General features: G+C 38.3%; 1 protein-coding gene across 2 annotated transcripts; it reads left to right on the forward strand.

Annotated features, from left to right (window-relative positions):
• Positions 1 to 15000: 15000 nt before the first annotated feature.
• LOC149780009 (complement factor H-like) lies at positions 15001 to 77499 on the forward strand. Of its 2 annotated transcripts, none has more exons than XM_089936733.1 (15): positions 15001 to 15261; positions 17535 to 17654; positions 20284 to 20493; positions 22922 to 23140; positions 28309 to 28518; positions 29206 to 29436; positions 30267 to 30449; positions 33748 to 33930; positions 34425 to 34604; positions 50399 to 50599; positions 51921 to 52100; positions 55865 to 56065; positions 63313 to 63594; positions 70142 to 70309; positions 77291 to 77499. In XM_089936733.1, the coding sequence occupies exons 1-15, from the start codon at positions 15207 to 15209 to the stop codon at positions 77302 to 77304; spliced, it is 2637 nt and encodes an 878-aa protein (XP_089792859.1). In that variant the 5' UTR covers positions 15001 to 15206; the 3' UTR covers positions 77305 to 77499. The 2 variants fall into 2 exon arrangements, with proteins under 2 accessions (XP_089792859.1, XP_089792858.1); XM_089936732.1 differs by having other exon boundaries at positions 15002 to 15261; positions 22919 to 23140.
• Positions 77500 to 124828: the final 47329 nt, after the last annotated feature.

A 124828-nucleotide genomic window follows, 5' to 3' on the forward strand; every position in this document is an offset into this window, starting at 1 on the left:
TTGTGGGTCATTAACTATTAAAAGTCTTAATACAGTGAAATTCTCTCATGAAGAGAACTGATTAGCAAACAGTTGTATATATCGAGTATTATTTCATTCTCCTGCAAAGTGAGACTTAATATTTTCGTCTTCTGTATAACGAAATCCTTATTTACGGACATAAATTTACGTCATTTGGGCTTGCTTATATGAATATTCTTCTGTAGTTGTATTTCTGTATAAAAACATATTTAATTATGTTAACCTTTTTATCAAATGGCCAATTCATGTCTCAGAATGTGGTCTGAACATTAGGGTTTATCCATTTCTTCTAGAGTTCCATCGTCTCCCACAATACTATCCCTTTTGTGAGGAATCTTAAAAATGAAAGAGTATACAAATGTATGACAATGTTTACCTGTACTCGTGACACGTTACTTCAGTTCATGATATGAAACGCATCCCATAAAGTCAGTACGTGTGCATCTCGCTGTAATCCTTTAAGAAAACTCTGAACAAATATGCAAAGATAAGTGAGCAAGAGATAAGATAGATTACAAACAAACGGATAGTTCCAGCACAAACAAGGGTACCTAATATTGGTCAAAGGTAACATTGTCAATGATTAAATAATGAAAGATGATGGTGGAATGAGATTTGCAGTGTTCCACTCTGGTGGTAGACTTTTCTTAATGATCAGATATGGAGAAAACTAAATGTGCTTTTGTAGAACATTTTGTTAAATTAAAAATGCGTTTCTCATGTACAATTTACTCCCACCATGGTTTCAATATATTGCCATAGAATTAATAGAGTTAAATTTTTCTAAATCAAGTACCGGATGGGTTTTCTCTCTTCATTTAAGCTATGTTTGATATTACTTGACGTTAATCAATAACAAGGCAAACAGTCGTTGCAAGAGAAAATAAGTTTTAAGCATATGATGACCATTTGAGATTTAACAAGAATAATATAATATAATAATATATCCCCGACACATTCTTTGTTATCGCAAGTTATAACAGGAAATGTGGAACCAAACTGATGCGTGTTTTGACTATAAAGTTATAGAAGTAAGCAATACGGAACAAAGTCAACATTTATCAGAGTCCAAACGCTTTGAACTGTATCACATTACCATCAGCTAAAAGTCTTATATCAAATTATAGGGGAGGCTCGGAGCATATCTGAGACTGTATGTCCATGTATATACCACAGGGAACAACCAATACGAAATTGTCTCTTTTGGCCAGACTACACACTGTATGTCCATGTATATGCCACACAACAACAGGGATCATCCAATACGAAATTGTCTCTTTTGGCCAGACTACACACTGTATGTCTATGTATATGTCACACAACAACAGGGATCAACCAATACGAAATTGTCTCTTTTGGCCAGACTACACACTGTATGTCTATGTATATGTCACACAACAACAGGGATCAACCAATACGAAATTGTCTCTTTTTTTTCCCAGACTACGCACTGTATTACCATGTATATACCACACAACAACAGGGATCAACCAATACGAAATTGTCCCATTTGGCCAGACTACACATTGTCGGACTTTGCTGTTAAAATATACTGTTCTGTAGGGAACAACATGAGCAGTTTTCAAGAGTTCTTTTGCTGCTTCTGACTTAAATGATTCAGTTATACAACCAACATTAAATCATACAATAATAATACCTATTTGGTCTTTATAAGGTTGTTTGATAAATAGTATGAATTGTCAGGGAATGACAGGTATAAGGTGAAACTATTTGCATTTGCAACATGCACAGTTTTAGCATACCTCTATATTATTGACCTGTACAGTAGCTGAAATTTCTTTGGGCATTGTATTTGTACATCTAAGCACACAGCTAACCAAAATGTCTTATCCCATTTGCTAAAATAATCAGCCTGAATTCGTCCAAAGTGCATTATTTTTAGCGGCTATTCAATTATTGAAAGCGAATTTGCCAGAGTAGACAATACCAGGTTCTGAAAGTACAATGAATGAATTACCAAATGTATGAAATATAAGAAAATGTTATAAGCTCTTTTTTCTAATTTATCTCTAAAGTCCAGAATGTAGAAACGACCAAGCTGAGGTTAAAGCTGTTTGATAGGTGCACATCTGAAGTAAGGCCAGGCTGTAGATTCTATAACCCATACCACACCTGTCATTAATAACCAAACAAGATAGCCTGTATAACCAGCAATGAAAAACTGTAAAACTCTCATCATATTCAAAATAGGAACCTGTAGAGCGCCAAGATTATTACATTCGGATTTTGTATGACAACCAAACAATAGTATGACATGGCGTAAAAGTTAATGAACTTACCTTAAAAGAACAGTATTCATAGGTTAGTGTTTGCTCCTTTGGAGTTTGCGAGTGAGACCGAAGTACGACACGACGAGCTTGCGAATAAAACCGAAGTACCACTGGATGAGTTTGTGAGTGAGACCAAAGTAAGACACGACTCGCTTGCGAGTGAAACCGAAGTACGACAGGATGATCTTGCGAGTAAGACCTAAGTACGGCAGGACAATCCAGCGAGTGAGACCAAAGTACGACAGGACGAGCTTGTGAGTGAGACCTAACTGCGACAGGACGAGCCAGCGACAGAGACCGAAGTACAACAGCACGATGTTGCGAGCCCCAATCAAAAAACGGAAAACGAATATGGAAACCAAGCAGATGCAACAACATATCATAAATCTACAGCAGGAAATACAGTTAAGAAATGATATTGAAGTGTTAGTGCTTCTTTTATAGATGGCATTCAGCCATACAACAGAAGAGAAAACCTTTGATTGTTTTTCAATATTAGTATCAACCAATACAGTTAGCATTTTCACTTCCATTTGACCCAGAAAAATTGATCAAGAAAACGCGTGACCCTGTGAAAGATTTAAATGACCTCCGTAAAGACTCCAAAATGAAGCCAATGTTCGAGCCAATAAAGAAAGAATCTTTAAAAAATCCTAAGTGGAAAAAATGTGATGTATAAATTCCGTAGGGTTTGGGTTTATACTAAAGTGAAAAAGATTGCATAATTAAATGTGAGTGATTAATAAAATATTATTGATATCTCCTTCTATTTGCAATTATAATTTGCAATGAATAATAATCTTGAATGCATCTATTTGCATTTGTCATTCTCTTTGAGTTGTTTTTCTTATCTTCATCCTTTTTTATTTTTTGTGCTAACGTTCAACTAATAATGAAATATGAACTTATATCAGCTGCGGTATGATGAATAACCAATAAATTATGTCGGCTACGGTATTGGGTATCATCATACAATTATGTCAGCTACGGTATTGTGTATCACCATTAAATTATGTCAGCTACGGTATGTGTTTCACCATTAAATTATGTCAGCTACGGTATTGTGTATCACCATACAATTATGTCAGCTACGGTATTGTGTATCACCATTAAATTATGTCAGTTACGGTATTGTGAATCACTATCAAATTATGTCAGCTGCGGTACTGTGAAACACCATTTTAATAAGTTGCTATATGGATGATTTCACACTATCTATTAATCTATATTTTTATATTCCTTTGCTTGATTTATTTTTCTTTTTTTAAAATTGGTTATACTTCCAACATGACACTATTATTAACACATTACGCCTAATGAATTGCCTCCCTTAGACCATGTATTGAGTATAGGCGTATTTTGGATATGTCCATGTTAATGTTTGCTGTAGGTGAATTTAACTATGTTCAGTGATATGTTTTCTCTCGTACTTATTACTGTTGTTATTGCGTGTATTTCATATGTACACATACTTATTAATTATGATCCATATTCTATCACATCTTTCATACGCCATCATAGTTCAACTGATTTTAGCATTTTAGGTTCATTGATGTGTGTGTGTGTGTGATTTAGATTTGTAACGTAGCTTTAACAATTTTTCAGTCATACTGCTACAATGTTTGCGGTGTGACAGCTTACAGTGATGTCTAGCACTGGGGCATCATGCCGCAGACATGTAGCATGATGTCCCACCCAGTCACATTATCTTGACACCAGGCCGACCAGTCATAACACTAGCCTCTTAATGCTGAGAGCCAAGCGAGACAACTGTTAGTACCATTTTTGTAAGTCTTTGGTATGACTCGCGGAACCCACGACCTTCCGCTTCCGAGGCGGACGCTCTAACCTCTAGGCCACCGGAGCGGTCTGTTCATTGATGTGATTTGTTTTAATAACCGGTAAATAGGCATAGGTATTTATGATTATGGATCACATCAAAGAAAAACTTTTCGTCACGTCATAAATATGATATTGCTTATTACATGCAACTGATAATTTGAAAACAAAATTAATTTCGACAGGTTTCAATGCTTCAGCCGTCTTCTCAAGTCAATGTTCCTTCGATGTTTAACTTTTGTCTGATTAACATTTATTTTTACATTCCATGCATATATGTTAACGTTTGTGTTATTTATGACTTTCTCTGTTTTTCCTTTTTTATGTCTAATACACAGTAACAGGTCAATTTACAAAACCCTTCCTACGCTCATAATTCTTTAACTATTTTTGCAAAGATGTAAGTGATTATATGACCCACCAAAATGTAGTGAGGTTTTTCAATGCTAGATCAGTTCCAGAGAATACATTCTGCAAAGAGATTAATATTTGTCACTTTGTTTTTGCTGTAGGGAAATATTAGGTAGTTCTTGCAGTGATAGTCTGATAAGCTTCTTAACGTTACGGTCTTAGATATTCACCTGGATAAAAAAAAATTAGATCAGAATTATCTCATGAATACGAAACAAAAACAATTGTGAATACACACGTACGACAATTGAAAAAGATTATGCCAGGTCGTGAAACGATCCATGATGAAAATGAAAGCGCTGTCAGTGATCGTAATGATTGTGAAAGTGAAAGTAGTAATAACGTCATTGATGAAAGTGAAAGTTATGACGACAGCGAACTTTTCAGCTTTGTCTAGTAACGGATTGTGAAAAAAGAAAAACAATAACAAAGTCACTAGTGGTTGTAAAAGTGTTAACTCTAAATAATATCACGTGTAATATTTATTCGGATTATAATATTTATCCTTGACTTTGTCAAGTGATTCAGATTTATTTTTATTCAGATTATAAGATTTATTCTGATTAGGTCCTATATTCATCATATTTAGTAACATTTACCACAACACATTATGAAATCAGTCCTATAATTATTATTTTTTACTATCATTTACAACAGCAAACTATGAAATCAGTCTTATTTTTATTATCTTTAGTGTCATTTACCCCATCAATCTCTAAACTCTAATTTTCGTTATTTTAAGTATCATTTACCCCATCAAATTCAATAATCAGTGAAGAATACAATTATTCTGATAATAATAATACAGATTAGAATATTTGTTCAGATCATAATATTTAGCCTTGACGTTGTCAAGGGATTCAGATGTTTTAAAATTCAGATTATAATATTTATTTTGATTCAGTCCTATACTTATTTTTTTAGTATCATTTACTCCAACACTATAAATTATGAATGATTTTCATAATTTTGAGTACCATTTACCCCACAAAATTATAATATCTGACTGATTTTCACAATTTCGGGTACCATTTACCCCATGAAATTATAGAATACGACTAGTATTCACAATTTCGGGTACCATTCAATAATTGAAGAATACAATTATTCTGATAATAATATTTTTCTGATAATAATATTTATTTTGGTAATAATATTTACTATGTAATTATCTGTTTTTCACTATTATTTTCATAATTTCGAGTATCATTTACCCCATCAAATTATAAAAATCTGACTGTCTTGACTTCGTCAAGGTTGAGTAACATTTACCTGAAATCTAAACGAGAATCAGTAAAAAATAAATTCTGCCTTGACTTTGTCACGGATAATGTATTTTCTTTTCCCTGATTAGAAATCAGGATTGAAAATCAATCACGAACGTGAAGATCTATAATCTTACATACAGATTCAAATTCAAAACCTCATAGTGCAAATCAAGAAGGTGTCCTGATTGGGCAGTACATTTGAAATGTATCTTTGATAATAGCGGATTATGACATCGTAGATAAATTGGATTAATAGGTTCTTGTACGATCATTTATCCAGGAGGCATTTGAGGTGTAACTGTATATGAAATATATCCCTGCTGAGCCTGACTAGAATTTTCAAATCAGCTTGATAACAATGATGTCACCAACAAATACATGTCTGCGATATTTTATAATTTTACTGCATACTCGTCAGGGATATTTTTCAGTTTGGTTTGCCACTCACCTATTTGATTTTTCCGGAATGTTGCGCTGCAACATCACGTTGAACATCGATCGGGGAGGTCTTTTTTAAAGTAGGTGGTATTTCAAGACACCAATAGTAAATCAAGCCGAGTTTTTTTCTTCGGGTTCCTCTACAAATGTTTCCTCGTCGTTTTGCTCCAACATCAATAACATAGATTTAGAGGATCAAGTTAGTGGATAACACCCTGGTATTATGGTGGATATTGTAAATGACGTAACACCAAGTACTGAGAACCTGTATATACCGGAAACCTCAGCGCTATGTTTAATGGCTTTATTGAGTGGTGACCATATGCTACTCTATATACTTGAATGTCGGTAATGTTTTTATGTCAGAGAGTTTAATACCAACAGGTGCTGGCTTTCGAAAGAAATCATTTATTATTTGTGGCGATAATTCAAAAATGTCTTTACGTATGTAGTATAATCAAATATAAATGCGGTCATTTAATTATTAATTGAAACTAATGAGTTCATGATTAGGAGGTTTCTATTGTAGATGAATTCTTTTGTTACTGCGTCATCGTTCGATTCTGGTTCTCCAAGATCAGTAATTGTATTGTTATACACATTGAGAGAACCAGTCATTGTATCACCGGATTTTTGTACTCGACCACGAATATTATCTGATATCGTTGACATAATCACACCAGGCCTACTTTTCTCATTACTATTAAACACATGTAGGATATTTTTAGTTAATAGTTACTCCATTAATTGTAACAACAATGTCTTGCAATGAAAGATCATTTGTTTTAAATTTTTCTTGCTTATTTTGAAATACAACCACTTCGTTTGGATGTACATTTGTAAGATTTAATAATTCAGATATTTCATCACTAATCTGTTTACTTACATTTTCATGGGTTATTCCGTTAGTTTTGTGATTTTGTGCAGACGTTCTTTCATAAATGTCTACCATTATACTTTTAGATCTGTTTTAAATTAGGGTGGACGCTTATACCGTCTACTTGTATACTCGTGCACGACTTTATGAGGTGATATTGTTTCTAACGACACAGCGTCGAGTACAGCAATTACTTCACGGCCAAATATTGGCGGATCGGTTATTGTTTGTGTTGGTAATGTTAAATACTAAACTGCAGGAGGACAACATATTCCAAGGTTGACATATTATTTAAAAAGTGTTTTATTGGCGCCAATCAATACGAAACTAAATAAACAATTCCACGTGGACCAATCGCATATGCAACCCAATGAGTACCAGGGTGGAAAGCTGTATTGAGAATAATGATACCTGTTTCAACATTGTATGGTTGTTATGGTAATTGTTCACGCACAAAAACACCCTGAAGTTTTGTTTTTATAAATATTTAATTGTTTTTAACAGCATCAAGTATATCAAAATTGGACATATGGCGTAGTAGCTTTACATTGTCCCGGGGAGTCTTAAATCATTTCCGTATCAATGAGGAGTTTCTGATAGTCTTGGACCTGGCCCTTGTTTATAGAAGTATTTGTTCCGTGACATGTTGCTTTCTTTAATGCCATCCCAGCAGCAGTTCCAATATCACCAAGTGCAGCTGCGTTTGCAACAGCTGGGGCTGCGGCGGCTATTAACGCTGATATAACTGCAAGAAGTGGAAAAATACCACCCGTCTTTAACAGAGCCAGCAGAAAGATTAAGTAGTACATCGGTCTCTGATCGTTTGGCCTCATTGAAGTGTCTGAGGTGACGTTCTACAATGATAGTTTATTCGGATCACCTGCGATTTGTTCTGTTTTTAGTGATATTTGTATTTCACAATTCATTTTTATCCTGATTGTAGCTTTTTAATCTGACCAGGAGTCAAAGTAACACTAACATGATGATGTGACATTATAAAATCATGAGCGATTTAATTACATGTTTTCTAATGGGGAATCAATAACTTTCATTCGTCCACTAACACCTTCAAGTAACATTGTTTTATCGTTGAGTATAACAGCGATTGCACTGCAATCAACAGCGGGTAGTTGAGCTACACGAGCTCGGAAGTGTATTATCGACTACAGATTGGCTGAATAAAACTAAACGTTCCAATGAAAAGAAATAAATTGAATACAGCGTTGTGAAATCCCGCTGAGATATTTGCAAACCAGAATCAACAGTCTGATCAAGCCCCATGAATGTCATTAACCGATGATAAGCACGTGCAACATGATTTTGATCAAAATTCAGCAAAACCTCTTCAGAAGGTTCTTGATGTCCGTTTATCCTCAAAGCAAATTCAGAAATTCCAAGTGTGTCAAATACCATTGGATTTCGTTCCTCTGAATCTGCTCTGGCATTTTCCTGAAATGCGATAAATATATGTCTAGATGCTGATACTCCCTGCTGTGATGCGATATGCCATGTGAATAAACCAGCAGCATTACTTTTAATTCTGCCTGTGGTCGTTGTCAACCATGATAATGTTGATTTACCACCCTGACTCATAAAAGAAAGTAACCGTTGTTTTTTGTCGATCGATGTAATCGCTACTGGCATCCACATTGAACGTTTTGTTATTAGTATCACTTTACCAGCATCAACTGTGTTGGGTCTCCAGATTTCATCATTGTCGGCGGATTTTCCGACAAGTACCACGGTGTGTTTAGCTCCAAATGGAACATATCTGACATTTCTACAGATTCCAAATATATGTGATAGTTGAATCTCACAAAGAATTTTCTTCTCCATTTAACATTGATCTGCGTGCGGAAAATCCCAAGTTAAACTTTTCATTCATCAATGCAACTTCAGTTTCAGCTGCATTCATTGTCACGGTATTACTCTCGGGTTGATCAGTGGTATTCTTCGCAAAGATCATTGACGTACCAGTTGACCTCGAGCAATTATTGGAATATCTTACCAGACCCAGTATCTTCGTGGAAGTGTCGACGTTTTCCAGGCATGATTCAATGTTTTCCGTCAGTCATGTACATGGCGCTGTTAAATAATGCCATATCACCATTGCTAATAAAACCAGATCGATCTAAAAGTACGTACGCTGTATCATCTGCTTTCAAAAGTCTACCGTCGATCTCAGTAAATGACTCAGCGGGTGCGAAATATATATTTGTATCCTAATCTTGTAGTTCGATTCTTCCACGTACGTCAGGTATACGAGCATTATAAGAACAATAATGATCATCGCGCATAAATTCAGCTTTGAGAATTGGTGCGTCCATGTAATATACTGGATCAATATACGTTCGAATATTTTATTATAATTATTATCGTTTAACACGAATACCACTTAGGAAAGTTCCATTTCCTGCTATCAGAATAGCAATATTATTTTTTACTTTTTTCTGACAGTGGTACACCAGCTAAATGTGCTAGTTTTTTATTTGTAGCTTGAGTGATCGGACATTTGAAGGCATAATTTCAGTGCTGGGCAATTGTATTGATTGAGGTTTCGTCGTATTAATCGTGTTAGTCTGTCCATGATTGCTGAGAACGCTTTACTAGCAGCATCACCAACAGCACCAACACCTTTAGCATGAAAAACGTCAATAGCTTTCATTGATGATTGTTTTGCAATCGGTGTTCATTTTGGGACTATTCTTCTAAATGGACCCTAAACAATATCACCGAGTCCATCACAGTATATAACTTTATAGGATGGTAATCGCGAATATATCACGCTGAACATGATCGGTCCACGTTGAGCATTATGTATGATCATCTTATTTTATTGTCGCTGATCTAATTACATACCCTCTATCACTGTGGTAATCATTAACGATTTCATCAATTAGAGACCGACACGCATTAATGTCCATGATACACCCTGTAAATAATCGTTGACAAATATCAGTTGATTCATTAATGATGTATGGGGCATTATTACCGGCTCGTTTTCCGCCAATCAGAATTTCTAGTCTTTCAATATCTGCAAAGACGTTGCTGGGATAAGTAATAAGACCACTCCCCCTCATACATGGATCAATATCACTTCCATGGGCACCAGGAATAGAGCTTGTATCTTCCTCACTTACTATTTGGGCTAGTTGCCGTGGTCGTTGTTTTTGACGTTGTTTTTGTCATTGTTGTAACAGTGCGAAATATTTATCTAGTCCATTAATACATGCAATATATATTGTATCACTATTTTGGACCTGATCAACTCCGTAAAGAAAAAGAAATATCCATTTGTGCCAGTTATCAGGAATTACAGTGTCATTAACGTATTCGGGTTTCTAATTTTTTATGATCAAAACTGCGCACGGCATACTCAGATAATGTATCCATGTCGTCAATAATTTAGATGATGGTATTACTTTATTCGGTAAATTTACCAGTTATTACAGTTCGCTCTCTTCTTTGTCCTGGTTCCGATGCTGGTATACTATCCTTTATATCACCTATTTCAGCATGAGCTTGGTCAATACCCTCAAGTATTTCTCGCAATGGTTGAGCAGAAGCTATTTCAGCTGGGAGTGCTCGTAGAAAATTTTTGGTTTTTTAGTTCTTGTATTTTTCCAGTTGCTTTAGCGATTTGGTCCAACGTGAGAAGAAGACCTTTGGTAGCCTCGGTAACTGCTTAGGTAGCCTTCGTAACCAGTTTAAATAATTGTTCTGCGCCTTCTGCAAATTCCACCTGAGACTCCTGACGTGCTTATAGTTGCTGCTTGACAGCATCACGAACAGGGATATATTTCATAATTGCTTCTAGTTGCTCTCGAGCTAATCTAGGTGTGTGAGATTCCATTATTGATAAAATAATGATTTAATTACGCACACACTACATCAGCAGAGAGGGTACGACTAACAGTGAGTGTCCGACGGATAAACAAACACACATAGAAATTTGAAAATAAGCGACAAAGATGAAATAAGAAAATGAGCTAACCCAATTAGAGAAAATCTCGGTCGGTTTGACGCTTCGGTTTGGCGTTAGAAAGCTTTTTTTGTGTGTAAATGGACTTTCCAGAAAATAGTCTGTACACACTCTCTGCTGCTACATTAGCGCTCTCAACCATTTCGAATTACCGCACTACATCGACGGGTAATCGGCTGTTCAATCAACATCAAAATCGAAAGTAAATCGTTTTTTTAATTTTTTTCATGTGATTCGAGTGACTGTGGATAACAACGCGTCAAATCGCAAACTGGAAGAATTCATTTTATTTCAACCCAAATTGCTCCTTCTATTAAATGCCTAAAACAGAAGGAAAATGAATAGGTTCGTTCGACGTAAACGAGACTGTTATCATAAATGTGTTTGTACATAAATTTATGTTGTAATCTTGGTTTGATTTGTGGAATGAAAACAGTAAAATTCGAAATATTTAATTATTCACCTGTAAGTCCATCTGGTTAATTTGGCGGTGAGAAAAAACAATTGGAATGCATTGAGCAATATTATGATATGCTTTAATTTAGTATCAGACCATCCTTGGTATTTTTTGATCGCCCAAAATGACTGTCTTCTGTCTATAACACATTTTATATAGACATTTACTGAACTCCAATTGTTTTAATATTTGCAAGGACTTAACTAATTTTTTGTAGGTGCAAATATCAGATATAACTGATGTGTGTACAAAATCATCTAATGCCTTTGTTATATATTTTACCATTGCTAAGTATGATCTCTCGTGCTTTCCGTAATTTAAGTGCAAATCCGATGAATCAATGGGACAAGTAGACTGTTTTGATTGACAAATCCAATAGACCAATGGGGAAAGTAAATTGTTGATTTACAAAGTCAGTAGACCAATGGGGCAACCGGACTGTTTTGATATGCGAATTCCTTGAACCAATGGAACAATACAATTGTGATGTACAGATTGTGTGAACCAATGTGACAAGTACACTGTTTTATTGAAAACGTCTGTTGGTGCTTTTAAAGTGTAATGACAATCTTTGCTGTATTTTTTACCTTAAATACTTCAGTTTAAAAAAAATGATGACACATTATCACAGATGATTATGCGGTAAAATATGTACATCATACAATACTTATATTATCGCAATTTGCAGTCCGCTTTTGTTGACAGCATGATCTTTTATTTTATTGCATACATTTTTATAATGTGTTAGTTTATTATTAATATTGTTATTGCCACTGGACAAAACAGTGTGTCAAGTTTCCAATATTCTCACTCTTGCTCGAGGAAGATGATAAATATATTTTATTAAGCTAGAATGCGACAATGATGTATTGTTTGTCCTACTGAATGTTACATCTTGACTGGCCATCAAAGTTGCAGAATGGCAGCAATTAATTCAGTTGGAGAGTAGAATATGTTGAATGACAATATGTTGATATGACACGTCTTAAAGATATAACTTACCAAAGGCTTCTTTAATCTGGATTACATTTCTATATTTTTATGTCTGAATGTGTTTATTCATACTTGAAGTTTCGACTTATTAACATATGGCAGTCCTGATCTTCTTCAAAAATAATATATAATTTATTTTAAACAAATGTATTAAAACCCCCAGAAGTTATATGTAAAAATAAAACAGGCCTTGCATTAGGGAGACGACACAGATTTTCTCAATAGCTTTACTCGCTAGTAGAAATTAAAAGTAGCATTTTACAGAAATGATGAAACAAAACCGCAGAAGTTACATGCAAATAAACATCTGTTTTTATGTTGATATATTTATTTATTTATTTATTTTACTTCAATTCACCCCTCCGGCCTATACTAATTTTAATGTACAGAAGATTAAATATAAGCAGATTATGTAAAAAGTTTAAGGAAAATGTTCATTCATGGAAGTTAAATCGAAATTCAGCACATTTGTATTTTTTATCTATGTATCTTAATCTGTCACAAGAAAATCGGTACAATGCGGAGAAATCCCTACAGCTGGTCAACATAATGCCTTGCTATCTGAACTAAAGAAATCATATTATGGAAGGAAACGGCACTATGCCGTTGTTTTGCCTCCAGTACCAATTTGTTGAAGGGTACAGCGTCGTTTTAAAACTTTTCTTTTTTCTCGAAACGGCCTGGAAAAGTGACATGTCTCACTTGTGCAACACGTTTTCCTTGAACGAAGCTACGTTGATATTCAAAATGTATCCTTGCCTTTAGTTTTGTGTTTTTCATTTGGTTGATTCCAACGTGGCAAACTCTCTGCCATCACATAGATGGTACACGCTACATACAAAGTGTGTTTCTTAATACTTGTGACATGTCAACATTTTAAAATATCACTTTATGTGAATATAATTGATCAGATAAGAAAATACAATTCTTGAGTAGCAGTCTTATTAGTGACAGGTTGCGACTTTACATAGAATGCGTGTAGTATTGTCTAGCATATCTGCATGTTACTACACGTTATATATCAACATTTTCATTGCAGTGCCTTCTGGAACCTTCCATATTTTTCTGTCAACAATAACCGATTGCCCCATGAGCATTGGAACAATCTTAAGCCAGTTAACCTAACCGGACCTCCTTACAAATGAAACGAAGAGAATCTATCAAAGAATATAGTTTTGGGGGTGGGGTGGGTCATAACCTGATAGTGGCACTCAACCCCAAATGGCAAGCGAGATTGAATTCTCGCCTATAAGAGTATATGAACTAACCTCTATTTTGAAATGAAAGTAAAAACAAAAACGTTCCAAATCAAGTAATGCAAATTTCCGCTGAAAAGTATATTAAATTTTCAATTGCTCAGCAACAAAGGAACTCATACAGTTGCTCCCAATTTAACTATACACATCTCCGCGCGATGTTTATCTCAGGCCTTCGAATTTGTCATCAGTGAAGAAATGATAATGCTGACGACCACGAAGAGGAGAACGAGGACAGCGGTGATAATGATAATATCGATGATAATTGCTGCAACGATCAAGTATACAATGAAATGGGGAGGTCACTCATGGATGAAAAGCAATGCAATAAATATTATAAATCTTAACATCAACGTGGATTCATGAGTATGACCTATGTACAATTGTTTGGAAAAACACTCCCGAAGTTGTATTTTTCCTAGTATATACGCAATGTATAGCGCAAAAGACTAATTCAAGTCAATTATGAATTGCGATCCCATTGGCCCCAAGATTCAATGTTCAACAAAACATGAAACCTCTTTACTGCCAAAATTTATTTTTCGAAAGCGGTAAATAATTTGAAATATTAACAATGACAATGCTTTAAAGTTGCAATCTATTTTACAATTAAGGGAACAGGATGTGTTTGTTTGGAATACCATCTCTTGTTTTGTATTTAAGGGTAATAATAGCACTGTAATTTGAATTACTCATGTGCTACTGGATTGATGCATATTTATGAAATAATTTTTTAAATGTCCTAGCACTTTAGGTAATTTGAAAGTTAAGACTTTTCACAGTTGAAACAGTGCATCAGAGGAAAATGATGTTGATATTCTCTCGCTTTGAATTCCAATTAGGGGGTACGTTTATCAAGTATACAATGAAATGGGGAGGCCACTCATGATGGAAAAGCAATGCGATAAATATAATAACTCTTAACATTAACATGGATTCATGAGTATGGCCTATATACAACTGTTTTTAAAAACACTCCTGAGGTTGTGTTTTTCCTTGTATATACACAATGTATAGCGGAAAAGGCTAATACAAATTAATGATGAAGAGCAATCCCATTGGCCCCAAGGTTCAATGTTCAGCAAAACAAGCATCCTGTTTACTGCCGAGATGTATTTTTATTTAAGTGAAGTTAATAATTGTAAACAATTAACATTGAAAATGCATTTAAATGATGCATTCATTTTTTCAATTAGGGACAGCGGACATGAATATCTGGAATACCATCTCTTATATTTTATGTCATGGTAATACTAACACTGTAATTTGAATTATTCATGTGCTACTGGATTGATGCATATTTATGAAATAATATGTGAAATGTCGTGGCACTTTAGGTAATCTGAGAGTTAAGACTTTTCACAGTTGAAACGATGCATCAGAGGAAAATGATGGTGATATTCTCTCTCTTTGGATTTGTTTTAGGGGGTAAGTTTATCTTTTGAATTTATTATTATTTCCTATTTCATTTTCCACTTAAAATACTTTCCAATATATCATACAAGCATGAAATGTACAAAATGTTAAGCAACTGTGGTTAAAATATATAAACGTTATTAACTGCATACTGACGTACAAATGTGGCTAGTGTCCAAAGCGTCTGTCTGCGACAGAGTGCTCGTCGTGTGTTCCAGGTCATAAAGTAAATACTTTCAGTAATCCCTTTAAAAACGTTTTATGCTCGACATATGAATAACTACCTCTAAATCTGCATAAACATTTGAAGAAAAAATTAAAACCGCAGATCTAATGTTTGTATAATCGTAAAACTAGTTCACAGGTTATTTCTAGACTTCACCGAAATAGTCGAGGGATGTTCCGATCAGTTAGCTGTCATTAGCATTAGGAAATACATTGGCTATTTTGGCGAAACTAAAATATGCTTCGGGAACATTCTCTGCATACAAAGAACCGAATCTATTTGGACCACCTTAGCCATTTCTACATCTGGATTTGACAGTAGGATTGACCGAGATATCAAGAATAAAAAATGAGGTTTGATCATTAGTACCTTCTTGGTTGGGGTAATCCTGGTTTGCAAACAGCCATGGTGATCCAAATGGAAGTCTCATCAGTCAGCTCTCTGGTCGTAGAAATATAAATTTTCGGCGAAGAAAATGCGTGATTTTCTGCAAATTATATACATCTGAGGCATATTTCTCTTTCGCAGAAATAGCTGAGGTGGTCAGACAAGGGAGTGAATTTCGAAACATAGTTTGGTTCTTTAAGTAATAGCCGAGGCGGTACGAATGTTAAATTCACTATCATTAACATCACACTTCAGGTTCTCGTGAGACCGCAGAGAATTACCATCTTGCATCTTCAGTGAAAGTACGTAATTTCTTGTTTCTTTCATGATGCATGGTTATGATGAACAGTTTTCCCCAATCACTGCAGTTTAGTGAGAAGTTTCATAATTAGATGTAATGGATATTATATTGAACATCATAACATAACTGACTAACCAATTTGTCGACAAAGACTTGAAAGTTACAAGTCTATGATACTGGCTTGCCAATTTAGTTCAGGCTCCGGCTAAGGAAGGGAAAATGAACATATAGAACTAACAGGTTTATGAGATATGTACTTAAGTAATCAAATCCTTCAACCATACACCGAAAAAATGAATCAAAGGTTGGTTTTAAGACACCTACGAGAGACAAGGTCTTCCTGAATTTAAACAAATGCGATTAGCAATGAGAAAAAGTTAGGAATTTCTTTTTCTTTTAACTCGAACCCCGTGCAAAGTTCAAAACTTTTGAATCGACCCTTTCTCAGTAGAATATTTACATTATTGCACTTTTGATTTATTTTGTTTTTGTGTCATTTCTTTCTGTGTATCTATTGCAACAAATCACTGTACATTTTACCGCTTGTGCACAACCCATTCCTAATGTCTAAAATTAAAAATGCGAGAACTCGTTTTCCCCTTTTCGGTTTCCTTGAAAGCTGTCAAGTCATACACGTTACTTTATCAGCTTCTTTGGTGCAAACTTCAGTGGGCAGTATCAAACTTTCATGACACTCTCCCGGTGTTGACGAGGATGTAACCGTATTTCATGACACTCTCCCGGTGTTGACGAGGATGTAACCGTATTTCATGACACTTTACCGGTGTTGACGAGGATGTAACCGTATTTCATGACACTCTCCCGGTGTTGACGAGGATGTAACCGTATTTCATGACACTTTACCGGTGTTGACGAGGATGTAACCGTATTTCATGACACTCTCCCGGTGTTGACGAGGATGTAACCGTATTTCATGACACTCTCCCGGTGTTGACGAGGATGTAACCGTATTTCATGACACTTTACCGGTTTTCGTGGTCGTCACCGTGTTTCATTGCACCCTTTTGTCATTACTCAACGTCATCAATGTGTCGTTTATAAAGTGCTTCTCAAAATATTTGATATTATTGATGCATACAAACAGGTCATTACTATAGAAATTATGTTAATTTCCAGGTAATCCTAAGTACATTAAATCAAAGCACAAGAGTTAGGAGAATTTGAGAAACGCAATTCACATTGTCGTGTAAGAAATTAAACCTTAATGGTTCATACATATAATTGTTTGAATACCAGCTGAACAGTTTCAAATTTTGTTTAAGTAAAATGTGTGAAATATTAGCTGATTATCTCCGTTGAGACCCTTGCAATCAAAAGTACAATCATGCAATGACATTTATTTATTTGCAGCTACTTCATGTTCTGACCAGGAATTTCAGTGTGGAATTGGGAAATGTATTAATGTTACCAAACAGTGTGACGGGTATCCGGATTGTTCGGATAAATCAGATGAGATAGTTGGATGCGGAGGTAAGGACTCACCAGTCTGCTTAGTTTCAATCACAAACTCTACGCCAAATTAGCTATGAAATATATGACAGTGTGCGAGAGAAACTTTGTTGGATGAGCTCTGGATAAATAAGCTGTATTGCGATCGCTTTATTAAAGTCACTGGTCTCCCCCACCATAAATGATCACACGATGCCATAGTCAGTGTAGAAGAAATTGAAAGAACTTGGTGTTCAAATAATGTTTACGTTTTACGCAGAATGACATAGGATGCTGAAAGTAAATGATTCAAGGAAAGCCAGCTACCAGCTTAAAGGACTCACGGTACTAATTCCACTCCAATGGTAAACATATGGAAACACTATCATATTAAAAATTCAATAATTTAAAATTTCTGCATGATAATAATGACATCTATAATTCTTCATGCACATCTAACCTTGGGGCAAGCTTGTGTGTGGAGAACACCATATGAACCGCGGCACTTTGTTTACATACATGTGCATGAAACACGTGTTATTGATTCTGCACCAAATGAATCAGTTGCTACTTTCAGTATTGAGTACTCCTGAGTCAAGCCTGTAAAAATGCTAAAATTGAATAAGTAGAAATTTGTCAATATTTTGTTTACATTACATATAGGATAAGCTCTCAAAAGATATTTTTCCTAAAATTTTAATTTTCATTATTAACCAATTATGGACCACCAAACCTGTAAATACTCTATCATTTCTTCACCCATTTCTAGACTGGTTCACAGTTCTTCCGTATAATTAGTACCATGTGTCCTATAGGGCAGTTCGCTATGGATTTGCTCCCAATTTTAATGCCATTTGATCCACCAATACATTGGTATATAAAATAGGGATCCGCCCATGGTGCATTAATAAGTATATATAAATACTGTTTCAACGTTAGGTTATATTTCAATAGTAGGTTATCGCTTCTATATTTTATAGACCTGTGATGAATTTCGCCTGATTAGCATTAGCGTTTTGATTTTAAAACACCACAAAAATTGTAATCCCCTTCTTCTAGATGAATTAAATATTGTGCAGATATTCATCGAAATACTATAAGGTAGAAAATACGTGGATGTAAAGTGAGAAAAATGAATATAATTGAACTTGCACCAAGTAACCTACAATAATCTGGGGACTTCGTAATAGTTAGGTGTACACATGCAATGAGATTTTAATTTAATAGGAACCGACAAGAGGTAATCGAATTATTCATACGTATTTACATTTTTATCTAAGTCATATTATACTGCATTAACATTGATACAAGCCATGCAAGCTTTTCGGTCCTCCATTTCTAACTCTCCCCTTTCAGTTGCTACGATTAACTACATTTTTCCATAATTCATAGGTCAAGAGACATTGTCGTCTGATATGGAGGAACATCCGCCGCGCTAGTTGTTTAACAGGTTTTCACTGTTATCATTCTACAAAGGTCCAGAGGGATAGAGAGGATATAGAGACACTGGTGAAACATGCTGAAGGACTGAATGAGAGAGAGAGAGAGAGAGAGAGAGAGAGAGAGAGAGATAGAGAGAGTTGTGGTGGTGGGATGTATTGGAGACACTTACCATAACGGTATTTATTCGTTGCCTTCCTTATTTGTGGATTAGCCTGCTGCCTTACCAACCCCAGCAGTGATAAAGACGGTAGTAGGAGGGTACACCAGCATTCGGACATTATAATATTAAATGTGTTTAGACCCTTATTGTTAGGTTGTATAAACATGTGTGCATATGTGTGGGATTTTGAACTTTAACGTAGCTTTAAAAAAAATTCAGTTATATCGCTGAGATGTCTGCAGTGTGGCATCTTATAGTGATATCTAGCACTTGGGCATCATACCAAAGACATGTACCAAAACAAAAAGAAGTAACTCATCAATGTGCAAAGGAGATTGCAATTATTCGCAACAAGTTAAGAACTACATTTTGTAGAACTGCATTTTGTAGCAGGCACACTGGACAAGGTTGTGCAGAGTTTATTCGTTCCGTCCATACACATTTGCATGTAGTCGATCTTAACTGTGTTCGAAATGCAATTATGTATTTTAGCATATTATATAAATAAAATGTATGATACAGCGTACATACTACACGCACACACACACACACACACACACACACACACACACACACACTAGTTTCATATAAATTGCATTCCGTTGAAATATTTCACAAGCTAGATTATGTCTGGATCCGTCATAAAATCTTGCATCAAATATAGACGCATATGAACCTTCCTTAAGTTTTGTACAGTATATAACACTAATCGCAGAAAGAATTTAACTAAATAAGAAAGTCCATGTACATTTTTTCCGCAACCACGTTTTATTCTAGCAGTAATATTTTCCAGTGTATCTAGATAAAACCCATATATCATAAAACGGGCAGTAGCACGCTTCCTTGAGCACATGCATTTCATGCTAGAAAAAGTACATTAATAACACTGAATGTGGCATAATGTAAGTTGGTCTCAATATTTAGTGAGACGCACGGTCTAACGTAAGTTTCGAAATAAGCACATAACATCACATTCACATTTTAATGCACAGGCATTGCATTCTTAATGCACATATCTTAGCTGAAAATTATTAAGCTTGAGTTGAAATGTATGAATTTTTATTTCAGCCGAATGTTTATTGAATGATCTGAAGAAGTTTCTATACAAAGATGAACCGGTCAAGACAGTGTACCGGAGCGGAGACACAATAAGGATTTCTTGTCCAGTGGATGATGACGACGGCTATGATTATGGGTATGAGTATAATTTGGAAGAAACATCCACAGAAGTGACCTGCGATAATGGACGTTGGGTTGGATATATCCCAAAATGCATCAGTAGGTTTATATTTTATTTTAGCATGCGCCTTTTACGATAAAGTATGTTTTGATAATATTTGCAGATTGTATGTACCTCACATCTCATTTGCTGAACACTTTTATAACATATACGGTTCCCAGAAATTCAAATGAACATCTTCATTACAAGCGTGGTACGCTGTAATTCAAATAAATATCTTCGTAAAAAATGGTACCCAGTAATTCAAATAAACATCTTCATTGCCATTATATTACCCTGTAATTCAAATAAACATCCTCATTACAAGTATGGTACCCAGTAATTCAAAATAAACATCTTCATTACAAGTACGGTACGCTGTAATTCAAATAAACATCTTTGTTTAAAGCTTGGTACATTTTAGTTCAAATAAACATCTTTGGAACTATTGTAGTACCCTGTTATTCAAATAAACATTTTCATTACATGTATGGTGCCCAGTAATTCAAAACATTTTCATAGCATACATGATATCCAGTAATTAAACAAAAAATTCGTCGAAGATACGGTATCTCTACACTAAATTTTGGAACATTTTGATACAATTAAAACATTTATTGTCAGAGATATTGTAAGTTTTCTTTTTCTTTTCTTCTAAAAGATCTGAAATGTCCACCAGGTACCTTGGAATAGAAGATAATAAAACGGATTTTTTTCCTCCATAATACAATTTAATGTAGAGATATTGTTGTCTGCAAATGACATATTCACGCTCGAATGACATCATAGGATAATAGGTGAATGTATTTTAAGTTTGGTTAAAATTTCTAACCTGTTTACCTTATGTGTTCGTATTGCCATGTGTCAGTGTTGAAAAGTTTATACGAAAATGTCTTTCTGGGACTCGTTTGTTTATAGGACTTCTTATATTTCTTTATAAGCTTTGTCATTGGTAGGTCGATCTAAATCATCGTGTAAGATTCGATTTTCACATATATAGTGATTGTCATTTGCAAAATCGACCTTTATTCCTCATTTCTAAATCGATTTTAACAGATTTCATTATTGTAATAGGCAATGGGAGTTTTAATCATCATGCTTGAATCAATGTTCTTAGATGTCGTAATTGTAGTTGGCAAACCGATCTTAAATCATCAATGCTGTATCAATTTCCACTGATGTAATTGTCGTTTGCAAATATATCTTCGATAATCGTGCATAAATCAATTTTCACAGATGTAAGTTTCATAGGCAAGTCAATCTTAAATCACTATGTCTAATCTATTTTCAACGATATCATGATTGTTTGTTCCATGCACATTTTAACATGCAGGTTTTAAAATTTGGTTCTGAATGGTCGCTGGAATTTGAACTGACAGTTATCAGAATTCCTTGAGAAAGCAGAACACATACGAAAAAATCGAAGATACAGAGAACTAATTCGCGTAAAAGAAAAGGGGCGTCTTTCGCCTTAAAATGAAGTCTTTTATATAAATATCTATCTTGCTAAAATAAGAATTTTGTAATGACCATGACTTTTATTCAATTCTTTATTTAGCCAGGAAAATTGAAGCATATATTGTAAAAAGTATATGTACAGAATTGCAATCATGTTGGAGACTTTCCCACACCCTCTTATGCAAACTTGAGGAAGAGGGCCTACACGTTTTTCCGATTAATAGATAATTTGGATTAAAGCAATACGGATCAAATGGGTTCATTACATTAACTTCTAATGTAACATTTTGTTGTAATTTTACATGACGTTTTTGTATCTATGAGTCTTTAATGCATTAGAGTCCTATTTATACGGTACCTTAAATCTGTAATAGACACAATGTTTTCGGGTGAAAGGAGAGAAATCCCTATCTTGTCAACTCTTGAATCTTGTAAAAAAGATTTTGTAACGAGGATGAATGGTAATGCAAATGATAGCAGACATTTAGAATCTAAACATAGTCTTACAAACCGTAGGGGTGGTGAGTGTAGTGGGAAAGTAAAGCTAAACGATTAAAAGAAAAATGTTTTCTAAACTATTGATTGAGTCAAACTTTTGCCTCATATCTATTGGACTATAGATCCAGTACAATTGTAAAATTCGAAACTATAATTAGTTCTTCCACAGCAAGCTTTGATATTTAAGTGAAATTTTGATCAAACCAAATCACTGCCTGGCATTATGTTTGAAATGTAGAATGTGATGAACACTCTTACGAAAACCGCAGATATCAGAATACCAAGTCAATGATACACTCGTTTGTAAAATGTTATGAACAACCTCGGAATATAACTATGAAATACCGATTCCAACCTTTATTCTCATCCAGTGAGACATGAAGGGATTATAATGGGAAAGTGTTTCTTTCTCAAACGTCATTTAGTTTATATTGAAGAACAAAGTAATTACAAACTGGCTGATGGTGCATCGGCCAGTACTGCAAAGCATTAATGGAATATTCTCAGTTTGTAACTTGTAATCCACAGCAGGTGATGAAGATTCGAACATCAAATCAACACCAAAGGCCGATTTAGATCCAGTAACCAACACCAACGAGTTCGATGCAACACAACTTGTACTGGCTGGTAGTACAAGCAACGCAAGCTCGGAGTTAGGCTATGCAAGTGATGATGACATTAAACCCCGTCCCAGGACTGTTTCCGACATTGGTGTCATAACTACAACAGAGGAGTTATATGCAAACAAAGGTTGTATCAGAAACAAATGGTTAGGAGAAAACATTTCTAGCGTTGGCTTACCAAACAAAGTTGTTGTTCACGATAACGAGAATACTTAAAAATAGATTGTTATAGGCAATATTGTTTAAATTCTTGAGTAGGAACCTTACTTGGAATTCATGCTCTATGACACAACAAAGTCTGTGAAACTCCTAACTTTAAAATTAAAACCCATCGTCTGAGTCACTCCTAACCCCCTAAAAGTAAAACTCATTGTCTGACTCACTCCTAACCCTAAAATTAAAACGCATCGCCTGAGCCACTCCTAATCGTAAAATTAAAAGGCACCGCCTGAGTCACTCGATATTACTGAAACTGAGCATTTATTTAGAAGCACAAAAAAGTAAAATAGTCCTTACAATTTCATAAAGGTACCCTTACGTCTTTCGGACAGCTAGTGTACAGCAAGCCTAACGCCATATGAAAGCCAGTCTTATGTGTTTTGGAAGAGTAGCGGATCAAATGCGTTGAAATTTAAGTATAATTTAAATTTTTGTGCTTAGAGTGTGACTAAGCAGTCATATTTAGTCTCAACATTTTGTTATAGTTGATGTATATCATAATACCCAATTAGTTGCATCACTTCTGCAATGAGATCCAAGTAAATCAAGGATTATATAACTTATTATAAAAGCTTTGAGGAACATTATTCAAATTTGTATATCGTCTGATAAATATACTATTAGCCCTAGTGGGTTTTTACAACATACTTTTGGAATACAGAGATGTGCATTTTAATACCTTCGTAAAGAAAACATTTTTGCCAATAAAAATAAAACAAACAATGTAATCGACAGTCATATTGAAAATAACAATAAATAGATCAGTGCACGTCAATATTTAGGGTCATAGTCATTAAAAAATATCTGAACAAAAATTATGATTCCTACAAAACGACAGTCTAGATTTAATAGAGACGTTGTTATGGAGCAAACCATGACTGGGGCAAATATCACATGTAGATTACAATTCATCAGCTCGGTCTTCGACCGATTAACTCGCTTTCAAAAATTGCACTAAAAGAAATCACAACGGTTGATTTCAATAAATGTTAAAGGATATTGCTATATTGTTGATGGTCATTAAAATCAGATCATAACCATGCCTTTCACCCATCAGGACACCCTCATGGTTAAGTTTTGAAATAATCCCTACCATTTGCGTTATCACTTGCGGAATGGTAATTTACCTCCGTTGGTTAGATATTGTGATTACATGGAGTGCCGTTTCTTTGCAATAAAAAAGCCTTACGATGCTTAATGTAGCTTTGCTGGTGTTCTGAACACGCAATGGAATTATTGTTATCTGATAAAGATTAGCAATGACTTATCATTTTGCCTAACTTTGAAACCAAATTCAGTTTAAAGAAAATCATTTGTGTCACAAAAGCTAAACCCTAAGTTGCCAGTGACCACTTATTGGAAACGTGCGCATTCTAAGTAGATAAGTATGTAAAAGAATGTTTATAAATTGCAGGAGAAAAAAGATGGTAAAAACTTTAAAACATTTATGATATGGTATCAGCTTAATAGAATTCATCGTTCAATAATTATACATTTTCACAAGGCCTTTCTAACAAGCATTGATACTGATTATTCTTCTTGTGGCACGGTAAAACGAACCAGACGTTATCAGTCCATAATACTATAATAACATATTATTCATAGGCACATTTGCCATTCTTGTGTTTGACCGTATCCATAAACAATGGTTTAACTATTGTTCTGTTATTACTTTTCGAATTTCGTTCTTTTTGTTCTAACTTTTTGTAATTATATGAATGTCAATCAACATTTTACAAGATTTAGGAAAGCTTGAGAATTCATTACACCGTATGCATGATTAGCCTTTATTTATAAGGCTGCTTATGCATATAATACTACTACTACTACTACTAATAACAATAATAATAATGAGGACTTTGTATAGCGCCTAATCTTTAAAAGCTCTAAGCGCTTTACAACATTAGACAACACATGTAAGATAAGAAAAATAATAATATTATTACAAAAACAACCAACATGAAATTAAAATAAAACATTAAAAAATAATAACATGCTGAAAAAAGTTCAGGTACGAAACATTATTAGGTCTTTACGTTTGTTCTTCCAGTCGAAATAAGTTTTGAGAGCCCTCTTGAATGCGATCTTTGTGTCTTTATGTCTAAGTTCAGTGGGCAATTCATTCCACGTAGCCGGGCCATGTTAGGCAAAAGAACGCTGTCCATATGACCTTGTTTTCATAGTGGGAATAATGAGTTGACGATTGTCAGGAGAGGAGCGTCAGTATCTTGCTGGTGTGTACACATGGGTGAGGTCAGATAGGTATGTTGGAGTAGAGTCCGACAGTACAATGTAGCACAGAGAACAAATTTTGTGTTTGATTCTGGATCTAATGGATAGCCAGTGTAGGGTACAGAGCAGCGCGGAGGTGTGCTCTGACCGTGGTATGAAAGTATTATCCGAGCAGCTGTGTTTTGAACTTTTTTAAGTTTCTGGAGTAGATATTGAGATGAACCAGACAGAATTGAGTTACACTAGTCCAGTCTTGAAAGTACTAAGGAACACACAAGTGTTTTAGTTGCATCAACTGAAAGATATTTGCGAACTGAGCTGATGCGTCTCAGTACTCTGCACTTGGTATCGGTAGAGGTGATCTGATGCAAGGTCATGGTATACCGGGGAGGACCGTAGAATGTTATCATCAGGTATGTGAAGAATCCAGTCTAAAATGTGACCATGTTTAGGGTGGGTTGGTAAACATTAATGAAATCAATGAGTTTTGATGTATTTGAGTTTCCGGGACAGTCAAAGTGAAAGTTGAAATCTCCAAGAATAATCAGTGTGCCACCTATCGAATTTCCATAGTCCAGGAGATTCGGAAACTGCTCCAAAAAAGAGAGAGTCAGCCAGCTGGTTTTTTTCTACTAGGAGGAGGACGATATAGGCAGAAAAAATGTGCTGACATGTGCTCCAGTGTGAGTGTGTTTTGGACTAGTTCAAACGATGTGTGGTCGAAATTGAATGTTGTGGTATAGTTAAGATGTTTTATCATGGAGCTCTTAGTGATGATACCAATTCCACCTCCGCGAGAATTACTGGGGAACGACTTGATCGAATAACCAGTGGGTGTTAGATCTACACATTTGGGCTCATCGCCTGATGTTTTAGCCATGTTTCTGTCAAGAAAGATATGTCAACATTTTGGTCGTTGATAAAATTAACTATTTCTGTGCGCTTTTCCGGTGGTCCTACTGACTGGGCATTGAATAATGCAATGCGCAGAGGTATTTCTTGGATAGTTGACACAAAAGTTTGCCGAATTAGTTGGAATTTGAATTAGGTTATCTAAATTAGCGGTTGAAATGTTTTTAAATAGTTGAGCCGAAATAAGGGAGATAACTGGAATTCTTCTTACTGTTCTACGCCGGCCAGCTTTGAAACAACGTTTCTTATTTCGCTGCTGTTTACATTTAGGTAATGATGAATATAGTCCCAGTTCGTTTAGTCTAGAGTACAAGGTAGTGTGGAGAGCCAAGGAGTTAACATTTAAAGCAATTAATGAGGGTATATCGTAGCATAAACGGGTTGACTGATGAGTGATGGCGGTTTGTTCAAAAACAGTGGAGCAAGACAGCTGAGAAAAAGTCTAATTATTCTCGTTTTCAACACAAGGAGATGAAGAAACACAAATCAATTTAACAGTCAATACATAATGAACACAATAATGAAGATGAAAACATGCAACAAGCACAAATATTATGAAAACAGCACTAAAAAACGGAATAGCTGCTTCAAGCCGGTTAAGCGATAGCGGACATCTTGTTGATATAGCGTAATAGATGTTCGTGCTTCTAGACTAATTAAAGATAGGTGAAATGCAGGGTCTAGTTTCAAAAAGGCATGGATTTACTCACCGACACAACAAGAAAGGGAAAAAGCGACAATTAATGTTTACAGTTTACCTTTTTTAGTTCTACAATTAAAATGAGTTAAGAACGCCTCTAAAAATGGGTCATTCTTCATCCAACCATAAACAGGCGGATTTACATCTCTGTGACTAACTTGTACATGTACGAACATGTTTAGCATTTACAATAAGTAATGGAGAACAAAGCTAGACATATATAATTTATGATCTAATGCATTAATATGGTTATACTACTAGTAAAACTACTTATATAAAAATAAAATCAAGTACAGCCCAAGTTAAATAACCAGCTATATTTATACAAAGTTTTCTGCACAAATTGGTTAAACGATCACACAGTACAGCAAATCGTCAGCAAGATAGAAAGGTATCGGTGATTAATGTTCAATCAGTAATATATCTAGTTGTGATGAATTCTAACAGTGTAGGTAAAAAGAGAAATTACATCATATAATAATCAGTCAAGAAAGGTGCAAGAAAATGAAGTCTTAATATGAAATCTTGTTAAACGAAACTACACAATTCGTTGATGACAATATCTTTATCCGAAAATATAATTCAATGAAATTGAACACATTTGGGCTATTTAGACAGATTTTATATATCTTACGTGATGGTCAGACTATACAGAGCATTTCCACTGGCGGTGCCACGGGATGTAGGGTGAGCAATTGCACATAGTACCAGGCGAAATGGAATGGTGCGCCGTCGGAAGCATTTTTGTCAGAGGAAATGTTCGTAGTATTTCACATCATCTTAGTGTAACGGGGGCAGTTCTTCACAAAACTTCTATTTCGATGTGGAGTGAGGTATGGAGCATGGCAACTGACATAACAACTGATCTCCGTGGCACAAAGTAGGGGCGCCACTAAAGAACACTGCACCGGGAAGTCTTTGACCCTCACGCTGCCACGAAGCATTCAAACATAAAGTGGAATAAGCTTCCGAATGATTTACAAACCATATTCTGATTTTGATCAAGAACTGGCTCATAATTTATCCCATTTGCGGGATTGGTTGCAATTGTTGGGGGAATAAGTAAAAACCTGAAAGAGATAACTTTAAATGAATTTTTTACTTTAACAGTATTAAGATATCATTTAGAAAAGGGATCGTATTGAGGAAGCCAAACTAGATTACCAATCCTGATATATTCACGTGGAACATGGTTTTCTTTTTTAAATCGATTCGTATTCCACTATTTGCAGCAGAGTGCCAGTTAAATGGTTTAAGCCAATATCTTATGAAGAATCAACCAGCAGAGAAATCATATCGACATGGGCAGAAAGTAATCATTGCATGTCCACAGAGCAATTCAGATGATTACGAGTACGACTATGACCAGCTTTCTGACGATTCGCATTCAGAATTAACCTGCCATGATGGGCATTGGATTGGATCTTACCCAGAATGTTTCAGTAAGATATATTTGGATATTCCGTAATAAATTATAGACCATCACTATTTATTAAAAAACACATCCAGTTTGGAACAAACAGAAACACAGATAAGGGTATGGTTATTTGCTTCTCCAGCATATGCATACTAAATTCTAAATCAAAATCGTATGTAAGAGCAGGGAGTCAAGCATCCATAGTATGTTTGATAAACTGTGACTGTTCATACAACAGTAAGACCAAGGACAAAGTAAAAATCCGTTTGGATTATAATTGACTCATTGACTATTTCAGATTAGAAAAATCTTAATTTTGTATGGCCACTCAATGGTCATTAAACAGACCATACAAGTCTCCTGCAAGTGCGAGAAACAAACGCTTTATTCCCTATGGGCAGCTACAAGTTAATCTGCTCGAAGCACAAGCCGAGATGTGGAACAGAGTGATCAGTATTAGTAAAGGAGACAGCTTTAGTACTAAATACAGGCTGTACTGTGAGTTTATTCTAAATCAATTGTTAGATTTGGGATGAATAGGTTTAGAATCAGATTCAGGGAAATACTGCAATAAAGAGATTCTCGACAGGTAGAGCTGTTACTTTTTGGATAGATAGATAGATACATACATACATACATACATACATACATACATACATACATACATACATAGATAGATGGAATATATTTATTGAAATTTAGATTTTTTCAGAGAGTTGCCTTCCTACCGTTCTGAAAGATTTCGTGATGCAGGGACAGGACGACATGAAAGAATATCGAAGTGGTGAAATAATAAGCGTTTCATGTTCTAGAAATAGCTCAAAATCACAAGGAGGAAACAACATCTGGAACTATGGGTTTGATGATCAGACACGTGCAGACTGGACAAGAAATCTGACCTGTCTAAACCGGCGATGGGTTGGAGAATACCCAGACTGCTTTGGTGAGAATCATGGAACGAAATTCATTTCGAAGACAATGTATGGCATTGTGTATGCAAGTGACGTTTTTGTAGTATTGCTGTATTCATATGCAAATGTATTAGTTATTAATATAATATTTGCAGGTTTGATATTAAGATTAGCTGGTAACCTTTCCATTACGTACAAGCAAATATGTAACACATTTTAATGATTATATGGTTTATCTTTAGAAGATTCGTTTAATGAAGCACCTCTTAACTACATCGTGTAAATGAATTATCTCAATGAGTAGCTAAACTGTTTGTGAGATTCATTTTGTCATGTAAATAAATTATATAAATGGCATGCTACTAAACGGTTTGCCAGTTTGCGATATTCATTCAATCAGTTAAAATTCGAATTTCAGTATTTCATGTAGCGTAACCTTTATCGTAAAACACCAGTTCATAACCAGTAATTGATAATTACGGAACCAAGAAATAAATTGAGATGATTATTCAGCTGTGAAGACAATATTCCCATTGGTTTGGGAATTGAGTAGTTTTTCAATCTGATTCTTTTATGTTATCTTCACTGACAAATAATTATTTCCTTATGCACTGCAAATCTAAAATACCCAATGATTCATCATATTTGAATGTCCTACAACAGCAGCGTTGTGCATGTACAGTAAAAATAGAATAAGGTGACTAGGCGAATCATTTTGGTGGGTTGGAAAATTCTACAAAGACTAATTACAGTTTGTCGTCACAGGGATCTTCAATATATATATATATATATATATATATATATATATATATATATATATATATATATATATATATATATATATATATATAACCTTTTCAAGGACGCTGCATAAGATCAAGCATACATGGTAACTTGGTAATGGAGACAGAATCCGAATATTTTCTTCCTGGAGATGTTGTTCAGATCCACATCTGTTGGGGGAATATCCCAGTGGCGGGAGACGGTCACCTGACATGTATGGCTAATGGAAGCTGGTATGGAAATGCAACATGTCCGCCACAGAGTAAGCTTCTTGTTCTTCTGTCAGTTCTTAGCAAATACTTTAATTAGTCCGGTACGTCATATTACCACGGTACTAATTAGAAAAAATGCTAAACAAGATTCTGTATACTAACCACATAATTTTAATCCTACTTATTATTCAAAGTTGGATGCATTCTTAACGGTTAATGATTATAATATTCGAAATCCGCCAAAGTGCTAGGTATAGTGCGGTTATCTCTGACGGAAGGAACTGTACCTAGACCGTTCTGTTATCGTGGTAATTGAAAAATATGACGACCGTAGATTGTGTCGAAGTAAATGAAATTTTTCTAGTTAAGCAAATAAAAAATTATAATGAAATAATATTAGAGCAATTTTTGGTTAAAATCATAACAACTAATATTTATAACTTGTTAAGTAAACTGTAAAATCTCAACGAACTATTTTCTGTCTACAAGTAGTCAGCTGTAAACTCGTTTCGTACGTCTCTACAAATGATACATTTACAAACTGCTTACCTCATCTTCTGCACGAAAATCTAAACGTACCTAATGAGAACAAAAGCCACAATTTGCCCATTTTCTAAAGACAGTATATCCACGTAACTGCAGTGGTTGATAAAAGTTATACAAACATCATACCTCATCATCTGAATCCACGTCCATGTCTAAACTGAAAAGCTTTTCCAGCTCATATATTGTTATTTTCTGTCCAGGAGTTATATGAAGAAAATACTGGCAAATCGCAGTAGTAATCATACTTCATTGGTCCAAATACATCGGCAACTGGAGACTGGGTTATATGTCTTGTAATGCGAGGGAGGGTGAATAATGTGACATTATTCTCAATTCTTCCTGTCAGGCAAAAATAAATAGAAGTGGAACTTGTGACCATCATATTTAAGAAATGTTTTGGGAATGTTTTGCCGGTAGTGTTATTTGGGATTCTTTAGCAAAGTGTTGTGATACGTTCTTTTTGAAACACGGAGGAGCTCGACCATCCCAGTTCTGTCATTTTATCATTTAATCCACATGGAGCTCTCACTAACAAAAGGTTATTCCACATCTTGCAAGTAAATACAAAATGATGAGGTATATTTTTTCCAACTGTACTTTCTCCACCAATTTCGATCACCAGTACAGACCTCGGAAATGTTACTGCCTCATTTGTTATTTTACCACAAGTGATTTCGAGTTAAGTATTTTAGGTATTTTCAATACTGATCCTGATTTCCTTTCTGGTTTATTTGGAAGACAGTTATTTGTTATAAAAAGGGAAATATTTCTCTTAAATATTGCGAGTGAATGGGATTTTGCCAAGTGTGTGTGTGTGTTTGGCTGAATAAGAGACAAGAACCGTAGCAATAACGGTCACCTAGAGGTCGGGCGGCTGAAGAACTTTTTCTCATAAATGGCATATTTACCCTGAAGATGCTGGATGTTGATCGTCATGAAAACCATTTCGGTCATGTACAGTACATGATTACTAAGCTTTGTTCTTCGTCTTTAGAGAATAATCGATAAGGTCATACATTATATCAATACAAAGACACAAATCCACGAGTCCTGTCTCTTAAAATTGCATAATAAGCAAGTTTTAAATTGTTATTATATGCCTTTTCTTCGTCACAATGTCTGGCTCCTAAGCGGAAAGACATACATTTTAGAAGGCCGAGTTTTACAAGGTTAATAATTTTGAGGGAATTGTTTCAAAAACTAATACATTTAATTATGACTTCTGCATGCATTAGTTGTATTAGATCCATTATATAAACATGATTGATGATATTGTTATATTATATTACACGGCATATTTGTAATTAAGTAAAATTCTCGTAAACTTAGATTCCATGGGTATTTTATTTGCGTGGCTCATGGGAAGATGTGTGTTTAATATGTATGGCTAATGGAAAGATGCTTACTTAATGTTTATTGCTAATGGAAAGATGGGTATTTAATATGTAGGGCTAATGGAAAGATGGGTATTTAATATGTAGGGCTAATGGAAAGATTGGTATTTAATATGTATGACTAATGGAAAGATGGGTATTTTATATGCATGACTAATGGCAAGATGGGTATTTAATATGTATGACTAATGGAAAGATGGGTATTTTATATGTATGACTAATGGCAAGATGGGTATTTAATATGTGAGACTAATGGAAAGATGGGTATTTAATATGTATGACTAATGGAAAGATGGGTATTTAATATGTAGGGCTAATGAAAAGATGGGTATTTAATATGTAGGGCTAATGGAAAGATGGGTATTTTATATGCATGACTAATGGCAAGATGGGTATTTAATATGCATGACTAATGGCAAGATGGGTATTTAATATGCATGACTAATGGCATGATGGGTACTTAATATGTATGCCTAATGAAAGATGGGTATTTAATATGTATAACTAATGGAAAGAAGGGTATTTTATATGCATGACTATTGGCAAGATGGGTATTTTATATGTAGGGCTAATGGAAAGATGGGTATTTTATATGCATGACTAATGGCAAGATGGGTATTTAATATGCATGACTAATGGCAAGATGGGTATTTAATATGTATGACTAATGAAAGATGGGTATTTAATATGTATAACTAATAGAAAGAAGGGTATTTTATATGCATGACTAATGGCAAGATGGGTGTTTTATATGCATGACTAATTGCAAGATGGGTATTTAATATGTATGACTAATGGAAAGATGGGTATTTTATATGCATGACTAATGAAAGATGGGTATTTTATATGCATGATTAATGGTACGATGGGTATTTAATATGTATGACTAATGAAAAGATGGGTATTTAATTGTATGCCTAATGAATACAGGTTTTAGATAAAACGATTACCAAAATAGTTATGTTTAATAAGATGTACTCTCTAAGATTGGCAGTTGTTATTTTTGTATATCCTTCCGTCTGTGTTGTGTCTACTTGTCATTTTCGTCTTTACAAACTATATCTATACATATGGATCGATGTTCAGTACGGACCAGTTTGAATTCGTTGATCCAGACAATAATCAGCTTTGAGTTTATGATACTTGTAGAAATTTTATGTTTGTATTTAAAAAAATTCAATGGTTCAAAATATACATTGGATGTGATGCATATTTCGACGATTACCACAGTATTCAACAGACTTAAAATGGAATAATACATTTTATAATACATGTAAATCGTACGGTTTTATACAAATGAATGAAACTAAGTTAACAGTGGTGAATAATATTGATGATCCATTACCTTGAAAAATGCAAACAGGAAATAGATGCAAGAGACGAATTATTTAATTCTTCGACTTTGAAGGTGCCTTGGATTGTTTAACAACACCGAACGTCCAGAACGCATACATCTCAGGCAAACAATGGGACCGGTACCCTGAGGGCTCTGTCATTACATATAAATGTGGCCAAGCCTACTGGCTGAGAGGAAACAACAAGTTGACCTGTGTAAATGGGAAATGGACAAAAGAACAATTTTACTGTGAAAGTATGTATTAACATATTTCTGTTAAAATATTTTATTATTTTATTATTTTTTAAATTCAATAATTCTTTATTATAAGTTACGTAATTAGGTTTTCGAAACCTTCAAGATAGGTCTATAGTAGTGGTGGTATGCTGGAGACATACTCATTTAACACGTTAAGTCAACCAACCTACACACCTACCTATCGATTTATCCTTCTATGTATCATGTTTTTGTCCTTGCACGTTACATATAAAAATGTGTGTATTGTGTATTCAATAAAAGGTACAAAGCAGAGAACGTGATCAATTTTATGTGAGCCTAAACCTGCAGAAACTGAAGATTTTGTGCCTAAATTGATTTTTAATATATAGAGAAAATTACCACCTGTATGTATTTACCAGTGAATCCATGTTGGTAAAGAAGATACTTGTATATATTTATTTCTCTTTTATGCTTAAGATGGCAATAAGATGGGAATTCAATAATTTAAGTTTTACTTCCTTTTTCATCAGTTCGAACGTGCCTTTATCCTGGCGAAATTGAAAACGGACAAATTCTAAACATCACTGTAGAGGTAGGCCAATATATCCATTTCCGCTGTGATGAAGGCTACATCCTGAAGGGACCTAACATGATGCTTTGCTATGCCGATGGACAGTTTCACTCGGAGATGATGATGCCCGCGTGTGAAGGTATATACATGTGCAAAGGGACATAATACTAAAGGCATTTGTTTCTAAAGCTATTTATGGCAGACATAAATATGGAAAATTAATAAGTGAGGAAACCATGTCCCGAGGGATGTTTTATACATACATTGCTATTACAGCGAATAAATGGTTACTATTAGCAAAAAGGACAACAACAAAAACCAAAAACGAACGCACCCCCCCCCAAAAAAAAACCCCAACTAACGTTGAATGAATTAATTTAAGCAATAATTACGAAACAAAAATTCAAACAATTTAATGAGACCACTTCTACAGTCGCGTTGTAAGCGTGGCAGCTGCATACTGAGTGACATAATAATTGGTGCCATTGCAGTCAGTCTTATTGAACGTACTTATATATATTTTGGGGAGAGGGGTGGTTGATTCTCTTTCCAAACAGGATATTTGTCCAAACTCAAGACTCACCCCAGCCATCGTCATCTAAACATATATTATGTGAAAAGATGATACTATCGTTTAAGGTTTTTCGTGATAAACAGAGATACTCCAGATTTCTACAAAATAATTACTAAACGTAAACATGTCTATAATAAGCAACGTAACTAAAACAAGGCTCATGCACAAAGCCAGTTGCATATTTTGTTACGACTCAATGGTCACAAACGTATGTAACAGAAAAGAAGCAAAGCCAATAAGTTTGTAAAACTTACCACACAATTTAATTATTAAAGTGACAAATAAAATATGTGAGAGGAAATTACAGTATAATAAAGTGAATCTAAGTTAGTCCTTATAAAGGTCTCTGAAAGTCCTAAAGGAATGGCATGTCCCTTATAATTTTCAATACCGGAAATGTACTGGTCCTCAGAGAACCGTGACGTTGTCAAGATGGCGTTGTCAAGATTTTTTCGAATAATTTATAACAGTTCGAGAATAATATTAGAGTCCAAATAATGAGCACATTCCATTACCACTGAACAAATGTTTTTCTTCTCAAAAATATCTAAGTACAACATAAAACACGTCTTACAGACTTAGATCAGAAACATAAAAAGTGTAAATGACTCCAGAAATCGGAATGAAACTGAATGCTTAATTTTCTCATTTTATACACCGATAATTGCTACTTTATTTCCCAATAGACCCCATGGGACAACATACGCTATCGATTTACGGCATATTCACATGATCTCGCGCAACCAATGGGAATCCACATAATTCTTTTTGAGACTTCGTTACCCCATCAGTCAGTGAAAAATGACGCCATTTTAAGTATAATTATTACAATTATTATTACCAATTGTCAGCACGTACATAAACATCTATTTATATATCCTACCTGATTTACATGTTTAACAGAACCAAATTACGCACACAATTTATAACAAAACATACGACTTACGACAATGAATACAAATTACGAAAATAAACAAAATTATATAATAATAATAATAATAATAATAATAATAATGAGGACTTTGTATAGCGCTTAATCTTTAGAAGCTCTAAGCGCTTTACAACATTAGACAACATCTATAAGATAAAAAAACATATAATGATATGATTACAAAAACAAACACCATGAAATTAGAAAAGATTAAAAAACATGCTGAGAATATTTAAGGTAGGAAACATTATTAGGTCTTTAAGTTTGTTCTTGTCGTCGAAATAAGTGAGTTTTGAGAGCACTCTTGAATGTGAGCACTGTGTCTTTGTGTCTAAGTTCAGTGGGCAATTCATTCCACGTTGCTGGGCCTTAGTATGCAAAAGAACGCTGTCCATATGACTTTGTTTTCATAGTGGGAATAATGAATATACGATTGTCCGAAGAGGAGCGTAAGTATCATGCTGGTGTATACACATGGGTGAGATCGGACTGGTACGTTGGACTAGAGACCGACAATGAAACGTAGCACAGAGAACACATTTTGCGTTTAATTCTGGAACGAATGGATAGCCAGTGTAGGGTACAGAGCAGCGGGGAGGTGTGCTCTGATCGTGGTGCTCCAAGTATGATCCGAGTAGCTTTTTGAAGTTTCTGGAGTAGATATTGGGATGAACCAGACAGAATTGAATTACAATAGTCCAGTCTTGAAAGTACTAATGAACACACAAGTGTTTTAGTGACATGAACTGAAATATATTTGCGAATTGAGCTGATGCGTCTCAAATCAACATATGCAGCCTTGCATATGTTCATGACATGTTGGTGCAATGTAAGAGTACAGTCCAGAGTAACACCTAGGTTTCGTACTGATTGTGTGAATTTAATGTTGGCGTTGCTGATATTTATTGTTTGAGGTAAAGGATGTGAATGAGAAAGTATTTGTGTTGTGATCAGAATGGCCTCAGTTTTATCATCATTCATGTGCTGCTTGTTCCATGTCATCAATGATTTCACATCAGAAATGCACCTCTCTGCACCTTGGATGGTAGCATCAACTTCAGCTGGGTGGCTAGATTTGTATATTTGTGTGTCATCAGCGTACAATTGGTGAGACACTGGATGATGATCTATGACACTTGAGAGTGGCTGAGTGTACAGAATGAAGAGAATAGGTCCAAGAACAGACCCCTGTGGAACACCACAACATAGATCAACTGGGCTGGAGTGTATTCCATTTGCAGATACAATTTGTGTCCTATTGACCAAGTAGGACTTGAACCACAGTAAGGCTGTATCATAGATGCCAAATACATGCTGGAGACGGTGATTTATATATATCATGATCTACTGTGCTAAATGCTGCAGACAAATAAAGGAGGGTGAGGACTGTAATTTTTCCGGTATCCAACGCAGACAGAATGTCATTAACTACTTTTAGAAGAGTAGTTTCAGTACTGTGGCAAGGGCCATATGCAGATTGTACATTGCTAAAAAGACTGTTTGAATTTAGATGAGACACAAGCTGGGATAGAACAACCTTTTCTAAGATTTTTGATATGAATGGGAGATTAGAAACTGGGCGGTAGTTCTTGAAATCGTTATGGTCTAGTGTTGGTTTCTTCAGCAGCGGCTTTACAATGGCAGTTTTGAAAAATGATGGGAATTCCCCAGATGAGAGAGAGGTATTAATAACATCAGTTAGTGAAGGCAATACTGGATCTAAGCACTGAAGCAGCAGTGATGTTGGAATTGGATCAAGTTCACATGACTTTGGTGCACTATTCATCACGATTGTACGTACAAAATCCATAGAGACAGGTTCAAATGCTGCTAATGATTGTCGCTCAAATTATGTATCCCAACTGTATGGTGACGATGAGTCAATTGAAATTGTGGTGTCAAGCTTATCTCTAATGGTTTGTTCTTTATCACGGAAGAAATTTGCAAACATGTCCGGAAGGACGACTGGAGAGAAGGTAGTTGGAAGTGGTGTTGATTTGTTCCTTGACATTAGCTTCTTAGTAATCTCGAAGAGCTCTTTGCAGCTGGAACTTTCCATGATCTTAGTAGTGTAGTGGACTGATTTCGCTGCATGGACTATATTTGTCACATTCTTCTTGGCGATTTCATAGATTTGCTTATGAATAGTGAGTCTGGTGGAAAGCCAGAGCCTCTCAGCTTTACGGCGGCCTCTTTTAGCAGTGCGAAGCTGGTCCCTAACACTGCTATACCATGGAGAACACTTTTTAATTGATACTCTGCACTTGGTAGCTGGTGCATGTTTGTCAAGCAATGAACGCAGACCGTTATCGAGTTGTTCTACTGTAGGAGGTAAGCACGTTGTTAGGTTAGCTTGGATGTCGTGGATTAGGTTGGTTCTATTTATCATACGGAGGTTTCTCTTAGTAACAGATAAAGGTGGAGGGTTAGGGACTTATACGTCCAGATGGCCTATAATGCAGAGGTGATCTGATGCGAGGTCATGGGATACTAGGGAGGACCGTAGAATGTTATCATCAGGTCTATAAGAATCCAGTCTAAATTGTGACCATGTTTATGGGTGGGTTGGTTAACTGACTGTTTGAGGTTGAAAACATTAATGGAATCTGTTGATGTATTTGAGTTTCCGGAACAGTCAAAGTGCAAGTTGAAATCTCCAAGAATAATCAGGTTGCCACCTATCGAATTTCCATAGTCCAGGAGATTCGGAAACTGCTCCAAAAAGAGAGAGTTAGCCAGCTTGATTTTTTACTAATAGGAGGGCGGTATAGGCAGAAAAAAATGGACTGAGCTTTGCTCCATTGTGAGTGTGCTTTGGACTAGTTCAAACGACGTGTGGTCGAGATCGAGTGTTGTGGTGTAGTTAAAATGTTTTATAATGGAGTTCTTTGAGATGACAGCAATTCCACCTCCGCGAGAATTACAGGAGTAACTTGATGGAGTAACCAGTGGGTGTTAGATCCGCACACTTGGGTTCATCGCCTGATGTTTTTAGCCATGTTTCTGTCAGGAAAAAGATGTCAACATTTTTGGTCGTTGATAAAATTAATTATTTATGTGCGCTTTTCCGGTGGTCCTACTGAATGGGCATTGAATAGTGCAATGCGTAGAGGTATTTCTTGTATAGTTGACACAAAGGTTGACGAATTAATAGGAATTTAAATTAGGTTATCTAAATTAAGGTTCGAAATTTGTTTAAATTGTTGAGCCGAAATAAGGAAGGTAACTGGGACTCTTATACCTGTTCTACGCCGGCCAGCTTTGAAACAACGTTTCTTTTTTCGCTTCTGTTCACATTTAGGTAATGATGAATGTAGTCCCAGTTCGTTTAGTCTAGAGCACAATGTAGATAGGAGAAGTTACAGAAAATATATATATATATATATATATATATATATATATATATATATATATATATATATATATATATATATATATATATATACATAACAACATATTTAATATTAATTGAGAAAAACAACGTTATTTAAATTATAACATAACATACCTGACTAAACATTTTAGTAACTAATGATCCGCTCAAGAAATAAAACTAATTGGGGTTAGATCATTAATGCAGAAACGTTATTAAATTTAAAATAACATTTGAAACTTCATCGTCTCTTTTTGATACGTGTATAGCAAGCGATGGAAAAAAGAGCATGTTTTGACTGACAAGAACATAAACATTTCTGGTAGATCACCGTGAATTGTATTTTATTCAGATTATAATTACCTTTATTGAAATTAAGAACAATATTGCCCTCGACGATGAATGATTATCTGTACCTTATATATCGATGGATGATATTTTACTGAAAAATAATATCTTCGGGAAAGATAAATCACTTTTTATTAGTTAGTGTCGCAGATAGAGATTCGTAAATGTCCAGGTAGGAGCTTGGGATTCACTTTTGGTTACAAGAACAGAATTCGATACTGTGTCCGAAGGGGCTATTAAAAGTGACAGAGGTATCAAAAATGTTTTGACGCGTCTAGTATTGAAAATAGAAAACGTCTTGGTATCTACATTGATCAGCATAAAGGGGTGCTTATTCATGGATGTTTACCTCTATGGAAATAATGTATCGCTTTATAAATCCGAACTCGATAACACTAAGCGAATTTTATTTTGACTACTTATTCAAGTGCATTAATTAATACAACTAAAATAAATCGGTTATAGTTTAAAACGTGTAACCTGAGAAATATGTGTAACTGTAATGTGCTAAACGTTGATGCATATGGTGATATTATGAGTTGGTCGTCACAGATGATGATAATACTATTGTCTACTGGATGACAAAGGCTTTTCCTGTGGATTTGCGGCCTCAGTATGTAGAACAGACTCCATGCGATCTACTGTATGCCGAATAAAGCATCTAACCATGGCATGATGCGTAGTGGTTAGCATATCAGCCATTGTTGGTTAGAGTTGTGTGTCCATTGGCAAGACACTTTATTTCAATTGCCTAGGCACTAAATAACCTACTTGTGCTGTTGAGCCAGAAAACACCATAACCAAACGAATTAAAATACACTTAAAGCTTAGGTTCGTAGCGTAAATTTAAGTCACTTGTGTTGTATGTACCTACATGTGTGCAGAATTCTCGAACGTAATAGAACGGTTGGCATGCTCACTCGATAATTCCCTATACTGGTACATAATAGATTTCGGGAATGAAATATATTTCAGGGTTGATCGCAGTAAGGCAGTGAAATGATAATATTATGCTTAGTTGTCAGTAAGTATAATGATTGATGTCCTATTATAAGGAAATTGTGTCCATCAGGTTCTGTGCTTCTTCCTTTTAATAACATTTTATTTTACAATACGTTAATCAATAGAAAGATTAAATAAAGAGAAAAATATGTAAAATAGAGAGCCAAATAGAATTAATTTCCGATATTTCAAAACCGCACCGAAGATTTTTTGTGTGAATGAAAGCAACATATACATCAGTATTTCTTGATTGTATATTGTTTTTATAAAGTCTACAAGCAGTATTTACCATAGAGTACACGAGAGCACCTTTGGTACGTTTGCTCCATAATCGTTTGATACAATCGTTTAAAAAGTCACCTAAAAGATGACATTGGAGTAATTTGGCTGTGGTCTGTAGGTGAACGCTATATTTCTGACTATGGCACGTTAATTGTAAATTTTAGGACATCATGATAATTTCGTGGAATTGAATTATATATTCATTTGCTTTAAGCAGTAAATGACAATTGTCGTGAAAATCATTTATTAGCTATTGTTCTATGCAGTACTCATCTTTGTATTCTAGGACATCGACATATTAATAATATATGGGGAAGATATACTATCAACTATAACCATAAGATGCAGATATGACCAGCTACATATATCTCCTTTCTGTGTGTGCGAAACAAAGTCTATGCGATGCTTTGGTGGACATTGATGATAGCACGGCCATTCCTATTTTGGCGTTATACGAATTATATATATATATATATATATATATATATATATATATATATATATATATATATATTTACATGGAAGGGATTCTGGTATTATGAGACAATACTTTGATGAGGAAAAAAGTCTGTGTTGCAGTAAAACCAAGTAGAAGGTACCATTTGCACATTGGATGGATTCTGAAATACGTAGTTGCGTACAACTTTTACCTATATATGCTCAAGGGAACGTTCACTCTTGAAGTGGTTACCACGCTACTACTTTTGTAAACGTGGACACGGATGGTTTATAGTGTTAAAACAGTAAACATACATTGCGAAATTCTTAGTGTTGATTGTTCGTAAAATGCGATTACTATTAAATGTAACAGAAATTCATAGACTTTAGTAATAATCCGAAAGCGTACAGCGTGTCACATATTGGTGCTTATATACAAACCACTAGCAGATGTACAGCGGCTGTCAAGGCTATGAACACGGAAGCCTAATTACTAGCAGAAATATACCGTGTCATGTCTAAGAACGTACAGGACAAACTAATAGCAGATTTGCAGCGCGTCAAGTAGCATACATGACTAACCACTAGCAGATGTTCAGCGTGTCAGGTCTAAGAGCATTAAAGATTAACCACTGGCAGATGTACAGTGTGTCACATCTAGGAGCATACAATACGAACCACTGGTATATGTACAGTGTGCCACTCCTAGGAGCATACCATACGAACCTCTAGCAGATGTACAGTGTGTCAGGTCTAAGAGCATAAAAGAAAATCCACTAACAGATGTACATAGTGTCAAGTCTAGACATGTACAAGACTGACCGATAACAGCAGTTTTACGTGTCAAGTCCAGGAGCATATGTATAACGTGTCCGGTCTTCGGGCATATATTACTAACCACAAGCAGATGTACAGCGTGTCATTTGTAGGGGCATACATTACTAACCACAAGCAGATGTACATCGTGTCAGGTCTAGGGGCATAAATGACAAACCATAAGCAGATGTACAGCGTGTCAGGTCTAGGGGCATAAATGACTAACCACAAGCAGATGTACAGCGTGTCAGGTGTAGGGGTATATATGACTAACCACAACCAAATGTACAGCCTGTCAGGTCTAAAGGGCACATATGAGTCACCACTATCAGATGTACAGCATGCCAGGTCAGTGGCATACATGACTTCCCACAAGCAGATGTACATTGTGTCAGGTCTAGGGGCATAAATGACTAACCACAAGCTGATGTATAACGTGTCAGGTCTAGGGGCATAAATGACTAACCACAAGCAGATGTACAGCGTGTCAGGTCTAGGGGCATAAATGACTAACCACAAGCAGATGTACAGCGTGTCAGGTCTAGGGGCATAAATGATTAACCACTAACAGATGTATAACGTGTCAGGTCTGGGGGCATAAATGACTAACCATTAGCAGATGTATAACATGTCAGATATAGGTGCATAAATGCCTAACCACAAGCAGATGTACATCGTGTCAGGTATAGGGGCATAAATGACTAACCACAAGCTGATGTATAACGTGTCAGGTCTAGGGGCATAAATGACTAACCACAAGCAGATGTACAGCGTGTCAGGGCTAGGGGCATAAATGACTAACCACAAGCAGATGTACAGCGTGTCAGGTCTAGGGGCATAAATGACTAACCACAAGCAGATGTACAGCGTGTCAGGTCTAGGGGCATAAATGATTAACCACTAACAGATGTATAACGTGTCAGGTCTGGGGGCATAAATGACTAACCATTTGCAGATGTATAACGTGTCAGATATAGGTGCATAAATGCCTAACCACAAGCAGATGTACATCGTGTCAGGTATAGGGGCATAAATGACTAACCACAAACTGATGTATAACGTGTCAGGTCTAGGGGCATAAATGACTAACCAGAAGCAGATGTACAGCGTGTCAGGGCTAGGGGCATAAATGACTAACCACAAGCAGATGTACAGCGTGTCAGGTCTAGGGGCACAAATGACTAACCACAAGCAGATGTACAGCGTGTCAGGTCTAGGGGCATAAATGATTAACCACAAGCAGATGTACAGCGTGTCAGGTCTAGGGGCATAAATGACTAACCACAAGCAGATGTACAGCGTGTCAGGTCTAGAGGCATAAATGATTAACCACAAGCAGATGTACAGCGTGTCAGGTATAGGGGCATAAATGACTAACCACAAGCAGATGCACAGCGTGTCAGGTCTAGGGGCATAAATGACTAACCACAAGCAGATGTACAGCGTGTCAGGTCTAGGGGCATAAATGATTAACCACTAACAGATGTATAACGTGTCAGGTCTAGGGACATAAATGACTAACCATTAGCAGATGTATAAAGTGTCAGATATAGGTGCATAAATGACTAACCACAAGCAGATGTACAGCGTGTCAGGTCTAGGGGCATAAATGACTAACCACAAGCTGATGTATAACGTGCCAGGTCTAGGGGCATAAATGACTAACCACAAGCAGATGTACAGCATGTCAGGTATAGGGGCATAAATGACTAACCACAAGCAGATGTACAGCGTGTCAGGTCTAGGGGCATAAATGATTAACCACTAACAGATGTATAACGTGTCAGGTATAGGGGCATAAATGACTAACCACTAGCAGATGTATAACGTGTCAGGTCTAGGGGCATAAATGACTAATCACAAGCAGATGTACATTGTGTCAGGTCTAGGGACATACATGACTAACAACAGGCTGATGTATAACGTGTCAGGTCTAGGGGGATAAATGACTAATCATAAGCAGATGTACAGCGTGTCAGGTCTAGGGGCATAAATGACTAACCACTAGCAGATGTATAACGTGTCAGGTATAGGGGAATAAATGACTAACCACTAGCAGATGTATCACGTGTCAGGTGTAGGAGCATAAATGACTAACCACAAGCAGATGCACAGCGTGTCAGGTCTAGGCTCATACATGATTAACCACTAACAGATGTATAACGTGTCAGGTCTAGGGGCATAAATGACTAACCATTAGCAGATGTATAACGTGTCAGATATAGGTGCATAAATGACTAACCACAAGCAGATGTACATCGTGTCAGGTCTAGGGGCATAAATGACAAACCATAAGCAGATGTACAGCGTGTCAGGTCTAGGGGCATAAATGACTAACCACAAGCAGATGTACAGCGTGTCAGGTGTAGGGGTATATATGACTAACCACAACCAAATGTACAGCCTGTCAGGTCTAAAGGGCACATATGGGTCACCACTATCAGATGTACCGCATGCCAGGTCAGGGGCATACATGACTTCCCACAAGCAGATGTACAGCGTGTCAGGTCTAGGGGCATAAATGACTAACCACAAGCAGATGTACAGCGTGTCAGGTCTAGGGGCATAAATGACTAACCATTAGCAGATGTACAGCGTGTCAGGTCTAGGGGCATAAATGACTAACCACAAGCAGATGTACAGCGTGTCAGGTCTAGGGGCATAAATGATTAACCACTAACAGATGTATAACGTGTCAGGTATAGGGGCATAAATGACTAACCACTAGCAGATGTATAACGTGTCAGGTCTAGGGGCATAAATGACTAATCGCAAGCAGATGTACATTGTGTCAGGTCTAGGTGCATACATGACTAACCACAAGCTGATGTATAACGTGTCAGGTCTAGGGGCATAAATGATTAACCACAAGCAGATGTACAGCGTGTCAGGTCTAGGCGCATAAATGACTAACCACAAGCAGATGTACAGCGTGTCAGGTCTAGGGGCATAAATGATTAACCACAAGCAGATGTACAGCGTGTCAGGTATAGGGGCATAAATGACTAACCACAAGCAGATGTACAGCAAGTCAGGTCTAGGGGCATAAACGATTAACCACTAACAGATGTATAACGTGTCAGGTCTGGGGGCATAAATGACTAACCATTAGCAGATGTATAACGTGTCAGATATAGGTGCATAAATGACTAACCACAAGCAGATGTACATCGTGTCAGGTATAGGGGCATAAATGACTAACCACAAGCTGATGTATAACGTGTCAGGTCTAGGGGCATAAATGACTAACCACAAGCAGATGTACAGCGTGTCAGGTCTAGGGGCATAAATGATTAACCACTAACAGATGTATAACGTGTCAGGTATAGGGGCATAAATGACTAACCACTAGCAGATGTATAACGTGTCAGGTCTAGGGGCATAAATGACTAATCGCAAGCAGATGTACATTGTGTCAGGTCTAGGTGCATACATGACTAACCACAAGCTGATGTATAACGTGTCAGGTCTAGGGGCATAAATGACTAACCACAAGCAGATGTACAGCGTGTCAGGTCTAGGGGCATAAATGACTAACCACAAGCAGATGTACAGCGTGTCAGGTCTAGGGGCATAAATGATTAACCACAAGCAGATGTACAGCGTGTCAGGTATAGGGGCATAAATGACTAACCACAAGCAGATGTACAGCAAGTCAGTACTAGGGGCATAAATGATTAACCACTAACAGATGTATAACGTGTCAGGTCTGGGGACATAAATGACTAACCATTAGCAGATGTATAACGTGTCAGATATAGGTGCATAAATGCCTAACCACAAGCAGATGTACATCGTGTCAGGTATAGGGGCATAAATGACTAACCACAAGCTGATGTATAACGTGTCAGGTCTAGGGGCATAAATGACTAACCACAAGCAGATGTACAGCGTGTCAGGTCTAGGGGCATAAATGACTAACCACAAGCAGATGTACAGCGTGTCAGATCTAGGGGCATAAATGACTAACCACAAGCAGATGTACAGCGTGTCAGGTCTAGGGGCATAAATGACTAACCACTAGCAGATGTATAACGTGTCAGGTCTAGGGGCATAAATGACTAACCATACATTATGTACAGCGTGTCAGGTCTAGGGGCATATATGACTAAAAACTAGTAGATGTATAACATGTCAGGTCTAGGGGCATAAATGACTAATCACAAGCAGATGTACAGCAAGTCAGGTCTAGGGGCATAAATGACTAACCATAAAGTATGTACAGCGTGTCAAGTCTAAAAGCATACATGACTAACCACTAGCAGATGTACGACGTGTCAGGTCTAGGAGTATGACGAGTTAACCGTTAGCAGATGTATAACGTCTCAAGACTATCAGACGTACAGCTTGTGGAGTCTAGGAGTATACGAAGGCTAATCACGAACACACACACACACATGCAAGCATACACACACACACACACATATATATATATATATATATATATATATATATATATATATATATATATATATATATATATATATATATATATATGTGTGTGTGTGTGTGTGTGTGTGTGTACAGCGTGTAAAGTCTATCAGCATAGAAGCATCATCGCTAGCAGATGTACATCGTTTCAAGTCTATGAACATACACGATTAACCAATAACAGCTTTACAGCGTGTGAAGTCTAGGAGCATACTAGACTAACCGCTAACGAATGTAGACCGTGTCAAGTCTAAGAGCGTACATGACTAACCACAAGAAGACGTAAAGGGTGTCAAGCATAGGAACAAATATGAGTTAAACATTATCAAAAGTATAGTTTTGTTCCCTGGACAGCAACTTTCACAAAGACTTAAGTTGGAACTTTGCTTTAGCTAAAGTCACTGTATCATTCTCATATTCCATCTGGGTAAAGGTTAGCAATAAAAGACCCATTTACTCTTAGAAAGTATAGCAAGACTTTAGTAACGAACGGCGTCACGCGGGCGAGAACCTGTTGCCTGCGTCACGCGGGCTAGAACTATACAATCATGTACAAGCCTAATGGCACACATTTTTACAACATGGGTGAGTCTACGTTTTTATCAGCAGGGTGCTTAAGCTATCGACAAAGCCTATATAGAAAAGTATGGCAAAGTACAGCATTGAATTATATGCTCATTTATTGTGCCTAAAATGGTCTGAGTTCGTTAAATAGGTGTATCTTAAAACTCGTGCATAGTGCAAGGTTAGAATGTATTGCTAACCTGACAACCCTATTTCACGCTTTTGTTGATAAAATACAACATAAATTGGACTTCACTTCAACACATGATTCGGACCAAAAACGGGGCTTAGAGAAATTATCATTTCACATATTCAAGGAAACGTTCATGGTGTCAGGTATGTGTTTCATTTAAAAATGAAACTCCTGTTTATGGAACCGGGGTTGTAAGTCTACATTTTTTGCATCTCCAGGCCTCTGACTTCTGATACTTTTTCTTGTGTATCTTTCCTTCTTAATTTCAAAGGATGTTGTATTTGTTCCATGGATGAGTAGCTTTCCTCAAAGTAAGCATGGGCAGAAACAGCAGCTGTGCATACACAGATCATATTTGTGATCTATATCTAAAATCAACCAATCAATCAGTTTCTATTAATTTTATGGGTGACTGACTACTATTTGATCCAGAGATTAGTCTGAAGTGGTCGGTAATAACGATAAATCGTATGTGAGGTACACATAAGATTCAATAATAAGACAAGACACTACATTTACTTTGTAGAACTGCACGCCTCTTACGCCAATATTTAAATTCGTGCAGACGATGCCAATGCACATTGTTCATGCTATTATTTGGTTATCGAATCGGGTCTATTATCTATTGTGAGACTTAGAACGGTACTTAGAAAGAATGAAATCATGCACATTGCCTAAGGTTAGCATAACTACGACGAGGTCAACTTGACGATATTTATTTGTTGTCATTTCGTACTCAGTCCAGTTGACAGTTTGTTTTCATACTTACCTCGCGATGTCTGCTAACTGTCGCTATACATTTTTAATAGTATGGTACGAATTCAGCATATTTACTAAGATCACTACTGTTACTTTTGAATTAGTACCCACGAATGTAGTTGCAGTCTACGATTAGAGCATTTGGTCTCTCGCTTTTGGTGGTGATACTGGATTAGATGGAGAACTTTTTGGCATTCATTTCAAGACAATTGTTCAATTATTATGGTGTAATGGTATGCGTTTATTTTGGTGACAGTGCGCGGTGAGTCTGTAGACATTTATTCTGGTCTGAAAGTGAAATTTCACTTTGTTTTGTTTACATTTTACCCTCTCAAAAAGCGCCAATTCAACTATGATACGCACTTCGCTGTGAGAACGTCTTTGGCGATGCTTTAGATTAACGTGTAATTTATTTGGTATTTGTGCACAGTGAAAATCTATTTTTGACAATCAGAAATAGGGACTCTCTAAGAAAAATAATTGTGCCTGAGTTCGTATTATTTACACAAGAAAAGACTGAATAAGACATTACACCCTGCAAACGATTCTATATTCCTTTATTATTATATCAGCGCAGGAGATATTCCTTCTTCGTGCAAAGGAATTCCACAAATTGCATAGGTTACAGGTAAACTCCATATGCTTTACAGAATATTCATCATAAATTTATTGACCTAAGCATTCTTTCGTGGAATATTGAGGACTAGCAAAGTATAACCACCAAGTGTCTTTCATTCATTATTCCAAGATATTTGACATTATTGGTTTATATGAAACTTTGGTAAAATCATTAAAGGAATTTGACATTTTTCTTGAAGATTATGTGTCTTATAGTATATGGGTCTATTTTGGACCCCAAAGTTGGTTTGGACAAAGGCAAAGCAGACACTATCTGCTTAGACAGAGAAAGCGATTTCAAGGAATTTTGAATTTCCAGAATTGATTTTTGGCTGTTTTAATGTAGGGGATGCGTTTAAAATGTCCTTAACTCGCTACCCACAACAGTGATAGCTAATGCTGAAAAGATTAGATGAAAACAACCGTGTCACATGGGCTACCCAAGTGAAATACATGTTATTTTGCCTCGGCTTTGGTTATATCTAGCTTCATCAAGATGTTGGAGAGGAAAAGTAATTACTTCACTACTTTGTAAATTCATATGATCGGTGCATGTGCTGCTTATTGGGACAGATGGGCATAGTAGAAATATAATAGATACTGTAAATTTTGCCTGAAAATAATGTTTCTTTGGTAGAAAATGAATTACATTTTGTTGTGTTTGCCCAGCTTGTAAGCATTTAAGAAAGAAATATTCTAATGAAGTTTATTATCTCAATCCGTCTGTAGAAAATGTTTGTATCTCTCACGTGTCATGTTGATATGTTAATTATAAGAAATCTTTCTTACTATATACATACGGCTTAACGTCTTATGCAATCTTTGACAAATTATACAAATGGTGAATGCTATACTTAATGGTAGTAACACCTTTTCAAGTTGATGATCTGATCATTTATAGGAAATTACATATGTATATTCATATTAAACACCATATTTAATTAATGTATACTATGCGCACATTATATTTATTTGTATGTATTTTGTAATATACGGCGGCCTAAACTGCTGAATAAATATTTTTTTCTTAAATCATGTGTTTTGCCACATAACATTTTGACCGTGAACTGTTAGATACTAGAGTAAACATATAAGTGCAAACAAAAAACAAAAACACACCAAATATATTAATCAAAACACACATGTTAGCAAAGAAAAAGTCCTTATTTCTGCAACATTTCACCGCAGGAAAATTGGGTAGTTCTTATCCATTGTAATAAAAATGAAACAAAACATTTTATTTAGAAACAATTCCAATTTACCGACAGAAAATGTTTATAATTGAAAAATTATCTATACAAGAATAGAAACAGAGATGACCCTGTAATGTGGAATGAACACATCCAATTTGATGGCTACGTTGATTATCTATTTGATATGTAATGAAAAATTGGCTCTGCAACATGTAATTTTATACGTGTAATGATACACATACTGATGAATTAATTAATGTGGATGAAACAATTAGACAGACTAACCACATGAATAACCACATGAAGGACAATACCATCGAGCTTTTCTTAGGGCATTCTTTTAATACGTCACTGATGGGCCAGCTTTCATTCAGATTGACATGTAATGTGACTGCACTTCATCTTTTCCAGCTGTACAGTGCCAGCCTCTGAAACCACCAGAGCACGGTTGGATCGATGAAAACAAAAACTATAATGGTAGAACGAGTAATGATTATGGAAGCTACGCCATTATGAGGTGTGAGGAAGGTTACCAACTGATAGGAACTATACGTCGACATTGCCAGGCTGACGGTACATGGAGTGGAGAAGACGCCATATGTCAAAGAAAACGTAAGTAAATCTTTGAGCAAAATTAATGTATAGCACTTTAAAAGCTGCATTGCAATATTGCTGTTATTAGTGCATTACTTGCAAAATTGGAGTATTTTATACAACATCAAAGTATCGATATATGTCTAGTGCGGGAAGTCTGGTAGATAAACGGGCACATTTTGTATATGCATCACTGTCGATGGAAAATCTGTTTCAAATACTCTCTGGCTCGAAAGGTATAAATTCAATACGGACAAGGTCGGGTGCCCGTCATGTTTCTTTAATTGATCCATATCGTACAATGTTACTTTTTCAAGAAGGTTGAAGATGACAATTGTGATACATTAATTGTTAGGACTGAGATAACCACGCACTTTGAATGAAAAGTAAGGAACCTGTAAATTGGCCAATATTAATTTTAAAGAAATTACAATCGAATGATAGGGCTATATAGAGTGTGTTTAGGATTCGTTAATTAATCATTCTCCATAGCAGATTTAACTGATACTTTCAAGTATAATAATGTATATAAAATCATTAAATCTTTATATAGTGCTTAGAAACGCTTGTATTGAACGAGATATGAAGTTTCAGTGTATCCTAGAAATACCTCAACAGTTGGATGAGGGACTGATAATAATAATTTACATGATATAAAGTGACCATCATCCAAGTGTAGCAGATACTCGGACAAGCCAGGTAATACGATATCACCTGGCTGTCATTATGTACATCACTTTTAGACGGTTATATCAATATTCAGCAGACCAATGTTACTTTCATTTGTAAACATTTGACAGAAAGTATAACGGGATCGGCGATCCATATGTCGTCTTGTGTTTGGCATCTGCCGCGGCAATATTCTTTATCCATCTGAAATTTAGACTGGTTCGAAAATGAGCTCACATCTTATGAAGTCCCCATTTATTTCATGACGTTGTGTGATCAGTACGACCTTATGTTAAGACGCCTTTACTGCATTTTGAAACACAACGTAATTTTACGGGTTGGTTTATTTGTGTATGTCAGATGTTCAAAGACGTGTATTAGACAACCACCTGGCTTTAGAAACAAAACATATTTGGTTCAATCAGTAATCATCAGACAGTGAGAAAGCTAGAGGAAAGTTTGCAAAGTGATCAAGTCATTTGAAAAGAGCTATCCGTACGTTTTAGGTTTGTTTGGGGTTGTTATCAAAATTTGTTAAATATGACGTCTAAAACGTCACCGTTGAGGTACGTTCAAAACAAACGAAATTGGAACAAAAAGGTTTGCACGATGTGACTCAATCAACACGGATAAGACAACAATTAATGTTTGCGTTCTTCCCATTTAACAGGTGCTAATTGTTACGGAATCCCAGAAGTTTCAGGAGGAAAAATTGAGGGAAAACGTAGACTGTGGTATGCCCATGGTTCCAATATTTCCTATAACTGTGTGGAAAATTATATACTCACAGGAAACAGCCAGTTTTCATGTGTTGATGGTCACTGGATGGGTGGCAACATGAACTGTACACGTAAGTTTAATTTGTAAACATCCAATGGTACGTTCAGATTCATTATAGCTGAGATCAGTTTATTATATTTTGATTTCAGTAAATGAATAACTAAATTGATTACCGTCCAACCAAACTCGAAATCAAGATACTGACACAAGCATTTTATTATGAGAAAAATAACTGCTAATATTTTTCTCGGGTTATAGGTCCCCATCCTTCCCATCATCCAATCTGTTCACCAGGCATTTGACACTAACTCTTCTGAATTTGTACACAAAAAGCGAGACAGTGAAAATCTTTTGCGAATAGAGCACCGGAAGCGTCAATTCCTCAAATATATACCTTCAACGAACAATGAATAAATACGATAACAATTCAATATTTGCACACAACTGAATAACAATTTTGTTGACATATATCTATATTTCTAATGTGATGGTAGATGTGTGGTATCAGTGCAACCCAATTTTGCTCTTTCATCCAAAAATGTCGGACTCAGAAATAGATTGATAGTATTTATATAAACACAGTGTCTTGCTTACTTCTCCAACGGGTACTTCAAACGTTATCTAAGATGCAGTTTCAAAGGCGATTTCAAAATTCGTAACAAGATGTAATTTAAAAGGAGATTGCAAAGTATATACAACGCATTTTCAAAGGCGATGTTAAAAATTGATACAAGATTCAGTTTTAAAAGCGAATTAAAAGATTGTATATAATAAGATGAAACATCAAAGACGATTAAATGAAGTGAGAAAGATGCAATTTCAAAGAAACTTTCTAAAGATTAAGATAAGATGCAATTTGTAAAATAGCGTTCAATTTCAAATGTGATGTGAATGTCAAGTACGAAAGGCAGTTTCAAAAGTGAGATACAGATACTATTGCAAAGGCGATTTCGAAAAGTGATATAAGAAACAACTTCAAAGGTTATCTCAAAGGCCATTTCGAAAATGATATACTACGTAATTTCAAAGGCGATTTCAGCAGCGATTTCCAAAGTGATGTAAGATCCAATTTCAAGGGTGATTTAAAAAACGTTAGCTAAGACGCAGCTTCAAAGATGATTTTAAAAAAGTTTTGCTAAAAGATAATTCATTGAAAGGCGATTTCAAAAAGTGATATTAAATGTAAATTTAAAGGCAATTTTAAATCGTAAATTAAATGCAGTTTCAAGGCGTAGGATAGTATGTAATTTCAAGGGCTACAGCAAAGCCTGTATCAACCAGAAATGTGTTATGTCAAACTGGCTTCTTCAAACCTTGTCAAATACCTGTAATCTGCCCCGGCTGAATCAAACATGATGATGTGATATCAAATACTAATCAGAGTGTTTCATTCATCAGTCCATCTATTCCATAAGTATAATTCCATGTATAGTATCATTGCACTAGTAATAGCAACATTATACATATTTCCAGGACAGAAAATATACATCTCCAAGAAAACCACGAGTTATAAATCTGCTCACTCACTACACACTTCTAGAATTGTAACCAGGAGACATATTGAACTGTACAGTTTTGTACCCATTGCCCACTATATATTTTTTTTCTAAATTAGAAATTTGAAAGTTAAAATTTAGCGGTGTAAAATGTATTAATTACATATTGTTATTGTCATCTATTAATTAAATGTGACGATAAAGTACTAATATCAAATATTTTCATGTTTCTGTTTTCTCATGCGTAGAACGTTTGTACTTAATGTTGACTGGTCACTCCATTGGCTTCATAATTTATTCGTATTAATGGGCGGTATTTGCAAAACAATAGCACGTTGCTCCAGACCCTAATTTTGGAATAGTTCCAACACACAACAAATGTAACTTTTGTCTTGATATTGTTTACTTAGTTCAAGAGCGCACATATCGATAGATTCCACTTAGATAATTATTCAGATTGTCATACATGTGGACAAAACCTGATGACTTTTATATAAAGCGAGAGGCAATAATTGTAACCGCTTAATACTATATGTGTTGAATGAATAAACTATAATGCTAAAATGTAATTTAAGTGAAAACGATTCGGTGGGCATAAAGCTATGTTAGTGTTTTTACCAATACAAGGAGATCCCAGTGGTTTTTTGCTCTTTTTTATAATCAATACTGGCATAATTTATGTAATGTATGTGAAAGTTATTGTTCTATGACACATCTTACAATACTCTTATTTCAACTCATTTTCTTTGTTCTAAGATATCGTTTGTATTTCTATTAATGTTTATATCCTCTTTTTCACTTAAATACGCTGTTGCTTGCAATGCAGTTGTAGAAGTATTTTCCATTTAGTTCGTCCTTTCAATTTTCTGTCACTTTCTAATTTGTATGTTATGCAAAGCAATCGTGTCAATCTTGGTTTTTATTTAAATTCTGATAAACAGCATCGGCTTAATTAATATTATTAAACTATCTGTTTGGTTTATACCTGTTTGAAATTATCACCATACACAACTTTTAATTTGCTATAAGCATTTACTCAAATCTAACACACATCCACACATCCCTATGGTTTTTGGTAGGTTTATGCATAAATTCGTTTTAGATCTATGGATAGCTACTTAAATGTCATAAACTATTTTGCTATCCAAAAAACACATTGTAGGCATTTTAAATGATCGTTGATAAGTTGTAGAGAAAAAGGAAATGGACAGGTTTCAACATAATGGTTAATACACGAAAAGTTATTATTTGGTTGCTTTGGCCTCATTCAACGGGATTTCCGCGATTTTCTGATTCTGTACATTCGGATGCTAACAGAATCGTCTTAGATGAAAGCTACTTTTGCTCTTCTTGTAAAATATCAGTGCTTAAAGGTTCCTGTTCAAACTCTCGCATGTAAATACTTTGAACCAAACCATTTTTGAACCAGATGTTCAACTTTATTAATTTGTACATTATTGTAAACCAGCTGTGTTTTCATGTCGGAAGAAAATAATAACAATGCAAATAAGTTCTTTACTCTCCTGAACGAACCATTCATTATTAACAAAATAACCACGAATAGTCGTGCAGGAACTCAAGCTGGAATTAAGGATAATAACTGATGTTTGTCCACGAAAGACTTCTCTTACTTCATTCCATCATTGATCTGAAAAAATAGGTAATAACGTTTCAGAGGGTACGTGAACCAGTTACGTTTAATATTAAGATAAATAAAACAACAAAGAAGACGTTTTCATTTTTTTTTCTACAAAAGGGATGAAATACAAGGCTGTGTAAGACTTGTGATCCAATATAGATATCTTGAAAAAAAACTTTGTCGTCAACAATCTTATAAAATCGTATTCGTCAATATCTCCTACAACTGCTTATATATGGTTTATACGAATCAGAGTTTATATTTCATATTGCTGAATTTGTACTATAGTTTGGAATTCGAAGTCAAACATTCTTATTTTGTATCTGCAGAATAAACTTTGTTTTGGCGATTAACTTGCTTTTTATAAAATTTGATTTACTCCTTGTGTTCCAACAATACATGATTGTGAAATGCCCCCAGATGCTGTGCTAAGTGTATAGTGTTTTTGAACTGCTTAGTTAAATGAAATCACTTACATTTTATAATTTATCTAGTACTGTGTTTATTTATTTACAAATTTACAGCAGTAATGTTCTTCTAAAGGAAACATTTGTCTAAAAGATTCCTGATGGATTTAGGACTATTTTGAATACTTACAACAGTGTATTAGTAGGGGCATGATAAAATCTGAGATTTAGTAACAGCTTTACAATGTATGCAGTATGTTTTTATGATAACTACCAGTTCATATTTTCTCAGCTTCTGTATGCGAATTATCTCCGCTCGATCTAAGATATGGCAGATTCCACGGTGTGGACCGAATGACCATCCTTCACGGAGACAGTGTATCCATACGAAAAACAGTCAAATGTGAGGATGGTTACACCGTTCCTCCAAATATAAGCTACGTCTCATGCTACAACGGCATCCTGGACCCACTGAATGTTGGCTGCATAAAGTGTAGGTTTCATGCCTATATGTGCTTTTTATTTCTTCTCCTTGTCCTTAGTTACGTCTTATATCGTTTTCCTTCATCAGCACGATGCATTGCACCATCGTTGTCTTCTTGCACATTGTAACCTTATCATCATTATTAGCAGCAGTTAACTACTACTACTAAAGCAACAGCAACTACTACTAATAATAATGATTATAATGTGGACTTAGTATAGCGCCTAACCTTTGTACATTCTTAGTACTTAAATTAATACGTAAGATATAAAAAGTTACAAAAACAGACAAGACAAAAATTACAAAACAAAGAACATGATGAAAATAATTAAGAAAGTAAACATTATTAAATCTTCACGCATGTTCTTGCAGGCTAAATAGGTAAGCTTTAATAGCATTTTTGAATACGATCACAGTGTCCATGTGTTCTAAGATCTGTGAGCAATTCGTTGCCGGGTCGTGGTAGGCACAAGAACGTTATCTGTATGACTTCGATTTTTAACAGCGGGAACAAGGAGAATACTAGTGTCTGAAGAAGAGTGCAATACTCTAGCTGGTGTGTACATATTAGTGTGGTCAGATAGGTATATTGGACAGTATACATCATCAAAATACAGCATGGTGAACAAATTTTGTTTTTTATTCTGGAACGATCGGGTATCCAGTGACGGTTACAGAGCTGGGGGCGGGGTCAGGTGTGCTCAGTTCGTCGTACTCTAAAGAGTTTTTGCAGTACGTATTGAGCCGAACCAGATAAAAGTGAATTATAATAGTTCAGTTAGGAAAGTACTAAGGAACACACAAGTGTTTCCTTGGCATTAACCGGAAGGAAACTGCGAATGGATCTGAAGCATCTCCGCTCCAGATATGCAACCTATGTTTATTACATATAGGTGAAATTTGAGTTTACTGTCGAGATTGAAACAAAGGTTTAGTACTGCCAGTGTAAATATAATCTTGTTACTCTGTTAATTATTGTTTGAGGTAAAGGATCTGAATGAGAAATTCATTGCGTGGTGACCAGGACGGCTTTAGTTTTATCAGCATTCATCTGCAGCTTGGCACATGTCATTCATGACATTACGTCGGAAATGCATCTCTCAAGGCCTTTAAAGGTAACCTCAGCTTTAGTTGTGCAGCTAGATTTGTATATTTGAGTATCACCAGTATACAGTTGGTGCGATACTGGATGCATATCTATAAAACTTTAGTCCGGCTGAGTGTACTGAATGAAGAAGATTAGGCCATGTGGAACAACAAAACATATATCAACTGAGCCGGAATTGTTTCCATTTACAGACACAATCTCTGTCCTGTTGATCAAACATGACTTTAACCATAGTAAGACTGTATCTTGAATACTAAATACATGCTGACGACTATTAAGTAATATATCATGGTCTTTTGTGTCAAATGCTGCAGACACGCCAAGGAGGATGAAGACTACTATTTTCACTACCCAAAGTAGATATAAGGTCGTTGACTATTCTCCGAAAGGGCATTTTCAGTACTTCGACGATGGCGAATGCAGACTGTACATTTATATAAAGACTATCTGAATTCAGATGAGATACAAGTTGGGATAGGACAACCTTTGTTTTAGAGCAACCCCTTTATTTAGATTTTTGTAAATGGATGAGAGGTTACAAACAGGACTGTGTTTTTTCTAAATCATTAGGGTCAGGTGTCAGTGTCTTCAACAGAGGCTTTACAATGACAGCTTTTTAAAAATAATGAGATTTCTCCGGATGAGAAAGAACTATTGATAATATCAGCTAGTGAAGGCAATATTGAATATATGCTCTGAAGCAGTCGGAGAGCTATTCCTCACAACTGTATGTACCAACTCCGTAGAGACAGGTTCGAATGTTGTGAAAGATTGCATATAATGTGTGTGTATGATTTTGAATGTATCATAGCTATATGTAGACAATGATTCAACTGCAATTGTGTTGTAAAGCGTATCTCTAATGGACTGAAGAAGAAATTTGCTAACATATCCGGAAGGTTGATCGGAGATAATATCGTTGGAAGAGGCGTACATTAAATCCTTGATATTACCTGATTTGTAATATAAAAGAGGTTTTTGCAGCTGGAACAATCAATAGCATTACTGATGTAGTCGGCTGATTTCGCTTCATGAACTATAGTTGTGACATTTTTCTTAGCAGCATCAATGTTCTAGTTAGGAATAGTAAGTGCGATGGTAAGCCAAATTATCTCACCCTTACAGCGTTCTCGTTTAGCAATGCAAAGCTGGTCCCTAACAATTCTATACCATGGAAAATATTTTTAAACTGATACTTCTGTTTGATGGGTCATGTTTATAAGCAATAAAAGCAAGCAATTGTCAAGTTGTACTGCTATAGCAGATAACGATTGTTAGGTTTGTTTGGATGTCATGTATTAGTTGGTTAAATTTATGATACGGACTTTACTCTTAGAAGGAAACTGAGGTGGATGATTAGGGGCTGTTACATTGAGATGGCATATGACGAAAAGGTTACATAATGCAAGTTCGTGTGACACCCATGAAGTCTGTATAATATTATCATCAGGTCTGTCAAGAATTCGATCTGAAAAGTTATCATGTTTATGGGTGGGTTGGCTAACTGTGTGAAGTTGAAAATATGTTCTAAAAATAATATTACGATTGTTACTACAATTACTACTACGCCATCTGCAAGCGCTACTACTACTGCTACTTCTGGTAGGTGCTGTGAAACGCACACTGAACTGTTGCCAATGACCTAGGAAGAAAGAATGGTTAATAGCGGTTAAACGCGGATACAGCCGCCGACGCCGAGGAGGAGGCGTGTTGAGGGAAGGGGTGGTACAATATAGATATAGCTTGCTTCTTAAATGGGAGATAAATGGTGGTGACAAGCACAGCCAATTAGTTGCAAGGAAACGCCATTAGTTTTCCTTGATGTTGCTCATTATTGAAATCCTCAGAGATCTAGATTATATCAGTTGATGTTCTAACTTTGATCACAATCAAACCAGAAATGTGGCCTAAGAATGGTAGCAGTCTCAGCCATTATATTATCAAAGTAATGCGATCGTGGTTGCTAGATCACGTCGAGTTGCCAGCATTGGAAAATCCTGATAATTACGAGGGGCGAAGTGTTGTCATGATCCGAACTTTACGATGTTAACGAAATCGCGTGACCTATCAATCAAGATAAGAGCTATAAAGCATCTTATTGAGGTACTTGATTTGGTCAGTTGTATAACATATACTAATTGTTTTGCTCTGGGGGCATCGCATTTTAAATCTCAGCCGGGATTATATTTTCTGACTATTTGGAAATGAACATACAAAGGAGTGTATGAGCACCGCTTGAAAGATAAAATGTTTTCTGGATCAATCTTCGCTAAAGCAAATTCAATCAAGTTAGCTTTTATGTGTCAGTATTGCTAGGGATGCATAAAATAAAATCCAAATGCATATATGCGACTTTTGCGATCTCTTCTTTGTACCACTTCACTAACTGGACCAAGCGGATATTGTTTGATTCTACACTAGTCGCTAAGAGGATCATTAATCTTGATTCTCCAATTCATCCTGAAGATGGGTTGACCAGTGAAGACTGTTCGAAAAATGCATAAAAGCCAAAACTGAAAATAAAACATTTATTGAGTTCAGACTCATGGTAATTGCATGGAGTGAGAAAGCAAACAGACATGATTGGGCCGGATCTGCACTGGTCCCTTGCACAAAACTTTCCGGTCATTTTATTAGAATATAAGTATTTCCAGAACATTCAAGATAATCTAGCCGGATTTATGTACATGTTATGTCCAAATTGTTGCCTTATAAGTAAGATGGTGCATCTGAATTTATGATAAACGCACTTGATTTAATTTAAAATGTTGAAAAATGAAGGAAATATATAAACAGCTTCGTCTAGTTTACTCTTGAATTCATCTAAACTGATGTTAACAGTTCGATTGTGCATGTGGAAAAGTATAAAAGAAAAGAAAACATGAGACTTGTGTTGGTGGTTAACAATGTACTTCAAAGACAAAGAGTTCAAATAGAAAAGGAGTCACCAGTCGCTTACAACACAAATATATCCTGTCTATAAATGTATAAAGATATTGAGTGTTGGACTTTATTCCAGTTTTCTTTTGACCTTTCTACTCCAGTATAGATAGGTCAGAGCTCATTCCTTACTGATAGCATAGGGTAGTCGCTCTACTCAGGGGTTTCCATAATTAAATGACAATATACTGAACCTTGTTTGCCTTAAATCGATAAGAACGATTTATCTTCTGAGACAAAACAGTTCGAACTAATTTGTTTCAAATATTCCAGTACATGGGCTGAGTATCCTGTATTCAACAGATTATATTGTGACCTGATGCAGCATAACTTAGTCACACGATTGTCAAATCTCACTTGTTCGAACACAGCATACGCATCTTTGGTCTTTTATCTCCATATGTCGTTTGTATCACAAGACGACTACATATATGACCAAAGAAGTGAACGAAAATATAGACTGCGAGACTTTGTATCACGCTTGCATGTATATGTGAGAAATTGCTAAATGGGAGAACCGGTTTGTAACACTATATTTGCGGCTCTAGTGGTGGCTTAGTAACGAGACAAAATAGGTTTCAGTTGTTATGACGCCATTTCATGCAAAGCTCTATATAAGGCCTTTTAACGTGACCAGGGTTGGTACTATCAATGTTAGAAGCTCACCGTATGACATTTACGCACGGTTCTGTAGTAACCCACCGTATGCCATTCCCGCACGGTTCTGCAGTAACTCACCATATATCATTTCCGCACGGTTCTGGCGAATCCCAGATTTTCAATAAAGTATATGCCCTGACCTACCACCACAACGTCACAGTCTAAATATCTTATATGATGTGGGAATCGTCTGAATTAGCTTTGGCTATCTAAACTCCTAATAAACGTGTTCTGCTTTTTCATCGATGCCGCTTTGCTATCTGGGCTATAACGGAAGAAGTTATGGGATAAAAACATAATATTTTTATTTCATGGACGCGTAGAAATAAAATGTCTGCTGCATTTTTAAAAGTTAACAGTTTGTACTTTATTCGGGCTTGAAGAAATCCTTTGTATTACCATGTATTTAAAACACAGTCATGTGATATTTGTCTCTGCACTGTTAATATGAAAGCGTTGTTTTGTTTTAAATATGCTTAGAATTTAAGTGGCAATCATACAGCAAAAAGTATTTTATTTCGAAATTGAAGAAAAACGTTCTTTACACAACTCATAAATGTTTTTAAAATAAATCGCTGCAATAATGTTATCTAATCCTTAGTCTATCGTCTCTTATCATATGTGCACGAACGCGTTGACTGGATCCTGCCTTACTTCTTTTATCACAGGTTAGAATCCAATCAAAAAGACGTAGAGGAACCATGCTATGTAGAGCGTCTTAGATGTGACTTATTGCGTCGTTATCGGTATACTACTACTACTACTACTACTACTAATAATAATAATAATAACAGCAATAATATGAACTTAGCACAGCGCCTATTCTTTAGAAGCTTTAAGCGCTCCGGAATGTATGATATCATCTAAAACATATAGCAAGACAAGATTACAAAAGCAAACATAATGAAATTACAACCAAAACAAATGCTGACAATAATTATGGAACAAAACCGTATTAAGTCTTTAAGTCTGTTTTTGTTGTCGAAATAGGTGAGTTTTAAAAGTACCCTGATGTGAAATAACAGTGTCTTTGTGCCGAATTTCAATGGGCAGTGTGTTGCAGGTATTACGGTCTTTGCTTCGTGCTGACTTTTAACATCGTCTGCTCTGACTAAAGATCCCATCAATTCAATCTAAATTCATTATGATGCAACGATCAAAGCGTACGGTTTTCGCCAGTAGCATTTGACCAACAAAAGTACTACGTTATGGAAGTGAGATTATTCTACCAAGGGAAGGTAACTCACTTTGAGAAGCATTATCAAATCGGAACTTCCTTGTTTTTATTTTCATCTCTAGTTAACAAGACATATAGTATAAATAGTGGATATTTTAAACTGCCCTCAAGTCCACAATGTTACTACGTAATTACTTCGTGACGTTCCAATAATTCAATTACGTATCATCACAGATATAAACTAAGATATCGGTTTGAGGCTATTGAAACTTAATGATTCATTTAGTTTTTCTTAGTTGAAGGAATAACTTTAAAATTTTAAGTTCAGGTGTTTCATTAATGCGATGCTGTCGAATATTATTTTCAATACCTTTTTTTGTATGAGGATCTCTTCCTCCCCATATAGTCGGTTATTAGCCCTCAAAAACCTAAATTAGGAAACTTTACTGCGATTACATCAGAGAGTAGAAGACTTTTGGGTGGTATAAAAAAGAGACGATGATGGTCCGATTGGAGGATGGTCAGAGGAAACATAGTCTCGAACTGCCCAGAGTATAATTTCATAGCGATTTAAATATCGGTTTGGAACAAGTAGGGGAAAAACTGCATCACCTAGCAGACTGATGCGTCAAATTGATACCTTTCGATCTCATTATATACTACGAAATCATACTGTGTGCGAAGTACAAAATAATGACAATAGACAAACATCTTAATTGATCTCACAACATTCTTCTTTACTGACATTAATTAATTTGCTTACCTTGAAAATTTGGAAAGTTTCGTTTTAGTTCCACCTTTTATCCCTTTCTCTCGTTTGACTTTCATTTTCATCAAAAGCATCGTCGTCTCAGAAGGGGACACAGAAGTAACTTGACAAACTGATTTAAATCGAACTAATGTAAATTCTTTGCCGGAATTATACGCTAGTGCGAAATATTTACATGCTCATCTAGGTTATAAGTATTCTCACAAAAATGCAAAATATTTATCCTTAAAAACTGAAATGTACACTACTAACTGATTATTGAGCATTTTGGTTCTCAAGAATCGTTATCTATATTTAGTGACCCACGTTAGAGTAACAATAGTGGCTGATGTGTCAAGTTAAAATTAAGTTTTCTTAAAGCGGTTCCCGAAAAAACATAAGCTCAACATCAGGACTACATTACTAATAAACGATTGGACGGTTCAAGTTGCATGCGGTTTCCCGAGTGTATAATCGATGTCAGTCAAAGTGACGTTCAAGGTATTTAGTCAGCTGCTCTCGCTTGAAGAATTTAAATGTTTCGTATTTAGTACTGAGCACATAAATGTATTCCGTGTCCAGTTGACATAATTCTCTACTCAATGTAATATTTTTTTCTACAGATGAGGACAGCATTAGTTCATGCCATTTATCGACGAATGAGGGAAAAGTGATCAGATATAGAGATAAATGTTACCTGGCCACAAAATCGACATTCATATCCAGAAACAACCGTGCAAAGGCTTTCTGTCAAAACCTTGGCTCTAACGCTAATCTGGCAATGATTCCGGACAAGGAGACCAATGAGGCTTTCAGATATCTAATGAATATGGTGCCTGGAGAAAACAAGTATTGGTTTGGAGCGATGTGGAATAGTGATAGTTCCAGATGGGTGTGGCCAGATGGTGTGTACTAGTATTGTTTGGTTTTTAAAATCTTTGTTTCTTTCTTCAACCATATAAATTAATTGTTATCTACTCGAAGAAATAAAGGAATACACAATTAAAGTTTGTGCCACGAAGTACGAAGCGCCTTGTAGTCATATACATGATGCAAATGATCTCCCAATACTGTATGCCAGTATATATCAACAATATTTAATGACACTACACTGGTTAGTGCCCAGCTTGACAAACTCGACAGAACCCAATAGATGAATGTATTCCTCTGTTTATCCCATACTAATGCTGTCTCGTTGTTCGTCATAGTACATAGTGTCATGGCCTATAACAATAATGATGTCTACCAGTTCGTTCTTCAACAATTTATATTCCACATAATGTTTCTTCACCGGATCCAGCTTTATATTGGTGAGACCATGGAAAATATGATTTCCGGCCTTCTCTATCTTCATTTAGAGGAGTTATAGCAACTGATTGTACTTCTTTTCCGCAGCTTACATTTCCCAAAAGTTCCTTGACTTCAATCAATTTATAAGTGCCGCATTATCCTGACGAAACCTTGAATTAGTTGGATTTATAGTATCTGGGCAACATCATTTGCATCAGTCATTCTACATGAATAGTTCGTCTTCGTTTAATAACGCATCATAACTTTAGCAATGTTTAATAGATTTCTGGCAAATTTAGTTTCGTATTAAATATTGATCAGAACATGGAGAAATGCAATTTCTAAGATTTCGCGATACATATTTACTAGATATATTGATTTTCATACCCGGGTTATATTTCTCAATGATTGTTGAATTTTAAGCAAATGTGGTATGAGATTTTACATTGATGATTAATTACCGACGTACAGAAGAGAACTATTCTCCTGATTACCTTTCCTCCTGACTTTAACTTCACCAGCATTAATTTTCCAAGGATTCAGCCAAAATAACATACATATTTACACTAATAAGATCTTGAAGTAGTTTAATTTCAAGCGTTCATCTTAGTGATTAAAAAGGCGTATGACCCCTGATGGACCCTTTTATAGGAAACTGTACATTGAAATGTAGGGTTTCAATTTATTATCCACCTTTAAATCGATAAAATCTCAAACCAGCTAGATTTCGAGCATTCCACGTCATCATATGGAGGAGTCATTTCTAAATTGTCCATTCTTCTTACTTAAGTTTCCCAGCTCACATTCCTCTGTTTAAGCTTCTGCGTGGAAATCGTTGTGGGCGGGTCCCTTTCTGACGCACCCATTCCTAATAGTTGAAGAATAATGTCAAGATCTACGTAAAATCTTTCGCAATGTTAAATAAGCCAACAAGTGTGAAAACTAATCTAAGCTAAAACCAATTAAGTGTAGGGCACATCTTCCAAGCTCGACCTGAAGCTAATTTTCGTTCAAAGCGATCTAAGGTTATATCCATTAAGGTATTGTGATACTAAAACATAATAAAATATCTGATGTCGTCATGAGGTGTTGAGCAATCCAGAGATTTTAATGGCAATGAGATTGAGATGCTAAACAATCTCTGATCTCAGAACTTCTTACGAGCGAAACGAATCATTATTTGCCTTAAATGTAAGTTGATTAGCAAAAACACTTTTGATGTTCGCCTGTCACACTTTACTGGCATCGATAAAAGCCAGTTCGTGAATATCGCAGTGGACTCTTCCATCAGTATGTTTGTTATGCTGTAACTGCCAGAAATTTGCCAATGCAGATATGGTTGCAAGACAATAATAAACCAGTCTGCCCTAAATATGTGTTGTAATGGATCGTCCTGCACAGAAGTTCCATACTTCCCCCATTTTCTGTAATAACATAATGCTTTAGAATTACTACGGTTTAAAAGGAAATATTAGTGAAATTAGTCTTTTAATTCAACAGCATAAACAAACATTTATCGTCCACAGCAGCGCTTCAATATATCGATAAGGCTTCTGGGGATAACATCCATTTAGTTCTTCCAACTCAGAAAACCTCTACGCTGAGGCAAATGGACCATCACGTTCAAACTGGTCCCTTTAAATGTTACCAAACTTTGCCCTAATCAATCAAACACCGCATAGTATTTAGTTGTTACGCCCTAATATTAAACCTTGTATACCAAGAATCCAAATCCAATGAAATCAGAGCTTTTATAGTGTATTTCGACGATTCGACCGACGAAGACAAGCTTGGACCTGCCTTTGCAACACTCCGTGACACCATCTCGAGCAGGTTATATAGCAAAGTTTAACCCATGTTTTAAGGATTGCCAATGGTTCAGCTTTTAATGTACACTTTACACAATTTGAAGATCTGTACAGGTTGATTTTGTTTTTGGTACCTCATGCTGATGTTTATTTGTAAAGTTTTGTCTTTCCAGATGATTAAATTCTTTATATTTAAATTAATAGAGCTTTACGTTTAATCAAAACCATATAGCTAGTATAGTGTTGATGTGTCAATAATTCCTACTACTACTATTACTAATACCAAGCCTGCTAACTACCAGGTTTGCATAATACGGACATAGAATGACACTTACTTATTCATGATTCCGACGTAAATCCATATGAACAAACCCAAAATTTACCAATACTTTGTCCATATTGCATGTGAAAAAGATGGCATACGGCAGATTAGTTTTCAATATAAATGTTAACAAAACGATTGTACAGAGAAAAGGTAGAACAAACCTGAGTCTGATGACGTTGAATTTAATGTCTTGAGAAACCGAGTTTATTTTACTCCAAAATCTTTATAACTGATCCCTCACATCCTTGTTATAAGCAATTTATTTTTTATTTATCGTGTGCACTACATGCCATGCCGAAGTCATCATCAGCAGACAGATGGCTCAGCTACAAGGTAGTCGTGTACATCTGTTGTAGACCACTCATTACTCCATGCCGCAATGGTTGTCATATTCTACGACAACCGACCTTACCGGATTGGATTTCTAGAAGCCAAACGGACTGCTGGATGTGAGGTGATATACATGTACAGTGAAAGTTTCTCACTGGCATAAACCTTAGCCAGCAGTTTTGTGGTTGCTTCCTGGCAACGAAGATAAGGAGGATGAATGTCGCTGAGTACCGGCAATCATAGTAAATGAGTAGGACGTAGTGTTCTAGAGATTACGCACATTGTTGTGTTTAGCCTGTAGTCAATTAGCTTAGTATAAGAAGATCGAGTCGAGACAGGAGCACAATACTCGCTGTCGAATAACAAAAGACCAGTGCTGGTGTTTTGAGTGTCTGAACACTAGTGCCGCAGGTTGAACCAGCCAGTTTGCGGAGTATGTTGGTTCGAATGCTCAGGTTCGCTGCAATTTTAGTCAGGTGGTCGTAGAATGTCAGTACTCTGTTTGAAGTTACATCAAAGTAGTTTGGTATCGGGTCGTATTTTATGTGGTGCCCATTTAGGAGAATGCAAAGGTCACGGTTTTCATTTGCATTGTTAAGGTGAAAGACGATGGAGACTGTCTTTGATGTGCCTGGCTGTAAGCGCCATTTCTTGAAAAGTCCGTCATTTCATTTCCTCAATTGTTTAGTTCCTCCTCAAGCTCAAGCGAATTTCGGTCCCCAGAGCAATGTTGTCTGTGTACATGAACTTACGCGACCGTGTGGGACTGTGTTTCATGCAAGTCATTGATATAAACATTGAACAGACTTGGCGAAAGAAGAGGAAGCCTGTGGGAGTCTATTTGTTTGACGTCTCCACGTGTTGCCGATTTCTCGGATGTCCAGACTGAAGCGTCTTTCGCAAAGAGCAGTTCGAGAGTCTCAACTATCTATCACGGCAATACTCTGTAAATTTTCAATAACAGGCATGTATGTCAGACCGTGACATATACCGCTGTTAGATCCAGAAATACAACTCCGGTGTTTTAAGGTTCCTCTGATAACCGTTTTCAACAAATGAAGTCAGGGCAATGACTTCATCGTAAGTGCTGAGTTCATACAACAGAGACTGCCTGATCAACAGTTATGATTGTCTCCAAAGACGCACCCATTCTTCGGAGAAATAGGCCCTCCAGTACCTTAATGCAAACTGAAAGCAAGGAAACTGACCGACATATCTCCGCATTATGAGGATCGTTGCTTGGCTTAAGGATCGCAATAAACTTTGCCTGACTTCACAACGTCGGCATCATGCACATTTCCCTAACAACCCATGTGTGTAAAGCGGCGAGTCATGCCTTTGTCTTCGAGACAAGATGCTTCAGGATCTCAGGTTTTGCCTGATTTGATGTTTCAAGCTTTGTTGCTGTAAATGCTTCTGGAGTATTTTGATTCTAGTTCATCTGATTTCCGGCGGCAGTATTGTCGCCACTCATCTCGTATTTGACGTCGGAGCTGTTTCTCCAGTGGCGCTTTTGCAACTTGTAGTAAAGGGCTAGCAACAATATTTGATTTGACAGCATGGTGGACTTTAACTGGTGGTTGCTGAGCAGTGTCGAATCGGCGAATGAAGCTCCATCATTTCCGGCTGGAGCGCGTGAATCTGATCGACCCTGTTCTTTCCTCTCAGCGAGTGCTTCTGTCCAGGGATTCAGTCAGGTGATCTGCAGCGACTTGTTGTTCGAATGGTTCATACTTCTTGAGAAATACCTGTCCATCTTCATCCAAAAAAGTTGTATTGCCTGGGCGACGGCTATATGGGACAGTCTGAGTACTGCCTTGAATATGATTCTTTGGAAGCGTTATTGAGCCCTTTGATTGGGATGCTGCGAGATGGTATAGTGACAATGCTATGCTCCAATATGTCACTGGACGATGTTATAAGTAATGGCCTCCTAGATATCAATGAATCATCCGGGACCATGCTTTCGTTAAGGCACCTCTCTAAAATACCCATCCAATCTTACACCAAACATCTTACACTGTATTTATGTTAGGTATTTCCGTGTTACCCTTGTGTATCCAGTTGTGCCTGGAGGCAGAGCTCCTCGTGCATTTTATATTTGTATTTAGATTTGATTTGTATAGTACCTTTACCCGCTACTCTATTTGATTAAGCTTGCATTTATAACTATTTCCCAGGCAACGTTTATCCCAGACGCCTGTCTTATGTATCTTTCATTTAATTATATCTGATTTAATATATATATATATATATATATATATATATATATATATATATATATATATATATATATATATATATATATATATATATATATATATATATATATATATATATATATATATATATATATATTTCAATTTAATTGTTTGTCAATTTTAAATTTATAATTTTTTTATATTTTCCATTACATGATATTGTAATGTAAATTTATTCTCTAGAGACGGTAATTGTTTCAGAAGATATTTTGACTTTGACTGTTAGTTTATAAACACCGGGTGTTGATCTAAATGCTGACCTTGTTTCAATAATTTGCAGCAACCATCGTAAACAATGTCTATCTTTATTTTAAAATGATTCTTTGTTGTCGCGGTCCTGATGGGACTTCGTCTTTAAGATGTGAACAATTATTTATTTTTTTTGCATTTCTTAGAGTAAAATGATTGGTTTTCGTCAGGGTCACACTTGGTAGACGTGATCTTTAACAAGTACTTAGTTTATATAATCTTCCAGAAGATGATCACGTGATCCCTTGTTTACGTTAAGGATAAGATGTGATCTCTATTTTGGAAAATTATTCTCAGTTGCAGCTGGGCTTTTTCTTACAATAGAAGTTGTATGATGTGATGTTTGGAATTATTTCAAATTACTTGGATTCCAAAGGATTAATTCTGTTCTTTTTCTGGATAATACGTGTGCTAATGTAAAATTGTTCAACAAGGACAATTATGTTATAAAATTTATTCAGTTTTCATAAACCGGAGTGGTAATTCCTGTTTGTACCAGGAACTGTAGACTTCAACACTTCAGATTGCAGCATACATCATCGTCATCCATCTTGATTCTTCGTCGAGGTTCGAACTTGAAATCAGTAGAACATTTTATTAGGACTTCAAAGTTTATATTCTTGATTATTCTTGAATTATTTTGGATTTGATTTTATAAAACCGTAAGTTCATATTTTTCATTTTTGCCGCATCTTTCCAGGAAAATACATTATTTTATTTTTGTCAAAGCTTGTTGATTTCGCTCTTTCTTGCGTTACTGTTTATTCGATCCTAAACACGTGACATAAGATCTGCAGCTTGGTACGTTTGTGCGTTTTTGGTGGATGCAATAACACCGAACCAAACTGTTACCTACATTGCTTCAGCGACTCCGATTAGGTTTTGATTTTATGTCAGTTTCTCATACTTTGTTTTTGGTAATAAAGTAGCTCGCTATGCCTTGCATTTCATATTCAGCGACGTGGACCATGAATGAGTGCTAATTGTGCATGGATTCGTCTTGATAAGCACAAGACCAAATTACCAGAATCAAGTCCGTGTGGTTATATTTCATATCTTGAGTGACTCTGGTAAAATTTTATATTTATATGACCTTCTTATGCAAGTTGTACTACTCTGTGTTGTAGTTTTTGTGAGCAGCATTCGTTTTGTACAGTGTGACAACATTTCCAATTTCATTCCTTGATAGGAAACGGACTCAATTACACAAACTGGAAGATGGGAGAAGGCAAGAAGGCTGGAAATTTTGTAAAACTGGAACATTGTGCCGTGTTGACATCGGATGGGCTTTGGGAAGATACAGTTTGTCGGAACTTTGGTTTCATAGGAGATAAATACAAAGCCTTGTGTGAGATAGGTAAGTATCAAACAGTCAATGTTCGAGCAAATGCACGAGATAGGGCTGCTTCTTCTTCGATATGTAAAATAGTCAAATGTGTGAACCAACAGCTTGTGTATAAAGAGTGTCACAAACCAAATGACTGAATGCAATATGTTTGTGATCGGACACATTACATTTTCAGGTTCAAAAGACAGATACACTTTTGCAAACAGTGTGTGATTCTGAAGAAAGATTGTTCACATTGTATAATTAAACCAATTTCTGCAAGGTGGATTATGTATATTGAATACAAAAACTGAAGACAGTTGGACATTAAGAGAAAAATTATGGATTTATTCACACATTTTTTCCACTCTTAATTTCGTAGATTTTTGCATTGCATTTATATATATATATATATATATATATATATATATATATATATATATATATATATATATATATATATATATATATATATATATGGGGAATGTACAAAAAAGAAAATGATATACATGTAAATTAACGAACACATAGCACATCTGTCCAGAAAAAAAGCAAAAAGTTAAAAAATGGGAAAAACCATTGATACACAAGACTAAATGTGGCAGAAAGTAACATGCACTATTAGATCCATTATCACAGAAGTACGTTCAAACTTACGCAGTTAAATCGGTACTAATAATGAATGAACGTGAACATAAAAAGAGAGTAATACACTCGTCAGACATGGATGGGAAAATTCGTATTCAGCACATGCATTCATGTTAGTTTACCTGATGACTTAAGAAATAAGCTCGCATTTGACAGGATACGTTAAACTTGAAAATGGATTACACGTTTCATTACTGGCGGCAGGAAAGTTGAAGATGTTAATTCATAGTGTGTGGTCGATTTTCAAGATTCACACTTTGATGATTTGATGAATCTTGTAAAAGACAAAGTTCAATTCAACCAATTGTTAGAAGACTCTAAATACCGAGAAATAAATGAAAACATAGCAATAGTTTTAATCATTGTTTAAAAATATTGTTAGTGTAATTAACAAGTCACATGAATACGTTGGTAATTCCTTTCTGGTGTTATGTACGTTATAACAAACAGTTAACCGAATAAAATGACATATCTATATGATAATGGTCTCATATCAACTGTCATGCTATGTAGGCTTGAACAATAGTATAGCATGTTAATGAAATTATTTCAATAAAATGTTTTGCGGAGCTAACAGAAGAGCCTAACTATGAAGAAAAGGTCACATAACGTCTGGGTTTCTGAGCCGTATGCTGTAATGTTTTACAATAAAAATGATTGTTACAAATGATTGGCAAAATATTTTATTTATATTACAATATCATACATGATCACAGACTTTGTATAGCTTCCGAAATATACAGAGCTTAATTTTTTGTGTGCAAAAAAAAATAATTGATTCTTTAATCTGGGAATGTTATGCGGTTTCTGATTAGTCAAATGCATAAATCTTTCATTAAATCTAACAAAGAGTGTCAAAACGTTTGAACTAGTTGGTATTAGTTTTTGACAGAAAATTCTAAAGTCTTTTAGAATGGGGACATTCGTTGAATATTTTACTGTCGCAAATATCCTTTCATCCAGCTGCTCTTATGTGTCACCGGCATGGTTAAATTTATCATAATCTACTTGCTTTCCTTTTCCAATTCAATGTTCAATTTTCGAAATGTTCAGGAAGTAGAGGGTCAGCACCATCTTAAACGTCTTTGGGAATCTCCGTTATCGCTCCCCCGGACCTTAATTATGCATTGTTTAAAACTTCAACTAATCTCAAAAACGCACTTTTGTGGATTTACCACACATCTGTTACCGCAAGCAACACTCTGAATATATATAATTAACGGTAAATGTGACACGTGTGCAATTGTAACGCTGGTCCTAGTGAAATTATTACCTTATCCAAAGCAAGTACATGAATAATATTATTAGAGGTGCTATTGGTTGTCCCTTGCGTAAAGTAACCAAGTACTGAGAGATGAATACATGAATTATGATGACATAAACAAGTAAAGATAGATACACATATAAATGATAATGACAGAAAACAAGTAGCGACAGATACAAATATAAATGATAACGACAGAAAACAAGTAGCAATAGATACGCATAAACATGATGATGACAGAAAAGAAGTAGCAATAGATACACATATAAATAATGATTACAGAAAACAAGTAGTGATAGATGCACAAAGAAATGATATTAACAAAAGTTTTAAATTTGACAATAAATCATTTCATAATGCACATTCTGGGTTTCAAGGGTTGCCATCGCCGTGGGCGGTTGTGGGAGATAATCACCCACTTCCCGTGGAAATCTCCCAGTGGCTAGCGTCTTTTAGAGACTCTGACAACCAAATCCAGCTCCATGCTTTCACGAGTGGCGGAACCTGTTTAAACTGACTGGAGAAGGGATGACAGGCGAGCTTCTGGCGCCTCAAAACCAGATGCTTCGGGCAGATGGGGCTCGTTAACCTTGGGTGGTCGCCCATCTAGGAGAAGGTAAACTCCGATTTCTAACCTTCGCTGCCTTGCGACTATACCCTCTCAGGGGAAGGCTAAGGGAGTAAACACCAACAGAAAATCCGGAGTCGGAGTCCCTAAGGCGACTTGGCATTGATTTCAGTGCCATCTCGTATCGGCTTGTCATTTCCCTTGGATCCATCAGCTGCGTGGAGAGGGGGGATCAGCTGCATGGGCAACAGCTGATTCTCCATATCACCCTGCCCAGGCTTACGCCCTGGAGAGGACACTCCAGCTTCGCTCCATAGCGTCGACACAACACGGGAAGCAGCAGTTTACCGGTTATAAGTCACCGCTCGATTGGCGTAGAGCCAGACGCCAGGGGTTGCTTCTGACGGTGGAAGAGACCAACATGTTTCACTGGACAGCTACCGCCCGCCTCAAAGTGGGCAGCACCCAGCCAATAAGGTGCCGCCCCACCACAGTTCGCCTGCCTTGCTGGGTGCGTAAGGCTTAAGGTACGCGAGTACCTGATAAGCGGACTGCAACTCCTGCACCAAGAAATAACAAAATAAAAATAAAAAAGAAGACTTCAATCCTCAAGCTAGGTACCTGGAATGTCCGGACCATGCTGACTGGGCTTTCAAATGATCTCCAGACAATCAGTGATGTTCGTAAGACTTCAGTCATCAACGACGAACTTGCAAGGCTCCAGGTCGACATCGCCTCACTACAGGAGACACGGCTACCAGATTCTGGGTCCCTCAGAGAAAAGAACTACACATTCTTCTGGCAAGGAAAGAGTGCAGATGAAGCCAAAGAGTTTGGTGTTGGATTCGCTGTGAGGAACACTCTGCTGGGAATGATAGAACCCTGCCAACAAGGAAATGAAAGACTGCTATCCCTCCGCCTCCACACCACAAACACCACAAACGGGTCTGTCAACCTGATCAGTGTTTACGCTCCCACACTAAGATCCGCCACAGATACCAAGGATGAGTTTTATGATGAGTTAAACTCGCTCATCAACAAAATTCCCAAGGAAGAGAACTTGATTTTGCTGGGCGACTTCAATGATAGGGTTTGTGCCGATCATGACTCTTGGCCCTCCTGTCTTGGCAATTTCGGTGTTGGGAAGATGAATGAGAATGGGCAGTGCCTTCTAGTGATGTGCTTATACCACGAACTCAGCATCACCAATTCATTCTTTCAAACAAAGCCACAGCACAAAGTGTCTTGGAGGCATCCCCGGTCTAAACACTGGCATCAGCTGGACTTAATCATTACAAGACGGTCAGCCATAAAGGGTGTGCTTCTTACCCGTACCTTCCACAGTGGTGACTGCGACACCGACCACTAGCTGATGTGCTGCAAAATGAAGCTTCAGCCAAAGAAGATCCACCGCTCTATGCAAGAGGGTCAACCACGCATTGATGTGAGCAAGACATCATATCCAGACAAGGCTGAGGAATTCACATATGCTCTTTCCAAGACGTTTGACTCAGAACACCCCAACGGCAGTGCCAAAAAAAGATGGGATTACATCAGAGAGACTGCATACAGCACAGCCACACGGATCATTGGTAAGAAGCAATCAAAGAACAGTGACTGGTTTGAGGCTAACTCTGCCACACTTATGCCAGACATAGAAGAGCGTCGCAGTGCTCACCTGCAATACAAGCGATCCCACTGTCAGAAGACACTACAGGTACACAGGTCTACCAGAAGCAAAGTGCAGAGATTAGCACAACATTGTTTAAATGAATACTAGCTTCAGCTCTGTCAGAGTATCCAGTCAGCAGCAGATATTGGAAACATCAGAGGCATGTACGATAGCATAAAGAAAGCAATGGGTCCCACGAAGAAACTGACAGCACCACTGACGTCTGCCACAGGTGATACCATCCACAACAAGGGAAAGCAGATGGAGCGTTGGGTGGAATACTACTCCAAACTGTACTCCAAAGAGAACCATGTGACCAATGAGGCCCTCAACGCCATTGAAAACCTCCCTTTCATGGCCGAACTGGATGAGAAACCTACTGTATACGAACTAAAGAAGGCCTTAGAGAAACTGTCCCTAGGTAAATCCCCAGGGAAGGATGACATCAGAGCAGAACTCATCTCTGATCACACACCTGCACGACCTCCTCTGCCAGTGCTGGAACGAGGGTGCAGTGCCTCAGGACCTGAGAGATGCTAACATCATAACCCTGTACAAGAACAAGGGCGACAGAAGCGACTGCAACAACTACAGGGGCATATCACTTCTCAGCATCGTGGGCAAAGTTTTCGCACGCGTCATCCTGAACAGACTGCAGACGCTTGCTAACAGAGTTTACCCAGAGTCGCAGTGCGGGTTCCGCACAGAGAGGTCCACAACTGACACGATCTTCTCTGTCAGGCAACTGCAGGAACAATGCAGAGAACAACACAGACCCCTCTTCCTGGCCTTTATAGACCTCACCAAGACATTCGATCTGGTCAGCAGAGACGGACTCTTCACAATTCTGGCGAAAATTGGTTGCCCTCCAAAGCTGCTAAGCATGATCCAGTCCTTCCACGATGACATGAAAGGCACAGTGCAGTACGATGGCTCAACATCCGCCCCCTTTGACATCCGCAGTGGAGTTAAACAGGGACATGTCCTTGCCCCCACGCTCTTCGGCATCTTCTTCGCAGTCCTGCTCAAGCACGCCTTTGGGACGTCCACAGAAGGATTTTCCTGCACTCACGATCAGACGGCAGACTGTTCAGCCTGGCACGACTGAAGGCAAATAGCAAAGTGCGTGAAGTAACCATCAGGGACATGCTCTTCGCAGAAGATGCTGCTCTAGCCACCCACACAGAAGCTGAACTTCAGAACCTGATGGCCCACTTTGCTAAAGCATGTGATGAGTTTGGATTAACCATAAGCCTAAAGAAAACAAACGTGATGGTTCAGGACGGGGACCACCAAAGCATCATCATCAACAACTACGAACTTGAAGTGGTGAGTCTGTTCATGTATCTTGGCTCTACCATCACCAACAACCTCTCGCTCGATGCTGAGCTCAACAAGCGAATCGGAAAGGCATCAACAACTCTCTCCAGGTTGTCGCAGAGAGTGTGGAACAACAGCATGCTGACCATGAACACTAAGATCACCGTGTACCGCGCATGCGTGCTAAGCACTCTCATGTATGCCAGTGAAACCTGGACTCTGTACGCCTCACAAAAGAAAAGACTGAACTCCTTTCACATGCGATGCCTCCGACGCATACTCGGGATCACCTGGAGCAATCGAGTAACAAACAACGAGGTGCTCGAGCGTGCCAAGATTCCCAGCATGATCACACTCCTGCGCCAACGCCGCATCAGATGGCTGGGCGACATGCTCTGATCACTGGTCTGAAAGCCAGAGAGGACAAGCAACGCTTGCTAGCTGATGAAAGACTATCGCAGAGGAAGAAGAAGCAGCTTCAACCAACACCTGACACAACCTTCAAGTGCAGCAAGTGCAGCAGGGACTGCCACTCCCGCATTGGACTAGTTAGCCACAGCAGACGCTGCACAACCACCAACCAGGACATCTCTCATGGGCGCAGTTCCATCGTCTCTCGAGACTAAAGGATGCCAACACACACACACACACACACACACACACAATGTACATTCCAGAGTTAAATCTGACATTTAAACTATGTTGAGCCGAAATGTTTTATACTTGTTATGTTATATTTGTGCTAATTCCATTTGAACGTTAGTAAGAAAAATTGCAATATAATACACTTGATATATATATATATATATATATATATATATATATATATATATATATATATATATATATATATATATATATATATATATATATATATATATATATATATATATATAGAAAGCTAGGCATAACATGTTTGTGCAGTAGATACGATTGTATTATTTGTTTGTGTTCTTTTCTATCTGTCTTTTGTCACAAAGATAGTGTTATTTTATTTCATACATTTTCCTTTTTGGTGGCGTTTTATATAATATGCGACCACGTTTCCTCATCACTTACTTCATTAAAATATGCGCAGAAGACTTCTTATATGTACGTTGGATATTGCACTCAATACGATACTTCATTAAAATATGCGCAGAAGACTTCTTATATGTACGTTGGATATTGCACTCAATACGATACTTCATTAAAATATGCGCAGAAGACTTCTTATATGTACGTTGGATATTGCATTCAATACGATACTAATATATTAACGACAATGATACATTTTATTTAAAGTTTTGACGATAATGCATAAATGACAAAATTAGCTCTATTTAAAGGGTTTCACTTCCTAAAATCAAAATTGTCAAAGTTAATAAAATGTATAAATATCCTTGTTTTAGAAAGTCTGTTTCTTGCAACAACGAGTTTTTATTAACATCCCCGTGCATTGGGCAATTTTGAAAGTAACATCAATCAGAACATATAGCTATGGCTATTATGATGTCTAGTTTTTCAAATACTAGTAGATGCATATTATTTATGTTTCAGCTGCAAGCCGGTAAAAAGCAAGAAAGTGCAGCAAATGGTGGTGAAGACGTTGGTTGAGTTATAGCAGATCGGACTCCAGATGAAGTTGCATATGTATTTTATGATAACACTTTTGAATATGCAACTCATCCTAAAAACAAACAGTATCTCTCCAGATGAACTACACGAGCTATTATAAATGCTGGTACAATAAGCTCACATGAAGCATTTATTCTGAATATATTTATTCTGTCATTCTATGCAAGGTGCATTATAACAATTAAACTGCGTATTTAAAATCTTTGAAGCAATGATCATACTAAATGATATCAAGAGGATATAACAAGCAACACAATTATCTCCAATCCATATAAAGCCTTAAAAAAACGATTTAGACAAAGAATTATTCAACAATGAAATGATATTTTCATCAACGTCTTTAACTGAGTTCACATAAAAATACTTTTATTTCACACAGAGTGGGAGTCGACATGGTCAACAAGACTGTTCCACTTTCAGTGAACATTGGAACACTATGCACTCTGGCTTAAATTCAACCTTCAGGATGTATATTTGATTCAGGTATGTGCGATCTGCACGCAAAGGAAACTATACTACTTATCTCTCAGATCAGTTCCATATGAAGTTTGCTGCTATCTAATGATGATTAACCAAGGAAATAAAAGAAAGACCTGTCATGTATAACACAGCAAATGCTCATGTTAGGAAATAAGGATTGCCATTGTAGTTTTCTTCCATTTCCCATCTCACAAAACTGCAGTGTATTCTGTTTAATTAGTTGTCGATAGTTTTGCATCTTTTAAAAACCTATTTTTCTTGTGTAAGTCAATTTGCACACATGTTTAAAAATGCATCGTTAATACGACCGCTCTAAAGCATCAGGATACATTATTTTCGTCTTTGTCTATTTTCCCAATATTTTCAATCACTCATGTTGTTTGTTTTCCCCCAATACAACAATGATGTTTTTGACCGTATGACATCGTGAAGATCATTGTTTTTATCATAGCCCTATGCGAATCACATATACTGCAATCTCTTTTCAGTTAGTTCTTTATTTCTTTGATACGTCACTTACCCCTATATCAAGGGAGGCTTGGGCTCATCCAGCTTTAATGCTTTTTATCCAGTTTTACAAGGATAACAAATCAGGCATTTTAATTATAGAAGATTTTTTAAACGTTTTAAAAGAAGTATCCATATTTAACCGTTAAAAGAAAATTGACCGTGAATGAATAAGTTGAGAGGTAGCACAGATGTCATAAGAATTCATATACATATCAGCTTGATGCCGCTAAAAAAATGTTTTAATCCAAAGAAATGCTAATATTTATCATGGGTTCAATGAAAGTCGTGATGCCGTTAGAGGATTATATATATGTTATGAATATATATACATATATTGTACAGATCATTTCTACGTACGTTTTTATCAACATTGGTTAGTCAGACGAAGAAGCATATTACGATATGCAACAAGATTCCTTCAAATAAAAGTGCATTAAATTATGGAGAGACACATTATGCCATGTGCTAAGTTTGTTAACACATGGTTAAAAGTGACCGACACAGGAATGTCAGCATCAAAATATATTGCACACAACACATTTATTGTAAGACATTCTACGAATATTGTCCTTTTAGTAAACGCTTTCAGCATAATAAGAATTACTAGAGTCACAAACTTTCTATCAGCTAATATTGTAGTCTAGTCCCGTTTGGAAACGACAATTATGCCTAGAAGTGAGATACAAGGCGCACAGAAGTCGAATACCATTTTAGGCATATGAAGACAGCATGAAGTTGGTTTACAAATTAGCATCGTTATAAAATGGATTTATCATCCAACATGCTAAAGATATAAATAAGAACAAAAAGAAAACAATTAACTGGTTGTTTCTAAATTTAAAAGCTTGTTCTACGTTGGTATTCTAAACGCTAACAGGTCAGAAAGAAATAATTATAGGTTCTGCAACGTATTACTAGTGCCTGTGCAAACACGCGTCTCCTCGGTTACTCATTTCTGAGACTTAAACAAACAGGCAATCTCACCTCTGGTACCGAAATAGAGTAGATCACTATGGTGACAGGAAGCCGACTCGTGTTTCCGTGCTAGTCCTTTCCTACCAATGCACTCTATATAAGGTTTGTATACAGACTAAGTCCGCTGAGTTCAGGATTGACAGTCATTCTCTTGAGTCAAACCAATTCATTGAGTTTACACCCTTCATAATCGAAGCCCTCGAACAATTATTTATTACCGTAAATTATAACATGAAATATCCGATCAAACCGATGCTTGTCCTGATTGTAAAGTTATAGAATCAGGCAATATGGAGGAAAGTCAACATTTAATATAAAGTCTAAATTGTTCCAAATGTATCACATTATCATCAGCTAAAAGCCTTATATTAGAAACGGGGGTGGGGGGTGGGGACACAAAATCATATCTACGACTGTATATCCACGTTTATACCCCACAGCAACAGTGATCAAAAAATACGAAATGGTCCTTTTTGACCAGACTGCACCATGTAGGACTTTGCTGTTTAAAAAACCTTGTTCTGGAGGGAAAACCATGGTCAATTTTCAAAAGGACGCTTTTGATGCGTGCGACTAATTTGATTCAGCCATACAACCAAACCTAATACAATACTAATAATACCTAGGTTGCCTTTATGAGGGCGCTCAATAGATATAATGAATTCTCAGGGAATGACAGGTACAAGGTGAATTGTTTGCATTTGCAACAAGCACAGTGGAGAGAATTTTGGCATTCCTCTACATTATTTGCATGTACTGTAGCTGAAATTTATTTGGATATTATATTTGTAGAAATTGTATATGATCTAAGCATACAGCTAACCAAAACGGCTTATCGCATGTGGTTAAAAAATATCAGCCCGAATTAGAATAAAGTACACTATTTTTACCAGTTATTAAAATAGGGAAAACGAATTTTGCCACACTAGACAATACCAGCTTCTGAAAGTGCATTGAATAAACCACCAAAACTATGAAATGTAAACAAAATGTTATAGGCCTTTTTATAATTTACCTCTGAAGTCCAGGAAGTACAAATGACCAAGCTGAGGTAGCATTTATTTGTTAAGTGCACATCTGAAGTAAGGCCAAGCTGTATACTCTATAATCCATGTTACACCGGTCAGTAGTAACCACAAAAAATTAAAAGTTATCTTACGAATACCTTAGATATACAAGTTCCTTTTAATATAGCCTGTATAACTAGTGAGGAAACCGGGGAAATATTTTTTCTTTAAAACTCTAATTCAGTTCAAAAATAAGAAACTTTAGAGCGCCACCATTACTATATTATTTTGTTCGGATTTTGCATGACAACCAAAATATAGTATGATATGGCCTAAAAGTTACCGACCTATCTATAACAATGCAGTATTTATATATTAGTGTTTGCACCTTTGGAATTTTCGGGTGAGACCGAAGTACGAACTATGTACGGTAAGACGAACTTGCTAGTGAGACGTAAGTATAACAGGACGAACCAGCGAGTAAGACCAAAGTACAACAGGAGTAGCTTGTGAGCGAGACCCAAGCACGACAGGGCGAGTCAGCGCGTGAGACCGAATTACAACAGCACGAGGTTGCGAGCCCCGATTAAAGAACAGAAAACAATTGAAACCAATCAGCTGCAGCAACATATCATCAACCTATAGCAGGAAAATGCAGCTAAAAATGATATTGTTGCATTTGGGCATGTTTAATGAATGACTTCAGCAATACAGTAGACAAGAAGACCTTAGATTGTTTTCAACAATAATATAAATTAATGCAGTTAGCATTCTTACTTGCATTTGACCCATACATGCTACGTATCTGCAAGGACTTGAACCCCAAAAAGTGTGACCCTGTGACAAATTTAACTGACCTTCATAAAGACTCCAAAATCAAGCCAATGTTCTAGCTAATGATGAAAGAATCTTTAAGAAAATCTTGAAGTGGTAAAAATATGAAGTAGAAGATTGTATAATTAAATGTGAGTGAGTAAAGACATTCCTTTTTTATATCTCCTTCTATTAGCAATTATATTTTGCAGCGAATATTAATCTTTAATGCATTTATCTGCATTTGACATTGTATTTGAAGTTTTTTCTTACCTTCTTTCTCTTTCCTTTTTTGTGCGAACGTTCCAATATTAATGCGGTATGAAATTATGTAGGCTACGGTATGGTGAATCGCTATTAAATTATGTCGGCTACGGTCTTGCGTATCGCCGTTAAATTATGTCAAATTCGGTATTGTGTATCACCATTACATTATGTCAGCTACGGTATTGTTATCACTATAAAATTATCTCAGCTACGGTATTGTGTATCGCCATTAAATTATGTCAGCTACGGTATTGTGTATCACCATAAAATTATGTCGGCTACGGTATTGTGTTTCACCATAAAATTATGTCGGCTACGGTATTGTGTTTCACCATTAAATTATGTCAGCTACGGTGTTGTGCATCAGCATAAAATTATGTCAGCTACGGTATTATGAATCACCATTAAATTATGTCAGCTACGGTATTGTATATCTACATTAAATTATGTTAGCTACGGTATTGTGTATCACCATTAAATTATGTTAGCTACGGTATTGGGTTTCACCATTAAATTATGTCGGCTACGGTATTGTGAACCACCATTTCAATACATTACAACAGGATGATTTCATGCTCTCTATAGATCTGCATTTTTAATTTTGTTTGTTTTGTTTCTTTCTCTCGTTTATAATTAGTTATACTTATAACATGATACTGTATATGAACACAAAACTCCTAATGAATTGCCTCCGTTAGACCATGTATTGGTTATAGTTTTATTAGGTAGAGCGCGTGTGGATTTAACTTTGTTCAGTGATGTGTGTTCTCTCTTACTTATTACTGTTATTATTGCGTTCATTAGTAGTGAAGTGGGGCGGTGTAGGCTCAATGGGAATTAGCATTAAAAACCACCTTGGGGTAATCTAGCCTCAATGGGAAATTTAACATTGCCGAAACCCGTGGGGTAATCTAGCCTCAAGGGGAATTTAACATGGGAAAAAATCTTGGGCAAGTTGAGCCTCAAGGGGAATTAAACATGTGAAAAAATTCTTGGGCAAGTTGAGTCTCAAGGGAATTTAAAAAAAAAAAAAAACAAATAAAAATGGGGTAGGCAATTGAAATTCTATCTCTTATCGAGAGATTGGAGTGGCCCTGAAAAGGGCCTTTGGGTTTTATGTTAATATTAAGATATATTAACATAAAGGGCACCGCATTGGTCTTCTTCTTGTCCTTAGGCTGCGCCTGACTGCAGGACCGTAAATCAGTACTCTTTTGAGGCATCCTTGACGCTCCACATATACTCTTCGCATCCACAGACTGGTGTCTGTCCTGTCGACAAATGTCCACTTGGATCGGACATACATCGGTATGTCCGTCCGGAACATCATAGAAGATACAAGGGTTGAAGATTGACGTCGGTCCACATGTTGAGGCGCCGAGAACAAGTGAAGGAATGCAGTGAACTGCACTTATTTATAGGAAGAGGAAGGATTGAAACGGATTGAGTTCGTTGACCAATCCAAACACGCGTTACATAATTCAGTCAGCCCGCATCCAATCCAAAGAGAGCAGTCTGTGACATCACGTGGTCTATATAGATTCGCTAGCGCCTGTGCGCGGTCAATTCATGCGACAGTTTTTTCAACATGACGGAAACTCAGAAAACGATAAATTGGGGTGCACCAGCAGTGGAGACCACCCAAGGGAACCCGGACTTACTTTCAGAAGAGGTAAATTGGGATTTTGTGGATTTTCTTACCTCGCAAGAATTTGTTACGGAACCTTCGCCACCTTCATTACCGCACGTGGAGAATTTTAGACAGAGACAGAAAGAAGAATTGGAGAAATTTATACAACAGAAAAAGGAAGCGGAACAAGCTTTTCTCCTACAGCAACAACAGCAAGAAGAAGAGGTAAAAAAAAAACAGCAACAAGAAGAAGCAGCAGCAAAGAAACAAGGGTGTGAAAATCAAATGGTCACGGTTCTGTTAGACATTTTAGCGGAGTTAAGAAGTCTGAAACAAATGTATCAGACTTCTTTATTACGACCGAAGAGAATACGACCTTCCCGAGCTAAACACTCCAACCCTGTGACTAAGCCTACCGTGCCACCCTTAGTGATTTCAACCAAATCATCATCATCATCAACAGTAAGCAGTCCAGAAGTAGGCCTTGCCCGTGGCAAAGGCTTAAGACAGTTAAAGTTGATTGCTTAAACTCACCCCTACACCAAGAAAAAGGCCCTTTTCAGGGCCACCCACGTCTCCCGAAAGAGATAGACTTTCAATTGCCAACATCCATTCAAACTCAAAAAAAAACCCAACCCATTTTACCCTTATAGTACGTGTGTATGAGTGTGTGAGTGTACGTTCTTATTTTAAAATCAAAACTCAAAGACACTTACCTTTTTATACCTAATTTATTCTTTTATAAATATTTACAATCCAATTCACAATTCACAATTCTCAACAGAACACTTTAAAACGTTCATTCACTTCTTCTGTCTCATTGTTCACTCTCTCTGTTTTTTTTTTAATTTCTTCACCGTCACAGTCTTTTCCTCCTCTTCCTCCTCACTTTCTTCCCTTCTTCGTTTCTTCTCCTGTTTCTTTTTCTTTACCTGGCTGCTTTCTTCCTCTGAAGAATCCCTCTCTTCTTCTGAAGAATCCCTCTCTTCTTCTGACTCCTCTTGTTTCTTTTTTGGGCAATCTGGAGACCAATGTCCTTTTTCTTGACAATAATAACAGGCATCTTGACTTTTGTCTTTTCTAACCCCTTTTGTTCTTTTTTGACGGTCTGGACACTCTGAAGACCAATGCCCTTTCTTCTGACAGATATAGCAAGTATCTTCACTTTTATCTCGAAAGGAAGGAGAGTAGTCCGACGACTGGTCTGAAGAAAATTTTCTAATGACCCCTCGCAAAGCTTTGATGAAACGTTCGATTTGGGTAGTCTCTTCCATCGTTGTGCTAGGTTAGAGAGTGAAATGAATAGTGAAAGGACAAGACACATGCCCTTTATATACGCTGGTCTGCCATGACTATAAAGTAGCCCATAGTGTTTAAACTGTAGTCACTTGACTTTTTGCTTTCAAGATGAAACGATCCAATTCATTTCAGAAGAAAGAAAAAGAAAGTAAGAGACAGAAATGTGATCTATCGCCTCGTACCAGGGCTGAAGTCTTGGCACAAATTCATGCCAGTGATTTTGAAGAGGACATGAGTGAACCAGAATCCGAACCCTCTAAACAAAGTTCACTACCCTTAGTCAACCCTGAAAAATACTATTCCATTCAAGAGACCGAAAAGCGTCCCTCTAGAAAATTTAGAACCAGGGCTTACAAATACACGGTGAAGTTTAAAGATTTCAAGTCCGAAGTACCGTTAGAGAAAGCAGAAGGGTTCATTACCGAGATGTGGGATTCTTTGCTCACCACACTTAAGAGACAATGTCAACCCAAAGAAGACGATCGCTTGAGACTTTCCATACAACACGACGGTCTGAAATCCCCTGTTTGGATCGAGTTTAGCAGTCCTGCAGAATTGACCGCTTCCAAAGTCATGGACAAGATTCAACACGTGCAACAATCCAATGACCAGTTTGACATCACCGATGGAAAAGCTACACTGGACATGATCCATGTCTCTCCTCTTCAAGGGACCGGACAACACAGAAAGACCTTATTGGTGAACAACCTTCGCAGCACCAAAACAAGTCTAGTCCAAATTCACAATTCTCAAGACCAGATGTGTTTAGCCAGGGCTATCGTGGTGGGACGAACCTATACCAACAAAAACGACACGGCAGAATGGAAAAGAGCCTGGAAAACTATTCGACAATCGGACCGAGCCAAACAACGAAGTGAAGCAGAACTCCTGTTACAACAAGCCGGTTTACCCAAAGACAAACCCTGTGGCATTCCTGAAATGCAAAAATTGCAAGATATCCCAGCTCCACGCTGCACCTTGAAAGTGCACCCTCAAGAAGTGCGTGGGCCTCTGTTGTTTCGAGGGAAAGACTCTCAGGATGGAAAATATATTTACCTTTATCATCACGATGACCATTTCGATACCATTACCACTTTCACTGGATTCCTGGGATACAGTTATTACTGCGAGAAATGTGACTATGGCTATAAAAATCGAGAGCAACACAAACATTGCGGATCGAAATGCTCAGGATGTTTGGCCTCTCCACCCTGTCTGAGCGAAGGGCAAGAACGAGTGCATTGTCCAGCTTGTCTGCGCACGTTTGTCAGCCCTACATGTTACCAACAACATTTGAAAACACAAGGTTCACAGAAGAAATGCGCTTGTCAACTGCTGAGATTGTGCCGTACGTGTGGACAAGGCATCCTTACCAATAATGCCAAGGCACACGTATGTCGAGGAAAGAAAAAATGTCACATTTGTCACCACATCGTGGACTTGGAACACCAATGCTACGTGCAAAAATACCAATCCCAACCAGAGAAAGAGGATGGTCACAAGAAGAAGAAAGGCAATTTCATCTTTTTCGATTTCGAATGCATGCAAGAGACTGGCATTCACATTCCTAATTTCTGCGTGGCTCATCGAGCGTGCGAGAAGTGCATTCAAGAACCTATCTTCAGTCATTGCCCTCACTGTTGGAATATTCCTGGAGGACGTGAAAAAATCTTTCGGGGACCGAACACGCTAGCCGATTTCGCTCGATAGGTCTTAGACCGCATCGACAAGACATGGAGCCAAGAGGACATACAACGTTACGGAGATTGTCATCGTCATGCCACGGTGATGGCTCACAATTTCTCCGGATACGATGGACAGTTTCTTTTGAGGTAGTATATGGAACATGGCACCGAACGTGCTAAAGTGACTTTAAACGGAGCCAAAATCATTTTCATGCAAGTGGGACAAGTACAGTTTAAAGATTCGATGAGTTACTTGGCCATGCCTTTGAGTCGAATGCCTAAAACGTTTGGAATGACAGAAATGGCTAAAGGGTACTTTCCACACTTTTTCAATACGGAAGCCAGTCAACATGCCGTTCTACCCCATTTGCCTGAGGCTCACTATTACGACCCCGACAACATGCGTACCGAACAACGAGAAGCTTTCTATGCTTGGTACCAGGCTCACGCTTCCGACCCTTTCGACTTTCAGGAAGAAATGTTAAAGTATTGTCGTTCCGACGTGGACATTTTACGACGTTGCTGTGGAAAATTTCGAGAACTGTTCATGGAACACGGAGGGGTCGATCCTTTGAAAGAAGCTTGCACCATTGCCAAAGCGTGTTCCTTAGTTTACCGGCAACGATTCATGCCTGAAAACAACGTGGCTGTCATCAGTCCTCAAACGACCAACTATGTCAAACGTCAATACCCGGTCAAAGCTCTACGCTGGTTACATTACTTGTGCGACAAGGAAGACAAATGGATTCAGCACGCCCGAAATGAAGGGGACGAAAAGACCATCGGAACGCATTCGGTCGATGGTTGGGACTTAGAAAACCCCAAGATCGTGTACGAGTTTAACGGTTGCTTATTTCACTGATGTACCGTCTGTTACCCTGACTGTGGCACTAAAAATCAGTTTTTACAACGGACCATGGAAGACTTGTACCAGGACACTTGTCAGCGACGCCTAAAGTTAGAACAGGAAGGATACCAAGTGGTGGAAATGTGGGAACACGAGTACGATCACCGTTTGAAAACCGATCCCGAGTTTAAACGCCTCGTGGAAAGTTACCAGTTCATGGACCCGCTGAACCCGAGGGATAGTTTGTACGGAGGAAGGACCAATGCCACCTGTTTGCTGTACCAAGCCGACGAAGAGAAAGGAGAAGAAATTAAATACTTGGACGTGTGTTTGCTGTATCCCTACGTGTGCAAATATTGTCGCTTTCCTGCAGGGCACCCACAATTGTTAACGGAACACATCGACCTGAAAAACATTCGACAATACGAAGGTCTGATCAAGTGTAAAGTTTTGCCTCCCACGGACTTGTACTATCCCGTCTTACCTAACCATTGCCAAGGCAAACTGATGTTTCCTTTGTGCCGTACTTGTGCCGAAACGTGCAACCAAGACCAGACTTGTCAGCACACCCAGGAATAACGGGCCTTGACGGGAACCTGGGCCAGCGTAGAATTGTTCAAAGCTCTGGACATGGGATACCAATTGTTAGAAGTGTACGAAATTTGTCACTTTCCCAAGACACAACGATACCACAAGGGTGACCCCACGCAGAAAGGCATTTTCGCAGACTACGTGGATGCCTTTTTGAAACTGAAACAAGAAGGCAGCGGCTATCCGTCCTGGTGTCACACCCCAGAAGACCAAAAGACATTCAAAGAGAAATACCTGGAACAAGAAGGCATCACTTTAGACCACATCGAGAAAAACGAAGGCAGGCGATCGTTTGCCAAAGTGATGTTAAATTGCTTGTGGGGTAAAATGGCACAACGACCGTGTTTACCCAAGACGGAATATTTGACAGAACCTTCCCGCTACTTTCAGCTGATTCACGACAAAACCAAATTCATGAAACACGTGGACGTCGTTCGCGAGAATTTGATCTTGGTCAATTACGAAGAAGATCTGGACTTTGTACAAGACAACCCCTTTGGAAATGTTATCATTGCGGCTTACGTGACAGCTCATGCTCGCTTAAAATTGTACGAAGCTTTAGAACTGTTAGGGGAACGTGTCCTGTACTTTGACACGGACAGTTGTATTTACATCCATCACCTGAGTCAACAGCACCCTGACATCGAAGGAGACCGTTTAGGAGCCTGGACAGACGAGCACCCCGACGACAAGATTCTAAATTTCGTCAGTGGTGGTCCAAAAAATTACGGCTACGAATACCGGGACAAACAAGGAGAAGTGCACACGAAGTGTAAAGTGAAAGGATTGACTCTGAATTATCGTACCAGTCGAGTGGTGAACTTTGGCGTATTGAAAGAAGCTTTGTAGTCTTGAGAAGATGAACACTTTAAAGTGACCACCTATCAACCCAACAAGATTGTACGTTTACCCACTCACCACATCGTCAGTCGACCCTTGGAAAAAGTCTATCAAATCGTGTACCAGAAGGGAGTGCGGCTTCCCAATCACTTTACATTGCCGTATGGACATGTCGGTATAAAGCATTGGGTGTAAGAGGATATCGACCCGCCAGAAGTATGACTTCGCCACAGCAAGAATCGAGTGAGAAATCCAGTGAGAACTCCAAGTTCAAACCCTACCATTATCCGGTCTTCTTACCTGACTATTATGATTGTACCCGTCGATTGGACACATTTCAAAAATGGCCTAGGGATAGGGAAGGATTACCTTCTTCGCATGTTTTAGCTAGAACAGGATTTGTCTACTTGGGACCTGAGTCTGGATTGGGATACGAAGTACAGTGTTTCGCTTGCGGACGGAAGTTACGAATGGATCTATGTATCTATAAAGACTCAGCTATTATGGAGCATACTCGATGTTCTCCGCACTGCCCTTACCTTTCTATGACCTTTCCACCCATTACACTACGGTAGAATTATGACGGTACCTTAGAGACGGTACCTTCCAAAACAAGACATAAAAAAGGAACGATGTACAAGCTTGAGACTGCATTGCGACTAGTATAAAAAAGGGGGGCTACGGTCAAGATCGATAGTTCATTGTGACTACCAAGACCAAGCGAACAAGATGAATACTTTCAGAGAAACACAAAACAAGTTCAGACAGGCACAATTCAAGTTTGGGGCCTCTGAAGTGGAATGCGATTGTAAGCCTTGCGATGGGAACGATGCTGTACGCTGTGACCTTAGCGATGCCGTAAAGCATCATGGCAACTTTGTTCTCACTACCCCTATCATGGAAAGTGATGCTGTGCGTGCCAAACCTGAGGGATGCGAAAGCGACGCCGCTCGTCCTCTTGGACACTTTACTGGGTTTCGTTTCAAAGGTGATGTTCACCTTCACGTTTACCCCCCTACGGATGTCATCCAGCCCTGAGCAAACTCCTGTCCATGTCACCCAACCCTCATAGAAACGAACATGTGAAAGACGAATATTCGTTCCCTGTGCGTTTGTCTGAATACTGCGACTTTGAAAATCGTCTTCAATCGTTCAAAGGAAAATGGCCTAAGTATTTGGGAGGTCCGACCCCCGAAGAATTAGGCAGAGCCGGATTTTTCTACTTGGGCGAAGGGGATAAAGTCAAGTGCTTCAGTTGCGGTGTGTCACTTCACCACTGGGAACCGCAAGATTCGGCCTGCGTAGAACATGCTCGATGGTCACCGAATTGTCATTACTTACCCTTAGTGGGACCGCGACATTGAAGTAACTTATCATGTCGTTGAAGAAGAAGAAACCAGATTGGTTAGGAATCAAATGTTGGACATCACCGAGACCAGTATTTAAGCTTCATTTCAAAAACGATATTGAATCATTACTTAAAGAACTGCAAGAGAAGATTTACAAGGAAGTTTGGCAGGGACTTGCTAGAGTGAAATCTCAATGGGTAACTGTAGAACTTTTGTGCCGAGAAATTCACAAGAAGAAAGTGAAAAAAGTCAATCAGTGTGTTAGATTTCTCTGGGACAAGTGTGCATTCATCCTATTATATCACTCTAGACCGTTTACATCAAAAGAGTTCAATGAGATTCTTGGACGTTACCCTGAATGGCAGTGGTCAGAAATTACTCACTATGTGGATTACTTTTGCTCTAGGAGAAGATTGTGAATTGTACGGACTGACCTATTCATGGATACTTTACAAGAGAACATTCGTGCTTTGCCTGTGGAGTTGAGAGAACGCATATACCGAGAGCTGGTCAAAATACAAGTGAAACGTAAAGAACAATTGCATCTGTTACGTCACTGGTGTTTGAACCACTGGTACCTGAATGCTATACAAGGACTGATTCAGTTGAAAGTGTTCCATTGGACGGACATTGATCAACGATCCTCTAGTTTTAAAAAGGTTTGGTTTGCTATTGATGATTCTATCTACTACATTATAAAATTAACTGCATCGAATTCCAGAGGAAGAGCTAACGAATTACCAACATCTTTTACACAATGTCATCTTAGTGAAAGAGGAAACTTCTGAACGAATTGTAATGTGTAAATTAGTGATTAAACGATTTAGATTCGACAATGAATTAAAACCATGTCTGTGCAAACGGTACATTTCTTGTGTCAGACAAAAGAGGATTTAGTATGACCTATTCATGGATACTTTACAAGAGAACATTCGTGCTTTGCCTGTGAAGTTGAGAGAACGCATTTACCGAGAGCTGGTCAAAATACAAATCAAACGTAAAGAATAGTTGCATCCGTTACGTCACCAGATGTTTAACCACTGGTACCTGAATGGTATAAAAGAACTGATTCGTCAGAAATTGTTTCAGTGGTCAGACCTTGTTCAACACTTTGAGTTAGTGAATGAACGAAATGTTCATCATTTTGGTTACTTCGAGATTCACCTAGTGCATCGCATTGAGGAAGACAAGTTAGCAACATATCTTACGTGGAATCTACTTAGAGGAAGAGGAAACTTCTAATCGAGCTCTGAAGTTTAGGTTACAGTATGCAAGATTTAGATTCCCCACTGGAGAACGAAGATCTCTGGCTAGAAAGTACGTGTATTGCTTCCGAAACAAAAAGAGTATAAAAACAGGAATCCATGCCACGACATTTATCACATGTGATTGAACAGATTCCGTGGAAGGACCTCAATGAAAATATTCAAACCGTGGATCATTACCATCAATTATTACAAGAACTGTATCCGTTCAATTTTGGACGACGCATAGTGTGTGTCTTAGTGACTTGTTTTCTGGGATTTCGTTTACCAGCCGATTCATGTGGACACTTTACGAACAGTACTTACCACCCAAATGGCCTTAAATGGTCACGAAAGATTCCTTTTGCTCAAAGCCTTGCGTTTTCATCTGGATACTTCTCGACCTCTACGGGAAAAAAAGATTCGTCAACTTTTAGCTACCCAAGACGTGTATGACGATGTGTGTGTAGCTTGTGACTTACACCCCCATTGGACAAATGTCTGTGACTGGAAAAAAGGGGGTTTTGAAGCTTGGACCCAAGAAGTGGCCCAGTATGCACGAGAGTTGTTCAAGGAAAAAAGTCACTTTTCAACCAGTGTTAGTGACGGTGCCAGAAGAACCCGTTACCCAGGACAGGACTGTCGTGGACATGCCTGAAAAAACCTTTCGGGAGGACACTTGTGTGACCTTACCCAATATAGAACTGGTCAGAACATTACCCAAAACATGTTGCACAGACACTTGTTTTTATTCCACGTTAATGATTTTCATGTGCCTTTTATCCTTGTACTTAAGCCTTTTTCTTTTATGTATTTTTGTCTCTCGTGTTCATGTTTAAAACATTCAATAAACGTGTTCTGAAAAAAGTATATAAACTCTTGTCTTGTTTGTTTTCGTGTCACAAGTGACATTCCTGACACTATGGCTACCTCTGCTGTCTCTGCTCCCTCTTTCTCCACTGTCAAAGTCATCGACGAACACTTAGATCGTGCCAGTTGGGAGGCTTTGTATCTTCGCCATCCCTTTAACATGCGCATTGCTGGACCTAGCGGTTCAGGCAAAACCGAATTCGTCAAACGTTTGATCGAACATAAACATCATTTGATCGATCGGCCACCTCAACGCATCGTGTGGTGTTACAAAGAGTGGCAATTGGCGTACAGCCTCTTGCGAGAAAGTCAAGGCGATTCCATCGTGTTTGTGGAAGGCATTCCTAAAGAAGACGACGACATCGTCTCTGACTCCCGTCAAACCCATTTGGTCATTTTCGACGACATGTTAGGAGAAGACGAAGAAGAAATTAAACTCTGGTTCACGCGCAAAGGTCATCACCGTAATGCCATAGTCGTTTACATCACTCAAAATTTGTTTCAACAAAGTAAAGCCCATCGCACCATCAGTCTCAATGCACATTACGTGGTCTTGTTTAAAAGCCCTCGAGATAAATCGCAAGTGCAAGTCTTAGCCAAACAGTTAGGAACGCCTTGGCTGACTCAGGCGTACGACGATGCCACTCAAACTCCACACGCCTATTTATGCGTCGATTTGAAACCTACTACCCCCGAGGATTTGCGATTTCGTACCCACTTGTTTCACCACTGGTGCCAAGACGGAGGGCCTGTCCTGTACACGTCTCCGTCCTCGACTTAACTTCACTCAACAAAAAAAATCTATAAAAACCTCAGACACTTTTTGTCTGTCTCACACAGTTTGAACATGACGTCCCTTCAGTCGCATCTTCCCGTCAAATTGATTCGTCCCTTGTATGGCATCAGTCGAGAAAAAAATCCACAAATACGGGCTCGTGTCTTAGAAGCTAGTCTCAAAGAAGTCTTACGATGGTTCACGGTGACGGCACGTCAATTACTACAAGGGATCATTCAGATTCCTCATCAAACCAAACGCTTTTTTGATCGAAACAAAGTCACTTTGACCCAACTGGCCGATCCTCGCATCGACACTCAAACCAAAAACAAATCATTTTGAAACCTGGAGGGAGCGGTACTCTAGGAGGGGTCATCATTCGCTCTCTCTTAAGATGGGATCCTAATGCCCCCAATGTTCTCCCCAAGAAAAGAGTCAAACGAAGCTCCAAGAAGAAAAAGACCAGGTCCCCAAGGAGACCCGTGTCTCCAAGAACTTCTCCAGTGGCGGGACCCTCTTCTTACCAGTCACCACCCCGGAAAAAGAAAAGAAGCCCCCAAAAAAAGAAACAGACAAAAAGCCCCCAGAAAAAGAAAAGCCCACGGAAGAAAGCTAGTCGCAAGAGAGGCACTTCGGCACGGACGCAACCTTACACTCGCAAACCACGACCTGCAACGGCGGTGACCGCGTCTCCGGCAGCCTCAGGTTCATCCACTTCCCCGTTGATGACACCAAGAACTGAAGAGTACTTGGAGACGTTGATCACACCAAGAACTTCTTCGTTGATGACCCCAAGAGCTTCGCCAGTGGCAGGACCCTCCAATTTAGTGGCAGTGGCCGCTGCTCACAAAGTACCTGCTCCCAAAATCAAAGTTCAAGAAAGATCGGGCATGTTACAAAGTTTACTGGATTTGTCCAAGTAGGAACAGCAGCAGAGGGGGCGAATCGGACATTTTGTCCAATCGTTATTTTGCTTAATTATTACTTTCTGCACTCAACGATCTAGTGTCGTCAGCGCCTGGTAAAAAAAAAACGACGTCGGTCCATCCTACACGATGGTGACGTCATTTGGTTTAATTAACACCTTCTGCGCGCCGATCCCCAGCGTCGTCAGCGTCCGGTAAGCACATCGACGACCGCGTCGATGTCATTGCCCCCCCTGCTGCTATGATCTTACAAACAGAGTGATCACTAACTCCTCCTCTTGTAAATCAATTAGGTTATTTGACTGATCGGTAAGTCTGAAATTAATTCTCGTTAAAAACCGATCATGGCATCGCATATAGACCGGATTAATCGGATTCTCAATGATCAAAAATCCCGGAGGGGCTGTTGGTGAAAACGAATAAAGGATATACCCCTGTTGAGCTTGATTTGATTGCTTGGTATTTACCTGGTAACTCCCTTCGATAACATCACACACTAGATTAATCGCTATCACCGATGCGATATTTACGTTGTATGGAGCAATATGCCTACCACCATCTCCGTTATCGTGTCTGAGGATAGTTGATGGGGGGGTGTCCGCGGGTGGATTCTCAGGCCAACCTAGTATGGTTCTTATTGAACTGTTATAAATATCAACCATATACCCCGGTGTGTTTATTTCAATCGTTGACGATAACGTCGGTTCATGAACCGTAATAGCGATTTTTGATTCTTTTCCTGTGATCGATTTTATCCTGCGTTGAAATTCTTTATTGATTTGTTCTATTTGGTATGACCCAGTTGGTATTGTAACCTCGTTCCAGTCTGGGGTCCCATCGGGCTTATTTGTCCATGCAAAAACCAGCGAGTTATTAGGTTGTTGTCCGTTAAATGCGTCTGCTCGAATATTAGGCCAACTGTGATATACTCGCAATTTTGCCAGCGCTATTTCCTTCACTGGAACCGGCGATGGGAAGTTCACACTGAATTCGGGTTTCGTTGATGTTATCGATATCATACTTGTTTGTACCGGAGTGGTGTTCTCCGCGATCCGCTGAAGTAATTGAGACCCTTCGGGGTTCAGCGACATTATTATTATTCGTTTTCTTTAGTGTCTAATTTCAACAACCAGGTGGTTCCGGCTTCCAGTTGAAAATCCTCGATTTTTGACATCGCGGAGCTATACAACTGGACCATCGTGGAGAATTCAACATCGGATATGAACAAATTATCAATCGATAATGAGATCAACCCGGATAATTTCGAGTACGCGTCGGATACTATTTGATGTTTTACTGTATACTCGTCGAGTTTTTTCTGAAAACACGATGATATCTTCCTAGTGATTGCGTTGGCGACTCCAGCAACTGTTGTCATTGCGGAGACAGCGATTGGAACAGCGATCGGGGCTATCGTGGTTACCGTGGATAAAATAACACCGGTACCGGCTACTATGCCCGACACTGAGTACACGACCGCGTCGATGGTGGTTATTTTTCTGCGGTATTTTTTTATTTTTGCACGGTATTGTTCGGAAAGCGTTTTTAAGTTCGCGGAGAATTCTTTTGCGGTATCGAATCGATATTGATGTGACGTCGGTGATACCTCTGATTCAATTTCCTTGGTGGTCATTTTTATTTTAAAAGAGCTAGTGTTTTTAATTACTTAGATTCGCTGCAAATTCCACATACCATGTAATGTTTGCCCCGGCTAGATTTCTATCAACGGCATAAATTGTAAACTGTTCAGTTGCGTTCTTGTCTATAATTGTTGATATTGTATTGTTAAACCCGGATGAACTCGACGATAATATATTAAACTGCATCATTGAAACCAGTGTCAGTCGATAAATACCCTTAACAATTGCGGTGATATTTACTGTATTCTGTGTAGGAGTCCAATCGAATGATCCATGCCGAATTGTGTATACTGTGTTGATGATGTTCTCATGAGGGGTTTTTATTTTTTCGAATTGCTCTGCTACTCTCGGTAGCCCGTCTTTAATCGCTTCAACATCAGTTCTGATTATTCCTACTTCCTGCCAATGCGCGTCTATATTATTCTTGTTCGCTGCAACATTAGTTTTGATTGTTTCTATTTCCCGTGTATTCTCGGTCATACTTTTTTTGTTTGCTGCAACATCAAGTTTGATTGTTCCTATTTCATATGTATGCACGTCTATACCTTTTTTGTTCGCTGCAACATCAGTTTTGATTAATCCTATTCCCCGCCAATACGCGTCTATATTTTTTTTGTTCGCTTCAATATCAGTTTTGATTGTTCCTATTTCCTGTGTATGCGTGTCCATATTATTTATGATCGTTGTAACATCAGTTTTGATTGTTTCTATTTTCCGTCCATGCGAGTCTACATTATTTATGATCGTTGCAACATTAGCGCCGATTATTTCTATTTCCCGTTCATGCGCGTCTACACTCTTTTTGTTTGTTGCAACATCAGTTTTGATTGTTTTTATTTCCTGTCCATACGCAGTGATATCATTTATAGTTATTGTAATCTCATCCGGCTTGGTATTTTTTTTACCAAAGAATTTATCAAAGTTGTCATCGATCCTGTTAACATTTTTTCGCAACGGGGGTAAATTGGCCGACATCTCCATAAGATCCGAAATAGCATTTTTTATTTTTACAAGATTTGGTTCGTCTGCCGTCGTGGATCCCCGAAAAAATCTTTCGACAGTGTGTCGCACATCGTCGAAATGCGTTAGCGTCAACACGATCCGTTCTTCATATAATTTAATTTCACTACGTAAACCCTTTAACGAATTTGACATGGTTATATAATTGTCGCCAAGTGTACTTATTTTTCCATTTATCGTCAAGATGGATTCACCCGGTTTGAGTCGTCCGTCGCTGGTATACAGCGCGATAGTGTCCTCGGCGGCATCACGCTGTCGTATTAAAACGTCATTCAGTGACACATTACCGGATTTTAATTTACCCTGGCGGTCTTGAAATACAACTATTTCGCCCGGGTCAACACTTGTTAGATTCAACATATCAGCGATTTCATCCTCAATTAGTTTTTTTATGTCGGCGGCGGCCGTTTCCGTGGATTCTTTCAGCGCCGAAACCGGTCGTCCCCAAATATCAATCATTATTATCTAATGTAATTGTCTCTAAATTTCCCACTAGTGTATTCGTTTACAACCACATGAGGTGGTTTTCGCGATGATGAAATCGCCGCGAGTACGTTCAATACCTCACGGCCACATATCGGTGGGTCACTTAACTGCTGTGTTGGCAGCGTGGAATAAAAAACCCGGGCTGAACACGCCCGGGCTGAACACGCCCGGGCTGAACACGCCCTGATATACCGCATGAACTCTTTCGGCGGGGCTAACCCGTATGAATCAAAATAGACGATCGCACGCGGATCAATCGCGTACGCAACCCAATGAGTTCCCGCTCCGGAGGACCCATCGAGGTTAATTATGCCTGTTTCAGTATTCCTTGGGGCCGCCGGTAATTGATCCCTCATAAAAACACCTCTGAAGTTTTTTATCGCTAACGCGTTTGCGGCGTCTATTAAATCAAAATTAGACATAGGAGTCATAGACTCAGGAGTCATTGACTCCCGAGTTAATAAACGGTTCCCGGTAGTCTTAGACCCTTTCCCGAGTACCATGAATACGGGGTTCCCGGTAGTCTTAGACCCTTTCCGGCCACGGGTCGTTTTTTTTTGTAGCCTTTCCCGGTTGCCTTCTTTAATGCCATCCCCGCCGCGGTACCAACGGCCCCCAACGCCGCCGCCTTAGCCACTGCTGGTGCGGCCGCGGCAATCAACGCTGGAATCGCAGCTAACAGCGGAAATATCCCACCGGTCTTTTCCATGTTTTTAATTGCTGCGGCGGAAAAATCTATTTGAACACCCTTTTTATTCTTCATCGCGTCATTGAAATGTTTTATTTGACGCGCCGTCAACGATATCTTATGATTACCACCTGCCATCTGCGACGGCTTCAGCGTTATTGTGGTCCCGCATTGTTTAGCCGACTTTGATCGTAATTTCTTGACTTGACCATCAGTCAACTCTACACTGACGACACTATACGACATTTTATTGTAAACGCGTTTATGCTTTCAATTACATGTTTTCCACTGGCGCATCAACGATTCTCATTCGTCCACCAACACCTTCTAGCAGCATTGATTTATCGCTGAGAATGACAGCAACCGCTCTATAATTAACATTACCCGGGGCTATACGAGCTCGGAAGTGTATATCAACGACGGATTGTCTCGTTAAATCAAGATGTTCCAACGAAAAGTAATAAATCGGATACAGGTTTTTAAAATCAAGTTGTGATATTTGCAAACCAGTGTCGACGTTTTGATCACGACCCATATATGACAGCAATCGATGATACACACGTGCGATATGGTTGTCGCCGTAATTAAGCTGTATATCCTCGGATGGTTCCTGTTGTCCGTTTATTCTCAGCGAAACATCCCTGACTCCTAATTGATCAAATATCATATGGCTGTGTTCTTGACTACCCAATCGATTCCTATTCTGCAGCGCTATGAATATATGACGCGGGGCTGAAACACCCTGTTTTGATGCCAGGTGCCATGTAAACGTATCGGCGACGTTATCCTCTTTAGCATCAGTTGTTACCGCTAGCCAACTCAACAGCGATTTCCCTCCCTGTTCCATAAATGCTAACAATCGTGCTTCCGTGGTAACTGATGGAGTCAGCACCGGCATCCACAATGCCATTTTAGTTAAAACGACTTTACCGGCAGCGACGACAGCAGCACGCCATATTGCATTGTTATCATCACCCCTTCGCGTCAGCGCGATTGTATGCTTGGTCCCATAGATAACCTTCCTGACATTTCTGCAGAATCCAAATATGTGATGGAGTGGAATCGCGCATGAAAACTTTCGGCGTGGTCCTTGCAACATTCCTACTCGTGTTGCGAATCCTAGATTGAAATCATTGTTGGTGCTTTTTATAACAGTGAAATTGTCACCTGGTTTTGCTCTGCGGTCTGGGTTAGCTGCTTCATCCTGGTCAGCTGCGGTATTTCGTGGTGTCAGCACGTTGATGTACTGAATGTGATCAGCATTATCGGCGGCGTCCTTCGCAAACATCATAGATGGGCCCGCCGATCTTGTATAATCATCCGAGTATCTAGCTAGCCCAATTATCGTCGTTGCAACATCAACCTCGCGTTCTATTGATTCAATTTCTCGCCCGTCAATAAGATATCTGGCACTCTCAAATAACGCCATGATACCGTTATTGACAAAACCAACTCGAACACGATGGTCATCTGCGTATGGTGCATTATCGGCAGCATTTGTCACGAGTTCTCCCTCAATTTCGATAAACGCTTCACACGGCAGAAAGTATTTACTGGTATCTTGGACTTGAAGTTCAATTCGCGATCGTAGGTCAGGTTGCGCTGCATAATAAGAATAATATTGATAATCACGGACAGAATCATCCCTGCGCACTGGGGCGTCCATATCAAACGCGGGATCAGCGGTACGCGCAAACATTCTATTATTTATCATGTTGATGTTTTCAATTGCGATTTTTTCGTCGTAAATTCTTTGAATTTAAACCACTCCCCGCTATCGCGTTCATGAGCGCGTTGGTTGCCGCATCGGCGGATGGCGAAGTCGCCAACGACGGAGTCGTCGCCAACGACGGAGTCGTCGCCAACGACTCTAGTTTTTCTTCCACGGCGTTATTTATTACTTTACTGACATTTGCAGGCATCACTGTCGTTGATGGCATTACCGGTGGTTTCTGTTTTTTTCTCCTGGATTTCACCAACGACATTAGTTTGTCTCGCGCGGCAGAAAACGCCCTTCCGGCAACATCTCCAATGGCACTAATACCCTTATCACGAATAACATCAATAGCCTTCATTCCTAATTGTTTGGCTAACGGCGCTACTTTTGGAGCCATTCTTGTAAATAACCCCGCAATGGTGCTACCGAGACCATCTCCATAGTACACGCGGTAAACAGGCAATCGCGAGTTTACCACGTAGACGAGTACTGGTTTATCATGGTTGTAGTGTATGATCATCCTTATTAAAAACACCAGTTTTCCAATTAATCATCCACTAACTCGTCTATGAGCGTTCGATATGCATTAATGTCCATAATACCGCCTGTAAATAACCGCTTGCAAATATCAGCGGCCTCATTGATTATTTCCGGAGAGTTATTTCCGGCTCGTTTTCCTCCGATTAGTACTTCCAGCCGTGATATATCACTGAGAACACTATTAGGACAGGTAACGCCGTAGGATTCTTTACCAACAGAGTATCCTTTTCCTTTTTTTGGTGTTATACTCTTAACTTCCTTGTGGAATGCGTCGTAATCGGATTTACTACGATGTGGTAATGCATCTTTATGTTTACTTGCTAAATACACTATTCTTGCCCAGTCCTTTAACGACTTTATATTTTTCTCGTAACCGCTATTGATATGCTTCTTATCTCGTATGCTCTTAGCAAAATTGTTGGCAGCAAAATTAATTAATTCTTCCCTGTTGCTGAAGCCTCTAATTTGATCTATTGTGCTCTTCTTGAGTACAATACGGGGTATATTCCCCTCTTTTTCTTCCGGTATTTCTTCTTCTGGTATTTCTTCTTCTGGTATTTCTTCTTCTGGTTCTCTTGCGGTGGCGCCTAGTTCTTCTTCATCGGCCATTGTAACATAAGGTTCTTGTGGTTCGGTTATAGCGAGTGGTGGTGGCCTCCGTGTTGTAGCAGCCGCTATTTTTGCAGGAAGTGTTTCTAAAGACCTTTTTGTTTGTTCGGTCTGAGCCGCTATCTTTTCAAGCGCATCGAGGACGGGCACAGTTGCCGCCGTAACATCTTTGGTCGCTTTAGTTACCGGGGCAAAGAGCTGTTCGCTTCCAACAGCAAAATCAGTTTGCATTTGCTGCCGCGTTTGAAGTTGTTCTCGGACCCTGTCTCGTAACGGTATGAACTTTTTAAGCGCTGCTAGCCGCTCTCTGGCTAGCCGAGTAGTAAGTGATTCGCCTACCATTATTGCAATTGCGAAGCAATTTCTAATTTCTCGCCGGAGTTTTCGTCTATAATCCTTCTAATGTTTTTGATCTTGCTAGAAATCTCCCGGCGTCGTTCATAAACACGTCCGAGTTTTTTTCGTATTATTTCAACGGCAGTGAATAGTCCAATGAATGCATTTGCGTCATTGTGGTACAAGTTTTCATTAATCGTATGTTGTAATCGTTTTATAAAAAAATACTCGCGGGCCAGGGTAAAACGCCCCCGTTTTGATTGTTCGTTAATAATTTCATAATCGGATAATATTTTTTCACTGTCGAGACCATCAGATAATTCAATTCCTTGATTTTTTAATTTTGAAATCTCGGCTAATATATTATTGATGTCTTCGATATTCATTATTCTTATAAAACATCTTGTTTTTAAATAAAAAAAAAATGAACCCCGTGTATCAATCCCGAGGTGTTCAACAATACTGAATACTTTGTTTTCTTCCGGAATGGACAATTTATTGTCATGGCGACTTCGTCAGCGCCATAGGCGCCGGTGACTTCGTATCTATATATGAAAATCGAATTCTATGCCCGGTCTTTTTTGAGATTGCTGTTTGATATACTCGTTCTGCTACTTTTCGTATTGAGGCGATACAAATGTCAAAGTATCTACTGGCTTCATTCATCGACTGAAATATTTTTTCCTCGTGAGTTGTTGTATCAAATGACTTTACGGGTTTTGCTTTCTTTGGGTATTTACCGGTTTGGCCTTTTTTGGTATTTTGACTCTGCGAGACAGCTTGCAAGTTTATAAGAGAATTATCAGTCTTATTATTATTAATATGATCAATCACAAGTCCATTTTCGATTAATCCGTTGAATACCTCAAATACCGCCCTATGAACATGGTACTTCTTCTTTCCGGCACCAAACATCAGATACCCCTGATTACTTACGGTACCAACCGGCTTCTTCAGTTTGCGGTTTCTAACAATGCCGTCGCGAGATGCCTCGTAATTAACGAGCACGGGATGCGGCTGAAATTCTTGGTCCATTTGTATAATAATACTACTTGTCTAATTCATTATTTGGTTTAATTATAAACCTTTCAATGTAGTCTTGGGGGGTTTTGATGACGAAGTCGGCGGTGGGGTCAATGACGGCGTTTTTAATTCGCTTGTCATAATAGCGTTTTAGTTCCCTGTATCCATTTCCGCCACAATTGATACACAACTGCGATTTTCCTCTTACACCGACGTGGCAAACCAAGCACGGGAGGGGGCCAAGAGAACCATTACGAACGCTTTGTAAATGATACCCGCAGAATTCACCTCTGCATGATTTATTACACGGGGTTGTCGACCCAATCATCAACCATTTGCAGTGATTCATTATACCATATTCTTTCATTTAAATACTTGTTTTAATTATATGGATGAGTTCGAGAGATTAGCAGCAATTAAGCCCCGGAAAAATATTAAATTCAATCTCGATAGAGTCCTCAAGGACACACCAAAAGCGTTAATAAACGATAAAACCCTGTTGAGTAAAATACGCGATTGTATTAATGAATTCAAGCGTGATGGCGCATCTCACAGTTGGTCAACATTTCGAATTGATGGCATTGTTGATGCTACCATGAACGACAACCGCGCAGCAATGATAATATCACAACTTGACGGTAAAAGATATTTCTTCAGAGTAAAATTTATTGTCCGGGTGGAATCAGGCGATTGGATCATACGTGATAAATTTGAACCAGTTCTCAGCGACATGAAAACAGTCACTGTCAGCCGCGACTCCAAGCCGGGGCTGTTAACCGGAGTTGACAGACCATACTATGAACGAGCGTATCCTGAAACAGCAGTTGTTTATGGAATATACCCGTTAAATAAGAAACCTGATATCGGAAAACTGAAACCGATGAAACAGTCAACTGGGATAAATTGTGTAGCAGAACGAATAATAGAGCATTTTACAAATGCATGTCGAGGAAACAAATTGACTGATTTACGACGTAGCAAAATCAACCAGTGGGAACTAACCGTAAAAGAGCGTGGAGCAACCATCAGCGACATAGCGAGATTAGAAACATCGCTGAGATTTCCAATAACCGTTACAACGATAACCGGTGAAGTATTATACGAATCGAAGTATAAATCGAAGGGAGCCCCAATCAAAATTATTGATCATAACGAACACGCATGGACGCCCGCGATCACAATATTTCCACGGGATAGAACAGTAAAGTATATCCCCGAAGAATTCCTGGGAGAACAATTCTCCAAGGACGGTTTTCTCGCGGAGAGGAAACTATTTGATGCTATTGCCTACTTGTGTAAAAACGACCCTGTATCAGTGTGGTTACTTCGCAGCGCTGAAAACGATGCGGATACCTTTGATCAGTTTGTAAGACCAAACGGCGAATTATATCGCACTGAAGCATTTCACAACAGGATGAAAAAAACCGCCATAGAATTTGAAGAGCATGATGAACAACTGCTAACAAATTGTTTTACGATTCCATCGGTTGTAGCTCATGTTGCAGCAAGGAAAAATGCGTGGAGACCAACGCGCAGGGAATTTCTACCGGATGTACAATCCAGTTGTTTGGAATACTATCACGGTGGACTATGGAACACTGAATACAACCGCGACGCTATGATCTCGGTTGATATGGTTGCCTGTTATCCAGCGAGTTTTCTCGGGTATGGATCCGCCGCTGAGTACTTTAGACGATTTGGACACCCCAGTCATGAAATGACTCGTGTTGCTATTAATGGACCACTGCCTGATTTTGATTTAACCGGATTCGCTCGCATAGTATCATTTGAATTCGCGGCAGGACTCCATCGCTGTTGCTATATTTGGATCGGTAGACACATGGCTGAAAAGAAGTGGCTGCCAATAGCGCTGCTACGGTATATGATTGATTGTAGCATGCTAGTTTCGTTGATTGTCAGTGACGCGATTATATCATACCGGGCACAGACTGAAGTCTGGTTACCAGAACCGGAGCGTCTAGATAGCATAATTGACGAGTCCAGAAAACACATTGATGCCGACGAGGAATATATCATCGAATGGTCCAGGAGGATATTCAACCAACGAAACAGAGAGGCAAAAGATCTCGGTAGAAGAATAATTGGTAAGTTCACACAAGGTGGAAAAAACTGCGATTACAAACGATATTGCTCACGGCTGATTATAGATGACGCAGAATATGATTTCGTAATCAAGGACGCAGTGGCGAAAAATAAATACGTGAACTGCAAAACAGCTTTCTTGTCCAATGGAACAAAGTTGGGTACAGTTGTTACTTACAGCGATGGAGACAGCCCGGCATATCCACATTTGAGGGCGTCTATGCTGGGTTACGCCGCTATCAATTTATTCTCGATGATAAATAGATTTCCCGACACCGCGGTTAGAGTAGCCGTTGATTCATTTTATATTGACGTAGCGTACAAGGGAAACATAGCCGGGTTTACTAGTCCGGACGAGAGTTGGGGTACATGGAGAATTAAAAATGAAATACGACGCGATTATTCCCCGTCAGCAGATGTCACCGTTGAGAACAACTACTTACGCGGTGATAAATTGTCAGAATGGTCTAATGCACCATCGTGTTCTGATCCAATTTGTAGACACAAAACAGTTTATTTAAGCGGCTGTGGCGGGTCAGGAAAGACGACTCGGGCAATTGAATTATTTCGAACGCGGGCAAGTATAATCGTGCTTACACCGACCCATAGACTAGCGCGAGAGATAAAACAACGAAATGTTGACGCCGTTACTTATCACAGCTTTTTTCGATACAGCGGCGGTGAGTGGACTCCTGATCGAATGGGCGAAAAATTTATTCCCGACATTATCATCTGGGATGAGATATGTACTGTTTCGTTAGATACTTTACAAATGTTTCTTGAGTGGTTGCTGCGCGCGAATACAGCGGTGATCATGTGTGGCGACCATGGCCAACCACCACCATTTGTCGGCGAGGGTCCACATGATTGGTTAAAGGGTTTTGTAGACTATTATGAAGAAACCGATACTGATTACCGAGCACTTGATGAACAACTGCGCGGGGTTAAGAAATTAATCAGATTACAGCCGGATAGAATTCAATGTGAAATAATCCGCGAGGTGATTCCGGAAACGCCGTTAAATGAATTCTGGGAAACATGGAGACCAAACGATTTGATTGTAGCGAGTAGAAAGATAGTCAGAGACACACTTCAGCGGAAGTTGCTTACGTTGCATAAGGAAAAATTTCCAACGCGTCCAGTGCCGTTATGTTATAGACCAGCGGATACACGGCGGCAGAACATTGAAGTTGAAATTCCAGGCCCGACAGCGTCGGGGACAAAAAAACAAATTCTCGTGCTGAATGATATTGTGCTCGTTGATATCAGCGTCGTCGAGGACGCGCTACGTGCTGATAAATCCCCGTGGACGCTAGGATACGCAACAACAATACATTCCTCGCAGGGACTAACCATCACGGACACAATTGTTTGGATAGTTGATAATCGCATCGAATGGTCGAATCTAGTCTATCTTGCAGTGTCCAGAGTACGAAGGATAAATCAGCTTCGAAGAATTGTTATTGACGGAGTCAGTGACGGAGTCACCAACGACAACGACATCATCGATGCAAGCGTCATTGATAGAAAACTCTCGGGTTACCGCCAACAGGATAAAAAAAAACAGCGGCGTTTTGATATTGATGCCGAATTAATAATCTCGCTACGACAACAACAGAATAATCACTGCGCGAGTTGCAATTGTATAATGAGTTGGCGTTATTCGGATAAAGACACTCGCCAATTTACCGTGGATAGGATCGATAACAGTCTCGGTCATGTCAAAAACAATGTGAGGTTGACCTGTCTTGAGTGCAATAGACGCAACGGCGCTAGTTAAGACCACGTGGGGGCAATTGAGTATCGTTAGGTATCACTTGTAGTTGCTCGCGTGTAAATCCGCGCTGAGGAGCAGTTGAATCCAGTCTGTAGATCGGCGGTCTACCAGTTGATCGTGTTATCGTTGATATGTTATGTGTGGTAACACTCCAAATAGGATCAGTAGCTCTTTTTTTACCGCCTTCAAGCTCTCCTGGTTCATATAGATATATAACAGTGACATCGCCAAGAATCGGCTTGGAAACGCTATTTATTTTTGATTTTCCGGGTATATACTCGTATTTAATAACGTCACAGCTAACGGTTAACGTTAATGATAACGTCAAGCTTGAAAACTATCTCTCAATTTGCTTGATTTGTTTACTGTGTAAAACCGGCTTCGTGTATAATTTTAAAAGTTCTACTGAGTGCGGCCACCACCATCACCGATTAAAATAGAATAAAGGAACAGGAAAACAAGAGCAAAGAAATAATACCAAGAAGAGGATTGATTTTGCTTGACTTGTTTACTGTTTAAAACAGACGTTATTCCTGCTTTCAAAACATTGCGCTGAGAAAACACACAGACTAATTGAAGATGGCGGACTGTTCAGATGGACGTTGCAGTGCTTATGTGCAAATCATGGATAATTCTGTTTATGAGACTCGCTCCAGGAAGAAATATACTGAACTGGAAACAGAAAATGAAGGTGATTGTACTGTACATGGGAATTGTGGTTTAAATGCTTTTTATGACGCAGATTTGGTGAGTGATGAGCCTGACAATGCAAACAAGGCAGATCTATGCTCGCAACCTCAGTACACGAGTACACAGAATGTTGATAATACATGTTTTGACAGAGATGCCCAAGATTCGAGTCACCGTTGTAACAGCCCAACATATCAAGATGTCATATCTCAGGTTCCCAATCAGGACTATATTAGAAGACTTGATCAGGAACTAGATAATCTACCCAGAGACATGTATATTGAGAAATTGCTAGAGGTTTCACATGACAGTGAAGATATTGTAACCTGGTACAGGTCAGTTTTATTTAGTAGAGCACGAGGTTTTCCTGGCTGTCCATCTGGATATTTGGTTGTTAGAAAAAACAGAAATGGTGTAAGTAGTTTAATAAAATATGCAAGGGATTGTTATTCTTTAGCTATATTTATAAAAGGGGATCCTTGCGAGATCGATTCTATTTTTAGCAAGAAGAAATCAAACCCTAATGTACAAGCTGAACATTGTGAACATGACGATGAACATAGCTCAGGGCAAGCAGAACAAGTGATTAATTCAGCAAGACTCTCGCTAGCGGAAATCAAGAGTGATTGCGGTCATCTACAACAAACTGTCGTTTCGCTCAGAGAAGAGATTATATCTCTGAAGGCAACCCAAATCACATTGGTGAATATGAATGACCTTAATGCATTCCGTGCTGATGTAAACAATAAGGTACAGGCACAATCTCAAACAATAGAACTGCTCCGTAATGAGATTACGTCACTGAAAACTACTCAAAGCGTGTTGATGAAAGAAAATGAAACTCTCCACACCATCACCGAGCAACTTAGAGTTAAGCTGATGAAATCTTTGAGTAAACCCATGTCTTATGCGGATGTCGTTCGCACGAATAGTCCAGCTGTAAGTAACCTATCATGTAGTCCCAATGGATGTGGTGATAGCTCTCCATCAGTTGCTGCTCAGAACAAGATTCATGTGTCTAACTGTTCATCTTCCGTCTTGATCGACTCTAACAAAACTGGTTGCGATACACACTGCCGCCTATCAAGTGAATCTCAGAACAGAACTGCAGTGTCCAACTGTTTGTCTCCCGTGTTGGTTGAGGCTGACGACTCTACACCAGGTACAACGGCAGTGGAGTCACGAACCGGTGTAACGGCCCAAACAACTATGGAAAAGAGTGGGGTCAGTGCTCTGCAAACTCTGGTTTCAAAAAGTTCGGATATAATTTCACAGACTTTCGTTAGAAGACATATCGCCCCCTTCGATGGAAATATCCCACAGATTTATAAAGCCAGTGTTCATCCTGATGTGACAAATGTTGTACGCACACCCATTCAGAATCAAAATAAACTGTTAACTTCGACTTCGACCAGGATAGAGAACGCTAGGCATCCGATTACTAGCAACAGTAATGTGAAAGGTATAGACTTGAAAACCCCTCCTAGCAAGATACCTACCGTTATTGGGGGTCAGGTAGAAAGACCTAGATCATTTGGTAAATCAGGTTTAGAAATAAGTTCAGAGAGTATTGTTGGACATGAGGATGTTGATGACAAAAATGAGAATGTTGTATTTGAAGGTATAGTTAGACGTAGAACAAGGCGCTTTTATGTGGGTGGCATTGGCGTCAAATCTACTGCTGAAGGCCTCGGTAAATTCTTGAAAGAATACGATATAGATCCGTTATCCATAAAGTTTATCCACAGTAGACGTAATTGTCTATCGGCCAAGCTGACTGTATATAATTCAGACTGCGACACTGTTGAAAATGATGTAACATGGCCAAAAGGTGTTTATGTAAGAAGGTGGTATGGGAATCAATCTTGGCGAGACAGGTTTAGCAATCGCGATCAGGAGGCAAATGAAGGTGCAGGATGCGATATTCTGTGACTAGGGTGACAGTTAATTGTTCATAAATTTGCCATTATGTTCTGTCGTAAGTTAATGTGTTTTGTCATCTTTGTCATTTTAGTCCTGCTTTCACGATGCATAAGTATTAATATGCCTATATTGCAAGTTAATATGAATCTTAATATACTGACCTGGAATGTTAGAGTAATTATCTCCTCTGCTCTTAGCTTTAGTGCAATGCTGGATAAATATAATGTTGACGTAGCTTGCGTAACTGAACATAAACTATTACAGCACATACTTCCATTTTGCGATACTATTCGTTCTGATTATAAATGCACTGCTAAGGCAGAGGATATTTCCTCTAATTGTATGTTAATGAAATGTGGTAAAGGAGGAGTTGCAATCTTCTGCAAAACTTCTCTCATGAGATATGCTAACTTTATAGATGAAGTTAATAGTGACAGAGTTGTTGGCATAGAATTCAAATTTCCTGATATGCAAAATGTATATATTTTTTGTGTATATATGCCGACCCTATTATATGGCATAGATTGTTACAAAGCGCAAATTGAGTTGATTCAAAATCTCTATGATCAGTACTCACAGCTGGGGGACGTGTATTTTACTGGTGATTTCAATGCAGTAGCTGAACCAGCCACTTTCAGAGATTACAAAGATAGAGTATTTCATGAGTTCTTGCGATATAATAATCTAGTGAGTGCTGGACATTTAATAATATGCACTGGTTCCCGCTATACGTTCACCCCAGCAAGAACGATGATTGATCATTTTGTACTGTCGGATCAATGCATAGGTAGATTACGAAGTGTGCACATTGTTTCAGATCACGAAGAGCACGCGATATCTGACCACCTCCCTATCCTTACTTCCCTTCGTACAGTGACCTGTGGGAGAGACTTCAGACAGTCTATGAAGAGAAACAACATAGCCTGGAATAAATTAAACGCTGATATCTTGAAAAACTATCAATCTGAGCTGGACCTTCGCCTGAAAACTTTAGATATAGATACTATTTCGGACAATGTTGATAGCTTTTACCAGCACATTGTTAATGCAATACAGCAGTCAAGCGACATCGCGCTTCCAAAGTCTAAATTCAATTATCATGCCAAACCATATTGGTCAAATGAACTCAAAGAAGCACATAAACTTCAAAGACATGCTAGGTATACTTGGATAAATGAGGGAAGACCGAGGGGTAGTCAATTTAATTCTTACAGAGAATATAAAGATAAGAAGAGAGACTTTAGAAACGTTCAAAAACTGGCTGTGGAAAAATATATGGGGGAGGTGTATGAAGAAATTGAAAAAGCACATGAATGCGATGTAAGACACTTTTGGAAAATGATCAACATTAAGAGAGGGAACAATACAAATTTTTGTCAGGAACTATCAACTGATGGAGTTTGTGTCCGTGATGATGATTCCATCGCAAATGGCTTTGCTAGATACTATGAGGACATTCACACGCCGAATTTAAACCATAGTTTTGACGGAAACTTTTATGAATTTATAGAGAGAGAATTAAATCGGGGTCTACAGGACGAAGTAAGCCATATCGAGGCCTTACAGACAAGTATCAGTTTAAATGAAGTAAGAGAAATCATTAAAGGTCTAAAGAAATCAAAAGCATCGGGCCATGATCAAATTTGCAATGAACATTTGATCTATGGCAGCGACTACCTCATCGAGTGTATGACAATTTTATTTACTCGGATGATTGATCAATCTTACATACCTGTAGATTGCAAAAAAGGGTTAGTAATACCACTGTACAAAGGTAACAGAAAATCAAAGAACTCCCTCGAAAGTTACAGGCCTGTTACTTTACTGCCTGTTATCTACAAAACCTTTGAGAAAATTATTCATGAACGTTTGGTAACTTGGCTCAAAGATACTAATTCTAGTATACCCAGTTCACAACAACATGGTTACCAAAAAGGTTTAGGCTGCACAACAGCGAGTTTTGTGCTGTTGCAATCAGTACAATATAATGTAAACATGGGTTCACGGGTTTTTGCTGCTTTTCTTGATAAAAAAAAGGCATTTGATACCGTGTGGCACGAAGGACTGCTTTTTAAATTATTCATGTTGGGAATTACGGGTAAATCCCTTTTGATATTTTTTAACATGTATACAAATTTACAGAGTAAAGTTCTTGTAAATGGGCAATTTTCAGATTGGTTCTCAATTGGCCAAGGAGTGAGACAAGGGGGTGTTTTGTCAACCTTGATGTACACAATATTTATAAATGACTTGCTGCTACAGTTAGAAAATAGTGGATTTGGAGTAAAGATTGGATCCTTAGCTGTGGGAAATCCAACCCTAGCTGATGATATTTCACTTTTGGCTATATATCCTAGCAATCTACAAAAGCTGTTAGATATAGCATACGACTACAGTAATAAGTGGCGATTCGAGCTTAGTGTTACAAAGTCATACATTATCATTTTCGGACCCCAATACAAGAATTTTATCAATATGAAATGGTATCTTGGCCCGTCATGTTTGCCGGTCACCGATTCGGCAACACACCTGGGTCACCGGATTAACTCAAAGCTGACGTCGCATGACGCAATACTCGATGCATGCAAGAAAGGGAAAAAATCTTTTCACGGTCTGTTTGGTATTGGCATTAAACCGAATGGTTTAAATCCTTTGGTTGCTGCAAATGTAATTAAAAAGGTAATTTTCCCTTCAATGTTTTATGGAAGTGAATTATGGTGTAACATTTCAAAAAGTGACCTCGCTTTATTGGATAAAACTCTGAGGTATTTTGCCAAACATTTACAAGGTTTTCCAATACATACAAGATCAGACATTGCCCTGGGAATGCTAGGATGGACATCAGCGCAGTCCGAAATTGATAGAAGAAAATTGATGTTTTTACACAGATTGTGTTTGATGCCTAACAATGTACATACAAAACGTGTGTTTAACGTTGCGTTATTTCACTTCATTCTGAGCGGATGCATGTCAAGCTGCGGGTTAATTTCAAATTTATATTATACCTCAAAGAAGTTTGACTTGCTCGGGTATCTAACTGATTATTTACATTATTCTGAAATTCCAGATAAACATAATTGGAAAGAAATTGTAAGGTCAAAAATTGTTGGTCTTGAAAATAGCCTCTGGAGAGTTCGTATGTCTAATCAAGCAGATTTTGATAGATTCTCTTCGATACACGAATACTTACGACCTGCCTCAGTGTGGCAGTGGGCTAAAACTAGACAACACACTAAGGTATTTACATATGTAGCTAAACTATGGGCTGCTGTTCCACAAACACAGCTTGATATGTGTATTAGATGTGGGAATGTTTATACAGACTTGATACTTCATTGTTGTGTTAGTTGTCCTTATATGTCGAACTTTCGAAATTCTTTCTGGGATTTCCTTACTGATAAATTTCCCCTGAGCCTGCACATTACGTTATTTAATGCAGAAGATGAGCTGCAACTACAATATCTTTTAGGTAAAAGGTTACCATCAGGAGTAATCGACAAAGAAAACTCCAAGCTATTCGTCCTGTATGCAGCATACTTTGTCATGCAGTGTGCAGCTATCTTCTGTAAATAAGGTACTGAAACTTGCAACTTATGAGTTGACGAACACTTTGTTGATTGATATTGTGTAAGAATTTGTATTCCAATATAGAATATTTTTTTTTTTTTTTTTTTTTTTTTTTTTTTTTTTTTTTTTTTTTTATATTTATTGATTGTATTCAGATGATTTATTCTTATATCATGTAATCTTCCATGGAAGGAAATAAAGATGATGATGGGTATATACTCGTATTTAATCGCGTCGCTGGGCTTCATGTTGATTGCTCGGGTAATCTCGTTATTTAACGCTACAATTACGCCTGGCAACCTTTTGACCCATTCACGAGATCGTTTTTCTTGGATGAATTCCTTCGCGTATTGATATCCAAATAACCGTTCAGCGAGAGTCCGATTGAATCGTTCAACAATTGCCTGATCACGATGTAGCGCAGTATGACCTCGTCGTATCGCGACGCTATGATGTTTCAGCGTTGATAAAACAGCGCCGCGAAATTCACTACCGGGATCAACTTGTAATAGATTTGGCCAGCGCAGAGGGCCTCTTCGATAAATTCTTTCAAACGCAGCGGCTACTTCAGTTGCCGACTTTGTTTTTAAGGGCTCCGCTTGTTTGTATCGACTCGCAACATCAACTACGGTTAGCGCGTATTTGTAACCGTTGTCATGCGGCAAAAATAGTATATCAGCCTGATGAACTTCATTAGGTACGCTAACATCAAAGCGCGAGAAGTTGATTTGTTTAGGCGGTGGTAGATAGATTTGCCATATAGCCTGTTTGGATAACCAATTAGCCGCAGTGGCCTTTGTTACCTTTGCAGCGCTTGCAAGCTTACCAATTGCGGCCTTCCCCTTCCAGTATCCTCTCGGAGAATAATAGATGGATTCCATGTTGTTATTATAAACGCTATCGTTTTCAATTACCAGCGCCAGAAGCTCCGCTTCCAATCATTAATTTACCTTTCATAGCCGATTTTACCAACCATGAGGCCAATTTTTCTTTGACGGATTTATCGGGAATAGCATTTAATGCGTGAATTAATTTTACATCCGCGATATGACGCTGTTGCAGATCGCTACTTTTGTAAGCAACATCATGAGCATGACACGCCTTATCGATAGCGTTTATTGGATACTCACCGGGTTTGGGCTGATTTTGATCATCGAGTCTAATATCTAATCGTGTTCCGGGGCCACAGTAGCTATATCCTGGGAGGTGCTTTTCTCCTGGATACTTTGCCCACGGTGTTCCGGGGAGTTTTGCCAATTTGGCTGCGATGTCACCTCCTCGCTTTTTTTTAAAACATCTCCGGGTCTAATAGAAATAAATCTAAATTTCTTTGTACCGCATTGTACACACTTGCCAGTAAGGGCCGATCTGTTATTTCTTGTTGTAGCGGTTGTCATATCATTTGTGCCAGTACGTACTCTACACTTCACACAATATAGATCCATAATTTATGTATAGAGATATGAATATAATTGATTTTTCGGCGACTAAAACAAGAGAACCAGTTAAGCATGTTGCAGCGTTACCAAACTCGATCCGGATGATTATCATCGGACCATCTGGATCCGGCAAGACGCAATTGTTACTCAATTTAATAATGAGATGGATGAAGTGGGATAAGTTGTATTTGGTTGCTCCTAGCGTAGATGATCAACGATGCTACGAGGTGTTGAAAGATTTCAACGAGAATGCATCAGCGATCGCTAAAAAAAATGTTATTGAGTTTATTACAGATATCAATGATGCACCGGGTATTGATGATATTGATGGCGACGTTAACAATCTAGTCGTGTACGATGATGTTATGTTAGACAATCAAAAAAACCCAGCTAGGATATTTTCCAGAGGCAGGCATAAAAACACTGACGTGATATATGTCACTCAACGATACACTCAGATTCCAAAAGTAATTAGAGACAACTGTAATATTCTTGCTGTGTTCAACGGCGTTGATACACACACGCTACGAAATATTTGGCAGACATGGTGCGGCGGTGACATGGACTTTAATGTTTTTCGAAACTTTTTTAGTCATGCTCAGTCGACCCCACATGGATTTGTAACGATAAATTTACATGACCCTCGGACACGATATCGTATCGGACTTGACCAAATATTCGGTTAGTTGTAAATAATTTTCATTGTAAATAACCACTTAGCAGCAGGGGGGGCAATGACATCGACGCGGTCGTCGATGTGCTTACCGGACGCTGACGACGCTGGGGATCGGCGCGCAGAAGGTGTTAATTAAACCAAATGACGTCACCATCGTGTAGGATGGACCGACGTCGTTTTTTTTTTACCAGGCGCTGACGACACTAGATCGTTGAGTGCAGAAAGTAATAATTAAGCAAAATAACGATTGGACAAAATGTCCGATTCGCCCCCTCTGCTGCTGGAACTGGCTCGATTTAGTCCGTTGAGTACCCCTGCACGACGTGTCATGCCTGTCCTGAAGTTGATACGACGTAAAGACAATCAGTGGCGACGCGTTCCAGTATAAAAAAGGCCTGTGACTAAGTAGGGGTATCAGTGTTTTTGGTGCTCCTGAAGACTCAAAGATGTCACCCTCCAGAAAACATCCCTCTTCTAAAGCCCAAGGAAAGAAAAGGAAAGGACTACCTCCTCGTTTAGTCAAACATGGGGACATGTTATCTGCCCTGTCCAAAGCTTCTCCACCCCTACGAAGAAAAACTCATTCAAAAGGCCTCCAAAGAGGTCATCGATACCGTGTGCGAATGTTGTTTGAACGTCTTGAAAGGTACGATCCCTTTGTCCAAACACCAGAAACAATGCTTAGGCAAACATCGTCACGTTCTTCGCCAAATGGTTCAAAAGAAAATCCCCATTCGTCAAAAAAAGATGTTGGTCCAACGTGGAGGAATTTTGCCCCTCTTGTTAGGTCCATTGCTGAAAGGCGTATTGGGAACCAGGTTGGGAGGACTGGTGGGAGCAAGATAAAAAGGCCCTCTGGAGTCCCAAGATCTCATAATCGAACCTTGACATCCCACGGAAGGACGAAAACTAGCAAGAACAATGCACCCCGCATTTACCTCCCAATCCCAACTTGTGCGAGATGTCCCAGTTACAACACGAATTGCAGTCCTTGATGGATCGCCAAGATTTCTCCGAAACAGAAAAATGGCAAAAGTACGGTCAACTCTTGCAACGACTGCAACTCTTTCACCAGAAAGCTTTAGACGAAACAGTTCTACCCACTCTGAAAGATTTTAAGACCTTGATGAAAAGTCCAGCACCATCATCACTACCACCACCACCACTACTACCATCCCCAGCAGGGGTCACCAGAGATGCTACCCCACGAAGACCTGAGGAAGAAGAGATACGAGAAGTGTTTCAAACACCGTCAGCAGCTCCCATTTCAAGTAAGATTGCAGCATCCTTGTTGACCCCGTCCCCCACACCCAAACGAGAAGAAATGAAAGCTTGGGTTAAAAAGATGATGTCCACTCCTCCTTCGACAGATGTGAAAAGGAAAGAAGGGAAACCAGAAGTGAGAAAAGAAAAGAAGACCAAAGCCATTCCATTGCCACCTCCACCACCACCACTATCTTTGACTTCTACTCCCGTAGCCCATCGGACACGTAAATCCGTTTCCAAACCACCCTTTCGTCCCACCCAAAGTAGCATCACCGAAGAGTGGGTGACTTATTAACACACAAAAAAATGGAGAAGGTGTTAGCCAGCATTTATTACGATCCCTCCCATCCTGCAGGTTACGCAGGAGTTCAAAAATTGTATCTTGCTGCCAAAACGCGACTGAAAAGTCTCCGTTTACCTCAAGTGCAACGATGGTTACAAGAACAAGCTACTTACACTTTACACAAACCCATTCGACGCAAGTTTTCCAGAAGTCGCACCCGAGTGGAAGGCATCGATCATCAATGGCAAGCCGATTTATCCGATGTCTCTGATTTGGCCAGCTACAATCGTGGCTTCAAATATTTGTTTTGTGTCATCGACGTCTTTTCCAAATTTGCCTGGGTCGTACCCTTGACTTCCAAATCGAGCAGTGAGTTAGTGCGAGCCGTGCAAGGAGTGTTGAAACAAAGCGGTCGTCACCCTCTTCGATGGCAAACGGACAAAGGTACCGAATTTCTGAACCAAGCTTTCCAAAAAGAATTAAAGAAACGTGACATTCATTTTTTTATCACCGAGAATCCCGAAACCAAAGCCACCATCGTGGAACGTTTTCAACGCACTTTGAAAGAACGCATGTGGAAATATTTTACGCATCACCACACTCTGAAGTATATCGACATCTTACCGCACCTGGTGCAAGCGTACAACCAATCTTACCATCGAAGCATTGGACGTGCCCCGCAAGACGTGACTCCCGAAAATGAAGTGCTGGTGTTTGACGTCCCCGACGAGGGCTGTCCCCAAGAAAAACGGAGTGTTGGACGTAGGAGATTGGGTACGCATTGGCAAAACGAAACGCACTTTCGACAAAGTTTACTTACCTAACTGGATGAACGAATTGTTTCGTGTCACTGGACGAGTGCATGGCCGTCATCCTGCCGTCTATAAATTGGAAGACATGAACGGAGAAGTACTCAAAGAAACGTTTTATTTGCCCGAGTTACAACGTGTCACCAAAAAAGAAGACGACGTGTACGACATCGAAAGCATTCTCGAACGCAGAACCCGTAAAATAGGCAAACGACATGTCAAAGAAGTCAAAGTACGTTGGAAAGGATATCCACACAGTTTTGATTCTTGGATCGACGCTTCGCAAGTCATCGACTATAAAAAGAAGTGACCATCATGACCTTTCACTCAGACGCAGCAACTACTGCTGCCACTCCTTCACCCAGTTCTTCTCTGCAAGATTTACAAAAACAACCTTTGTGGGTGTGGTGTGGAGAACGTGTGCCTAAAACGCAAATCGTATTTTTCTGCCAAATCTTCGTGGTGTATTGTGTTATCGGGGCAGCCATCGCCAATTTGAGTTTGCAACAAGGAGACAAACAATTGTGGACCATTTTATTGAGCAGTTGCATCGGTTACCTGCTTACCAATCCCTCCCTGAAATTCTCTTCGAACGGGAACCTTGTGTCCAGTGCCAGTGTCAGTCACCACTCCAACAACCACAACCAGAACCCCATTTTGGGCGGAGACACGCCTCTGACGTCCAGTAACCCCTCGGACAGTCACAGAACTCTGGAATTATGAGTCACACTAACCAATTTTACTTAACCTTACCCAGTGACAGTTCCATGGAGGTGTTTCCCCACAACACGTTGTGCTGTTACACGGCCAAATTACCTCAGGCCATCCCATTAGATCACGAAGCCCATTGGGTAGTGGCTTTGGTAGAAATGATTTATCCAACACAAATCAAAAACATCACTGAAACTCAAAACACTTTTGACGTCGAAATTCTGGACCAAACAGTGCAGCAAACCATGATGACCACTAAAATGTCTTGCTGCAAACGGGTAAAGACCTTTTGGGCCGACAAGAAACACCTATAAATGCCCTGCACGCTACCGAGTCAGGCATTCAGCAAGGACAAGGCAGAAAGAGACGACGAAGAAAACACCATTTCACCAGACTTCACACGTCTAAAGCTAGAAAGGCAAAGAAAAGAAGAACCGTTCGAGACCTAGACGTTTTCGATTATTGAGAAAGAGAAAAAATGATGCACCGAGAGTCTTGCGCCTGTTCCAAGTCGGAACTGGAACTGTTTGCCATGCCCCCCACCATGATGACCATGCAAGAATCCCAGTGGGTGCAATTTCACCCTGTCTCCTCATTGACAGATTCCGCTCCCATCGAGTTTAAAATCAAGGGACAGCCCGAAGATTACATCGATCTGAACAGCAGTTACTTGTACTTGAAAGTCAAAGTTCTAGATAAGGGAGGAGATTCTATAAGCGGCGAAGAGAAAGTAGCTCCCGTCAACAATTTTATGCATTCCTTGTTCAGCTTATTGGACTTGTACTTGAATAACAAACTGGTCAGTAGCAGCATGGATACTTATCCTTACCGTGCCTACCTGGAAAATCTCTTGACGTACGGAATAGATGCCAAGAACACCCATCTCAATGCTTGCGTGCTATGGGAACCTGTCGAAGCGGGCGATTTTGATAAAACAGGTCTTAGTGATGACCCCCCCCCCCAACAAAAAAAAAGCAGACACCAATGAGGGATTTGTAGAACGAAGAGACAAAATCAAAGATGGAAAGAGTTTAGAACTGATGGATCTTTTGCATTTGGACATGAGGTTGCAAGAGAAATATTTGCTGAACGGTGTAAATGTTCGCTTGAGACTGAATCGTAGCAGTACCGCTTTCCATTTGTTGGCTGATACTGATGTTACTACTGGTGTCAATCCCAAAAGCAAAATCGAGGAGGCCAAACTCTACGTACGACGCGTGGAAGTGTTACCTAAAGTGACATCAGTAACACTTTGAGCAGAACAACCGCCAAGTATCCCATACGACGTGTGGAAGTGAAAACGTTCACCATTCCCGCCAACCATCATTCCACGATCGAAGATCATCTGTTTCAAGGACAGTTACCCAAGCGTTTAATCCTTGGTATGGTCGAGAATGAAGCCTTCAACGGAGCCTTCACTAAAAATCATTTCAAATTTAAACACTGTAAGGTGAAGAAAATCGAAGTCAGTCGCGATGGCAAGACCTTGTGTACCAGACCTTTCGAACCGGACTTTAGTGACGTGAATAAGATGAATTACTTGAGATCGTACTTGTCCCTGTACGAAGCCACCGGCCAGTTAGGAACCATCACCAGTCACGGCATTACGTACGAAGATTATGCAGGAGGCTATGCTTGTGGGCTTTCGATTTCACTCCAGACCAAGGCAGCGACGAGGGACATTTCCACCCTATAAAATCCGGCCAGATTCGTGTGGAACTTCAGTTTGCAAAAGAGCTGGAAGAGACAGTGAACGTCATCCTGTATGCAGAATTCGACAATACGATAGAAATCAACAGTTTGAGACAAGTCATTCTAGACTATTAGAAGCCATGGAAGACTGTTATCCCTCTTTACAAAATGGAGAAACTTTGGAGATGAAATGTGATGAGACTGTGGAAGAAGAAGTTATCATGATGAAGTCAAGATGGCCAGAACAAGAAGCCCATTTAGTCTCCTGTTTTGCCAAACACTTGGTCGCAAAAATGACGGAATTGATCAAGAAAGATTGCTATGGATGTCAAAACGATCATCCCAGTCAAATCCAACACGATAAATGCCTGATGCTGAGTCAAGAAGAAAAATTGGACGAATATCTGGACGAAGCTTGGAGTCACATCTCGGACGAAGTCGTGTTGCATCAGTGGTATAAAGACTTGCGTGAACATTCTTGTCCACCATTAACCACTCAAGAGATTCATCGTATCGAAGCTCTCCTGAATCAGAGTGGGGAGACGAAGCTAAATGCCTTTTACTTGTCAGACATTTTCAAGCAAAAAGTCAGGATCGAATTGATCACTTATTATTACCTGTGAAGAAGAAAAAATCCCATACAAATCAATGGATACCTGGGAACTTTATTACCTTTTGAACCACAGCTTATCTTTTGTCTTAAGCTAGGAAACGTAGTGTCCATCAATGGCCTAATGACTTCCAACAGTGGAAATCACAATTTCATTCACAACGTTGTCAGCCGTGTCCAAAATAATGTGTTAGTTGAAAAAAATGTTTGTGATTAAAAAAAAATGTTTGATGTTATATTGTTGGGTTATTGTTAAAAAATGTTAGAGTTGTTTGTTAGTGTTAAGTGATTTTCAATAAAAAATGTGTGTTTTGAAAAAAAATGTCTTTGTGGTTTGTTTTGCTATAGGAATCTTGATTCATGCTCTTTGACTTCTTACTATCCCTCTCATGACACTCATTGAACGTTCCGGCTCGAAAACCGTGTAGGGATGTTTTCCTTCACGTCCGCGCTTTGACTTTAAAGCCGGGGTAACCTCCAGTCTAACCATCCATTGTCGACTCATGCTCCTACGAAGATGTGCTCCAGACTAGCTAAGCTAAACGAAGCCTACGTGAATTTGCATAGGGTCAGACACAGTCTGATACCGAAGCCAGAAGAGATAGAGAATGTGAGAATGTTAAAAGTCACTGAAGACCTGATAGAAGAGCTCTTCAGAGAAGAAATGAACAGGGAGAAAGAAGAATGGACAGAGAAGTACAGACTTCAGAAACAGCAGAGAGAGCAGCAACAGCAGCAATAACAACAGCAGCCACAGCAACCTGAACCTGACAGAGGCTTTGTCGACTGTCGTATCGAACACCAAAGAGTTTTTCTTCTCTTTCCGAAGAAGCAGACCTATCGTCAGAAAGTCTATCGTCAGAGGACGTCGCATTCTTAGAAACTAAAAGATCGCCCTAGCTTCAACTTCGCACACAAAAAACAGCCCTTTTCAGGGCTACCCAATACTCTAGAAAAGAAATAACAATAGATTTGCCAATGTATGTATGTAGAGTAGTGTGAATATAAACACTTACTCTTTTGTGGTGTGAGTGTAAGTGTTTGTCATTGTAAGAGATCAAGTACGTTTGTGTGGATAATGATAATGTTTTTTATTTCTTTTTGACGTGCGTAGAGAGTACATTTGGGATTTCATTTGATTGCATTGCGTATGTGAATAGTATAATGAAGTGATTAATACAATTTTTTAAATTAGTAATGGGTAGTAAAAAAAGTGAGTGTTTCTTTTAGGTCCGCGCGTTTTTGGTCATGATCTAGGTAATATAACTTTTGTCTTAGGGGGTGTTTTCCTTCACGTCCGCGCTTTAACTATAAATTGAAAATCGCTCGGCAGTCTAGCTACCCTTGATGATTGATCAACACTAGAGAATGAGCAGAAGGCTAGCGAAACTGTTGGAACTTCATGTGCACCTGGAATATGCCAGGCTCATACTAAATGAACTGGCCGCTGAGGCCATTGTCGAAGAGGGAAGGATGAAAAAGGAGGAGAGAAGAAAGAAAGAAGAGGAGGAGAGAAGGAAAAAAGAAGAGGAGGAAAAGGAGAGAGGAATGGCTGTAACATAGACACAAGAAGGAAATTTCAGAATCCCAGAGACAGAAGATTGGGACTCTGAAACCACTCATTCCGCCTCTGCTCTCCCCCCCCCCCAAAAAAAAAGAGTGAAAGGAGATTGGAGTAGGAGATGTGTGTGTGGTGCCAGGCCTGGAATGTGCCATATTAACCAGGTGCCCTGGAGTTTAAAACAAACAGCCCTTTTCAGGGCTACCCAAACCTTTAGAAAAGAAATAGTAATCCATTTGCCAATGTATGTATGTAGAGTAGTGTGAATATAAACACTGACTCTTTTTTTCCTAGTGTGAGTGTATGTGTTTGTGTTTGTAAGCGCTCACGTACGTTTGTGTGGATAGTAGATTATTGGGTTTTGTAAGAGCTTAAGTTGGTTTGTGTGGATAGTAGATTTGGGGTTTGTTTATTGCTGCTTCACGTATGTGGATAGTAGATAATATGAAATGAGAAAAGTAGGGGATGATTTCCATCACGTAAGCGCGTTTTAAGTAATGATCTAGGTTTTATAAATTTTGTGTGTTGGGGATGTTTTCCTTCACGTCCGCGCTTTTCGTGTAAGAACCCACAACGTTCGTCATTCACACCATTCTACAAAGAATAAAAAAGAAGATGGCTTCGAACCACCTTGATAAAATGAAAAAATTGCAAGACGTCCTGGACAATTTGGGCATGATGGAGCAAATGTTGGTTAACCTAAACGAGGATCACTATTCTTATAGTCCCCATCGAGTGAAGATGGAGAATAACAACTTACGAAAACTAAAGGAAATCATCAGTGATCTGTTGAAAGAAATAAAGGAGGAGAAGGAGGATGAAGAGGACAGGATAAGGATGACAGCATGGAACGAAAAAATTGAAAAAGAAGAAGAAAATGAGAAGAGGAAGAAAGAAGAGGAGGAGAAGCAGAAAGAAGAGAGAAAGAAGAAAAAGGAGGAAGAAAAGAAAGAAAAGAAGAGAAAAAGTGTAGGACAGAAAATAAGAAGCTGGTGGAGAAATAGAAGAAATTAGAAGAAGAAGAAGAAAACCAAAGGCCCTTTTCAGGGCCACTCCAATCTCTCGAAAAGAGATAGAATTTCAATTGCCTACCCCATTTTTATTTATTTATTTTTTTTAAATTGTTTTTAAAATTCCCTTGAGGCTCAACTTGCCCAAGAATTTTTCCCATGTTAAATTCCCCTTGAGGCTCAACTTGCCCAAGATTTTTTCCCATGTTAAATTCCCCTTGAGGCTAGATTACCCCACGGGTTTCCGTAATGTTAAATTTCCCACTGAGGCTAGATTACCCCAAGGTATTTTTTAATGTTAATTCCCATTGAGCCTACACTGCCCCACTTCACTACTTTCATTTCACACGTACATATACTTTTTAATTATGATCCATATTCTATCAGATCTTCTGATAATCCATGATAGTGAACTGATTTTCGCAATATACGCTGATTAATGTGATTTTTTAATAACCGGTAAATAATCATATATATTATGGTTATGGGGGATATCAAAGACAAACTTTCATCAAGTGATAATATTATATTGATTTCTATATGCGACTGCTAATTTTTATATCTCACTACATGCACCTACTTTTATTGCCCTCTACATGCAAATGATAATTAGTTTTAATTATATTTTTAAATAAAATTTATTTCGATAGGTTGGAATTTTTCTCACGTCAATGTTCTTTCCATCTATATATTGTCTGTTTTAATATTGTTATGTTTATTTTCTATGGATATATGTGTTAATGTCTTCTCTGTTATCGATACGGGTTTCTTTTTGACTTTCTCTGCTTTGTCCATCATTCTTGCTGGCGTCTAATCGCAGTAAATAGTTCAATTAAAAAGCCTTTCTACTCCCCAATCATCATTATTTCACTATTTTTGCGATGATGTGTAGCGATTATATGACCCACCAAAAATGCAGTGAGGCTTTTTAGTGCTAGAACAATTACAACGAATACATTCTGCAAAGAGGTTCATACTTTTCGCTGTATATCAATATTATGTAGTCCATGCAGCGATAGTCGTCTTTTTTACGGTCTTAGATATTCACTTTGATAATGTACATTATTGTGGTATTCTATAACTTCGTTTGGTAATTTAGAGAAATTTTGATGATCAGTTTTATCCTGTATAGATGATTTACTACGTAAACTCCACATATTTTGTATTTAATGCTTAAGATAAGAAATGCATTAAGACGATTACTTTGAAATTAAGGTCAGCTGTTCCAAAATATGTGATGGTATTATCTACAGACTACCTTTGTATTGTATACCATCAACATTTGGCCCCCAATTGAAAACAGTATATTCAAACTACTCCAGAATTTGGTCATTCAGTCTTTATAGAAGGGAACATGAATGGTGAAAACTATTCAGAAATAAAACCTAGGAAATGCATTACTCAATGCAAAAAAAGTTATGAATCGATCGGATTGACAATTCTACAGGGTAATGATCAGAGCACTGGTTCAAAGGTATGCATATTTCCAATAAGAGTAGTGGTTTAAAAAAAATGGAAATTCCAATGAGTGTAGTGTTTACAAAGTAAGTTAATTTCCACTGAGTCGTTGTATAACAATTTCCAATGAGAGTAGTGATTATTGAGTATAACATTTTCCACTGAGTCGTTCTTAACGAGTCATCATCATCATCATCAGTCTCATGAATTAATGTGGTCGACGAGGCGCTGTGCTGCTGAACATCTGACCAGTTCGCTCCACTTGTCTCAACCATGTGCCAATGCCTGTGTCTCCGCAAAACTTTTCCGGGTCTATTATGTAATGTTGTCAGTCCATTGTTTTCTCTGTCTACCTCTCCTGCCACCCTGGACGCTGCCCTGTTGTGTATAGACTGTTGGCTCTAGTGCCATGGCCATACCATTTCAGCTTTCTCTTTTTGACGGTGGTGAGGAGGTCCTCATATTGGCCTACATTGCACCTGATGGTGTTACGCACTTCTTCATTTGTGATGTGGTCCATGTAAGAAATTCCAAGGATGGATATGTAGCATCTCATTTCATGTACCTGGATTCATCGTTGTAATTCTGCTGTCAGAGTCCAGGCCTCACGTGAGTACAAAAAGACTGAGATTACTAGTGCTCCCAATAGTCTGATTTTAGTTTTTAGACTGATATTATTGTCTCTCCAGATGGGTCTTAGCTTTGACATAGCTGCCATTGTTTGTGCTGCTCTTGACAAAAGTTCTGCTCTTGATCCCTCTTCGGTGATTATGGAACCAAGATATTTGAACTGGCTCACTGTTTCCAGTTCTTGTCCTCTGACTTTAATCTTGGCTGCGATTCGTTTGCCACTATTTGTCATCAGCTTTGTCTTCATGTCAAATCTGAAAGATGTTTCATCCAGATTCTTCACTAAGGTGGCAAGCTCGTCTTCACTGCCTGCCAGCCCATCAATGTCGTCTGCAAAGAAAAGGTTGGTGATGTTACGCCCTCCAATGCTGTCTGTCCCAGTGGTTTTCCATGATGCGCTCTAAGTAGGTGTTCAAAAGCGTGGGTGACAGGCGACAGCCTTGACGCACTTTGACTGTTGTCTGGAACCAGTCCCCCACAGAACCATGGGCAATTACTGCACTGGTAGCCTTGGCATACAGCTGCTTGATGGGATTGGTCAACTTTTGACCCATGTTGTACTTCTTCATTGTGGCCCACAATGCCTCATGCCACACTCTGTCAAAGGCCTTTTAGAAATCTATGAACACATGACTGATGTCTTGTTGATGTTGCGAGTACATTTCAAAGTTCTTTGCAATACTCAGTCCATCTTTTTGCAATGTCACTCACTTCTGTGAGGCATTTTCCATTTTCGTCTTGAATGGTACTGACTCTTGGTTGCTTCTGTCTCGTGAGGTCTTTCACAATTTGGAATGTCTTTTTGCTGTTATTCTTCATCAGACTGCTCTCTATTTCTGTGCACTTTTGTCCAATCCAACCTTCTTTTGCTTTCTTCAAGTTTTTTCTGATATTCTTGTTTATTTCTCGGTACTCCATTGCCCCTGTTGTGTGTCTGGTGTTTTTGAGGTCTCTTCGGGCATCACACAACTTCAGAATCTCATCTGTAACCCAGGGCTTTTTCTTTGGGCGATGGAGGCCAATGATATCCTTGGCAGTTGCTGTCATGCCTGTGTTGAAAGTGTCTGTCAACACTTTAACATCACCAT

Source organism: Sinohyriopsis cumingii, chromosome 16 (assembly GCF_028554795.1).
Source record: "Sinohyriopsis cumingii isolate HCF-2022 chromosome 16, ASM2855479v2, whole genome shotgun sequence".
Taxonomy (NCBI): Eukaryota; Metazoa; Mollusca; class Bivalvia; order Unionida; family Unionidae; genus Sinohyriopsis; species Sinohyriopsis cumingii.

Coding starts and splice junctions, on each gene's coding strand:
- LOC149780009 (XM_089936732.1), top strand. CDS start 15,207: ATGCATCAGAGGAAAATGATGGTGATATTCTCTCTCTTTGGATTTGTT. Junction 20,494..22,918: donor ATATATCCCAAAATGCATCA/GTAGGTTTATAT, acceptor TGTAATCCACAG/CAGGTGATGAAGATTCGAAC. Junction 30,450..33,747: donor TGCAACATGTCCGCCACAGA/GTAAGCTTCTTG, acceptor TCGACTTTGAAG/GTGCCTTGGATTGTTTAACA.